Here is a 119,639-nt window from a genome sequence, read left to right on the forward strand (position 1 = left end):
AAATAAAATAAAATAAAATAAAAAAGCAGGAAGTGAACAAATGTAACAAATTTATATCACTGAACCAATAATCGTCATAAATAATTGTATGACGAAAAATTGTATGGTCATATCACCTCGTACTTCGGTACGTGACTAAAATAACATGAAATATAAATAAATAAATAAATAAATAATAAAAACGTAAAAAACAATTTACATAAATTATATTAGGAAAGCAGGATGTGAACAAATGTAACAGTAACTGAAATTAAATTAAATTAAATTAAATTAAATTAAATTAAATTAAATTAAATTAAATTAAATTAAATTAAATTAAATTAAATTAAATTAAATTAGAAAGGCAGGAAGTGAACAAATGTAACAGTTACTGATTGTAAAAGTACCAGATGGAAAGGTAGGATTTAATAAGCTTTGCTTCTTCCTACTCCTTTTGGACATGTGGAACTGTGAACTGATTATGGGATGCATTCAATTGTAATCTGATGCATGTTCAAATTAAATTAAACCATGACCATTTTGGCAAGCATTCTAATATATAATATAATAATTCTACAAATTATATTGTTTGTCTGGGGCTGCCCGAGTGCTGCCCCGGCAATGGGGAGCTGTGGTTAATGGCAAGGAACCCTCCCTTGGGATGCTGGTTTTCCACCATGACGACAGGCCCAAGATGACCACTGATTTATTTCTTATTTATGTCAATGACGTGGAAATGTGTGATGATGCATTTTTGTGGGATGCATTTTGGGCCTGGGGGAGGAACTATATTAAAATAAACATCAGGGAGAGACCAATTTAGGTCAAAGACTTCCCATGTCACTGCTGGGGGGGGGGTGACTGTCAAGGTGACGTAGATCAGGCAGTTTCATGGCGAAGCATCTCTCCATCTGGGCAAGCACCCTCTCCATCCCGCTCTTAATCCCCCATTGAGATGTGGAGGGGGTGACCGGGGATGACGATGATGGGGTGGGGGGGTTGGGGGGGGCAGGCTAAAGGCTCCGCTGACGTCCATGGGAATGTGCGGATCCATTCAGCGGTAATTATCAGCATCAATGCCGAGAGGCAGTGTCAAGGCGTGGGGATTGGGGCAAGGGGGTGTGGGAGAGTTTTGAGAGGTGGGGAGGGTGGGGTAAAGGAAGGGGAGGGGGCGGTGTCGCAGACAAATATCACCACAGAACAGGAAAGGTGGAGACGAGCAAGAAGTCTACTGTCATTAAAGATGATATGAGCTTGACCTCGGGACAAGGTCATAGACTGCCGCTTCTGTGACAGGCCTGGATTCAACCAGCGTGGGTCACATCATGAAAAATTAAAGGATTCCATTTGTAGATATGCTGAAAATATGTTTAAAAATAACTGCATTTGCTTTGTCACGTAGGTGAAAAATTATTCAATAATATTTTTCTAATTTTTTAATGTTAATTTTTTCCCCATGATAATATAAATTTTCCCAAACTAATTTTCCACATAATACAACTTTTTTTACAACAAAAATTATATTATTTTTATTTTTATTTTATTTTATTTTATTTTATTTTATTTTATTTTATTTTATTTTATTTTATTTTATTTTATTTTATTTTATTTTATTTTATTTTATTTTATTTTATTTTTATTTTGAATGTATTTTCTATAAGCAAAAAAAAACAATTAGCCATGGGTGACAAAAGGACTTAACGATGCTGGAGCCTATCCCAGCTGTCTTGGGACGAGAGGCGGGGTACGCCCTGTACTGGTGGCCAGCCAATCACAGGACACATATAGACAAACAACCATTCACACTCACATTCATACCTATGGACAATTTGGAGTCGCTAATTAACCTAGCATGTTTTTTGGAATGTGGGAGGAAACCGGAGTACCCACAGAAAACCCAGAGATGGCCGAGGGGGGAATTGAACTCGGGTCTCCTAGCTGTGAGGCCTGCACACTAACCACTCGCCCACCGCGCAGCCCGAAGAAACATACTATACAGGAAATTGAACATTCAACTGACTAAAGAAGCGGAAAGAACTATTAGTCAAGTATAAAAATTAGCTTCTTTCTACTCCTTTTGAATTATATTTTTATAATTATATCATTATAGGCCACAGGCCAATAATAAATATAAATATTTTGACTGTTTTCTCATAATTTTATAGCTTTTTTTTTGCAACTTAAGCTTTTATTATTAAAGTCTGCAGGTGACAAATGGCCCCCGGACCGCACTTTGGGCACCACAGGGCTAGTCACTTCCCATCTCTCTATTCCAAGTGGCTTCTCCCATCCCAACAAGTTGCTGTTGCGTCATTTGCCTCGTTAAAAACACGCACTTCGGTCTCCGTATGTGTGAGAAAACCTGCGCACTCGCATGCGTACATCATAAAAGTCCACAGTGGGTGGTTCAAACCCCCCCCCCCTCCGCCCTTCCAACCAACCCCCCCACTCTGTCCCTCATCATACATCATCACCCTGACAGCCCATTTCACTCCTGGATTCAGAATTCCAGCTGAGACACCACCTCAAACACTCCCCACGTCAGCAGCGGGCCCCGACGAACACCAGGTTTGAATTCCCGCCGACGCGCCGCGAATCCGTCCAAACTGGGGGGGAAATTATGACAAATATTTTCTTCTTCTTTTTTTTTTTTTTTTTTTAAATCTTCATCCTTTTCTACACTTGAAAAATACCAAAATATTCCAACGGAGAGCTTTTAATAGCGTGACCTTTCCTGATTGGCAAGGAAAGGAATATTAGATTGAAATAGCAGGCTGTAAAACATTGAAAGGTCCCGTTTTTTTTTTTTGCATACCTTAGTTGCTCATTTTTTGTCTGGAGGGTTGAAAGGAGGGTCAAGTCAAAGGTCGGCTTGTTTGGATGTGTGAGGAGTTTACCTCGGGAAAAGGAGACGTCTCATTATGCTGCTGATGGATTTAGACACAAGCTGTCGGAATGTCGCAAAACGCTGTTTGCATGTTAAAATAACACAAAAATCGTTTTTTCGATTTTTTTTTTCAAACTGTTCGACACTTCCTCGCTTAGGGAAAACACCGACCCCGTGACCCGGTCTCATAAAAGTTCTTTTTTACACACTGGGCTTGAATTTCGTCTTCCGATGCCTAGAGTTGACAGCAGAGTGCGGAACAACGAGAAGCAAAGGCGGCCATCGATCACGATGAAAGGACAAACAAGATAGCGTTGGCCGTTCGCTCGCTCCACGATGGATCACGCAGATCTGTCCGTCTCGGTTTTGACATAATCAACGCCGCAGACTGAAGCATGACCTGCTATCCACCAACACAAATGACGTTCCAAGTCATCCTGATTTGGGAATTATTCACATTCACAATTCACTCTGGTTTGGATTTTCAACTGAAGCCTTGTCTTCTTATTTCCGTCAACTCCATTTTTAGCCAAAAAATGTGTGATCTTATCAGAGAGGCCAGGATTGATGCCCGAGTCTATCCCATGCTCCAAAATTTCCAAATATTGTCCTGAAGGGTCGAGTACGCCTACTTTGATCACATTTTGTTTATAAAATATTACAACTAATGTCATCTAGGTTAACTTAATATATATATTTTTAGCAATATTTCATTTTTGGGTTACAGGTGACAAAGTAAACAAAGTTGAACCTCGGTTAGCATACGCCTCGGTGAACATTACGTCAAAAATGTACTCAAAATTTCATGTAATTTATTATATTATTAGCACAATATGTGAGTCCAATTGTTTTCGTAGTGTATCTTTATTACAAAATGTTAGCATGTTAGCATTGTCAGCATAAAACAGCACTTTCAGTCTTTGATCTTCCTCTTTTGGTACACAAACCATACTTGGTGATGCCTCGGTTAGCATCGTTTTTAGCTTAAGTCAAAAATGTGCACAAAATTTGCATACAGTTCTCATTTCGTATACTGGATTACATTATTAGAACAATAGCATGTTAGCATTGTCAGCGTAAAACAGCACTTTCAATGCTGGGTCTTCAACCTTCGTCTTTGTCTTAGACCTTCTTCTTTTGGAATACAAACCATTTTGTGAGTCCAACTGTTTTCGTAGCGTATCTTTATAACAAAATGTTAGCATGTTAGCATTGTCAGCATAAAACAGTACTTTCAATGCTGGGTCTTCAACCTTTGTCTTTGTCTTAGACCTTCCTCTTTTGGAATACAAACCGTACTTGGTGATACCTTGGTTAGCATCGTTTTTAGCTTACGTCAAAAATGTACACAAAATATGCATACAGTTCCCATTTTGTGTACTGTATTACATTATTAGAACAATAGCATGTTAGCATTGTCAGGATAAAGCAGCACTTCAATGCTGGGTCTTCAACCTTTGTCTTTGTTTTAGACCTTCCTCTTTTGGAATACAAACCATACTTGGTGATGCCTCGGTTAGCATCGTTTTTGGCTTAAGTCAAAAATATAAACAAAATTTGCATAGAGTTCCCATTTTGTGTACTGTATTACTTTATTAGAACAATATGTGAGTCCAACTGTGTCCGTAGCTTTATTTCAAAATGTTAGCATGTTAGCATTGTCAGCATAAAACAGCACTTTCAATGCTGGGTCTTGAACCTTTGTCTTTGTCTTAGACCTTCCTCTTTTGGAATACAAACCATACTTGGTGATGCCTCGGTTAGCATCGTTTTTGGCTTATGTCAAAATATAAACAAAATTTGCATACAGTTCCCATTTTGTGTACTGTATTACATTATTAGAACAATAGCATGTTAGCATTGTCAGCATAAAACAGCACTTTCAATTATGGGTCTTCAACCTTTGTCTTTGTCTTTGATCTTCTTGTTTTGGAATACAAACCATACTTGGTGATGCCTTGGTTAGCATCGTTTTTGGCTTATGTCAAAAATGTACGCAAAATTTGCATACAGTTCCTATTTCATGTACTGTATTATATTATTAGAACAATATGTGAGTCCAACTGTTTTCGTAGCGTATCTTTATAACAAAATGTTAGCATGTTAGCATTGTCAGCATAAAACAGCACTTTCAATGCTGGGTCTTGAACCTTTGTCTTTGTCTTAGACCTTCCTCTTTTGGAATACAAACCATACTTTGTGATGCCTCAGTTAACATCGTTTTTGGTTTACGTCAAAAATGTACGCAAAATTCCCATTTCGTGTACTGTATTACATTATTAGAACAATAGCATGTTAGCATTGTCAGTATAAAACAGCACTTTCAATGCTGGGTCTCCAACCTTTGTCTTTGTCTTAGACCTTCCTCTTTTGGAACACAAACCAAACTTACAGTATATCTCAAATTGTGAACATCCAGCAGCAACTCAAAATTTTGGCATGACTACTATTTTGATTTAAAAAATACACAGAACCAATTGGACAAATTTTGTCAAGAAACATTTGTTTACTCTGCGAGAGGCGGCCTGAACTAGAAATGTAATTTTCACGAATTTACCATTCACTTTCAAAAATCGAACAATGTAGCGCATGATTACAAAGTTGCTGAATCATGTCTCAGACCTTTTAATCCTCATTTGAAATGTTCTAAACCAGGCTGTGTTTAATTCTGTTAGAATTAGTCACAGGGTGTTGTTGTGATGAGCTGCGGGCAACACTAGCCATCGAGCAAAAAGAGCGTCAACACGAGTTTCCCGACGTACTGTACCGCCATCCGTTACACGTACTATATGTGTCGGTCATGCCCACCATCTGAATAGCAGACTAAGGTTCGTCAGGGCCTCCACATCTGATGGCTTGCAGGTGCACAAGCTAACACGGTGACTGAAGCCTTGCAACAGTGTCTGGGTGGTAGGGGTGGAAGTGCAGTGGAGATAATCCCCTCGGCTTTTCCCCCTTAAGTCCTCTGCACGTTGGGCAGATCAGGGGGAGTGAAAGGTGGGTGGGTTGGTGCAACCCCGTGGCAGTCACCCGACCCCGTCGTTGTCCACCTGACCAGCGTGCACAGTCGCACTGGAAGCTGCATTGGCCAAACCAATGAAGTACAAAGTGCTTTAATAGTGTAAAAGAGGGTCCTAAGTGGAACAGAGGCGGCGTGGGCTCAGAGGACCCTTGCAACCTGATTTTTGCAACTTAATAATACAATATTGACAATTTCATCTTTGTGCAACTCAAATGACATTTTGTGGGGTTTTATTTTTGTAAAATGTTTTTTTCTTATTAATATTTATATATATAATATAATATAATATTTTGACTTTATACTTGGGAAATCACTCATCTTTTTTTTTAGTTTTTTTTCTAAAATTATATTTTCAGAATACGCCTCCACCCATAAATGTCCCCTTGGCCGTGTTTTGGACACCCCTGATTAGCCACCTGCTAACGCTAACACAACCATAAGAGAGTGTCCTAAGTGGAACAGAGGCGGCATGGGGTCAGGGGGACCCCTGCAACCTGATTTTTGCAACTTTGTTTTTTTGTTTACTTATCATAATAATACAATTATCTCGTATTATTTTTATCTTTTTTTATCTTTTTTATTTTTTATTTTCACAATCCAGGTTTTATTTTTGTTAAAATTATGTTTTTCTTAATAATATAATATAATATAATATAATATAATATAATATAATATAATATAATATAATATAATATAATATAATATAATATAATATAATATAATATAATATTTTGACTTTATACTTGTGAAATCAATTCAGATTGTTCAATTTTTTTTTTTTTTTTCTAAAATTTTATTTTCAGAATACGCCTCCACCTGTAAATGTCCCCTTGGCCGTGTATTGGACACCCTTGATTAGCCACCGGCTAATGCTAACATAATAATAATTGTCATAATAATACAATATTGACAATTTCATCTTTGTGCAACTCAAATTACCTTTTATCTTCACAATATCACAGGGTTTTATTTTTGTAAAATGATTTTTTTTCTTATTAATATATATATATAATATAATATAATATTTTGACTTTATACTTGTGAAATCAATTCAGATTGTTCAATTTTTTTTATTTTTTTTCTAAAATTTTATTTTCAGAATACGCCTCCACCCGTAAATGTCCCCTTGGCCGTGTTTTGGACACCCCTGATTAGCCACCGGCTAACGCTAACATAATAATAATTTTCATAATAATACAATATTGACAATTTCATCTTTGTGCAACTCAAATTACCTTTTTATCTTCACAATATCATGGGGTTTTATTTTGGTAAAATGAATTTTTTTCTTATTAATATGTATATATAATATAATATAATAATATAGAAATATAATATAATATTTTGACTTTATACTTGTGAAATCAATTCAGATTGTTACATTTTTGTTAAAATTTTTGTCTAAAATTATACTTTCAGAATACGCCTCCACCTGTAAATGTCCCCTTGGCCGTGTTTTGGACACCCTTGATTAGCCACCAGCTAACGCTAACACAACTATAAGACAGTGTCCTAAGTGGAACAGAGGCGGCGTAGGGGTCATCGGGTTAATGTGTTCAATATGGCTGCGACAACGGGGAGAGATAAAGATGATAGGTTAACCCCGGGAGGTCAGAAGGTCCCGGAACCTTAGAGCCCTTATTGCAGTCCGAAAGAGACCCCGAGGAGAGACCCTTGCAACCCACACACTGGCCTGCAATGCGGGTGGGAGCACCAGCTGACAGGATGTGCTCATTCCCGGGATACTTTTCACTCGTCTTCCACCCAACATATGTCCACGCCATGCCTTTTTCATCCAAGAGAGAGAGACCAGAAAGACGTGACGGCAGCATTACAGTTAATGACACCCCGTTTTACCGCAAAGCGCCAATAAAGCGAGGTCGCTCACAACCTCGCTGTAACCTCGCCATCTTCCGTCATTAGAACGCTTATCATGTGACACGGGAGGCTTGGCTGCAGCATTCAAGCCGCAAGTTTTTGCACGGCAAAACTGAAGGTTCGGTTCTGTGACAGTCTTCCAATGCGGACCACCATGATGGCGTCCGTTTTTTTTGCACCGACTGGGAGCCAAATGTGGGAATAGAGCATCAAAAATAGGAGGAGACAGCTCTACTAACGGGAAAATCTTTCCCAAAGAGCAATTTGACTTGAATTGTTTGGGAAAATTCTGCTTTCTCACGGTGACAAACACCACCAAAATGAGTGTTTCTTCAATGTGGGCTTCTATTGTGCTCTCATGAGTCGGGTGTTATGTTACCTGTGAAAAGGAGTCAGTGGGATTCTTCACCGCTGATACCTCTCAGGTGGAGCATGCAAAGGTTTAGGAGGGGGGGTAATTATACAACAGAAGTAAGTGATAGGCGGTGGAGTCATCAGTGGAAGGTGGCCATGCATAGAATGACTCGAAATAGGGTGTCCAAACCTGGGGTCAGCTGGGATAGGCTCCAGCTCACTTGTACTGCCAATTCTTTTCTATAAGGTTCCATTAACTGGCGCAATAATACCAGTTTTTCGTGTTCAGGTTCCTCGTTCATTCATCAATGGTGATTATTCATTCATTTTCTACCGCTTATCTGCTGGAGCCTATCCCAGCTGTCTTCAGGCAAATGGACTGTGGCTCTCACTGTAAGTTGGCTGGAGTCCCAAAGCTTCAGATTATTCTCAAATCTCAGTTTATTTATGTTTTATTAGGACTCAGAAAGTTTCTTTCAAGATTCATTCATTCGAGGGTCGCAGGGGGTTCTGGAGCCTATCCCAGCTGTCTTTGGGTACACCCTGGACTGGTCGCCAGCCAATCACAGGGCACATATAGACAAACAACCATTCACACTCACATTCATACCTATGGACAATTTGAGTCGCCAATTAAATTAATGTATTAATGTTTTTGGAATGTGGGAGGAAACCGGAGTACCTGGAAAACCTCACGCATGCATGGGGAGAACATGGTTGAGGGTGGGATTGAACTCGGGTCTCCTATCTGTGAGGTCTGTGCGCTAACCACTCATCCGCCGTACAGCCCTCTCTGTTGATTATTCATTCATTCATTCATTTTCTCCCACTTATCCTCAAGAGGGTCACGGGGGTGCTGGAGCCTATCCCAGCTGTCTTCGGACGAGAGGCGGGGTACACCCTGGACTGATGGCAAACAACCATTCACACTCTCATTCATACCTATGGACAATTTGGAGTCGCCAATTAACCTAGCATGCATGTTGTTGGAATAATTTTACTTTATTTTAGTTTTATTGTGTGCGAGATTCATTGTTGTATGCCCCCCCCCCTCCAAATGCACATTCATTCATTTTTTTACCGCTTATCCTCACATGGATCATGGATATGCTGGAGCCTATCCCAGCTGTCTTCAGGGCGAGAGGCGGGGTACACATCCTGGACTGGTGTCCAGCCAATCACAGGGCACATATAGACAAACAACCATTCACACTCACATTCATACCTATGGACAATTTGGAGTCGCCAATGAACCTAGCATGTTTTTGGAATGTGGGAGGAAACCGCAGTCCCCGGAGAAAACCCACCCATGCAAACTCCACACTCCACAAAGATGGCCGAGGGTGGGATTGAACTCAGGTCTCCTAGCTGTGATTAGTGAGAGTGAAATGTTCACATTGATCCTTACGCTCCGTACTTTAAAGTGATGAGGATGCTTTGCTACAAGAAAGGTGACTCACGTTTCATCCCCCTGTTTGTCGACGTGCGTCTCGAGAAAGCTTACGCCCGAGCCGGCGGGCCGCCTGTAGGCTGTGATGTCACGGCTGAGCTCTGACAAGAATCTTATCAGCGTGCGGGCTGGAGAAGCAAAACGGTAGCTGAATGAGATGACTGCTGATAGGGACACAACAAGTCCCAAAAAAAAAAAAAAAAAATCAGCCTCTGCAATCAGATGACATCAGGTCGCCTGCGGTTGACCTCATGAAAGCCGTGAGATAAAAAAAAAAACCTGAGGGTTGGCTTTCCAGAGAAAGCATTGAATGACAGACGTGAGTGAGTTTATTGTGGAATTAGAAGTGAAGTCATTGAGGTGTGCATTGTTTGGATGGAGTGACAATATAATACTCTAACAGTCAAATGTCCTCATATCGCTGCCTCGTGCAGGCTTTGGTTGGTCATGTGTGCATTTACTTCGGTGGAACGTTCAAGAGCCGACGGACTGGAGGCTGGGTAGGAGATCAGCGGCCCCAGGGAGATAACGACATACTGGATATGTTTTTTTAGGGTGGTAGCTGTGGAAACAATGATGTCACCACTGGTACTCTATAAGGTGGCAAGCTCAGCAAGCTAAGAATAAGACAGAAGCGGGGGGGGCGCTGGTCCAGCTAAACCGTGGCTGTCCAAACGTTTATGATGTCCATGAGTCTTAACTCTTAATATTTTTTTTTTATTTCTGATGGTTTTTTTATTCCAACTATTTTACCTTTTTTTTAAATATATATTATATTATTATTATTATATATATTATAATATTATATTATTATAATATTATTATTATTATTATATTTTTTTTTATTACGTCTTTATTCCAATATTCTTGTTACATTGCAACTTTTTCTGCAACTTGATCTTTGCTACTTTGTTGTTATATATATATATATTTTATTTCTCATGTTTTTTTTATTCCAACTATTTTACCTTTTTTTAAAATATATATTATTATTATTATTATATATTATTATAATATTATTATTATTATATTTACAAAATTTTATTACGTCTTTATTCCGATATTCTTGTAACATAACTTTTTCTGCAACCTGATTTTTGCTTTGTTGTTATATATATTATTTTAATTTCTCATGTTTTTTTATTCCAACTATTTTACCTTTTTAAAAAATATGTATTATTTTTATTATATATTATAATATATTATTATAATATTATTATTATTATTATTATATTACATTTTTTTATTACGTCTTTATTCCTATATTCTTGTAACATTGCAACTTTTTCTGCAACCTGATTTTTGCTACTTTGTTGTTATATATATTATTTTAATTTCTCATGTTTTTTTTATTCCAACTATTTTACCTTTTTTAAAAATATATATTATTATTATAATATATTATAATATATTATTATAATATTATTATTAATATATTACATTTTTTTATTACGTCTTTATTCTGATATTCTTGTAACATTGCAACTTTTTCTGCAACCTGATTTTTGCTACTATGTTTTTTTATTTACTTGTTATAATAATACAACATTGACAATTTAATCTTTTTCTAAATTAAATGACCATTTTATCCTCACAATATAATGGGGTTTTATTTTTGTAAAAATATTTTTATTATTATTTATATATTTAATATAATAATAATAAATAAATATAACAATAACAATTAAATAATATAATATAATATAATATAATATTTTGACTTTATACTTGTGAAATCAATTCAGATTGTTAAATTTTTGTTTTTAGATTTTTTTCTAAAATTATATTTTCAGAATACGCCTCCACCCATAAATGTCCCTTTGGTCGTGTTTTGGACACCCCTGATTAGCCACCGGCTAATGCTAACACAACCATAAGACAACTAGTGGTATATTCCAGGTTGGAAAATGTATACATACAACCCAAAAAGTTGGTGCCGAGTGAGTCCGAGCTTTTCCTCCTGTCACTCACACATACACACCAGTGACCGGGAGAGAGTTAGCATCGTTCGAATTTCTCGAGTGAGCGTGTTCACGTGTTGGTCAATGGTGGAAGTGTTTCAACATGCGGGAACAGGCTTTACAAGAAATATCAAGGTTTGTTTCCTTTCAGGTTGTGTGTCCCCTTCGTCGTGTTAATCTTGTGTTTTCCACCTCGCTGACCGACTGTGAGCGTTGGGCAACGGCTTTTGTTCCGTGCTCAAACAAGAGGACTTAGCATAAGCAAACAATCTGGCGACGTATGACCTGGAGTCATCGAGCTTGATGGAGATAGTCGATTAAGAATATACATGTGACAACGCACTTTCAACAATGCTTTCGATTTTTTTTTTTTTGGGGGGGGGGGGGGTGCTTGGATCTTTGAGTGTGGGCGGGGTCGACTGAGCTAGCTAAGCCCTCAAAGAACTTGTTACCGTTTAGCACTCCGAGAAAATGTCCATGCAAGAGCTGGAAAAGTTACCTCGGAGTCTAATAATCAGTCCTATGGAGTATGACAGGATGTACATATAAAGTGCATGGAATTATGGGAAAAAAATGACATTCTCGTAGCATAACGTTGTAATATTATGAGAAACTTCTTAGCCTATCTACATATTTTGCTTTGTAAAAAACAAGTGGCATAATAATGCCAAGACATGAATGCTGCAATCCATTCATCAACATTCTCAAAGAGTCCCGTGTGCCTTTCTCTACGATACATCAATACATCACTTCCTGTCGGAATGTTGTATCATACATCTACTTGCGTGCGAAAGTCACAAATGATGAACAGCAAAACAGTCAAAAAGACAGATGAGCATGTGAATGCTGGCAGGCCGACGTTCACACAAATGTGTTTCTGCGACAAAAACGTTACCTTAAAAGGCACGATTATATCGATACGATTTTTCTGTTACTCACGGCTAGGTGATTGTTACTGTACGTTCTACCATACCGAAAAACATGTTTGGGTTCAGAGTTATACGTTTACACTCGAACCTACCATTAGGGTAGGCCGCAGTTAGCATGTTGACTATTTTTGTCTGCTGCCCTTGCGACCTGAGGAGAAAGATGGATGGATGGATGTCTGCATTAATCATAGATTAATTGATTAATTGTAACAGCTTTAAAATTAACTCAGTTTTGAATGTTTCACAAATTTCTTACTTTATTTTACTTTACTTACTTTTTTTGACAGGATATATTTATTATCCAATCAGTAGTGTAGCTGAAGCCCCACTAAAATAGGCCCCCCTAAATAATTTGATATTTATTTATTTTTTTATTTTTTATTGATTTTTTTTTACAAAAAAATCTCTGACAAAAATAGCCCCCCTAAATAATTTGACATTTTTTATTGATTATTTTTTACAAAAAAATTGTTGACAAAAATAGCCCCCCCTAAATGATTTGATATTTTTTATTTTTTTATTTTTTATTGACTATTTTTTACAAAAAAATCTCTGACAAAAATACCCCCACTAAATAATTTGATATTCTTTATTTTTTATTGATTTTTTTTACAAAAAATCTCTGACAAAAATACCCCCACTAAATAATTTGATATTCTTTATTTTTTATTGATTTTTTTTTACAAAAAATCTCAGACAAAAATAGCCCCCCTAAATAATTTTATTTTTTTTATTGATTTTTTTTACAAAACAAATCTCTGACAAAAAATATCCCCCTTAAATAATTTGATATTTTTTATTTTTTTATTTTGTTTTTATTTTTTTACCAAAAAAATCTCTGCCAAAAATAGCCCCCCCGGTCCTATATTTTTTATAGCTTTTTTTTCTCTGACAAATTTTATATAATAGGGCAAAAGCAGGCTAACAATTAAGCCAATAAGCACTACTAGTAGTAGTAGTAGTAATAATAATAATAATAATAATAATAATGAATAATGATGATAGTACTAATAATAGGCTAATTAATAATATAATAATGATTATTATATAATTGATCACTGTCCATTGGACAGAATGGTTGCAGAGCTTGAACAGCGGTTTTGCAGTGTAGATTGTGTGTACTTGTGTACATTTAATGGTGGCCTAAAACAATTGAGTATCTCTATTAAATCTGTCAAAATGTTTTTGTTTGTTATTTGTTTTCTGGATTTTTTTTTTAATGTCTACTACATTCATTTATATGAATATGCATCTCCAGGGGGCTAAGCCCCCCCGTCCTCAGAACCTAACGACGCCCGTGCCGAGTATAAATACAGGACTGTTCCCAGATCATAAAATAATACTTTATAATACTCACATTAGAGCAAAGCAACTCCAGTAATTAACCTTAATGGACTGCTTACTGTAATGGCTGTTCCAGGTCCAGCTTCTGGACCGCTCACATGATGCTAGCTGTGAAAAAAAAATCGGGATTCCCGTGCCGTGACACAGTCATTACCGAGGCTGCCGTCAGCCCGCCTAGCTGGATGGATGTGGGCGATGTTCTCGCTCTGACCAGGGTTGACCCGACTAGACGACCACAAGCACTTGGCCTGGCTACGTTTTTTTTTTTTTTCCGGGGACTGCCAGTCCGCCTCCATGTTCTGTGCTCCATTTGGGCTTTCTTGAGCCGTCCCAAACAAAACCACAAAAGTGGAGGGGCTGATGCAATGAGGTTGCCGAGCAGCTCTTACCCAGCCGCAGAGCAGTGAGGTCATCCGCTGCGTGCCCCGGGCCTACCACTTGGCATCGAGCATGGGAACTGCCTTTCAGTGGCTCTTTAGCAGCCCTACCGTGCTTTTTCTTCTTCTTCTACCTCCTCCGTTTTTTTTTTGTCTCCAGTGTCCAACAAGTCCTAGCACCTCATCATCATCTGTGAAGCTCTGGGCTGCTCGGAGAGAGGCGGGGGGAGGGGGGGAACATGTGGTATCGATATCACCGCCGTATATGACTCATCTTCCAATCTATCAAGATCCTCATCGCTGCATACTGAAGCAGCTTTCCCACACCACGTAAATCCTGTTGGCATAATATCAGCTCTTCCATCGTCCGTCTATATTGGGAGGGGGCGGGGGGGGGGGGGGGGGGCTGCATGTCACAGGATCTCAGACACCACATCGCTCATGTACTATGGGGCTTACTGTATGCTGTTGAGTGGCTCTCATGGAGACCCTGATACAGTAGAACCTGATACAGTACAAATCCCTGCCAATTTTACTTTAAAAAAAATACTTGAGCAGCTAAAGAGTTAACTCACTTACTGAGCGTGTTTTGCTTTTTTTGTGTTTTATTTAATGGCAACCTCACAAAGGAGCACCAGTGATGGCAACAAAAAAAAACCTGGATGATGACCTACAAACGACCGTTTCAGTTACACAAATATATCAAAGTTTTACTCAATGTCTTTTTCTTATTAATGATTCCAGCAGTACCTATAAAATGCCACCAGGGGATCGAACCGCTGCAAAGACCCTCCCTTTCCTCATCATGACATCTTCAAAGGGTGAGTTGTTTTCATTCATTTTCTACCGCTTATCCTCTCAAGGGTCACAGGGGGTGCTGGAGCCTATCCCAGCTGTCTTCAAGGCGAGAGGCGGGGTACACCCTTTACTGGTGGCCAGCCAATCACAGGGCACATATAGACAAACAACCATTCACACTCACATTCATACCTATGGACAATTTGGAGTCGCTAATTAACCTAGCATGTTTTTGGAATGTGGGAGGAAACCGGAGAACATGTAAACTCCACACAGAGATGGCCGAGGGTGGAATTGAACCCTGGTCTCCTAGCTGCGCGCTAACCACTCGGGTGAGTTGTTTTACTTTATTTCAATTTTATTTAATCCAATGGTTCACTTAGCAATCACTGTCCCATAAAAAATAGTCTAAAAAGATTTTAAAAAAATGTATTACTTGACAATATATGTATAAAATATTTTAACTATGATATATAAATTACAACAAATTTTTTTACAACTTTTTTTTTCCAGAAAAAAGGTTATTTTTTTTATCCGTAGATGTTGGTAATAACTTACAAATACAATAACACAATAATAACTTACCAAATACATAACAATACAAGCACATTCTACAGCAGTGTTTCCCAACTGATGGGTGGGGATCCAAAAGTGGGTCACGAAGGTCAGCGGGGCTCAGCTCTATCCCCGGGGGCGGGGGGCAAAAATAAATAAATAAATAATGTAAAGTCCCGTATCCGTGAATGCACCTCGACTTCTTGTTTGTGCTATTTGCTTGCTACACCAACAACATGTCGTGTTTTTGGGCGACTCGGGACATCGAGTTGGGACTTAAGGACACACAGCTGCTGATATCTGCTGGAGAAGAGCCCCACCGCTGATTCAGTATCTGCAAAGTTGGGTCACTATCTTTAACATATCTTTGACGACCGATGCTGTGTGAGGCATATTTTGGGCTTAAACTTAAATTGTGTCGCCGGTGAACAATGGCAATTAAAGAGAGAAGAAGAGCGTTGTGCAGATGAATGTAATCTAATAATGATAACAGTCAATATGAAGGTAATATTTCTCCCTTCTATGCTAAACTATGCTGCAGGATACATGAGGAGACTTGCTCAACCGGGGGGGGGACGGTAATATTCCTTCTCTGTGGTACTTCAGACACAAAGGTGCCAGCATTGTTTCTATGATGCTAAACCTTCCCAGGCTTGGATGGTGTATTTCCAGTGGGAGGTAAAAAAAAAAAAAAAAAGAACTTCCTGTATCAAATGGGTTCATGTTTCTGTCTTAAACAAACAGGGCCTTGTCTCGCTCTGTGCGTTCAATGTACCTGTCCCAAAGCCATGAGGGCCTTCTGTTCCCCTTGACAGGCTCCGTTCACAGGGTCCATGTTGTCACGGTGATGTGCCATCAAATTATGGGATGCCGTCTGCAAATGTACAGTGCAGATTATTCACTTTTACAGCACCTACAACCTACAACTGTCAATACTATCATAGAAGACAAAGGAATAAGGAATTATGGGCCTGTTTGATAGCTTCTAAGGTTTTTACGACCCATTAGTTTGGGGGACTGCTCAAAGTACAAAAATGTTGCTTTTTAAAAAAATATATTTTCTAGTGGATTCACAATTTGTCACTGTGCTGGATGAAAAATCTGTACCCACGTTCGCTTAAAAGAAAGCAAGAAATTATGGGCCTGCTTGACAGCTTCCAAATGTTTTTTTTACGACCCATGTAGGGTCCGTAGTCTTAGTTTGGAGAACTGATCTAAAGGATCAACTCCAGAAGTAATACTTTTCTCTTTCTTTCTGTTGGAAGATGACATGCTATGTCATCACTGTGCTGCAGCTGTCAATATCATGGGGGGGGGGAGGGGGTGGATGAGAAATTATGGGCCTGCCTAACAGCTTCCAAGTTTTGTTTTAACCCGTGTTGGGTCTGTAGTCTTAGTTTGGAGAACTGAACTAATATGTTAAGAAAAAAATATATAACATTAAAATAATTGCAAATAATATAATTTTAATAATAAAAATAAATTAATACTTTTTATTTTTAAGTATTTAATTGATAGAAGATATATAAACGTGACTAGTAGAAAGTAAATAAAAAAATACTGTATATGTAGGAAATAATGGTAAATAATAACGCACAAAAATGACATTAAAATAAAAGTAGAAAATAATATTAAAAAATTAAAAAAATAAATGATGAAAAATAGAAATATAATGAATCAAATAGATAATATTAAGTAAAAAAGTATAACATTAAAATAATTGCAAATAATATTATTTTAATAATAATAATAATAATAAATTATTGAGTTTTGAATTTTATTTTTAAATATTTAATTGATAGAAAAGATATATAAACGTGACTGGTAGAAAGTAAATTAGAAATACTGTATATGTCGGAAATAATGGTAAATAACAACACACATGAATAACATTATAATAAAAGTAGAAAATAATATTTTAAAAAATAATAATGTAAGTATAAAAATGTAAAAATGTTAAAAAAGAAAGGAAAAGGGAAGTAGTTAGCGCTGGAGAAAATGAGACGTCACATTTCTTTATTAGCGTGTTTGACTCCAAATTGGTGTTGTGAAAGTTTTAAATATCATAGGGGGAGGGAGGGACGAGAAATTATGGGCAGGCCTAACAGCTTCCAAGGTTTGTTTTAACCCGTGTTGGGTCTGTAGTCTTAGTTTGGAGAACTGAATTAATTTAAATTATTTTTTTCTTTAGCTATTTTTTAGTTATTCCCCCCCAGAAAAGTAGACCAGTGCTTTTCAAACAGGAGAAGAAGAAACTATACAACGTATTGCATCACCTTAGCATTGTGGAAATGTTATTTTTAGCTCCCAACATGCACTCCGCCACTGTGGTGACACGTGTCACATATATGACATGTCTCTGCTGCACGACGTCATACATGCTGGATTTACAGCCATAAATGGTGTCACTTATGTTGCGTACCGACCTTTTGGCCCCGTGAGCACGCAGGTTCTGCACACTTCTGCAATGCAACTGGACCCGATCCAACCTCGTAAAGCCATTTCACAATTGGCTGAGCAACTTGAGCGCATGATTCCTCAAGCAGGAAACATCCAGACTGGTTTGACCAGTCTGAGAGTCAGGAGCTCCTGGAAATGTCGCAAGCATGTCAACAATCAAGCAAAAAAAAAAAATGTGGTTGCAGAGGCCGTTGGTTCGACCTGCAGCACCTCAAGAATGACATGTTTGGACCCACAGAAGCATTAAGGAAGGGTGCGTTTGTGGTCTGCCACCACCGTGTCCCTCCCTGCAGCGTTTGAGCCCTAATCCATCATTTCATGTGGAAAAAAAAAAAAGCCATTTGTCACATCCTCCACCCCAAACAGCATACGAAACATACATATTAAAAGTTTGGATATGAAAGGTGACCGTCAATTTTACTAGACCGCTCCTTTCATTGGGCCTCACCGCTCACTACTCCTTGGGCAAATTTACTTCTCGTTGAGTTGTTTTTTATGAGACCGGAGGACACCAATCAGAACATTTGAGTCATGCAGAACGCAGAAGTTGACAGCTCGTCTCCAGGAAAATTACGTCTGGCCACGTTGGGGCATAGAAAGCAGGAATGTTCATCTCGTGAGCTTCATACGTTCTGTTTAAGACAATATTAACCCTTTTGTTCATTCAGTACCATTTCATTCAAAAAATGTAAATTTATTCATTCATTCGTTCATTTTCTACCGCTTATCCTCACGAGGGTCGCGGTGTGCTGGAGCCTATCCCGGCGAGAGGCGGGGTACACCCTGGACTGGTGGCCAGCCAATCACAGGGCACATATAGACAAACAACCATTCACACTCACATTCATACCTATGGACAATTTGGAGTCAACAATTAACCTAGCATGTTTTTGGAATGTGGGAGGAAACCGGAGTACCCGGAGAAAACCCACGCATGCACCGGGGGGGAAACATGCAAACTCCACACAGAGATGGCGAGGGTGGAATTGAACTCGGGTCTCCAAGTTGTGAGGCCTGCACGCTAACCACTCGTTCACCGTGCAGCCTGGTTAAAGTTACATTTATTCATTCAGTTTCTATCGCTTATCCTCACAAGGGTTGCGTGGGTGCTGGAGCCTATCCCAGCTGTCTTCGGGCGAGAGGTGGGGTACACCCTGGACTGGTGGCCAGCCAATCACAGGGCACATATAGACAAACAACCATTCACACTCACATTCATACCTATGGACAATTTGGAGTCGCCAATTAACCTAGAATGCATGTTGTTGGAATAATTTTACTTTATTTTAGTTTTATTGTGTGAGAGACACATTGTTGTACTTTGTATAGAAAATGTAATATAATTATTCCTGTTTGCCCCCCCCCCCGCTCCCCCCCACAAGTGCACATTCATTCATTTTCTACCACTTATCCTCATGAGGGTCGCAGGGGTGCTGGAGCCTATCCCAGCTGTCTTTGGCCAAGACGCGGGGTACACACTGGACTGGTGGCCAGCCAATCACAGGGCACATATAGACAAACAACCATTCACACTCACATTCATACCTATGGACAATTTGGAGTCGCCAATTAACCTAGCATGCATGTTGTTGGAATAATTTTACTTTATTTTAGTTTTATTGTGTGAGAGACACATTGTTGTACTTTGTATGGAAAATGTAATAGAATTATTCCTGTATTGCCCCCCCCCCCACAATTGCACATTCATTCATTTTCTACCACTTATCCTCATGAGGGTCGCGGGGGTGCTGGAGCCTATCCCAGCCAATCACAGGGCACATATAGACAAACAACCATTCACACTCACATTCATACCTATGGACAATTTGGAGTACAAGCAATATTAATGATAAATATAGAGTACATAAACAGTCAAAGGATGCTCCGTTTCATAGGTTGTGGTGTTTCATGACCACGGAGTTCAAGTCCTTGGTTGTGTCTTTTTTGAGTCTTTCCACGGTATGAACTTCTTTAACTCAAGGAGGCGGTTATCACTAATAAGTAGCAAGAGGAGAATTCATTCCAGGTCCACGTCCAGGCCTCAGAAACCGATGTTTGTGTTTACCGTTTGATTGCTTTGTTTTGAGCTTCATGAGTTATGGTCCTCGTCAGTGCAAGCGTCAGCGGTTTGACAAAAATAAAAGAGAGAGAAGGTCTGAGGCGATGCAGCGACGGTCCTTCACACAGGGGTGGTGGAAAGACTACTCTGACACCGGCCTGTCAGCGCTGCCGGCTGCCTTTGCAGAGCGCTGCCATCGCCATGGTGATGGCTGAATGTTTTCTTTAATAAGAGGTAACCGGGAGGCGGCTCACAGATAGACTTACTCATACTTTGACGACACCTGTCAGAGAGGCCCTCTCTTCTTCCCCTTCAGAAAAAAACTGACGAGCTGAACAGCTACTGCACACACACACACACACACAGAACACATGACTTCCTCACACATGAGTGGAAGTTCAGTCGACAGATGGGAAGTCTTCCTAAACAACTGACTGAAAAGAATTTTGACAAGAAGCCTGTCTTGATGTCACCATGAAGGCCGAACAAAAGATGACGTTCCCTCCGTGGAACGCTGCGGAAGGAGAGAGAACGAGAGAAACAAATTAGTGATATTGTTTGCGGAGGGATGTTTGGATGCCTGCATCTGATGCTATCTGTGCTGCCTTCAGGGGAGATCCTGCAGGGAGATGAGCACCAGGGAGGGAGGCTTGGTCACGTCTCATTGCTGTAGTCTCAGCAATATGTGACATGCTGCAAGCCTAAACAACTCCACCTCCTGTTTTTTTTAGCTTTATTTTTTGCTTGAAAATTACACTAAAAATATTACATATATATCGTAAAAAATAGAATTTAATATATTTGGGATTTTTATGGAACTTCTAAATTACACTCAAAAAGAAATAATGAAATATAGAAATATAATGAATCTAATTTACAATAATGTTAAGTAAAAAAATTATAATATTAAAATAATTACAAATAATATTATTTTAATAATAATAATAATAATAATAATAATAATAACAATAACAATAAATTAATACTATTTTATTTTTAATTATTATTATTTCTTTAGCTTTTTTCATTTTTTTCCCCCCCAGGAAAGTGGATTTTTTTGGAACTCCTAAATTATACTCAAAAATAATTAATGAAAAATAGAAATATAATCAATCAAATAGATGATGTTAAGTAAAAAATATATAACATTAAAATAGTTGCAAATAATATTATTTTAATAATAATAATAGCGTGACTGGTAGAAAGTAGATTATTAATAATGATAAATAATAACACACATAAATAACATTAAAATAAAAGTAGAAAATAATATTAAAAAAATAAAAATGTAAGAATAAAAATGTAAAGAATTGAAAGAGCAGATTATGTAAATAGTAATGAATGAAAAGGACAGACATTTTAAAAAAGAAAGGAAGAAGGAAGTAGTTAACGGTGGAGAAAATGAGATGTCACATTTCTTTATTAGCGTGTTTGACTCCAAATTGGTGTTATGTAAGTTTCAAAAAGGTGAAATGTCGCCTGTCGTGACAATTGGATCTATCACACTTGTCAGTCAGTCTCTTTCTCAGAAGCTTATATCACTTGCTAGGAAATGCTGGGAAATGTGTGCATGATGCTCATCTCAACACATCATGATTTGTTTGTTTATTTGTCCCTGCATTATTTTTCTGCCAAAAAAAAGTCCAAATAATACAGAGGAAGAAGTGGGCTGTCATCACAATTAATTCCACTTAATGAGCCACTTATGTGATTTATATGTGTAATATTCCATGTTGTTTATTCATGGGAGTCTGGGGAGTGTTACATTTATTGGAACTTGGCTGTTTGATTATCCTGCCATTCAAATCCCCTTAGTGCGCAATCTCATCAAAACAATAAATCACAAGAATGAAAAACAGACTTCAGCACCACAGCAATGATCACTGCACGTGTTTTACATTTTTTCTTTGGCTTTTTTTTCATGATGCCACCACAAAAGGGTACCGGTGATGGGGAAATACAAGTTTATTATGATAACCATAGAATCAGTATTAGATTAGTACAATGTAAGAAAATGACACAAATGTTCCTGTTAATAAAAAACATGTTTTTACACTTGTATGATTTATTTATAATTGATGATTTGTTTATAATGCTAAAATGTTACTTAAAACATTGCCTGAACACGGAATAAATGCCAAATGTTTGTGGTCTGGATCGGGTCAGTCTATTTCTATGACTTCGCCCCCCCTAGGGGGGCATGGTTAACTGTCAGGCGGGGCGTGAGAGGCAATATTAGTGCAGGCCTGACTGCATGAATTTGTCATTTGCAATCTGACTCTTGATTTCGCTTTCAAAATGTTCCATTTTGAGCTCAACCTGTACAATACAGATAAATACATGGATAGTATCAGTTTCTCAATAAAGAAAATAATTGCCCTAAAGGTATTTCTTGAATTAAATGAGTTCTACGTTGCTAAAAAAACGATTAGAAGTTGTTTAGAGCAATTATTGGTTGTTTATTTTAGTTTGTATTTTAAAAATAGAATTATTAAATGTACTTCCGGTTTCAGACGACATACTTCCGGCGTGCTTCCGGTTTTTAAACCAGTGAAAAAATCGCTGCCTCCTGGCGTCCTTAGCAGCCGTCCATGTTGAATTATTCAAGTAGGAATGCAGTAAGTTTCATTATATTAATGTTTGTTCATATAAGTTTGGTTATAAATGTTTTGCTAAAATGTCATTGAGTCAGCTATCTGTGTTGAAATGGAGTTCATTTTCTGTCATTTAGACGCTGCATTGAAAGTCCAACTCGTTCCAGCATCTTCACTGAAAACGCTACACTACCATGTGTATGATTAGGTATGGTTAACAGTGCTCGGGAATCACTTTTACACTCAACGTTGCTAAAAAACGATTACAAGTTGTTTATAGGAATTATTGGTGGTTTATTTAAGTTTGTAGTTTAAAAATAGAATTATTAAAATGTACTTCCGGTTTCAGACGCCATACCTCCGGTGTGCTTCCGGTTTTTAAACCAGTGAAAAAATCGCAGTCTCCTGGCGTCATTAGCAGCCGTCCACGTTGAATTATTCAAGTTGGAATGCAGTAAGTTTCATTATATTATTGTTTGTTCATATAAGTTTGGTTATGAATGTTTTGCTAAAATTTGATTGAGTCAGCTATCTGTGTTGAGATGGAGTTTATTTTCTGTCATTTAGACGCTGCAAATGTCACCAGCATCTTCACTGAAAACGCTACAAGTATCATGTGCATAATTAGGTATGGTTAACAGTGCTCAGGAATCACTTTTACACTCGTAAAATACTTTTACACTGTTACAGTATTATTTCCAGCCCTGCCTGTTGTTTCCTCATGCAGGAATATGATATAATCTCATATATTCTAATCCAGCCGCCCGAGGGTTACCACGTTATTGAGGCAGAGCTCCGTTTTCATCCTGTGAAGCCATAAAACCAAGACCAGGCAGTGCATGTAAAACTGATTCCAAGCATTGTGTCACTTTGTAGGCCGATGGCGGAAAGTGGAAGCCGATACCTGGCATGAGACCTTACGTCTACTGCATTAAAGAAAATGATGCCGGAAAGTTCCTTGGCCCTGCGATTGCGACAGCTTGAAGTTGTTCGAAGACGCAGATGATAGGTAAGTGGACTTTCGCAGCACAAGAGCGGTATTGTGAAATGGAGACCTCCATCCCAATTCATTGAGTTTGATGGTAAACTGCATCATGGTGACATAACGACACGTAGTAAACAGATTAGATTTAAGTCTAGGTCACCATCAGACGTACGACTTTGGCCATGTGATTTGTGGCGTTTCCCAAATTGCTGCGTTGTAATGGAAATGGTTTTATTTCATTTGAACATGCATCAGATTACAATTGAATGCATCCCATAATCAGTTCACAGTTCCACATGTCCAAAAGGAGTAGGAAGAAGCAAAGCTTATTAAATCCTACCCCTCAATCTGGTACTTTTACAATCAGTAACTGTTACATTTGTTTACTTCCTGCTGTCTTAATATAATTTTAATTTATTTTAATTTTATTTAATTAAAAAAATGTAACTTAATTTTATTAATTTTATTAAGTACGATGATACGGTGATATGACCATACAGTGACATAATGTGTACCATAGTAACTGTCAATATAGTGATATATATAGCACATCATGACTGGTTCAAGACTCTTCATCCTTGTATTTAGCAAACATCAACTGCTTGTATTGTTTCTTGAATTGGCTCATCGTTGTGCATTGTTTGAGTTCCTTACTCAATCCATTCCATAGTTTGATTCCACATGCTGAAATGCTATGGCTTTTTAACGTAGTCCTAGCATATAAATGTAGTTCTTCCCTGAGGTCATATTTCTCCTCTCTCTTGTAGATAAGTGTTGGATGACATTTTTAGGTAATTGGTTATTTTTAGTCTTGTGCATTATTTTAGCTGTTATTTTAGTGTTCTTGCATTTTATGCACAAAGACCGGCCATAGGAACCCGTACGACCGGCTGCGACCTAGGCTGTATGGCATTACAATTTAATAATTAGAATTTATATCAAATCAGAAGCTGCTGGCATTTGACAGAAAGGATATTTCATGTCTGCGATACATTGAATCTCAATCATATGACTGATATCGCCATCAGATGTTTTCATCCCTATTTTTCACCAGCCAGTCTGGGCGTTCTGGTGTACCGCCGTTGGACTCTATATGTTCTGTTTTTATAAGGAACCCACTGGTGACCCGAAAGGTGCTTTTTCGGAGTCATGGTTGTGCAATTACTCGACCGGTGATGAGGATTCCACCTGTGTTCTCAGGAAAAAAAAGCAGTAGTTAAAATTCACAATCTGGGCAGGCACACACTGAATCCCAATAATCGGATTAATCTGATTTTAATTTTACAAAATACCGTAAAATACCATAAAAGCTTCAATTTACACCTTTGTTTACCTTTTAGTCACTGAATGTGTAGTCTTTAAAAACAATATCCACTTAAAATACATAAACATAAAAGCATGCATGATAATAAAAGTAAAGAAAAACACAAGGTACTTTAACCTTTCACTCTTCCGCAAGACCCAAAATTTATGGTGAGAACACAGCGGCGAGCAAACAAGCAAGAGGGAAGAGGAGCCCGCTTCATGAATACTAATTCTCGGGAGCTATTAGCCAAAAGGCTACCACATGGGACAGCTGGATTGTTCTTTGTGCAACGGCTCCTTGTGCTCAACAACAACAACAACAATCTGTTGTTTAGCTTTTACCGCTAATATTAGCCCGTCATACCGGAAACAACGCAGAGAGTCGCACTGGCGAGCGTGTGCGTGGAAAATGGGAAGGATGGCAGGAAGCGCTCGCAACATCTCAGGCAGCATCCATGTGTCTTCTCTCAGGGCCAAGCGCTGACTTCATTGCGGTACAAGAGAGCTGCACATTGGGGGCGGGGGAGCGGGGGGCATGGACTTATACTTGTACATATTTGTTTATTCTTTCTAAATAATCAATCGCATTGGGATGAATCCTTATCTCTAATGGCTGTTTTCCATGTTGCTCAAAAGAAGTGGGTCAACCGACAATACAAGATGAAGGTAAATTGGCGATGGAGGGGGGTGCTATACTTATAGAATCTTGCCCCCGGTTCTGCTTTGGTTCGGTCTCTGACTGGTTTTGATTGAATACAAGTCTGTTTTTTTGTGCAAAAAATGGTATTATCATTGCTGAGTGGAAAAAGGTTATCCTCTCATTCTGTGTGGAAGTGGTACATTTCGGGCTTTTTTTTTTTTTGGTCCTTCTCCCCCACTAAGGCGACGAGTAATCAACAAGGGTTTACTGTAGTTGTATACTGGAATTTTTGCTTGGTACCTTGACTTCTGATTCAATGTATGTAAGTCAATCAATATTGTACTTATGTAATCAAATGTTTAATAACATCTTTCAGAGTTATGAGCGGCTCCGTTTTTTTTAATAGCACCATTACATGCCATTATTGTCAACTTTCTACAAAAAATATTATGTCATTAATAATCAATAACTGGTCCAGTGGTTTGAACATGAAAATGGTCTGTTTTTTTTAAATAATCTATAATCATTTTAATCAGTCAGTGCATTAACTATAAACCCATTTAAGAACATGAGCAGGGAATATATCTGGTAAATCTAATCATGAATACATATGCAAATGAGGCTGGAGGGGTTGCATAAAAAGTATGTGTGTGTGGGGGCGGGGGGATTGGTATAATTCGGACATGGTCCAAACATGAACCATATGTGTTTTTCCATTTTTGTCTATAAATGCACTCAGATGTCTCCCACCACCCCACACCTCCCCTTAGTTCCCCCCCGTCCCTGTCCCAGTTCATCCCAGTTCTGTCCCTGGAACATCTTCCTCTGACAGCCACATCAAGATTTTTTTGGGGGGGGGGCACTGGAGCGGAGGTGCTAGTGGGCACAAGAAAGCACATGCTACTAATAAAAATGAATAAGAAATACTCGGTAATCCACTGTGGCAACGCTGACACGCCCAACCAGGAAGTCTCACTGACAGCAGGAAGTGAGGCTCGTTTCTGGGCAGCGCATGTCCACCTCCGGGAATGTGACAATACCCAAAAGAGCATTGCATATAAGTCTTAATAACACCAATAATAATCGCTTTGCACTCCTGTCTAGACAGGGAACGGTTAAATTGGGTGCGCCGGGGTGTTTGGGCGCGGAGGCGAGTAAAGTGAGCATTCTATTGAGGTCTTAGTTTGGCTAATCTCTCCCATGTGACAGCACAGCCAGATTTGCTGCCATGGAATGCCACAGGCTGTTGTGCTGGGGACAAAAAGAGACAGAGGCTTAAGCTGCAGGGGGGCAGCCATCCTGGAGAGCAGTGCAACTACGCCAAAATAGAGAGCGGAGAAGAGGAAGGGGGGGTGGCGGTAAAAAAAAAAAAGTTCTCATGGTTGCCACACTCTTCCCCACCCCCTCCCGCTCTTCTCTCCTCATAAATCATTGCACCTATGCCGATGTATCACCTGCATCAAGAATGGTACATTCCATTATAAGCAGTTATGTAAATGTTTGTATACAGGGGATTCTCGGTTAGAATGTTTTCCGGGTGAAGATTTACACCGAATTTCGCTTTGTTTTGCGTATTTTATGGCACGCATCTTGTCATTTTGTTAAAACCTTTTGCCAGAGACCCCCGTGGCATCACTCCGGCTGCTCGCAAGCATCATCAGCACAGACAACACCTTCCTGTTTTGCAGTGACTTATTTCCTGAATTCCGTTTCTCACCTTTTTCATCATAACGATAGCACTTTATTGCAGATGTGATCAATACAAAAAGCATAGACTTGAGGTAAGAAACACAATTGAGTGCAAGAAATAAAATAAAAAGGTGGCAGGCCTCACAGCTAGGCGACCAGGGTTCAATTCCACCCTCGGCCATCTCTGTGTGGAGTTTGCATGTTCTCTCCGTGCATGCGTGCGTTTTCTCCGGGTACTCCGGTTTCCTCCCACATTCCAAAAACATGCTAGGTTAATTAGCGACCCCAAATTGTCCATAGGTATGAATGTGAGTGTGAATGGTTGTTTGTCTATATGTGCCCTGTGATTGGCTGGCCACCAGTCCAGGGTGTACCCCGCCTCTCGCCCAAAGACAGCTGGGATAGGCTCCACCACCCCCTGCGACCCTTGTGAGGATAAGCGATAGAAAATTAATGAATATAACTTAAACCAGGCTGCACGGTGAACGAGTGGTTAGCGCGCAGGCCTCACAGCTAGGAGACCTGAGTTCAATTCCACCCTTGACCATCTCTGGGTTTTCTTCGGGGTACTCCGGTTTCCTCCCACATTCCAAAAACATGCTAGGTTAATTAGCGACTCCAAATTGTCCATAGGTATGAATGTGAGTGTGAATGGTTGTTTGTCTATATGTGCCCTGTGATTGGCTGGCCACCAGTCCAGGGTGTACCCCACCTCTCGCCCTGAAGACAGCTGGGATAGGCTCCAGCACCCTCCGCGACCCCCGTGAGAAAAAAGCGGTAGAAAATGAATGAATGAATGAATGAAATAAAATACAAAGGTGGCGTCTGTGTTGATCTTGCTGCCACACTGTGTCTTTGTCAACAATCATGTCTTCAATGAAGTGAAAAGTAACCTTAAATGTTGATTTATCTTCCAGTTATTATTTCATGCATTTAAAAATGTGACTTTCTTCGACACATTTATTAGATTAATGTTATTTCTGATGTGAAACATTGATCGAATTGGACCATCTGGAACGGATTAATGACTCTAACCAAGGTTTCACTGTACTGTTTATGTTTTAGTTTTCCTGATTTTTACAGACTGCAGTGTGAGTAGCGAGTAAATGTGCAAGGCTGACTTGACTACAACATACAAATGTCATGTAAGAAAGTCTTGCCCCAGGACCTTATTGTTCCGTATATGTCCTCGAGGAAGGTTCTAACTTGCTACTGTGTGCACTCAGTGGAGTTCTGCACCGTCCTCCTCAGGAGCACACAGTCAGCTTGGGACCACATCTGGTCTCCAGCCACACAGGGATCGCACACAGCGGTCCCATGAATCCCACAAGCATGGCAAGGACAAACAAAACAGATCCTGAGGGTCCCAGCGTTCAGTGTTTTTCCTGCCTGCCTTTTTTTGTTTGTGGTGCGCTTCATCTGGAGGGAACAGGACAGGAACAATCGGAAGCTACGCTAATTTTGCACCCTGCAGTTACAGACGACCTTTACAGATGTTGTGTGCGCTACTTTTCCAGGTATTAGCGTTGATGCCTTACAAGGAGCGTTTAGTTAATGTATTGATCATAAACGGATAGTCAATTCCGATTCCGACAGATGGAAGAAAGTGTTCCAGTGGAATATAAACTACCTGTGTCACACATTCTAAGGATCAGCCTCAATCCCTCCGACGCAAACCAGCCAAATCCCCCAGAGCCCCAGTTCTCCAGTCTGGGACAGACGTGAGAATCCTCGTCTCAGATCTGCCGGTGTCAGCTCCGCCCCCCCCCCTCCAATGTTTTAATTAAAGAAAATAATCAGGATTTACATCACAATGCCACGCGGGGGCCCTTACCATTGGTGGCTCGTTTGTCATCCCAAATCCAATGAAAATGTAACATCACCTCAACCCTCCTCACAGGTTCTCAGATTCGCCATCAGCCACTGGAGGAGCGACCTTGAGTTGGTTTAACTCTTTTGTGTTTTAAGCATCAACCCCCCCCTCCATCCATCCCCTCCCAATCTGGCCGGGACACATCCTCTTAAGGGGAGAGGGCGGGGGGCTAAGTGGCCGAGAAGAGATGTGAGGGTTTTTGAAACTTCTTTAAAAAAATAATAATAAAGTAGAGCACCAATCATACCAGTACTACAGTCAAACTACAGTACTCACTGAATCAGAGTTTCTGTATTAAAAACGAAAAATAACTAAACTAAAACTAACTCAACATTTTTTTTCTCCATTCTGTCTTGGGGCGAGAGGCGGGGTACACCTTGTACTGGTGGCCAGCCAATCACAGGGCACATATAGACAAACAACCATTCACACTCACATTCATACCTATGGACAATTTGGAGTCGCTAATTAACCTAGCATGTTTTTGGAATGTGGGAGGAAACCGGAGTACCCGGAGAAAACCCACGCATGCACGGAGGAGAACATGCAAACTCCACACAGAGATGGCCGAGGGTGGAATTGAACCCTGGTCTCCTTGCTGTGAGGTCTGCGCGCTCATACAAACATAAGATATGTAAAGCAACACAAACATATAGAAATTGTCAACTGCAGTAAGTGTCTGGGATCCCGTAGATAATTACTAGTAATTGGCATTTGTTTTTCAGGTCACACATGTTTTTGTCCATTTACATATAAATCAGAATCTCTCAGCGTGCTAAGGCTACAATGAGTTACAATTATTGTACCGTATAACAGAAAGTACCATAACCTTGGTTTTGTCGCGTCTTGCATCTGTTTGTCCATTTGCATACAAATTACATAGATATGGATGTTGTACTATGATTATCATGAGTCAATCAGATCTATTCTCAATCATTCTATTCATGGTTGTCTGTTGGTCCATTCACATATCAATGTTATACACATGAAAATTCCAGAGCTAACGACCTCTTAGTTGTGATTATAATAAGTCAATCAGATGAAGTTATTGTAATGACATTTTGTCTTTTTGTGCATCCGTTTGTCCATTCGCACACAGCGGATCCAGTCAAGTTCAGAGCCCTCCCCCTGCCGCCAGCCTCCGCCCCCTTAGCCGCAAACCCGCCTGCCCCTCCCCTCAGCTGTCCCGAGTGCCACAATAGGCCCGAGCATCTTTTGTGGCATTAACGGTTTGGAGGAGAGCAAGAACAATGTATGAGAAGTGAGGAGCGCGGGGTTCCCACACGCGGGGTCGACGTGCACCCCCGCCGCCCCTCAAAGACGGCAACTTGCACACAGCTGATTGCTCCCCAAATCTCCCACCCGTGCCCCCCCATCCCCTCCTTCCATACACAAACACACTTTCCCCCCACACACATGTAGCTAGCATGAATATATTTACAGTGTTCGTGTGGCATGCTAATGTTAATGCAGGAAGTTTATCACATGTAGTTCACGGTGCTGATATCAACGCAGACAAGTGTGCACACATGCAGTCGTGCGCGCTCCATGTACATACTTTAATTGCCTGCTCAGACCGGGGGGGTAAAAACCTTTTGTCGCGTGAAGGGAGCGGGATTGTCTGGAATCTTCATTAATTTGTACTGTCATATGTGGGAAGGTCCTTCACTACAGGGTGGGAATGCACCCAACTTTCGTTTCCTCCCCTTTTAAATCGCGCATTGGAGCGGGTGGGAATGTCACTATAGGTGATCAACATTTGTTGTCCTGTGTGAATTTAATTGGGCCTGAATTAAAACCTATGAAATCGCTTGAAATGTCCATTTCAACAGTGTAGAATAAAGTTGGGATTTTACAAGAAAGAAGTCGCAATTTGCAAAAAATGCCAAATCATAATATCCTAGAAAATTTTCCAAGGTTTAAAATGTAATATTGCAAGAGTAAAGTCACAATATTACAAGAAAAAAGTAATCTATGAGACTAAACTTTCAATTCTTCGAGAAAAAAACGCCTCAATATTGCCATATTAAAGATGTAATATTATGCAATTATAAAATGTATAGGGTATGACCATTGTTTTCCTCCTATTGACCTCTCCAGTACTCTTCCACTCTTCCGTGACCCTCCATCATTTAATTGAGCTGTGGGTGGCACCCAGCGGACTCCCACACTCTGTTGCTCTGCTGCTGTCAGCTCCAATCAGAGGTTGGATCCATGCTGATTTCAGGCACCTGTGCCTTGCGGCGACTCCCCTCCCTCCCTGATCCCACTCCCACCAGCCTGCCATGGTCTCTCGGGGCAACAGGCGCACAGTTTGCAGGTCATTTGTCACCAATTGTCAGCGTTTAGCAGGGCAATGATGTGAGGCAAGGTACGGGAGGCCTCGTAGAGGGAAGGCATGGGGGTGGCGGGACCTCTGCATCCCACCCCTGAAGAAGAATTGTGTGTCTTTCGTCCTGCAATGTGACGGAAGTTCTGTCATGTAGACCCACATTCTCTTTAGACAAGATGTTTAAAAAGTACCGTACATCCAAATCATCACAACCTCATTCAATCTCCAAATAGAGACGATTGAGTTGCACCAATAATCCTCCAGATGGCTTTCGGACGGTATTTGTGAGCGCCGCGTCTCATGTCCTTGTTTGTTTTTCTTAATAACCAGAGACTTTTGAAGAATGTCAGGGGCTGGTTGTCATTACTGAGGTAGAGTAAGGGGGTAGATCCTGATCCCTCGTGAGACAAGCCCCAAGTTCAGCCACTGACTTCCATCACTGAGTCAACAGGGACGGGGCAAGTCTTCCATCACAGCGCCAGTCGCTAAGCCGAAATCCCAAATACAGCCAGTTGGGGAAGGAATACCAGTGTCCTATAAGGGATCTGTTTTCATTCCAGGGGAAGTGGTTATTTAAGTAGACTACAGGGGGAGCCCCCTTTTGTCCAAACATCCACTGAGGGGTTTATACTCTCAGGGTTATTTGATGCTTTCATTCAAGAGGGGCTATCAGCAAGACAGTCGGTTGTACTTGGACAGGTCGGTAATAGGCCACAGGTCAATCATTGCTTCTGCTTCACTACTGAAGAACCAACATTTGCATTATTTGGATGGATGGTATTAACCACCACTTATGGGTTCATTGTGTATGGGTCTCAAAATAGTCAACAGAAACCTGTGTTGTGCTATCAGTCATCGCGGTATGCCTGGTATGCTTGTGGAGGGCGGAGCTAGATGTAACACTGTCTGTTGATTGGTTCAGAAAGAAAAGCTGATTCTCTGTAACAAACAGACAGATGCAACAATACATATTTTGGTTTTTTTCACTTGTTGAGGATTCAATACTGTGCTGATGTACTCTATAGGACATTTTGTTGTTTTTGTTGTGCTCATCCTGAGTAGTATGCCATCCACAGTTGGGACCTACCCTACTGACTTGTTTTCTTCTGACTTCAGAATCTGCTTACTCTCTAGAGCTGCAACTAAAAATCAATGTAATGGTTTTATTTCATTTGAACATGCATCAGATTGCAATTGAATGCATCCCATAATCAGTTCACAGTTCCACATGTCCAAAAGGAGTAGGAAGAAGCAAAGCGTATTAAATCCTACCCCTCAATCTGGTACTTTTACAATCAGTAACTGTTACATTTGTTCACTTCCTGCTTTCATAATATAGTTTATTTTTTTAATTTTTTTAAATTAATTTTTTGTCACGTACCGAAGTACGAAGTGATATGACCATACAATGACATAATGTGTACCATAGTAAGTGTCAATATAGTGATATATATAGCACATCATGACTGGTTCAAGCCTATTCATCCTTGTATTTAGCAAACATCAACTGCTTTTATTGTTTCTTGAATTCGCTCATCGTTGTGCATTGTTTGAGGGTCTTACTCCATCCATTCCATGGTTTGATTCCACATACTGATGTATGTATTTGAAACTTAACTGAAGTTAGCTTAGCAGATTTGAACAAGATGGTTTTCACAATTTTTTTCAAGCAGCTGTGCCTCCCAGTGGTCATTTTTTGAGAAAATGTAAAATTTCTCATGATGACCAATGATTGTCAAGGCTTCTTAGTACAGGGTTGACAAGAAGTTGAACATGACGCCTCACTATGGCAGAAGCAAACATATATTAAATTATATTTGATATCCACAAATGCTACTTCTCAGAGTCTGCCAGGTAAAAGTGTTGACTTGGCCTTGGACTTCAGTCGCCTCCAATATTGGTATAATATGTGTAATCATGAAGGTTTTTCAGTGTTTGTACATGGATTGCACGAGGAGTGTTTTTGGCAGGTTGGAGCTCTGCTTGGTGCCACTATGCAGCTTGTGTTAATGGATCTTCAGCAGGGGGTTGCCTTGATTGCTCAAGCATCTTTCATCTGGCTTGGCTGCAGAGAACCACAGCCCGTCCCAGGACCACATTTGCGGAGCTCAGCTCATGTAAACACGCGCTGACCATTCCTGGCTCCATATGGAAGACATCAGTGCCTAGAGAGCAGCGTGATGCCTGTCATAGTGGGGTCACAGGATTACATATATCCCCCACCCACTCCCCGAAATATTTCCCCCGACTCCTTCCACCACCGCCCTCAACCCCTCCAAATAGCCCCTCCCTGAAAATACATTCTGATCTGTCAACATGGCTTGCGACCTGGCAAGCGCTTACCGGGGCCTCCCCCGGGTTGGCTTTGAAAACGGTTGCTCAGCTTCAATTTAAGACTAATAAACGTTCACACTGTCAGCCCCTCCTGCACACTTACAGTGGCGTAGTGTGGGCTGCCAGCACCTGGGGGCCAGGCAAGTACTTTGGCCCCCGACCCATATCCATATCCAGCAACAAATTTCTTTTCAATAACTTAACCATAAGTCCCATTTCTGTTAATATATGAATACCTATTATTAGCTAATTTGAATCAGGATCAATTTATATGCCTCTGACTCTGTGAAAATCTACTGTTTTATTGTCACTTGTTTACAAAAAACATTACATTTCATATGCAAGGATGGTGGCACTGAGTTGTTCATAGAACACCCCATGCCCAGTCAGGAGAAGGCCACGGGGCAGACCTAGGAGGGATCCTGTCTCACAGCTGGCCTGGGAACACCTTAAAGTCCTTCCAGTGGAATTGGAAGATGAGGACCAGGAGGTCTTGACGTCACTGAGACTGCTGCCCTCGCGACTAGGACCGAGATCCGCTTAAACTGAAATACTTGAATGAAAGGCTTCATGGATGTCAGGAATGGATTCTACCAACACCAGTTTTCAGTATGCACAATGACGTCAGTGGTTGTTCGGCGAAGAGACACCCCCATGGTGCAATAATGGCACTTGGCCTTGGATTAAATTACAAAAAAAGCCCCTGATTGGCTAATTTTCCACTTTTAAGTTCCACCGCTCTTACCAGCATGTAAATCATTGCCTTACCAGTACTACACCCCAGTACAGCTAAAAAGATAAACATTATCATCTGAATCAAGCGGTTCTTCTGTGTCCTGAGGCTCAGAGGTTAATGAGCAGCAACGTAATTACCGCATTGACAACTTGTTTCTTCTCATCATGGATGAGCAGCCTGGAATTAACTCATTAGCAGCTGCCCTGGCTGTACAATTAGTCCTTGCACCACCAATTAAATCCCCGTGTTACGCCTCAGCGCTCCCTCGACACGATGGCTCATGGGTGCCAGCGTACCTTCGGTCTCTGATTCTGCAGTGGTCGGACATACGTCTGTAATGCGTGTGTGACATTGCAAAACAGGAGGACACAGGTGGACCCGATTCCTCCAGATGTCTGCTCGGGTGGCCCAGCTACAATGCTGCCCATCTGGAGGCCTGCTCCACTTCAGTCTGGACTGTGATGAATGGGGGGAGATCTCTGTTGGATGTCCAGCTGAGTCGGCCCAACATGGGCCTAATCCATCAACCCCCCCTCCCCCCATACCCTAATGGGTCAAAGGTTCTGTCAAGGCATTGCCAACGCCTCGCAGTCATTTATTGACCACAAATGAACTAATTCAATTGGAATGAGTGTGGCTTTATTGAATGGAGGGTCCATTGGGGTTCTGTTTGTGCTGTCACTGTCACTTTAAGGGTGGCACGCAATAACCAAAACATGAAGTACACCTGCACAATCTAGGCTGTTGGGTCGTTTTGTTTTGTTGGCGTTACGGGTTTATGGTTGTGATCGCTGAATGGATAGGATTAAGGTTTAGTTGTGTTCAAGTTTAGTGTTGGGTTGCTGGTTAGCATCCGGTAAGAGATTAGGTTTTTTGGAGTTTAGTGTATTACAGTTAGTGCTCATGTGGGGTTGTTTGGGTTAGGGTTGGATTGATTAATTCATAAATCAAGGCTAGTTCCCGAATTAAAGCATGCACCTTATCAATACATTTGGTCTTTGCATTAATTCCATTCCGTCTTTGAAGGTCCACAAAGTCATGAGTGTGGTGTGGACCCCTTTGGGATCAACTTGAACAGAGATATGTGACCGATGACCTCACAAATGTTCTTCCGGATAACTGGACAAATAAACATAGAAGTGTCTCAACACTTTTGTCCACTTTACAGTGTATTTGGTGTCAAAGGGGGGCCCCTCGATTTCCTCCTTTTTCTCTTTATTTCTGTCCATGCTGCCCATCTTACTCTCCCCCTTTGCCTCCCCCCTGCTGTGAGCGGCCTCATTAGGGAAGTGATGATGTAAGCCTTGTGTTTCATCAGGCGCTGCCATTTGTCATTATGACTGACAAGTGCCAAGGTGACCCAACCAAGGAAGGGGAAGAGAGGCTTCCCACTGCTCTCGTATCCTTCGCTTTCTCTCGCTTTTGGTTTCAGACCGTGCAGAAAAACACACACATGAAAAAAAAAACGACCACATTATTATCGCTGCTAAATATTTCGATTTCTGCCTGCGTGAAGTCTCAGTACTGCAACTGAACTGATGGCCGATGCCAGAAACCTGAGACGACTCTTGACAAGCCGAGTCTCAGGAGCATGCGGAAAATGTGTCGAAGAGCCCATCAATCATTCCGAAGAAGACTGCTTCAAGCTGCTGCTCAAAGATCCTGACAAGATAATACATAGTGAGGCTGTCAAAAAGGCCTTGTATTTACCGTAAATGAAACTTTCAGGAGTTCAAGCATTGACTATTAAAAAGTCAATGAGTTCTTTGGTTGAAGCTTAGGGACTTCTGCAGGCTGAACATTTTAATGGCAACAAAAAGATCCTAGATAGTAATGTTTACAGTAGTGTAGTTTATTGGTGCTGAAAATATTTTAACCTGCTGAATTATGAAAACCAATATATTCAACACTTCTCATTAGGATGCACTAAAGCTAATATTCTAATACAATGACATTTTAGTCAATTCAAATTTATCGGCGCGGTTAGCATGTACATAGGCCACACAGTCAGGAGATCGGGAAGACCTGGGTTTGATTCTATTTGATTATATTCTCCCTGTGCATGCGTGGGTTTTCTCCGGGTACTCCGGTTTCCTCCCACATTCCAAAAACATGCTAGGTTAATTGACGACTCCAGTTTGTCCATAGGTATGAATGTGAGTGTGAATGGTTGTTTGTCTATATGTGCCCTGTGATTGACTACCCCGCCTCTCACCCGAAGACTGCTGGGATAGGCTCCAGCACCCCCCGCGACCCTCGTGAGGATAAGTGGTAGAAAATGAATGAAAATCAGCATTGTTGTCCACTGAAAACTGAAATTAAAATTATATAAATTATATAAAATTATAAAAATTATAAAAATTATATAAAATTCTAAAAACAAAGTAAGGACTTGATTGACAGCTCAAATATGAACTATATTTAAGGAATAACATCTAAAATATACCTTTTACAGAATGGCGTTGTCACATAAACAAATAATTTTAACATCGTTTTAACAGCTTTCGCCTTTGAACACAAGTGAACTGAACTACTGCAGAATTAATTTGCATTCATAGTGGACCGAAACCCATCTCTAAAGCACACGGGGTATGGATAATCACGTTCACATTAGACCAAATGCACCATTTGATCCAAACATGGCACCCTATCACTACCAGTGGAAAGCTGTGCTCTAGCAGACAACAAGAACTACTAGACTCCCTGTGACCCCCGCAAGTCTGTGTCTGAATGATTGAGATGATCCGGTCCTCTAGGAGCTCTCAGAGTCTGCGTTTTTTTTTTTTTTTATGTGCTGCGCCCACCGGGCAAGCGAGAATGTGTTTGACATGACGCTGAGGCGGCCTACAAACAGCAGGATACGATTAATGACCACAGGATAAGATTGTTGCAATATGGCCTCCCCAGCACCCCTCCAAGCTTCTTCACTGCGGGACTGTCATATTTCACCGACTTGTGTGTGTTTGATGCAAAATGGCTCCTTTCATCCTCTGCTGATGCGCCTCATTGATATGCATTCCTCAATCTCGCACTCTTTTGTCATGCTTATTGCAGGAATACTTTGGCAGATTACACACAACCTGCACACCGCTAAGATGCCTACTATATCTGTTTGTACCGCAACACAACTTTACAGAAATCTGGAGGCCAAATGGTGCCAGATTGTTGCAATGGGAGAGTGATGCTGGGATCTTAGGGGTCAGTGCCTAAAAGCGTGGACGTGCAAGGGTGGGAGAGGGCATGAGGGAAGGACAGGAAAACCTTAACAAGGTGTCAAACAGGGCCTTTGGCTCTTTGCACAAGAGCTCTGGTGGAGCTGAACCTGCGCTGTGATGTTTGTTGACACGTCTGGGAGAGAATTTGGGAGTTTTCACAGCCTTCGTCAGGAGAGGGCATGATTTTTCCCAGGGATCATCCCCCCGGCTGTTGGCTAATGCCAAAGGACTTTATTACCATGGTGACAGAATGGATGGGGAAATTCTTCCTGAGGTCTCTGCAGTGCACCTGCAGGGGCAGAAGCTGAGTGAAAATGGGAAGTTAAGAGGAATATTTTGGAAGTTGGAACTATACATCCTGTCGCTTGATTCCTGACGTCTCTCCGGAATTTAAAACACAGAAATTTGTCGACCAGTGGCATGGATCGGTATTTACTTAGCAATACATTTTTCCTAAATACTTTCTTAATAGGGCTGCACGGCGGTTGAGTGATTAGCACCCATACCTCACAGCTAGGAGACTCGAGTTCAATCCCACCCTCGGCCATCTTTGTGTTTAGTTTGCATGTTCTCCCCGTGCATGCGTGGGTTTCGCTCCGGGTACTCCGGTTTCCACATTCCAAAAACATGCTAGGTTAATTGGCGACTCAAAATTGTCCATAGATATGAATGTGAGTGTGAATGGTTGTTTGTCTATATGTGCCCTGTGATTGGCTGGCGACCAGTCCAGGGTGTACCCTGCCTCTCGCCCGAAGACAGCTGGGATAGGCTCCAGCATACCCATGACCCTTGTGAGGATAAGCGGTAGAAAATGAATGAATGAATGGATGTGCACTTGGGGGGGTGTACAACAATGAATCTCGCATACAATAAAACTAAAACAAAGTAAAATTATTCCAACAACATGCATGCTAGATTAATTGGTGACTCCAAATTGTCCATAGGTATGAATGTGAGTGTGAATGGTTGTTTGTCTATATGTGCCCTGTGATTGGCTGGCCACCAGTCCAGGGTGTACCCCACCTCTCGCCCGAAGACAGCTGGGATAGGCTCCAACACCCCCGCGACCCTCGTGAGGATAAGCGGTAGAAAATGAATGAATTAATGATTATTTCTTAATAATGTATGATTTAACAAAATTCAGGTCTCAACCACCCCCCACCCAACTATATTGCTACAAAGTATTCTGTGATATGAAAATTGAACTGATACACACATAAAAATCCCAAATGAAAGACCTTCCTACAAACTTTTCTCCCTTCTGCACACGATTTGGAGAGGGGGAAAAAAAATGCTGATGCTTCAGAGGTTGTTGGAACCGAAGCGGACTGCCTGCAGAGAAAATAATGGGGGCACATAGCAGAACAAACCTGAACCGAGGCCAAGCCCTCACGAACCCCCTCCAAACACACACATGAACTGCAACTAATTAATGTCCTAGAGGCTGCACACACACACACACACATGCAGGAATATGACCACATGAAACTACTTTCTCTGATGAAACCTGAATGCTTCAGAAGCAAGCCTGCAAGTTTTGTGCTGCTTCCACACTTGTGCTTATACTACTGTATGGAGGTTGGTCAATGACCATGAGACACTTGGAACCCATATTTCACTAAGTCCAATCCCCAAGGAAACGACAGCAGAGTCAAGCACATGTTGCACATATTGGGAATGGGGCATGGTTAGCAACACCGTAGGCACAAAACACCAATAGCATAAACAAAAGTGTGCAGATCATTAAGTTTGAATCATTAAGCCAAGTGTTTGACGACTACTTCCTGATTCACAAAGGTCAACATTAGGGCTGGGTTGAACGATTATTTCTGTAATCGTTTAATCTACAAAATATTTTTTGATGCATTGATTAATCCCTGAATGTCCCTAAAAAACATAAACCACAAACACATGCACAAGTTAATAAAAATATATATTTCTAAATGAAATATGAATGGGTGCTTCCTCAATAGGTGCTGGTGCGTCACAGTCGTGCTTTTGTGATATGCTATCTCAATTTTGCTCAAGTCACAAACCACCACATTATTACCTTTTGGCGTGAAGTATTCCCAAACTTTGGATACTCTGTTGCGCGATCTTGTCTTCTTGCCGGACCCACTGAAACTTGTTGCCACGGCCGCCGCCATGTTTTGGTTCTGAGTAGTGGTGTGACGTTTGTGAACGAACGGGTCAAAAGAACTACTTTTTTTTCCCGAATGAACCGCCCATGAAATACCCGTTCAGTCCGCCGGGCCGTTTTGTTCATGACCGACACAGCACTAGTCGGTGAGCTGTTGAGTCGGAAAGAACTTGAACATGAGTGAACGGACTGACTCGACAGGACTGACCAGGTCTATGCACAGGGGGAGATCACAGTCTTAACGACCAATTGACTGAAATGAACGGATCTTTTTACTGAATGAAGCGGAATGATCCTGTTCACTGAAATGAACGGTTTTGGCCACCACTAATTCTGAGTGAAGGCACATCGACATGCAGTTCTTGTGTGGACGTATTTTTTGTGTCGATGTCATCGATGACGTCGACACGTCGTCCCAGCCCTAGTTGACATAAGACAATGGGACCGTACCATCTTTGATTCAACGGCGAAGAGCGAAGGTCGAAAAGATTGATTGTTGAGTGTTTGTTGTCCTTCTTCATCCGTGCATTTGTTGTGAGTAGTCTACTCCAGAATTATTAGGACTCGAATCCTGCATTTCCACCAAATCTCCAAGGGTCCCTCATCAGGACATGTGCCAACACCCCACAACGTTTTTTTGCGTAACGCTGCTAACAAACTATTCAACCCTTCAACAAACCGCAACCATTTGCCTTCAAACTTTTAGAAAAGAGTTGATTTAATCCTGCTAGCTCATAAAACTTGTGTTTTCAAAATCAACAACAACACTAAAACTTTTTACTTGTGCAAGACTCCATGTGAGTCACTGTGTGTGTAATTAATTGTTTTTACTGCCAGGTTGGACCGTGTCTGTCACTGTGGAATTTGTATTTGGCCATGAACTTGTACGTGTTAGTTGAGGTATTAACTTATTTGAGCAAAGGATTATGTCCTACTGGTTGTCCTGCACATGGAATGACCAAACAGAGGCCCCGGTATGTTTGACAAAGTGGGCCCTGTCACTTGTCTGCAGTTTGGCCTTCTCCGTGTCACTGTGAGAACTAATGCTAACTAATGTGCCTTGAAGAAGGCAAACACACAGACTCACACACACATGCACACTCGGTGCCACGCCTATCTGATGTGGGAATGTTAGCTTAGCTGACTGTTGGCGACCAGCCCGATATCTTCATTGTTTTACATGTTGTTATCCAGTATGGGCCAAACACGCTAGATAATGATGAGCTAAGATTGTGTGCAGACACAAACACACAAACCTCAGAGAAGCCATTCAACACTAGATTGTTTTTACTCCTGCTAAGGTTTTTTAGTCAGCAACATTCATGTTGTGGTTTTGCATTGGAGAAAATCAGTAACTTTCAAGGTACTTTAAACGCAATGTAATGGTAATGGTTTTATTTCATTTGAACATGCATCAGATTACAATTGAATGCATCACATAATCAGCTCACAGTTCCACATGTCCAAAAGGAGTAGGAAGAAGCAAAGCTTATTAAATCCTACCCCTCCATCTGGTACTTTTACAATCAGTAACTGTTACATTTGTTCACTTCCTCCTTTCCATAATACAGTTTTTTTTTTTGTCTCGGGCGGCACAGCGGTCGAGTGGCCTCACAGCTAGGAGACCAGGGTTCAATCCCACCCTCGGCCATCTCTGTGTGGAGTTTGCATGTTCTCCCCGTGCATGCGTGGGTTTTCTCCGTGTACTCCAGTTTCCTGTGATTGGATAAGCGGTAGAAAATGAATGAATGAATGGATGTGCACTTGGGGGGGGGGGCGTACAACAATGAATCTCGCATACAATAAAACTAAAATAAAGTAAAATTATTCCAACAACATGCATGCTAGATTAATTGGTGACTCCAAATTGTCCATAGGTATGAATGTGAGTGTGAATGGTTGTTTGTCTATATGTGCCCTGTGATTGGCTGGCGACCAGTCCAATCACACCCGAAGACAGCTGGGATAGGCTCCAGCACCCCCCTGCAACCCTCGTGAGGAAAGAAAATGAATGAATTAATTAATTTTTTGTCCCGTGCCGAAGTATGTTTTTGGAATGTGGGAGGAAACCGGAGTACCCGGAAAAAACCTACGCATGCACGGGGACAACATGCAAACTCCACACAGAGATGGCTGAGAGTGGAATTGAACCCTGGTCTCATAGCTTGTGAGGTCTGCGCACTAACCGCCGTTTCGCCCGTTTTCAGTGTTTTGAAAACAAATTTCTGTAATCAATTAATATGTTTGTGTTTGTTGGTTAGCGGTTAACTTGACATTTGGCAGACAGGAATCTAATATTTTGGGTAAGTGAACTGCAAAAAATGTAATGTATTATTTCCGGCAATGTGCAGCAACCCTCCATAAAGTTTCATAGAATTTTGTTTTGTTTTGTCGTAATGCTGTTATTAGGTAAGCGTTTAAAGGTAAGACATGTTTCTCTCGTGTTCTTTGGTCGCAGCGTTCCTCGACCTTCCTCGCAGTCTGCTCACGAGGCCTCTGACACAGTTAATGGGATTATGCTAATATCATTTTGGGACGCTGACCTCGGACCGGTGCCAGGTTTCTTACACATGGCCGCACAAAGACGACGAGGGTTGGGGTGGTTTCACCCGGGCTGGGTTCAGGTTGGCCCCCTTGGCACTGGGCAGCAAATCTGAAGTTTTAGCTTCTGTTTCGTGTTCGTCTTCTGATTCAGTCTGGAACGATGAAGGAAATGCATCCCGGCTTGAATGAATGTGCATTTTTAGGGGCGGGGGTAAGGGTGAGGTTTCCACGGAAACACATTGATGCCAGCAAGGCTTCCTCCTTCCTGCTGGATGCGTCCTATTGGGGGAACGTTACAGACTACAAAGTCCATTTAAAAACAAATACACACGGAATCAAACCACAACAAAGAGTCATCCTTTGACCTTACATAAAGACCTATATTATTGTTTTCCAGTGTGTGTGTTTTTTACCCTTTTCCTTTCTTTTCCTCTTCCTTTCGCCTTCAGAAAGACCACCCATCGGGCTCGAAGGGGGCAGACGTCCCTGTGGAATAATAATGGGGTCGTCCTGGGAAAATTGCCCATGGAAAGGCCTGTCTGGAGAAAAAAAGGAAAGAAAAATTTGCTCTCGTTTCCGATCTCTCTTGGAAACATTCATCAGGCTACTCCTGCTGTTTGGTCAGGCAAGCATGCAGTCCCCAACTTCTTGTTGTTCAAGACATTTTGGACTTTTTTTGTGTCCTTTTTGTCACATGGCCATAGGGTTACTCTGTGTGAAACAAATTCATTTCGTCCTCGGGTTTGGAAGGACCACAAAAAAGCCCCAAAAGAATGAGTCAAGCGTGGTCCACGTGAAGGAAAGTCTCATCAGTGTTGACATCATCTTCTCATTAAAGAAGCAACATGACGACATGGTCAAGATAATGCGCTTAGATCTTGTGTTCTTGTTGTGAGGCGACCTTTTGCTCATCACCGCTAGTTCACATTAAATAGACGATTCCAGGGAGCCGTATTTCCAATAATGATATCTATATATATATATTTGTTTTATTGTAGCTATCTTGCTATTGATAGCTTGTTAGTTAGCAACGTAGCTGCCTTGAGACAAATTGTACTTCATCTATCTAGCTATATAGTATCTATTGATAACATTTTAGCTAGTTAGTAATGTAGCTGCCTTGCTAAAGCTACCTGAGACAAAGCATTTCTCAGTCTGTCTATAGCTTCTTCGCTAGTTAGTGAAGTAGCTGCTTTGCTAAAGCAAATTGATACAAATCATTGATGTTTGTCTATAGCTTGTTAGCTACTTAGCGAAGTAGCTGCTTTGCTAAAGCTACCTGAGACAAAGCATTTCTCAGTCTGTCTATAGCTTCTTTGCTAGTTAGTGAAGTAGCTGCTTTGCTAAAGCTACTTGATACAAATCATTTATGTCTGTCTATAGCATGTTTGCTACTTAGCAAAGTAGCTGCTTTGCTAAAGCTACCTGATACAAATCTTTAATGTCTGTCTATAGCTTGTTGGCTACTTAGCAAAGTAGCTGCTTTGCTAAAGCTACTTGATACAAATCATTTATGTCTGTCTATAGCATGTTTGCTACTTAGCAAAGTAGCTGCTTTGCTAAAGCTACTTGATACAAATCTTTAATGTCTGTCTATAGCTTGTTGGCTACTTAGCAAAGTAGCTGCTTTGCTAAAGCTACTTGATACAAATCATTTATGTCTGTCTATAGCTTGTTTGCTAGTTAGCAAAGTAGCTGCTTTGCTAAAGCTACTTGATACAAATCCTTAATGTCTGTCTATAGCTTGTTTGCTAGTTAGCGAAGTAGCTGCTTTGCTAAAGCTACCTTTCTATTCTATTTTTTAAAAAGCAATTCTACTTTGCAGAAATGTGTTTATTACGGACAGGCCTCGAACAAGTTAACCACAATAAACGAGGGATTTCCTTATAAATAAAACTTTTATAAATGTTGCTATTATGTTGTGAAATCCACACTGAAATATGAAAATAAAAGGCACAAAGCGATACCAGTTTACAATGTTTTGTTTTTATTGCAAACAATATGATACAAAAGATAAGCTTTTAAGACAATGACGCCATGTTTACCTACAGGAGACTGCAGTATGAGCTGACAAAAAAAATCTCAACTAATGATAAAGAATATAAAAAAAGAGACATTTTTCACAAATCCCCCCCTCCCTCCCCCATAAAAGGCAAACCAGTGCTACACTACGCAGCTTCCGTTTGTAAGAGAGAAAAAAAAAGAAAAACTGGAATCATCTGTACACAACTAAATGATAACATTTACAAAACGATAAATAAATCTGTACTGCAGCAATCTATTCCACTGATAAGCGTCCTTGCTGAATTGATCTTTGCAAATAGTTAATTTCCAATAAAGTTAATGCTAAAGAATAAATTAAGAGAGGTTAGGGAGGACAGACGCGTGCCAGGGCTCAGACCTGCTGGCTGCTGAGGAGGTCAGGAGGTGACTTCCTGGAGCAGGAAGTGGGACTGCGAGTGGGCGGAGCCTCCTGCTTTGCGGCTCCGCAGGCACCAGTGGCATCGAGGCGGACGGAAGCTAGCGTCGCAAAACACAGTCAAGCACAGTGAGGTGGATTCTAGGGAATCTAGCCTGCGCGGCGCTCTCAGTCCTAACAATTTACAGTAGAAAAAAAACTCTCAGTCACTTCCTGTACAAAAATGGCGACACATAAGGCCACGGAGGGTGCTTTGTTTTTTTTGTTTTTTTTTGTTTTTTTTTTACTCGGCGTTCCCACTCCTTTACCAACAGATGACACAGCTGAAGAGCAGAACACATACACAGTACATACTAAAATATTTATAACCACTATGTCCTCACAGAGGATTTATGTTGTTTTTCCAAAGTATTATATCTAAAAAAATATAATCACAAAAAGGCACTGTCGGGAGCCAATCCAGAGAGATAACATCTAGGGAAGAGTCAATGTGGCATTGGAGAAGATTCCTCATGGCCGGGAGAGTTGGGTGTAAATCGGCTGCTGCTCCCAGTGCTGAGGACTTTGGGTCTGAGGCACGGATGGGACCCCTGCGGTGTCAGCGATGGGGGTGTACATGGGCCTCTGGCTGGAGCTCATGTAACTGAAGGTGGAGTAGAGGCCGGAACCCTGTCCGGAAGTGTAGTACGAAGCGCCGCCCTGCTGGTCGGGATAGTCATACTGCGCTCGGGAGATGGGGGGGTAGGAGGAGGCGCTGTAGTGCTGCAAGCTGAAGGAGCCGTAGGCAACGTGTTGGGGGGAGCCTTGCTGCTCGCTGTAGTGACTCGGACTCAGCTGCTCTGTTTTGATCTGAGCGGACCCTCGTTGTTGACTCTCTTGTTGCCCCAAGGTGCTCAGCGAGTGCTGCTGTTTGGACAACCAGGCCCCCATGTTGCCGCCCTGGCCGACGGAGCCGTAGCCGCCCTGGCCGGCCGCGGCGTAGCCCCCTTGGGTGGCGGCGGCGGCGTGACTGTGCGGCGGCAGGTATTGGTCGAATTCGTCCACGTCAAAGCTACCCATGTTGGAAATGACCTCACTGCTCAGCTCGCCGATGTCCACGGCGCCAAAGTCAATGTTGAGTTGGCGGCTGGGGCCCTCCTGAGCGGGGCGGCCCTCGCGCTTCAGGTCTGACTTAGCGGCGGGTAGGTCCGTCTTGGGGGTGGTCGGGGGTGTCGGCGGGCCCTGGGACTGACCTGAAGGGAGGACAAGGATAGTTTGGTCACATGATGCTGTGTTTTCAGTATGGAAAATGTTTACTTGTCAACAGTAATATACATCATTATTGATTTTTGCTGTCCCTGCCAGCTCTCCCTATCCTTTATCTTGTGTGTGGGGCAGGTGATTTTCAATTGACTTTTTTTTTTATCACAAACCCAAACTTTTCTCCACTTAAGAGACAATTAGTGCACCCTTGATCCATGCTAATAGGATGGAGAACTTATGAACACATAAGTTAATGATAAATGGACATAAATAATCCTGGTAGTGATGTGTTTGGGTGATTCCGCTTCCGTTTCTGACAATCCTGTCTATCCTTTGTCTTCCGAGTGGGGCAGCAAATTTTGACAAACAAAAACCAAGAATTTTAATGAAGTTTTAGTTTCCTAAAACTTCCTAAAACCCGCTACAACATTGACGTGCACCGTACATGAGATTCAATTCCAGCAGTAACACATGCTAGAGCTGTAATGATTAATTAATGATTAATTGATTATCCAATTAATCGACAAGTATTAACTATTTTGGTCATAAAGTACTAGTTTTTTGTATCTAAAAATGTAAATAACCTCTCAAAAAATTGTCCTTTAGGCCCGCAACTCATGATTTTCTTGTTGATTAATCTCAAGCTTGTTTCAATAGATTAATCGCTTGGGCCCTAGAGTGACTAAATCAGTACGTGCCAAACACAAACCGTTGTGACTATCTTGCTTTGCACAAAGATAATAGGTCTGCTTTGATAGTGGACTAAGGAAATGTAAAAAATATTCACATTTGAGAGAATATTTTTCATTAAAAAGTCGAGTTAGGACCCTGATTCCTCACCTGGGACTGTCATAATATTGACATATAATGTACATAAACTAGTGTATATGAACTTATTATTATCAACTTGATGGCCCATTTTGGGTCACTTTCCTTAGGAAATGTATCAAAATATAAATTTGATTATTAAAAACAATAATTCTGAAGGATTACAGTGATTTAGAGAGCTCACGTGCACACTTGAATACATAATTTAATAAAGTTAGTCCTGTACCTGAATGCTCTCCCGGCGAGTGCATCTCGCCCATGCTGGAGGCAGGAGAGTCGGCCTGCTGCAGCGCCTTGAAGATGGCATTAGGAGAGATGTGAGTCTGCTCCCCGTCTTCAGGCTCAATCTGCCCGTTCTTGACGGACTTTCTCCGCCTGGGCTGGTACTTGTAGTCCGGGTGATCTTTCTTGTGCTGCACCCTTAGGCGCTCGGCTTCCTCCACGAAGGGACGCTTCTCGGACTCGTTGAGCAGCCTGGGAACACAAGGAGACACGTTCACATGTTGCAATGACGTCAATTTTGGCAGGAAAAATGCAATTCAAGCATATGTATATTCGTTTGATTCCATGCGTAAAACGTGCGTAAAACCAAAAATAAGCGCGTTTGACGTACCTCCAAAGTTTCCCCAAAGTTTTGCTGAGCTCGGCGTTGTGCAGGTGCGGGTACTGATCCGCCAGCTTCCGACGTGCAGCCTGAGCCCACACCATGAATGCGTTCATGGGTCTCTTGACGTGCGGTTTGCTCTTGCTAGAACCGTTGACGCGCACCGGCATGGGCACCAGAGTCCAATCGTAGCCTTTGAGCACCTGGGACACGGCGTCGCGGATGCACACCGGGAACTTCTCCTCCTCGTCCCCTTCTTTCTTATAGTCTGCGCCGTGCAGGAGGTGGTTGTCGGAGGGTCTGGTGTTCTCCGTGTCCGAACCGGAGCCGGACGGGCACGGCGAGCCGGCCGAGTCTTCGGACATACTGGGACTGGGCGCGTCGGAGAGACACTTGTCCTGTTCTTCTGTCATCTTCAGGTACGGGTCGAGGAGATTCATGCGAAATAAGTTGCAGGACAGCTTGAAAGAAGAAAAAAAAAGCGGAAAGTCCGAATCCAAGCGTACTGAGCCCAAAGACTGCAGTGACAGCAAAACCTGCTGTGCGCACTTTGACGTGAAAAATCCTTTTTTTTTTTTAATGACAAAAAAGTCCAAAAAAAGCCGTAAAGTGTCGATCCTTTGAGGCAAAATGTGATTGCTGCTCCTCAACTTTGCGCAACTGTTTCCCAACTTGACTCACGGAGCGACTCTTGGAGGCTGTGAGACGCTTTTTGGAGACGCTGAATTTATTCTAAGGGCCAGGAAGTGTTTGGGGTGGAGGTGGGAGAGGGGGGGGGGGGTGCTGGTAGGCGGGGACGTAACACGACTCTGCTCCAAAGAACATGAGCAACTCTGGAAAAGTCTGTTTTTTCTGATTTTAAATGCAACATCAAATGGCAAAATAGAACCAAAACATAAAAAAGGCGCAAACAAAAATGACGAGCATAGCGACACCTTTGCACAAATGCATTTGTTTCTTAATTACATTTATTCCTGAATACTTTTCTTATCCATTATCCCAATATTCCCTTAGTTGCTTTAAAAAAAAAGTCCAGCTCATGCAACAGTTGAAAAGTAAAATGCAAAAGTTGAGAATGTTCGCCATAAAAAGTTAAGAGGAGCCAACGGCCTGCAGTCTCACGTCCACCAATAGGGGGCGACAACAGTCCAGAAACACGGACGCACCCTGCATTGAGAACCACTCAAGTAGGCGTCAACCAACACACAAAAATATCATGCATTTTTTAATATTTGCTTTAAAAGCATTTTTTACCACCATACTATTGAAGTGAGTTCAAATATATTTGTATAATACTGCAATAGGATGTACTATATATACATGTGTGTGTATACATAGATATACTACAGTACTATATATGTATACACAATCTCAAACCACACATTCAAATGGACTTATACTATATTATTGTATTAGCCATACTCAATCAGAAGTAAAGTAAATTTAAGTTAGCACTCTTTAAATATAACTTACAAATTGTATATTTTGTACAGTTATTATAGTACAGTATTTCAAAACATGGCAAAAACTATATGAATAATGCTAGGATGTCCGATAATTACATGTCACAAGATAAAAACATGACATGATTTCTTGTTGAGAAAAAAAATGTCTCATGGGGAGTAGGTCTTGGATAATTAAATTAATTAATTAATCACTCAATTAATTTTGCTAGCCTCATTATATTGCCGTGTGCATTCGTGTCTGTTTTGCTCGTCTCTCGCTGTGTTTGTCCCATAGAACAGTGGCATGAACAGAGTGAGTTCTTTTGTCAGTCGTACAGTCTCTTTGTCTCAGTGGGTAGAGGCGGGGCCGCTAGCGTACACACACAATGTAGAAAAGTGCAACGTAGTAGAAATGAAATGAGTAGATTGTATACCGACATAAAAAAAATAATAATCTCGTCTTGTAGACCCAATCTTGTGTTGTGTATCGTAGTGTATGTATGTAGTATTTTACACTGATCACTAGGTGTCAGTAATGAGACAATAGCCACCGCAGGAAGTACTGTACATAACAACTTTTAAAAAAAGAGTGACAAGGAACTTTATCAATGCTAACATGTTTGAAGCTATATTTTCTTTAAAAGTGACTGTAGGAGTATTATTTCATGTTGAGAGGGATTAATAATGTTGGTAATGGTAATGGTTTTATTTCATTTGAACATGCATCAGATTACAATTGAGTACATCCCATAATCAGTTCACAGTTCCACATTTCCAAAAGAAGTAGGAAGAAGCAAAGCTTATTAAATCCTACCCCTCCATCAGGTACTTTTACAATCAGTAACTCTTACATTTGTTCACTTCCTGCTTTCATAATACAGTTTAAGGTTTTTTTTTTTAATAATGTACTTCTTACCGAAGTACAAGGTGATATGAGCATCCAATGACATAATGTGTACCATAGTAAGTGTCAATATAGTGATATATATAGCACATCATGACTGGTTCAAGACTCTTCATCCTTGTATTTAGCAAACATCAACTGCTTGTATTGTTTCTTGAATTGGCTCATCGTTGTGCATTGTTTGAGTTCCTTACTCAATCCATTCCATAGTTTGATTCCACATACTGAAATGCTATGGCTTTTTAACGTAGTCCTAGCATATAAGTGTTTCAAATGTAGTTCTTCCCTGAGATCATATTTCTCCTCTCTTGTAGAGAAGTATTGGATGACATTTTTAGGTAATTGGTTATTTTTTAGCCTTATGCATTATGTTAATAATAATGTTTTTTTGAAGGTCACAAGAAGGTTTTCTGCTTTTAACTATGAAAATACCCGTCCTGCTAATGATGTAGTGGACAATATCAGATATCAAATTCTTTTTCTGTATAATTTTTAGTTTTTTTTTTGTTTCTATATAAGGTGAAAGATAATATTAATTGTCCAGAATAAGCCATAAGCTTTCATCTTTTGAGGAATGGGGAGAAGTGATGCTGCTGTTGTGTCAACACGCTGAGGAGGAAAAGCCACCAGCAGCTCACACGAGCACATCAGAAGGGACGCTGGGCCACGTTCTCGCCCCCGCGGCGCAGAAGAACTTTTTTGAGCCTTCCTCAAATATGTGAAGACTTACGTAGAGGGTTGGGGGTGGGGTGGATACTCGGAAAGTTCGTCGTTGGTCTCGCCGCTTACGTGGAAGACGCCCACCGGCCCCGCGGGCCGAACGGGTCTTGGGAAACTTCTCAGCTTGACTTGGAGCCGTGGTGTGAAAATTTTGAGGCAAACATTGAGGGTAAACTGCCAAATCATGTCTTCCACCTCTCCCAGCGCTCTGAGATTCCATTCAAGACTTTCAATAGCACCGCCCATTCTGTTTTGGAAAACTGGTGTGGAGATGTGCTAATGGGAATGTCACTTTTACTACGCGACCATTTTAGCATCAGTCAATGAATGTTGCAATAGCCAATAAAACAAATCAGGCACTCCGCAAGGCCCTAAAATTCAGCAAATGTATGTCAACTAGGGTGCACGATAATTATGGGGCGGATATCAGGGAATTATGACATCATACCGATAAATCCGATAGCTCAGATAACCGATCAGAGACAGCGCTGCTGTGTTCGAAAAATGCAAAAAAAAGACCTCCATGGCGTCATACCACCTGCTCGGAACGAGTGTCCGATTATAGTGCACTTTGCTGGGCTACAGCCGGTGGCTTCCTCTGCTCTATATTCCGGTTGGTAGTAGTTTGGGGCATAATATTCCATTAGGACAAATCAACAGGTACCATTAGTCAAATCCTAATTTGATCAATTTGAAAGAAAAGATGGCTCTGATTTTGGATAGTCCATCTCGGGATCTTCCAGCAGATGGACAAAGAAGCAGAACATCTGAGTGGGAGGCGGCGTTGGCAGGCATAGACCACCACGTTCACAACCGACATCACACCTGTCTGACATTTTCCGCCACTTACGCCAAAGCGGTCCAGACATGGCGGAGGACCAAACGAAGATCTGTACCAATCTTCTCCCCAACGCCACCATCGTCATTTATTCTGCGGAATGGAAAGACAAGTGAAGGGTGCTTGAACAGTCAGCATGGGTCGTCCGCAAGTGTTTGCCGAACCGGATCAGAGGAGCCTCAGCCACGGGTAGTTGTTGACACATGGCATTTTGCAAAGGGTAAAGTTTAAACGGGGACTTATCAAGGGCTTGACACTTCTGGGAGTTGAAGGCGGAGTGGGGGAGCCGGGGGGGTGTTTAAGAAAGTCTCTCACACTTCCCCGAGATTCCGCAAAACCGTTCTGAACCGCTTTGCAAGTAAGGACCGGGGAGAAAAAATACACACATGGAAGTGGCAGAGAACACTTCTCCACCAGGAACCTTTCCAGAACAAACCCCTATGAAGTAACCACCATACTGACCTGAATAGTTTCACTTTTACAGTCAATCCCTGTTTATCGCGGTAATCGGATCCAAACTGAACTAGGATTTCTTATTTATAAATGGAATATTTTCATAGTTAGCATAGAAAACCTGTTTACCACCAACATTATTAGAGCCCTCTAGACACGGAATAATCCATAATACAGACACTGGGAGATTTATTTGTTGTTGTTCCTTTTCTAACTTCCTGTTCTGTACAGTACTTCCTGCAGTGGCTACCGTCTCATCAATGTAACATTACTGACACCAAGTGACCAGCATAGAATTCTACATATCATTCATAATGTTTTTGAATGCGTCTCCTGAATGCCTGACAGTATATTTATGAGTTATTTAATTTAGGGTTAGTTTTACGGGACTAATCCTAACACAATCAACTCAAGCTTCACTCAACCAACGTTTTTCAAAATATATTAATTACTTTTCTGAAATCTTGAAAAAATGGGTATGGATTAGGATTAATCTCTGAAATCTAACTTAACCCTAACCAATTTTAATGTTTGAAAAGGCTACATTTGGGCCACAAAACAGTACACAAGGGTAGGGTTAGGTTTAGGGGACTAACCTTAAGTGCATATTTTAAGCTAGTTGTACATATTTTTGCCCTGAATGAAGCATGTTCAACCATAAAACTGGTTTAGGGTAGGGTTAGATTTCAAGGGCTAAACCTAGGGTACGGTTAGGTTTAGGGCAGTAGCCCGAAGTGCATATTTAAGCAAGTTGTACATATTGTTGCCTTGATTGAAGCATGGTCAACCATAAAACCGGGTTAGGATTAGGGGACTAACCCTAAGTGCATATTTAAGCAAGTTGTCCATCTTGTTGCCTTGAACGAAGCATGGTCACCCTAAAAATTGGTTAGGGTAGGGTTAGATTTCAAGGCTAAACCTAGGGTACGGTTAGGTTTAGTGTTAGGGGACTAACCCTAATCCCATTTGCTAGTTTGTGTAAAAACAAAAGTGCATATTTAAGCAAGTTGTCCATCTTGTTGCCTTGAATGAAGCATGGTCAACCATAAAACTGAGTTAGGGTAGGGGTAAACCTACAGTAGGGTTAGGTTTAGGGCACTAACCTTAAATGCATATTTAAGCAAGTTGTACATATTGTTGTCCTGAATATGAAGCATGGTCAACCATAAACCTGGGTTAGGGTAGGGCTAAACCTAGGGTAGGGTTAGGTTTAAGGGGACTAACTTTAATCCTAATCTGTTTTTATGATGGAAAATTATTATTTTGGCCAACCATATGGACAATTTTCTTAAATATTCTTAGTATTCTTAGTATTTTGCCGCAAAAAAGTTAGGGGACTAACCTTAACTGCATATTTAAGCTAGTTGTACATATTGTTGCCCTGAATGAAGCATGATCAACCATAAAACTGGGTTAGGGTAGGGTTAGGTTTAAGGGGACTAACCTTAATCCTAATCTGTTTTTATGATTGAAAATGATTATTTTGGCCAACGATATGGACAATTTCTTTAAATATTCTTAGTATTTTGCCACAAAAACGTTAGGGGACTAACCCTAATCCTATTTGCTGGTTTGTGTAAAAACAAAAGTGCATATATAAGCAAGTTGTCCATCTTGTTGCCTTGAAAGAAGCATGGTCAACCATAAAACTGGGTTAGGGTAGGGCTAATCCTAGGGTAGGGTTCGGTTTTAGGGGACTAACCCTAATCCTAATCTGGTTTTATGATGGAAAATGATTATTTTGGCCAACGATATGGACAGTTTTCTTAAATATTCTTAGTACTTTGCCACAAAAAAGTTAGGGGACTAACCCTAATCCTATTCTAAGCAAGTTGTCCATCTTGTTGCCTTGAATGAAGCATGGTCAACCATAAAACTGGGTTAGGGTAGGACTAAACCTAGGGTAGGGTTAGGTTTAGGGGACTAACCTTAAGTGCATATTTAAGCTAGTTGTCCATCTTGTCGCCTTGAATGAAGCATGGTCAACCATAAAACTGGGTTAGGGTAGGGCTAAACCTAGGGTAGGGTTAGGTTTAAGAGGACTAACCTTAATCCTAATCTGTTTTTATGATTGAAAATGATTATTTTGCCCAACGATATGGACAATTTTCTTAAATATTCTTAGTATTCTTAGTATTTTGCCGCAAAAAAGTTAGGGGACTAACCTTAACTGCATATTTAAGAAAGTTGTACATATTGTTGTCCTGAATATGAAGCATGGTCAACTATAAACCTGGGTTAGGGTAGGGCTAAACCTAGGGTAGGGTTAGGTTTAAGGGGACTAACCTTAATCCTAATCTGTTTTTATGATGGAAAATGATTATTTTAGCCAACGATAAGGACAATTTTCTTAAATATTCTTAGTATTTTGCCGCAAAAAGGGACTAGGGGGACTAACCCTAATCCTTTTTGCTGGTTTGTGTAAAAACAAAAGTGCATATTTAAGCAAGTTGTCCATCTTGTCGCCTTGAATGAAGCATGGTCAACCATAAAACTGGGTTAGGGTAGGGCTAAACCTAGGGTAGAGTTAGGTTTAAGGGGACTAACCTTAATCCTAATCTGTTTTTATGATGGAAAATTATTATTTTGGGACAATTTTCGTAAATATTCTTAGTATTTTGCCGCAAAAGCAATGCGTTATTAATGAACACATCAAATGGTGATAGAGTGAAGCCGAGGTTGGCCGGACAGATGTGTTTGATACGCTACTTTTTATCTACTGTGTCTATGTGTTAATAATATGATTGAATTATCATTGTTTTGTCAAACTCTTTTCTGTGCAGTGGGATACATTTTGGTCCTCTGTGTCTCGTTGTAATTTAAGCTGCACATGCAGAAGCAACAATATTGTTATTTAGAGCATTTTTATCAACAGGTCAAATGTGATTAGACCAGGAAAGAAATGGAGTCCAGCTGCAGCCAGACAGATGCATTGTGGCCTTCACCATGTGTAGTAATAATTGCTTTCCGTTGCGTACTTTTTTTTCTTTTCTTCTTCTTTTCTCCGGTCTCCTCTGGAGATAACACACTGTAATCTCAAGCTTATCTGTGCCAGGTTTCTAGTAAACTGAAACTCCTTGGCCACTCATTGATAGTGTATCTGCGGGGGCAGGAAATGCACGCCCGGCAGTGTGATGATATTCAGCAAAACATGCAGCTTCAGGGAGGACATGGAAACAGAAGCTGCTTACACGGCTTCCAAATTGAACATTGCTGAGTGACTCCTGACTCTTGGCTTCCTTGCCTTCAGGTGCGGTGACCCCCCCCCCGAGCTGCTTTACATGACAATGGAAGGCAATAAAAGCCCAGTGCGGGGATCTCTGCAGGTCACTCGCCTGCGCTCCCCATCGTGGAGCCTGACCTGTAATTATGTTTGAATGACAATGAGTTCATTTGAACAGCACTGACAACATGCTCCCGTGTTACCTGGCTCGAGAAGGTGAATGCGGCCTCCACACAGGTGGCGCTTTTAAAAAAGAATGCAGGTGCTTCACCGGAACAGAACACTGCAAGACTACAAGGATGTTTGCCTTGCAAAGCCAGTATTCCTATATATCTGCAGCTTTAGATAAACACCTGATAGGACAAAGTCTACAAATAACCTTGTATGGCATGAAGGAGTACCGGCTTAGTTTAGGGAAGTCACTTTTCCACTTCAACTTAGCACCACCAGCTGGAAATCGAACTCAACTTCAAAATAACTAAACATTTTGTTTGTACTCTAAGGCAGTGATTTTCAACCACTGTGCCGCGGCACACTAGTGTACCGTGAGGAATTATCCAATATCACTTTTTATAATTAACATTTATTAATCATCATTTGGGGCGGCACAGTGTCTAGTGGTTAGCGCGCAGACCTCACAGCTAGGAGACCAGGGTTCAATTCCACCCTCGGCCATCTCTGTGTGGAGTTTGCATGTTCTCCCCGTGCATGCGTGGGTTTTCTCCGGGTACTCCGGTTTCCTCCCACATTCCAAAAACATGCTAGGTTAATTAGCGACTCCAAATTGTCCATAGGTATGAATGTGAGTGTGAATAGTTGTTTGTGTATATGTGCCCTGTGATTGGCTGGCCACCAGTCCAGGGTGTACCCCGCCTCTGGCCCGAAGACAGCTGGGATAGGCTCCAGCACCCCCTGTGACCCTTGTGAGGATAAGTGATAGAAAAACAGTGTAACATAAACCAGGCTACACGGCGGACGAGTGGTTAGCGTGCAGGCCTCACAGCTAGGAGACCCGAGTTCAATTCCATGGGTTTTTCTCCTGGGACTCCAGTTTCCTCCCACATTCCAAAAACATGCTAGGTTAATTAGCGACTCCAAATTGTCCATAGGTATGAATGTGAGTGTGAATGGTTGTTTGTCTATATGTGCCCTGTGATTGGCTGGCCACCAGTCCAGGGTGTACCCCGCCTCTGGCCCGAAGACAGCTGGGATAGGCTCCAGCACCCCCCGCGACCCTCGTGAGGAAAAGCAGTAGAAAATGAATGAATGAATGAATGAATAATCATCATTTGCAAATATTATGTCAATAGTATACATGGACCCAAATATTCCAATTGCATTTGGTTTAACGGAAAGACTTGAACAGGGGTGGAATATTCCTTTCCCCAATCCGATTGAGGTATCTTGTAGCCGCTCAAACAGAAAGTTGTCAGACTGCGTTCTTTTTCGTGGTGTTCTTCTTCTGTTGTTTATTGGCGGTTGGCAAGCAGCTTTCGTGTGCATTAGCGCCATCTGTGGAACAGAATCTAAACCCTTCTATACGCCATTCACAAGTCCAGTTTTATTAAAAAAGAAAATATATATCTATATAAAACATGTCCTGAGTTTAATTAAAAAATATTAGCAAGATTGAATGCAATTTTTTTTCCTGTTTAAATTTATCCCGGGTGCGTTCTTTCAGCGCATGCTCAGATATGACGTTCTTCAGTTTTAACTAAGTTTGGACTAAGCAAAGTTTGTTTTTGATTCAAACTAAATTTCATTACTGGACAGACGAAAAACTGGCAATACGGAGTTATTCCAACAAGTGAAAGAAAAACTCAGGGAAGCCGGTATCACGTGATGTTGATGTTTACGTTTTACTGGGCATGCCCTATTGACTATTCTGTTTTGATTTTCACGGCACATGTAGACAAGAGATTGGAATATTCCTTTCTATGGATACCATTGTTTCCCGAAAGGTCATTCGGAAAGAGAAAAACTGGTCATGTAAAAACCTGGCTACTTGTTCCTCCGATAGACTTATTGATGCACGTGTGAGGTCGTGGTGACATTTTGTTACATTTTTGGTAAGATTTTTCCAATGTAAAAAAAATGTGCAGTGGCTCAAAAAAGGTTGAAAAACACTACTCTAAGGAACCATTATTCTACAACTCTAATTCTAAGAGCTAGACTCTAAATTAGTAACCACAAGGTTAGTGTCCAAAGTGTCCAAATCCCTATTCCCCTCTGTGATTTAGGACGTTTTCGGCAAATATGCAGCCTTCCTCCGTCAACGAGTCTTGAAACATTTGAGTGTGAAACGCAGCGCTGACTCAAGCAACCCGCAGAGCGCTCACAACAACAACACATCAAACAGTACCGTCCGTACGTCCGCCCGCCCGCCCGCCCGGACGGGATGATGTCAGTGTCGCACCTCGGCGCACACAGAAAGACAGCTTTCACACTCGGTTGTATGGAATGGAAAATTCAGCCCCGCCTTCCCTCCCACCTGTCTCAGGTGGAAGGTAGACGGTCGCGGTGTGAAAAGTTAAAAATAAACTGCCACGGGTTTTCCCTCGCTGGTTTCTGCCAGCTGCTTTTGTTTGATCCCCTATTATCAATCGTCAACTCGTTTTGGGGCATTTTGCTAAATCAGAACCCGCTAAATCAAAGATGATGCAATCTCCACACTTTGAAAATGTGACATTAAAAAGAGGGAAATTTGAGTCGATATGAATATGAATTGGGTGGGTGACGGTAGGTTTTAAATATGGAAAATACTAATTAAAGTAGTATTTTTATTATTTATATTATGTAATATATAATAATTTAACATCACTTAATTATTATTATATTATTTTTACTTATTACCTGTATTATTAAAAATAATACTAAAATTTACTATTTACTAAATTTACTAATACTAAAAATTATTAAATTCAATTACATTTATAAATTCTAATTTATAAAATATTAAATTATATTTAATTCACTTTAATGTGTGTATATATATTATATGATTTACTATAATAAAGCATAATATATCTTAATTTTATTATACAATTATAATTAATTAAAATAATCTAATATTGCGTTGCTTTACAAAAAATATTACACAGTATTTTCCATTATATACTGAAAATTGTATAACATCATAATATAACATAATGAAGAATTTTAAATATATTATTCCTGTTTCATTATGCTTTACTGTTACTGTTATGCTTTACTAATATATATTTATATTTTTATGCTTTATTTTACTAATATATATTTATATTTTTGGGTCATCAAAAGTAAAACAATTTCAGTGGGAATTGATAAATTTGAGAATTATTATTATTATTATTGCCCTGTGATTGGCTGGCGACCAGTCCAGGGTGTACCCCGCCTCTCGCTCGAAGACAGCTGGGATAGGCTCCAGCACCCCCGCCACCCTCGTGAGGATAAGCGGTAGAAAATGAATGAATGAATTAAATTTATAAATTCAAATTTATAAAATTTTAATTTATAAATTATTAAATTATATTAAATTCACTTTATTATGTATATATATTATATGATTTACTATAAATTAAGCATAATATCTCTTAATTTTATTATAAATTATAATTTTGACCTAATGTTGCGTTGCTTTACAAAAAATATTACAAAGTATTTTCTTGTAAAGTAAAGTAATTTCTATTACATACTGTAAATTGTATAACATCATAATATAAAATAATGAAGAATTTTAAATATTCATGCGTTGTCTTTGTATTATTCCGGTTTCATTATGCTTTACTGTTACTGTTATGTTTTACTAATATATATTTATATTTTTATGCTTTATTTTACTAATATACATTTATATTTTTGGGTCATCAAAAGTAAAATAATTTCAGTGTGAATTGATAAATTTGAGAATTATTATTATTATTATTATTATTATTATTATTGCCCTGTGATTGGCTGGTGACCAGTCCAGGGTGTACCCCGCCTCTCGCCCGAAGATAGCTGGGATAGGCTCCAGCACCCGCTGCGACCCTTGTGAGGACAAGCAGTAGAAAATGAATGAATGAATTATTATTATTATTATTATTATTACAATTTCACACCACTGGTAGAATAACCATACAGCTTTTTTTTAAATCAGTCGATATGATGCCTGTTGAAAACGGCATGCCAAGAGAAACAGAAGCTCCTTGGTGAAGGTAATTAGAAACAAGTGCGTTGTGATAAATGTCTTCTTTTGTTTCACTCTGCTGCCACCTTAGCCTTGCTCCTTTCAGCGAGGCTCGTTTGTTTTCAACGACCAATGAAAAGAAGCATTCTTTCCACATGGCCGCCACGATGCTACCGCCGCTGACTAAATGAGAGAGTGATGATAAGGCGTAATCACCTCCCAGAGGATTGGCCCCGCGTCACACTTTTTGCCAAATACCCTGAAAATATACTTCCTGTTGCAGCGTTGATAGCTCCTGTTCCAGGGGTAAGAAGCTCATAGCTTGTGTGGCCGAGCAGATCCAGTTCTCTAACGTGTTTCCACAGGGGGGATTTCAACATGAGACTGTGGCGGTGAGATTAATATGCTCAGAAAGAGCCGGCTTGAGCGGAACAATGGCATAGTTGAAGGGCTTTAAAGCAGTGTCTTGTTACTGCCTCCATTTTGGTGCATTGCAATACACAAAAGCAAACACTGAGCTTTTATATCAAACTAAACACTCAATTTGACTAACAGGAATGGCCGCTGGTCAATTGTTGCTAGGTAGATTTCATAGGGCTCCATTAAAACTGCCCCATAGGCCAACATGTTACCTATTTATTTTTTACATTTTATTTGGGCAAATATATGAAACATTACAGTGCATTTCTTACATCAATCAAAATATAACTTTCCATTATTTACATTTGTATTCAACTATCTGATCACAAGCCGAAAAGGAGTAGGCTGAAGCAAAAGCTTATAAATGTCTACCCCTTTTTGCAAGATATAATCATGTTCATGCCACAGTCTTGTTTTCCCCTGTTATTATTATCATTGTAATATTATTATTGTTATCATTATCATTATTGTTATAATGTTTATCATTATTACCATTATTATTGTTATTATTATCACCATTATTATTCATTCATTCATTTTCTACCGCTTATTCTCATGAGAGTAAGACTCACGAGGGATGCTGGAGCCTATCCCAGCTGTCTATGGGCGAGACAGGGTCTATGTGCACTTGGGGGGGGGGCATACAACAATGAATCTCACACACAATAAAACTAAAATAAAGTAAAACTATATGTGCTCTGTGATTGGCTGGCAACCAGTCCATGGTCATTTTCTACCGCTTATCCTCACAAGAATCATGGGTACCGCTTTTTCCTCACGAGGGTCGCGGGGGATGCTGGAGCCTATCCCAGCTATCTTCGGGCGAGAAGCGGGGTACACCCTGGACTGGTGGCCAGCCAATCACAGGGCACATATAGACAAACAACCATTCACACTCACATTCATACCTATGGACAATTTGGAGTCACCAATTAACCTAGCATGTTTTTGGAATGTGGGAGGAAACCGGAGTACCCGGAGAAAACCCACGCATGCATGGGGAGAACATGCAAACTCCACACAGAGAGGGTGGGCCGAGGGTGGAATTGAACCCAGGTCTCCTAGCTGTGAGGTCTCACCATTATTATAATCATCATTAATATTACAATTTTCATCATTATAGTTGTAACAATTTTTGGATTTATTTATTTATTTATTTTTTTTTTAATTATTTAATTTTACAGATTTCGTTGCTTCTTGTAGAGTGCTGTATCATTCCATCTGTTGTTTTCTGAAATCTGCAGTATTTGTGCTTTTATTGTCAATTTATTAGCCCACTTTTTCCCCCCCTAAGTGTAACATTTACATATCATTTTCTAGATTGCATGTGTCTAATCTTGTGCATTAAAAAAAACAAGAACTTTTCAAAATATGAAAAGCGTGTGAGCTAGCAGTCATGGCTGGCCGCTACTCAACCCTCTATATAAATATATTTTGTCATTTTGCGGTCTGTCCGCCATTCCGCTGCATGATCAGAGGCACCAGACGGCGGAGAGACGTCGGGCCAAGTGGATGCCAAGCATAATAGAGCTCTCGGGGTCGTGTGCGTATCCCCTCGCTGCTTCCTCCACTTCCTCCGCTTGCTCCCGTGCTCAGACTGGCCCGAACCCGGCGGGGAAGCTCCGTCTAAATTGGAGCGACCCAGTAGTGGCGGCCCCCCCGAAAACCTCCGGGAGCCCGGCTTTTGCATTCTAACGTTACGCTTGAAGGAAATTGTCCTCCATCATTTCCTGAGATCCAATATTTGAGCTGTTTGCTTTCCATTCTTTGTGTGACTTGGAAGGCTTTTATTAGATTCTGTCTGCTGTGGTTTGTTGCGTCCTGGCAAGATGGCCGGCAAAGGCTACATTAGCGAGATGGTGTGCCACTGGATCATTGGCTTCCAGATCAAGATGAAGATAAGAACCTAATACTCTCAGATAATACACTTCTAATATTAGCATACTGGAGAGTTGCAGTACAGCCAGAGAAACCATTTAATTTGACTCTATTGGGTAACAGGAGTGCAAAGGTGACTTTAGGGGTGCTATTTCATGTCTGGCAGGCTCTAATCATGTTAAAAAATGTATTTACAAGGTTTTCCATTATATTTTCTATTATATTTATATTATTATATATTATATGTATTATTTATATTATTTATTTTTATTTATTTACTTTGTATTTATTTATTTATTATTTATTATTTTCTATAACAAAACAATATTCCATTATAAATAAGGACTCATACTTTTTTCCTGACTTACACACTTGTATTTATTTAGTTTACAACTGTTTCAACTTTATTTCTTGTACATTTTCCTCTTGTAATTTTCCTTTTTCCATAATATTTTGACTTTAATCTCATAACATTTTAACCACAACCAAATTTTCTAACAAATTGGCCACTTAATTTGTTCCTCATAATATTATGACTTTTAAAAAGTATTTTTATTCATCTAGTATATGTGACTAAAATTACTTATTTTTTGTCATAATATTACATACAACGTTATTCTCCTAAAATTACGACCTTTTCTTGTTAGATTACAGATTTTTCTCATATTTTGACTTTATTTTTTCCGTTTTTGCTGCTGTTTTTTTTTTTTAAAGTTTATATGTTTAGAATTTTTAAAAACAGAGGGCCAGGAATGGCCACCCAGGCCGCACTTTGAACACCCCAGATTTAGACAATAGCATAAAGAACATACCTGGGAGGCAGAATAGGCATAATTAATATAGCCATCCAGCGACTTCACCAAGCTCCCGATCTCTTTCCACATCACTGAGTGCGCCCTCTTTCGGCTACCAATGTTCTCTCCTTTTTTCATGGCAGTCAGTATCAATTAAAATTTTTTTAAATTATAATTATTATAAATTAATAATTAAAAAATAATTAAATTTTATTAAAAATAATTTAATTATAAATTAATTTATGAAATTATGAATTAATAATTTTGTATTTATTGATATTTTCATCGCAGGAGCAGACAAACTATGTAAAAAGTATGACTTGTAGTGTGGAATGTAAATATTTTACACTTCTTATGTCACAGTGAGTGTATCGTACATACTGTTGCGTCATTTTTTTCTCAGAAAATGTTATTTGAATTCCGAATTACGACTTGTGACACAGGAAGAGCTTGGTAACAATCAGCCATTGACTGCGCCAGCAGGTTATCAAGGAGCAGTGACCCTCTTATTGCAGCGCTGTGCGCACACTGTAATTACAAATCTAGAGTTACCCTCGCCACCTACACCTCACCCGTGACCTGCAACTGTGACTTCCATGCACCTTGCTATGGTTGAAGTCGACCGCTGATGCCTGTCGTTAATGACGGGGTTCCACGTATAAGGATGTACAGATGGTGGACTCCGAGAATGACCAAAAAAAAAGGAGAGCAGGATTCTACCTGTGCTGCTTTTCACTTTCATTGTTAATGAGTTCCACCATTTCTCCTTAGTGTTAAATATTGCAAAAAGTACACAATTTCATCTCAGCGGTGGAGCAGTTGTGAACGTTTCACTCATGTCTCCAAGCCAAAATTTAAGTGAGCATGAAGGTGGAAATCTGTGTTTTAGGTGCGAGTGGTTGTCCTTGGCAGTGACAGGACAAACACAAGGACCTCCTCAGCGGGGCGCCGGCTGATTTTTATCACTTCTGGAAAACTGACTCCCTGTTTTCTGAAAAAGCCACCCTGCATAAATATCCGATTCCCATCAACTATGGCAGCTGATAGAAGAACATGTCTACTCACAGAAGAAACCAACTTTTAAATACATTTTAATCCATTTTTAAGTCACTATATATCCATATAAGGATATATATAAGGCTAAAAACAACCAATTACCTAAAAATGTCATCCAATACTAATAAATAAATATGATCTCAGGGAAGAACTACATTTGAAACACTTCTATGCTAGGACTACGTTAAAAAGCCATAGCATTTCAGTATGTGGAATCAAACTATGGAATGGATTGAGTAAGGAACTCAAACAATGCACAACGATGAGCCAATTCAAGAAACAATACAAGCAGTTGATGTTTGCTAAATACAAGGATGAAGAGTCTTGAACCAGTCATGATGTGCTATATATATCACTATATTGACACTTACTATGGTACCCATTATGTCATTGGATGGTCATATCACCTTGTACTTCGGTACGTAACAAAAAATAAAAAAAACAAATACATAAAATTAATAAAAAAATAATAAAATTAAGTTAACATTTTTTTTAATTAAATAAAATTAAAATAAATTAAAATTATATTAGGAAAGCAAATAAAACTAAAAAATAAAAAAATAAAAATATATTGCAGGAAAGCAGGAAGTGAACAAATGTAACAGTTACTGATTGTAAAAGTACCAGATGGAGGGGTAGGATTTAATAAGCTTTGCTTCTTCCTACTCCTTTTGGACATGTGGAACTGTGAACTGATTATGGGATGCATTCAATTGTAATCTGATGCATGTTCAAATGAAATAAAACCATTACCATATAATTCCATACAAACGCTTCCAGTACGTGGAATAATATTTTGATCCAAATATTATACGTGAAACGGCTGTATCAGGAATGAATCGGATCATTGTTTTGCTTATGGTAACCCTCTACTTTTAACAAATGAATATATATTCCCGACTATGCTTGCTGAGTGACTTGGATGCATGCAGACTGACCTCCAGTTCACCCGAAACAAGCCCCTCCCCCATCCTAAAAGTTGACAGTGGAAGTAAAAAAGCCTTCCTCTGGAACCTAACCTCCATTCAGTCGTCTGTGTAACTACAGGATTGAGAGCAATATATGAGCTTTCTTCACCGTTTTACTGCTTTTCCTTTTGCTTTTCCGCGGAATATCATAACAGCAAATGTATGCAGCATTTCCAACATGCACTTTTTGGGACGATTATCCACAATGCAATTTTCACCAAAAGAAATAAGTCTGTACAAGGTGTACACTGACTACTCTAAAGAATATTCATGTTTTATTACTATTACAACTTGTTGTTTTTTTTACATCACACCCGCTCAGCAGGCATCCTCTTGCGCCGAACCCCAAGCCGTAACGCGTGCTTTCTGGCTTCGCATCCAGATGTAGTTCGACTCCAGCGTGCCAAACTCGTGAAATACACACAAAAAAAGCTGCAATTACTCTGCACTGTGGAGCGGTTGCTGCACATACATGAACGTTCATGGACGTACGCTGCCAGTGACGGCGACATTTGCCAAGAAGTAATTGTTTCCATGTATAGCTGTACGCGACACGACTGCTTTTTATTAGGGTAAATGTTTGCACATCTATTCAAATACACCATAAATCCAAATGACGTTGAATATGTCAAGGAAATAGTCGTTGAGCTGGTATTCAACTTGCATTTGGAACGTCTGTGTCAAGTCGGGAGTCCTTGTTTTAGGCTCAGGTGGTAGAGTACTCGTTTACCAATCTGACAATTGCTGGTGTGGAAGTATTCGTGAGACATGTTGTACTTTGCAATAAGTTACAATTTTGGCTTTGTAGTCTTTAAGATACAAAAACAGCAAAAATGGTGGCAATACAGGAAACAGATGAAGGGAGTAAGACCTACTGGTGATGTTTTGGCTTCTGGACGGGTGTCCAAAGTGTGGCCCACTTGCGGCCCTTGCTGTTTTTTTTTCCATTCTAAACATACAATGGGTTTTCTGGCTTCCTGCCACATTCTAAAACCATGCATGTTAGCATGTTAGCGGCTGTAAATAATCCATAGGTATGACTATAAGTGTGAATGGTTGTTGAAAATGGTCGAAAATGAATGAAAATGAATGAATGAATGTGCACTGGGGAGGGGGGGGGGGGGCGTACAACAATGAATCTCACACACAATAAAACTAAAATAAAGTAAAATTATTCCAACAACATGCATGTTAGGTTAATTGTGACTCCAAATTGTCCGTAGGTATGAATGTGAGTGTGAATGGTTGTTTGTCTATATGTGCCCTGTGATTGGATGGCCACCAGTAAGGGGTGTACCCTGCCTCTTGCCCAAAGTCAACTTGGATAGGCTCCAGCATACCCCAGTGACACTAGTGAGGATAAGCGGCACAGGACATATACAGGGTCAGGGAAAATGATCTGACATATTTATAGGTTCAATAAAAGGCAAATAAAGTAAAGAAACAAAAACGTGTTTTTATTTTTGAAAAGTACAAATAATGCCATTCTGTTTCATTATGTTTTAAAAATTAAATTACATTGAATTATATGAAAAAAATGGCATTGTATGTACTTTTCAAAAATAAAAACACTTTTTTGTTTTTTTACTTTATTTTTCTTTTATTTAAGCGACAAATGTGTCACATCATTTTCCCTGACACTGTAGAAAGAAATGGAAAAAACAGTTACAAATAAACACATAAAATATTATGAGAGAAGTTGTAGTCTAACAAGAAAACTAATATATTAATATGAGAAAAAAAACATTATTTTGGTAGCATAGAGTTGAAATATATAAAAAAAAATCACAAAATTTTAAAATAAGAAACAAAGTTGTAATTTTTAGAAAATTAGGTTGGCTAGATAGTTGTAATATTTTGGAAATCAATCAAATCGTGCATATGGGATGGAGTGATTGATCCTGAACAGACTCTTTGGCTACCTGTGCTATTTTGCAGCTGCTGTTAGAGGGGGGGGTTGGGTCGGGGTCGGAGGAGAGTTGGAACCTGATCCACCCAGATAGAAGGCTGACTCACGCTCGTGATGCTTACCTCCTGCTCTACGGGACCCAACCAGACTGGGGCGGTGGATGTTGCCTCTTTGTGAAATCCTAAATAAACCTGAGTGGGGAAATACAAACAGCTGTCACCCGGGTGTCAAACACTCGCAAGGAATTAGACACTCATGAAAGTGAAGCCATGGAAATGTACGCGTGTATAATACATTTGAGTGGTGATCGGCTGATTTGGGACAAACAAACATTTGACATGTCCAAGAGGTTCTTTTGAAAAGACGTGACACTCTCACTTAAGTGCTGGACGTGTTAAAGGTGTTTGTTTGCTCTGAGTACACACACAAAGCAGTCAGGGAGCGTGGCCAAATACCTCTGTTTGTTATGCTGCATCATATTATGGAGGATTCTACGGAGTTGTCATTATGAGTATTGTAAGTAGTGGACGTTTTCTTGTCTTTGTTGCAGCTGTGAACTACTTGTGTCTTGTGAAGGGTCGAAGGTTAATATGATGCTGGAGCCCACACAAAGCACTGTCCTAAATTAGGCCTTAATATCAAGTCATGACTTACCTCAGGGTCTCTAGGGAAGACTGTTAAGAGGTGATTTGTCTCCGTTTGCAACATTTAAAAGTTCTTACTTTTTGTATTGTATATTCTTAATGAATTATTTTTTTTTCTTCTTTTTTTTTTTTTTACATTTTTTTTATATTTAATTTAGTTAATGCAATAATGCATCACAGCGTGTCTGAAAATTACTTGAAATATATTGAAATACTACTAATTACTATCATTCAAGGGTCGCGGAGGGTGCTGGAGCCTATCCCAGCTGTCTTCAGGCGAGAGGCGGGGTACACCCTGGACTGGTTGCCAGCCAATCACAGGACACATATAGACAAACAACCATTCACACTCACATTCATACCTATGGACAATTTGGAGTCGCCAATTAACCTAGCATGTTTTTGGAATGTGGGAGGAAACCGGAGTCCCCGGAGAAAACCCACGCATGCCGAGGGTGGAATTGAACCCATTTGCAACATTTAAAAGTTATTAAATTTTTTATTGGATATTCATAATATTTATATTTCTGTATAACTTTTTTGTACAAAATAATTTTTTATATTTAATTTAGTTACAATATTAATGTCCTGGAATTTTAATGCATTACAGCAAATTACTTGAAATATATTGAGATACTACTAATTACTGAGTTACTTACTCATTTTTTTTTACTCATACTTAGTCATTTTTATATTTTTTTATATTTTTAGAATTATATTTAGATTTTCAAAATCTTGTATATTTATAATTATGTTGATATGTTTTTTTATTTAGTTGAAATACAATGGCTCTCAGGCTGCATGGCGGACGAGTGGTTAGCACGCAGGCCTTACAGCTAGGATACCCAAGTTCAATTCCACCCTCTGCAATCTCTTTGCGGGTTTTCTCTGGGTACTCCAGGTTTCCTCCCACGTTCCAAAAACATGCTAGGTTAATTGGCGACTCCAAATTGTCCATAGGTATGAATGTGAGTGTGAATGGTTGTTTGTCTATATGTGCCCTGTGATTGGCTGGCCACCAGTCCAGGGTGTACCCCGCCTCTTGCCCCAAGACAGCTGGGATAGGCTCCAGCACCCCTGTGAGGATAAGCGGTAGAGAATGAGAGTAGGATAAGAGTTTTCCTTTCAAAGTATGACATACAGTACATTAATTCAGTATATGTAGTATGTAGGCATGTAGTATATGTTTCTGCTTATACTATATAGAAGAAAATACAGCAATCCAAGACAATCTCATTTATAAAGTGCCTAAGAAAGATTAAGCCATCATCATGATCTTGCAACTCACACCACCACGTCTCTGTTGGTGGGAGACAAACGGCAGGCATCATCTGCAGCCTCGTCCCGTGAGTTCAGCGGGCACGAAAGAGCAGGCCGCCGAACCCCCTGTGAAAATGTCGTTTTGAACAGGCTTTCCTGTTTCCCACTGAGCGAGGACGCACGGTTGAGTGCAAAGCAAGCAGCGAGATGCGACGTGTTGGGATTACCTCGGGTTCCCAGAGTCAGCCAACTGTGTTGGCTGAGACAGATTGGGTTTTTAGTCGATGCTGACATGTCAGACCTGCCTGGTCGTACCAGACGGGGCAAAAGTAGCCACCACCTGGACTTTTTTTTTTTGGTGCTCCTGATTTTGTCACTTTGCAACCAGGCAGTGGAGAGCAGGCTTGAATGTGTGATGGGAATGAAAGGAACAGATGATGGAGATACTCGACTTTTTGATGGTCAGTCAAAGATTCTGATATAAGATAACTCAAATTCACCTCAACAATGTTGGCTACGATGTTCAGGAAGCATCCGGATCAGATGCCCAAGACATCTCAACTGGCTCCTTTACTCTGGACCGATCTGCAGCCACCTTATTTCGGCTTCCTGTATCTGCGATCTTGTTCTTTCAGTCATGACCCGAACAGATAAGGGAGATACTCGACTTTTTGATGGTCAGTCGAAGATTCTGATATAAGATAACTTAAATTCACCTCAACAATGTTGGCTACGGCATCCAGGAAGCATCTGGATTAGATGCCCAAGACACCTCAACTGGCTCCTTTACTCTGGACTCCTCCCCGATGGCCGAGTTCTTAACCTCATCTCCTAGGGTGATTTCAGCCACCTTATTTTGGCTTCCTGTATCTGCGATATTGTTCTTTCAGTCATGACCCCAACACATGAGGGAGATACTAGACTTTTTGATGGTCAGTCAAAGATTCTGATACAAGATAACTCAAATTCACCTCAACAATGTTGGCTACGGCATCCAGGAAGCATCCGGATTAGATGCCCAAGACACCTGAACTGGCTCCTTTACTCTGGACTCCTCCCCGATGGCCAAGTTCTTAACCTCATCTCCTTGGGTGAGTTCAGCCACCTTATTTTGCCTTCCTGTATCTGCGATCTTGTTCTTTCAGTCATGACCCGAACAAACGAGGGAGATACTCGACTTTTTGATGGTCAGTCAAAGATTCTGATACAAGATAACTCAAATTCACCTCAACAACGTTGGCTACGGCATCCAGGAAGCATCCGGATTAGATGCCCAAGACACCTGAACTGGCTCCTTTACTCTGGACCGATCTGCAGCCACCTTATTTCGGCTTCTTGTATCTGCGATCTTGTTATTTCAGTCATGACCCGAACCTCATGACTATAGTTGAGGGCGGAAATATGTTCTACAAAACGTTTTATCCTCCAGCCCAAATATTCTCATCGGCAAAGCAATGACTGAGGTGTATATAAGCTGACCAAATAATATCTTCACGGCATGCCCCCTCCCTCCTGGCTGGACCGTCCCACTGCAATGATGTCATCGCGTCTCCGTCGCACCTAACTGCGAAGCTTCAGCAGCATCTCATGCCAACCGCCGTCTGACCAGCTTCCTGTCTGGACATTCTATGCAAGTAACGCTAACACAGCCGGGTGCCAGAGATCAGCAGAGAGGAAAGGGAAGTGAATCTTTGAAGGGGGGGACAGTTCATTTCTCGAGAAAGTGTGATCTCAAGTTTTGGCTTCGATCCAAAGTTTGTATTCCGTCTCCAGTTGTCAAAGTTCTTAATTGGGGAAGTCCGACCACCTACGTCCATTTATTTTATGCGTGTGCATGCAGCCGGTCGGCCGGTGTGTTTATGTAGCTGTAATTGGCGGACAGGTGGGATGGAGGCCTGCTGTTTTGCTTAACCTCTCTCTGTGGTAATTCAGAACTTGGGCTAACTAGACCTTCCTTAACCCCCTGACTTTAGCCCCAATCAACACATGGATATTAGGCACCGTGTAACCTCTGCCTCGGAGTATCAGTGAACCGGTTTGTGGTAAAAACCTGTCAAAATATCCCACTCTCGTTTGTGTTAGGCGACAGCAACAAGACCTCTACAGTAATTTCCAAAAATCTGTCCAAATTGCTTTAGTCTTAAATTAGCTGTAATTGCCCTCTGAGTTGGGTTACTGGGGGTAGCCTCCAATCATGCTGCGGGGAAAGCAGAAAGGCTCCATAGTCATTTCCAGCTGGTTAATGACGACCCAACGGGTGCTTACCAACATCACGGCCTTTGGCAAAGGTTATGGATGGACGAATATTAGCTCGGGGTGAGGTTTATTTAACTAAATGGCTGCGCCACTTATGTGTGGCAGGTCCACGCTCACTGACGATGAATAATGGGACACGGAGCACAATGCTGTCCTGTCTCTTGTGCAAGGGGGAAAAAAAGCTTATCTTGAAAGTGATTCCCCCCACTTAGAGATCCTCAATAATTCTACCAATGGTGTCGCCATTGTCTTTTTCATACATGACTCACCTGTAACTTGAACTCTCATAGTAGTAATGACAACAGGCTTTCTCAGCATGGGGTCACACTGCGTTAGGGGTCAGAAAGGGCGGGGGACAGACTCGCTCTTTGTGCTGTGCCAGTGAAGTTAAGGGCTAATCAAGGAAACGGGGGTGGGGGGTTTGGCGAAAGTGTACACCAGCCCAAATCAGCTCCAGTCGCGCCAGCAGAATTGATCTCAAACTTATTAACTTTGCTCAGGGCTCAAATTGAAACCAGCTCGGTGTGCTCCGGAGGTGCTGAGAGTGAGAAGTGACAGTGTGATTTACGGGGCAAGGTGGGCATGTTCATGCAGATGATGCAGCAGGAGGGATGTATACGAGGGAGGGAGGAGCGCTGTTAGGCACTTTGATCAGACGGGAAGACCGATTACCGACGTTCGTGATGATGTCACTTTGCTAGTCGTCTTCTGGAGAGATCGAATGCACCTGTGTGGAACAACTTCATGCTGGACGAACGGCAATGCTAGAATCCTTATGGAGTATAGATTTGTAAGCTTCTGATCATTTTGTAATGGTAATGATTTCATTTGAACATGCATCAGATTACAATTGAATGCATCCCATAATCAGTTCACAGTTCCACATGTCCAAAAGGAGTAGGAAGAAGCAAAGCTTATTAAATCCTACCCCTCCATCTGGTACTTTTACAATCAGTAACTGTTACATTTGTTCACTTCCTCCTTTCCATAATAGAGTTTACTTTTACAATCAGTAACTGTTACATTTGTTCACTTCCTGCTTTCCTAATATAATTTTAATTTATTTTAGTTTTAATTTTTTTAACTTCTTAATTATTTTATTATTTTTTTTGTCACGTACCGAAGTACGAGGTGATATGACCATACAATGACATTATGTGGTAATGGTACACTTCCTGCTTTCCTAATTTATTTTTATTTTTATTTTTATTTTTGTTTTTGTTTTTGTTTTTGTTTTTGTTTTTGTTTTTGTTTTTATTTTTATATCAATGAAATTAATAATTATATCTTAACTCATGGTCCTACTTATTTTTCTGTCCTTGCTTGTTTACTTTGAAATTGGTACACAATAAAAGACTTTGCTATTGGACAGAAAATGCCAATAAATTCTGTCTTTGTTATGATTATGATCTGTGTTTCGTTGGGAAAATCCTGCGTGTGTACTCATCCCGCCCTCTTCCTAGGCTTTGTTAGTCCAGGTTAGTCCAGTCCACATTGACTACCAGTCCTTGTCTCTATGATTTATTTCAGCAACTGTGGTTTAGCAAACACACAATCTGATCTGCCCCCCCCCCCCCCAAATTTCACTATTCTGCTGCTTTTGTTTTGCTGCGGTCTCGGTTGCATGGCTGCTTTAAATCAGCTCCCCCTTGACGTTTGCTTCATGTCTGATTAGCCATGGGTGGGCATGGCCTTTGATTATAGGAAGTGCCTGAGGGGGTGGGGCCGCGAAGACGGCTGAATTTTGACAAAACAGCCATGCTGATCAATCATTTGCTTGACACATTGTTTTGTTCCTAATTTTAGAGTGATCGCTTTCGGGATATGTCCCTCTGGTCGCCTTATTTTGGGGTTGGAATGATGGGATTTCCTCTGACCAGTCTATGTGCCACTTTTCTAGAGCCATGATGCGTGTCTCTAGATCTACTTACATTGTCTTCAGGGTGTGTTGCCATCGGCTCATCAATCTGAAGTGCGATGACTCAATGCCGATTGCTCATCATGGTTAGCGTTATTTCTTCACAAGACGCTTTTGAGAAATTCATCTCAATGAGTACTTGATACTTGATGTGTGCTGTCACATTGCCGTGCTGTGCTTCTTATCATGTCAAATGCAGTTTTATCGCTCGAGCAACGCTGGCCTTCAAGGGTCCCCCCTTCGCTATCCCAAACACTGGCCAGATGGCCGGAAAGTTTACTCTATTTAAATCGGCTAATTCCGGCTCTTTTCCTCCCATTCCAACCCCCATCAACAAGTTCCCATCTTCTTTTTTTCTGCTTAGAATCTGGGCACAGCTTGGAATATCCATGCGGGAATAAAACCGGGATGGCTAACATTAGTATGTTAGCATTTCAACCGTTTTTGCAGGTTAAACTTGCATAGACAGTTTTGGTGTTAGTATGTTAACAGTTAGCATGATAACATTAGCATTTTATCCTTTTTCAATGGTTTGAACTCACAGATATTGTACTTTTTAGTGTTTGGCGTTAGCATGATAACATGTTTGCCACTTTTGTAGGTGTAAACTTAGACACTTAGCGCTCTTATGCTGTGCGTTAGCATGCTAACAGTTAGCATGATAACATTAGCATTTTATCCCTTTTCAATGGTTTGAACTACAGATATTGTACTTTTTTGTGTTCGGTGTTAGCATGTTAACATGTTAGCCATTTTCGTAGGTGTAAACTTAGACACTTAGCGCTCTCATGCTGTGCGTTAGCATGCTAACAGTTAGCATGATAACATTAGCATTTTATCCTTTTTCAATGGTTTGAACTCACAGATATACTTTTTTGTGTTAGGTGTTAACATGTTAGCCATTTTTGTAGGTGTAAACTTAGACACTTAGACCCTCTCATGCTATGTGTTAGCATGCTAACATCATGTTAACATTTTAACAATTTCATAGGTTTAAAGTTACATAGACACTTGGCGATAATCATGTTAGCTGTTAGCATGCTAATGTCAACATGTTAGTATTTTTGAACTCACAGATATACTTTTTGTGTTAGGTGTTAGCATGTTAACATGTTTGCCATTTTTGTAGGCGTAAACTTAGACACTTAGCGCTCTCATGCTATGTGTTAGCATGCTAACATGTTAACATTTTAACATTTTCTTAGGTTTAAAGTTACATAGACACTTGGCGATAATCATGTTAGGTGTTAGCATGCCAATGTCAACATGTTAGTATTTTTGAACTCACAGATATTATACTTTTTGTGTTCGGTGTTAGCATGCTAACATGTTAGCCATTTTCGTAGGTGTAAACTTAGTGCTCTCATGCTAACATCATGTTAACATTTTCATAAGTTTACAGTTACATAGACACTTGCCGATAATCATGTTAAGTGTTAGCATGCTAATGTCAACATGTTAGTATTTTTGCCATTTTTGTAGCTATAAACTTCCATTAATAAGTGTTGTGATCATGCTAGGTGTTAGCTTTTTTTTTTCAGGGAAAGGTGAATGAGCTGAAAGCATTTTGGCTACCGTGTCTCTCCCATCTTCCACCTGCTTGTCATCGACTTTAAACTGTGCCACCTGCAGCTCTGACTTGAGTGGACATCTTTCATCTCACCATCCACCTTTTAGAAGAAGGATCCTATACTGACAGAGTAATGTCTCTTATTATAGTGCTCACCTAAATGAGGGTCATGGGTCATCCAACAGGCATGCAGGACATCAGGCTGTCATTAAGGTTAATTGCTGGCTTGTGATCGTCCTTCTCCTCTTCGTCCAGTGCTTCATATTATTTGGATTACAATACACTTGCAGCACAGTGTCGTTGTTGTCATTTTTGTCAAGGGTGGAGGTTTGAAGTTGCATTTTACAAAAATTTAGAATAGAAAAATAATGCAGTGAAATACAGATTATGATGATTACACCATATGCCTTAGAGGCGAGTATCTTCTCATTACTGACTTTATGGCTCATAATAATCCCTATATACTTTGCACTTAGAATTCTGCAACTTCACTCTTGCGTTTACAAATGTTCCCATTCTTATTATCCTCCCTATCCGTGTGGAAGTGGTAAGTTTTTGGCTATTTAAGTTTAAAGGAAATAACTTGAAGGCTACCCTTTAGGTCGCTAGCTCTCTCGTTTGCGAGTTAGCATGTGTCTCAAGACCCTGCAGTTGCACAATATGTTGTAAATAAAAAAAAGTATAAATGTGACTATAGTTGTGTTTTGTCATGTCTACAGGGCTCTAATAATGCTTTGTTCATTTTAATCTGAAAAAATTATAAAAAATATAAAATAATATATATAAAAATATTTAAAAAAATTGTCTACCCACCAACTATATGTGGTTTCTTAAGTTTTTATTATTTGCCGTTTTATTATTATTATTATATTTATTACTGATTGATTTTCTTTATTCTTGATGTGTTTATTTATTTTTCATCTTATTTTGTGCAGAAAAATTAAAATTAAGATATTTGAGAACAGTGGAATGTTTTATCAGAGCTTTCATTGTAGAAAATCGGAACCAAAGCACTGAAAAAGTATTTTTCTGTTTTTAATAAATGCATTTTTTTTTTTTTTTTGGAAAACCTGATGCGGGCCAGCCTTGCCCAGACCCTAGCTCCAGTGGCCCCCAGGTAAATTGAGTTTGAGACCCCTGCATTAATATATATGGGTCAAAATTCACCCAAACATTGATTAATACTAAAATGAGAAAATAAATAAAACTAATTGATTTAAGAGATATGTTCTATATCTATCTATATCCCTCAGTAATAGCCAGGTAACAAAACAAACTTCAATTTATTAATATGATTCTTTTGAGGTTCATTTTACCATTTTTGGAAATTGAAATCGAGGGGTATAGTGACAAAAAAAAGGCCTACATGCCCACACCAAAAGTATTAAAACCAACATTTTAATGAATGAGGAAGCCTAAGAAGGTAACCAAGACATGAGAAGCAAATTTGATGGTAACTTATTGTTTTTAGTGTATTTTATAGCTGATTTAATACATGGGTCAAAACCGACCCGTTAACAGAAGAGATGATACCAGAAAGCTAACACAAGAGGAAGGTTAAAATTGTGTTTTTTTTTTAGCGCTACGGGGTCTAAGCTGCCATTGACGATACCGGATATTATCACATACTACAGTATTAATTGGCCCTGTACCCTAGAAACCGCCCGTGAATGATACGGGAAAAGGCCGAAATGATACTGTGTCAAAGCCCAGGGCAGTGATACTGATAAAATATAGAGTTTAACCATGTCCACTATCAGCCCCCGTAGTTGTCTACTCGGAGCGCGCTGCTCAATCAGAGAACAGCGCACGAGTGCTTAGTGCCTAGTACTTCTCCAGTCACCAAAAAACCCAAACTTGATTAATGGAACTTTAATTGTCAGACATTGATAAGATAAGACTGTTGATAAAATATTATTGTTGAAATATTTTTGCGATTATTGTGTTTACACTGTTTAGATATAATACATGTAATAAAGTGAACATTTTCTGGAAACAAAATGGTCTTTTGATTAAATAGTACGTGATAATAAGCTCATGATTAAATAGTATGTTTTAATAAGATCACCGCATGGTTTGTCTGGTATCAGGCCCAGTATCATGCCCCCATGATACCTGGTCTGATACCAGACAAACCATGTGATAACCTATAAGGAAAAGACGCTACGTAGCCGTTTTGTCAGTTGGTGATTTATTGGTTCGTTGCTGGTGTGATTTTCTGTCACAACATTATCAGTAAACTGCATGAAGTCTGTTGGACTGTGGACAAGAATGCAATTAACTGCAGTGATTGATGCTGGCATGTAATGAGTAAACACACCTTGATAAGAAAGGAATGTCGAATGCTGTTAAAGCGACGTTATGTAAGAGTCACATATATTTATTTCCCATGTATGAGCATATGGATTTTGATATGATAGAAACTACGGGGACCCCCTGCTGCTTTTCAAGGTGACCTCATGTTTTAGTCGTACAATGGCTTGACTGGTCAAAATGGGAAAATGGCATTAAGTGTTGGTTCTCACAGCTACCCTCCCCCCCCATGCATAGACATGAAGATAGTGTTGCAAATGTGCACCAAAAAGGAGAGGGTGGGACATTAGACGAATACACCCCCCCCACTCCCACCCCTCGTGGGTGCCTTGTTCTCCCATTAATTGATCGCTACTTGATCTGGGATGGTGAATCAGGGCTGCTCTCGAGGGCCAGTCACCGGTCTTGGTGATATGTGTGGGAACCGTGCGGAGGCCACCAAGGTGCACCTGCCAAATGGCCGTTTCGGACTATTCCCTCAGCACCCCTGTCTATTGTTTGGGATTTATACTCGGTTTCCTTCTCAGATAGCCACACAGGGCAGGAGTGCTCTTTTTTTCCAAATTCGGACCTGCTAAGACTGAAGGTGTGACAGGAAGAAATTCTCCGATGTGTGCAGCAATGATGTCAGAAAGTACATTTTACACCCCAAAGCCCACTAAGACATTGTACCATTTGGAGTTCAAACTAACTTTTGGGGATGAAATTTGCCATTAAGAATTAACATCACATAACATCACAGAAGGAAGGGTACCATAGATGACCACTGTTGCGTAATCCTCATTTATCATGGTTAATTGGTTCCTGACCCAAACATGATAAATGAATTTTTTCATGTATTTTTTTCTTTTCATTCATTCATTTTCTACCACTTTTCCTCACGAGGGTCGCGAGGGTGCTGGAGCCTATCCCAGCTATCTTCGGACAAGAGGCGGGGTACACCCCGGACTGGTGGCCAGCCAATCACAGGGCACATATAGACAAACAACCATTCACACTCACATTCATACCTATGGACAATTTGGAGTCGCCAATTAACCTAGCATGTTTTTGGAATGTGGGAGGAAAACCGGAGTACCCGGAGAAAACCCACGCATGCACGGGGAGAACATGCAAACTCCACACAGAGATGGCCGAGGGTGGAATTGAACCCTGGTCTGTTCATGACCTTCTAAATACATTTTATAAACATTAGAGCCCTCTACGCATGACATAGCAACCCTATAGTTAACTTTACACTTCTATTACCCTCTTTACTTCCTGTTTCTGTACAGTACTTCCTGTGTCTCCTTAATGTAACATTACTGACACCTACTGGCCAATGTAGAACACTACACATCATTGTAACTTTCACAAAGTAGAATTTCTGAATTTCTGTTAACATTAAAAATAGCTCAAATAACTGATCATGGGCTACATGGCGGATGAGTGGTTAGCCCGCAGGCCTCACCGCTAGGAGACCCGAGTTCAATTCCACCCTCGGCCCCAAGGGCCAATCCCGCCCCAAGACAGCTGGGATAGGCTCCAGCATACCCATGACCCTTGTGAGGATAAGTGGTAGAAAATGAATGAATGTGCACTTGGGGAGGGGGGACGTACAACAATGAATCTCGCACACAATAAAATTAAAATAAAGTAAAATTATTCCAACAACATGCATGCTAGGTTAATTGGTGACTCCAAATTGTCCATAGGTATGAATGTGAGTGTGAATGGTTGTTTGTCTATATGTGCCCTGTCATTGGCTGGCCACCAGTCCAGGGTGTACCCCGCCTCTCGCCCAAAGACAGCTAGGATAGGCTCCAGCACCCCCCGCGACCCTCATTAGGATAAGTGGTAGAGAATGAATGAATGAATGAATAACAGATCATTAAAAAAAAGCCAAATTGGGATTAAAGTTGGTTGCAGTGAGGTTTAGAAACGATTAGTAATTATTAAATTATTATTATTATTATTAAATGTAAATGAATCTTCTTGAGAAGGTCGTACAGAGACACACCTCCAAGCGACTTGGCTGAGTGCAACACTCATAAAGTATTAATCCATAAACGGATCCGCCTTTGAGGAGAAAACTTGATTTCCCAGTTCATTTGAATTTATAAGAGCCCGGCAAATGGAATATATACAGTATATACCGGCTTTTTTGGAAAAGGGCACTTTTATGGCAACAAAAACAGAATTAGTGGTCTCCACTGCAGGTTTGATGCAAACGCTTGTGGAACCTTTTATGCAACCTGGCGTCCAGGAGACCTATAAAAATATTTTGCTTTCCACCCTTTTTGAGCCTTTTAGCCCGCGCTAAAGGAAAAGTGTTAAAAAAGAAAAAACACACACACACACAAAAAGAGAAGGAGAACTCCACAGGGTCAAATGTCCTGAGTGGGCCATTTGCCAGGTTCGTTCCACAAGCAGGATGCTCACACACAGAGTGGCTCCAGCCTCCCGATGCTGCAGAAACATATGAAAACAGAAAGAAATCCCAGCACGAGTGCGAGCACCGGCGCTCCGTGAGAATATAAGAGGCCGCTTCTCCAGATCGCCCAAGAAGATTAGCCGTGTGCTGCTGAGGGCCTCGACTAAATCTCCTTCTAATTGGCGAGGGAATTTGATTTGACTCATGCACTGTGAGAGGCCAGCGCTCATTATTGCTCTTCTGTTAATGCATAAACACAAGCCTCAGCAGGTCTCCTCTAAGTGGTGCCTGTGATCAGATAGCAGCCTTTCGCTCCCACAGTGGCGGCGGCGGCGGCGGCGGCGGTAGTGGCTTCCTAGCGCTCTTTTACCGTACATCTACCACTTTACTCCAATCAACGCACTTCACACATGAATAAGAACCTTTTTGTTGTTGTTTGTGTTGAACTCACAAAACAGTTGCGCGACATAGAGTTCATTTTGTTCAACACAATGAAATTCACTTGAATTTGCTAAGAAAATAATAATTATAAATAATTAGGTAACATAATAATATTTTTTATGGCCAACTGTTTTAATTTGTATTGTTATATAATTATTATAATTCATTCATTCATTCATTTTCTACCGCTTTTCCTCACAAGGGTCGCGGGGGTGCTGGAGCCTATCCCAGCTATTAATATAATTATGATCCAATAATAATTATTATAATTATAAGATAATCATATTTATTTTTTATTTGAAAAATATTGCTGTATATATATATACGTATATATATATATATATATATATATATATATACGTATATATATATATATATATATATATATATATATATATATATATATATATATATATATATATATATATATATATATATAGAGAGAGAGAGAGAGAGAGAGAGAGAGAGAGAGAGATTTTTTAACCTTGTACTTTTCAACCAGTCCAGGGTGAATGAATGAATGAATAATATTTTTATGGCCAACTGTTTTAATTTGTATTGTTATATAATTATTATAATTATAATCCAATAGTAATTATTATAATTATAAGATAATCATATTTATTTTTTATTTGAAAAATATTGCTGTATATATACATATTTTTATATATATATATAGATTTTTTAACCTTGGATAAGCGGTAGAAAATTAATGAATGAATAATCCAATAATTATTATTCTAAGATAATCATGTTTATTTTTTATCAGAAAAAAATCTGATTTTCAATTCTAAAAATGCAATTGCATAGGGCTTATTATTATTATTATTATTATTATTATTATTATTATTATTATTATTATTATTATTATATAGTTAGTAGTAGTAACATTATTATTATTATATAATAACAGTAGTAACAGTAATATAACAGTAGTATAACATTAGTATAATAGTAATATAACAGTAGTATAACATTAGTATAACAGTAATATAACATTATTATTATTATATTATTATATATGATTATATTATTATATATTATAATTATTATTAATTTTTATAATTATATAATAATAATAATAATGTTATACTACTACTGTCAATATTTTTATTTTGTCAACTTTATTTTTGTTTTTAATAAAAAGTAATTATTAGTTATTATTATTATTAGTTATATTATTAATAATAATAGCATGGCACCATTGCAGCTACGTATTTGTTTGTCTATAAATATTTTTTTATGCGTATTTTATTTGAAGTCAAATGCATGCATTAAATGCATAGAAGCATAATGTATGGAAGTAGTATGGTGTACAGTATATTGAGGGAATTAGTGAGGAAAACAATGGCGTAGTGTAACACTGTGTTGATTATGTGCGACGTAAAACACAGCGGTCATATTTGAGAAGGTGCTGACTTCCTCTCACCCATGCAGGAGACGCATGAATGTTTCATCTCCTAAAATCTCCCAACTGGATCCTCCGCGCTCTCAGTGTGATTAGAGTCCATTTCAAAGAACAAGAGTTCAGATTTGTTGCTAATTTGACCAAATTGATGCCAATAAGTAGCACGGCCCAGCAGGCGTGTCGCCCCCATGCTGTTGTGTCGCCCACAGGCATAAATACTAAGTAAGAGGTCACAAGAGAAGAAGAAGACGTATGCAGGGCTAGACTACACAGAGACAAGCCACCCAGCCTTGGGCGCCGTAATCCAGGATCCATTAAAGTGTGACTGATGCCATTCTTTTTGGGTCTTATGACTGGATATGTGGCCTACGGGGATGGCGCTCTTTTAATGCGGGGACGGGGACACAGCCGCGGCCACAGCAGGCTCCCAAACCAGCCTCATCCTGTCTCTCGTACTGGAATGTGCCAATGACATGTCACAAGTATTATTTTACACCAATAATATTTCCAATATGTTGTCAGGGTAGCATCATGGAAAACATGTACACTGTTTTTCAATGTTTACTTTTTGTTTCTGTGTGGTCGTTTATTTGTATTTTTTTTGCTACATTCCTGTTTATTGTTTGGAAGGTGAAAACTATTTATCTTAAAAAGCGTAAACAAAGAGAATTTTCCAGCGCCTGATGCCTGTGGCACGAGCAGCGTATGATTAAATCTAACAGTGGGTGGTATATGCAAGCTTTCATCACTAGCCAATATATCATGGCTGCCCCCCCCCACACAAACGGCCAAATGGATAAGGCTTCCCGACCACAACGTTGAGGTTATGCAAAGCTTGGCTAGTTAGAATAGACACTTGTGTATACACTTTATTAGGTACACTGGCACAGTCCAATGCCGTGCACTTTCTTGCACAATACTGCTAACTAAAAGGCTGTTTGGACTTTTGGATGTCAGTATTTAGACTGAGTAGGCGTCCCCTAATGTTGAAATACGGCCTCGACACGTCACTCTTCAAGCCGCTTTAGTCTGACATGGTTTTTCAAAAATATACATTTTCTTTGCCGTTTATCCTCACCAAGGCCGCGGTATGCTGGTGATAAAAATAGAATTTAAAAAGGAAATAAAAACAGAAAATATGGAAAAATCAGTGTTCAGAATAAAATCAAAATAAAAAAAAATCATGGGGGGAAATTCATTCATTCATTCATTTTCTACCGCTTATCCTCACGAGGGTCGTGGGGGGTATGCTGGAGCCACAACATGTTCTAAAAATATCATTTAAAAAGGAAATAAAAACAGGAAAATATGGAAAAATCAGTGTTCAGAATCAAATCAAAATATTAAAAAAAATCAAATTCATACATTCATTTTCTACCGCTTATCCTCACAAGGGTCGCGGGGGATGCTCGAGCCACAACATTCTAAAAATATCATTTAAAAAGGAAATAAAATCAGAAAATATGGAAAAATCAGTGTTAAAAAATAAAATCAAAATATAAAAAACATGGGGGGAAATTCATTAATTCATTCATTTAATACCGCTTATACTCACAGTCACAGGGTATGCTGGAGCCACAACATGTTCAAAAAATATAATTTAAAAAGGAAATAAAAAAACAAAAGATATGGAAAAATCAGTGTTAAGAATAAAATCAAAATATTAAAAAAAATCATGTGGAGAAATTCATTCATTCATTCATTTTCTACCACTTATCCTCACGAGAGTCGCAGGGTATGCTGGAACCACAACATGTTCTAAAAATATCATTTAAAAAGGAAATAAAAACAAAAAAATATGGAAAAATCAGTGTTAAGAATAAAATCAAAATATTAAAAAAAAAATTATGGGGAGAAATTAATTAATTCATTAATTCATTCATTTTCTACCGCTTATCCTCACAAAGGTCGTGGGGGGTGCTGGAGCCACAACATGTTCTAAAAATAGAATTTAAAAAGGAAATAAAAACAGAAAATATGGAAAAATCAGTGTTAAGAATAAAATCAAAATATTTAAAAAAAAAATCATGGGGGGTAATTAATTAATTAATTCATTCATTCATTCATTTTCTACCGCTTATCCTCACGAGGGTCGTGGGGGGTATGCTGGAGCCACATGTTCTAAAAATATCATTTAAAAAGGAAATAAAAACAGAAAATATGGAAAAATCAGTGTTAAGAATAAAATCAAAATATTTTTAAAAAAATCATGGGGGGTAATTAATTAATTCATTCATTCATTCATTCATTTTCTACCGCTTATTCTCACGAGGGTCGTGGGGGGTATGCTGGAGCCACAACATGTTCTAAAAATATCATTTAAAAAGGAAATAAAAACAGAAAATATGGAAAAATCAGTGTTAAGATTAAAATCAAAATATTAAAAATAAATCATGGGGGGAAATTCATTCATTCATTTTCTACTGCTTATCCTCACGATGGTTGCAGGGGGTGCTAGAGCCACGACAAGTTCTAAAAATATAATTTAAAAAGGAAATAAAAACTATGGAAAAAAAATATGGCAAAATCAGTGTTAAGAATCAAATCAAAATATTTAAAAAAAAATTATGGGGGGAAATTCATTAATTAATTCATTTTCTACCGCTTATCCTCACGAGGGTCGCGGGGGTATGCTGGAGCCACAACATGTTCTAAAAATATAATTTAAAAAGGAAATAAAAAAATATATAAAAATAAAAATATATACATATTTTAATATTAAATATATAAAAATATTAAAATAAAAATAAAAAATATATAAATATAAATTTATAAATGTAAAAATAAAAATATGGAAAAATCAGTGTTAAGAATAAAATCAAAATATTAAATTATGGAGAGAAATGTCCTTTTTTTAATATTATGAGAAAAAAACTAAACAACAACAAACAATAAAATGGCAAAGTTCATTTTTCACTATGTAAAAAGCCGTGGGACACATATTACTGTCATTTTTCAGAATAAGTCCCCTAAGAATCGCTGTCATCCCACATGATGATGCTTGAACTGTGAGATGTACTGTAGTACTTTTGTAGTACTTTTGTTGCTGTTTGACTGCTATTATGAGTATTTTGCACTGTCAGTTCTGAGCAGGATCACAACTCAGGGATTTGCTTAAGCAGCTATACGGTTTCATCCTTGTAAGCCCTGATAAGGGGGCAGGGGCTGGAGGGGGGGGGGTGGGTCTCACTCTACAAATCCCGTCGACCCCCAGCTGTGTCAAATTCCCCTCACTGATCATTTCAAGCCCCGCAGAAGCCGAAAGACAGCTCTCCGTCCCCAGAAACTTCTCTTTAATGGTTAATGTGCCCACCTGTGGTGTCCCCCCACGTGGGACAATTGTTCAAAAAACGGGTCCGAGTGACTGCGGGCTATGCCCCCTGTTTGAGGTCTTGCACCCCCGGTGTTTTTCGGGGCTAGTTGTCTCGAACCCGCATAATGATTGATTGACCGTGCAAGTCATGAAACCGCTACGACCCAAAAAAAAATCTAACAGAGAAGCGGCGTCAGGATCCGTACGTAACTCCAGTAGTCTGATCACATCATTAGGCATTGACCCCTCTGACCCGGGACTCCGGGAGACTGAGCTGTTTCCAAGGGAACCAACCAGAGCACTGATGAGAACCTAAGGGGGAGCCCAGTCTGAGAGCCGGTCTAGATAATGCAAATGAAGAGTCACGCAGTGAAACAAAATGGCTTAATTGTACTTGCTGAGTCACAAAGGCGGGAGGGAGGTTACGCTTCCTCCCATAGATTATTGTAATCCTCCTGTAATCGCTTCTTCTCATGGGAGCCTTTTTTTTTTTGCTTGACAGTTGGACAAATTTAACAGGATGTACGGCCTGGCGACGAAGACGCGATATTACGCAGGCGGCAGGTATCCGTTTGTGTCTCTGTGATGCGTTTCCAGTGCTCGCCTGCGCTACAATGGCCGCCACGTCAAGTCTTTTCATTGCTTTCAAAGTGTTCCCCTTCTATTCTCCCTCTGGAGCAACCAGGGCCAGGCGGGTCTTTTCTAGCTTTTGACAGGAAGCTCATGATTTCAAACGTAACGCCTCATGCATAATGAATGAGCTGGTGCAGGATGTGAGGGCCGTGCATCCACAGAGCACCTGGGCTAAACAAAGATGCCCTTTTCTGCCACGGGGAATTGGTGCCCTCGGTACCCGCAGTCCCCAGTCGCCCGGCTCGCGCCCAGCTGCGATGCATTCAAGGCTCAGCACGCGCATTCATCTCGTCAAAGTTGACTCCCAAAAGTGACATAAAGAGCTCTTTATGGCTTTATTAATGACGGCGTTAAAAGCTGAAGAGACAAATGTTGTCGGGGCGAGTTGGTGTGTCCGTGGATGCACATAAGGCACCGCTTTTTAGTTGCAATGGTGCTTTCAATGCTAATCGTAACACTGACTTTCTTGCCAGGAAGTGGAAGCCATGTAGAAATGAGTAGGGAGGTCCGATAATTATGAGGCCGATATCAGCATAAAAATAAAATATTTGTTGACAAGTTGGATGCTGTAGGGCAGGGGTGGGCAAATATTTTGACTGGTGGGCCGCATTGAGTTAACAAAATTGTCCGGGGGGGCCATAAAATATATTTAACATACACACTATTTTATACTTATAATTTTTCTAGATTTTTTTGGTCTAATTTTATCTGTAAAACTTTTTCAGGAGCACTTTAAACATCAGTCATTTAATATATCATACATTTATTTATATATATATATTGTTAATATATATATTTTTTCTTGTTATTTATTTTCATTTAATTTGTAATTTTTTTGTTTTTTTTTTTACTAAATAAGACGTCCGACTTGCAAGTTATGTTGCGAGATTGTATGTTAAAATTTGAAATACTTAAAAAGCAACAGGCGGGCCGGATTCAATCGCTTAGTGGGCCGCATGTGGCCCCCGGGCCGTAGTTTGCCCACCCCTGCTGTAGGGACTTGAGACAGCCGCTAGGTAGAAAGCTACCAAGCTAACCAATTAGCCTCAGATGTATTTCTTAACTTAAGAAGCCATGTACCACTTCCACACAGAATGGGAGGAGAACTTTTTTTCCACTCTATTATGTACGGGACATGGTTGGCTTAAGGTAAAGTCATCTTTTTTACATCTTTTGTGTCATTACTGCCACCTAGTGACCAGAATACTACTTACCGCTTGTATTTCAATATTCCTTCATTTTCTACCGCTTTTCCTCATGAGGGTCGCTGGGGTGCTGGAGCCTATCCCAGCTGTCTTCGGGCGAGAGGCAGGGTACACCCTGGACTGGTGGCCAGCCAATCACAGGGCACATAATGTCATTTCCTGCGCCTCCCCCACACCTCCCAACTTCCCCTAGCATTGGAACACTAGCACAAGTCTTATTTATTCATTCATTCATTTTCTACCGCTTATCCTCACAAGGGTCGCGGGGGTGCTGGAGCCTATCCCAGCTATTTTTGGGCGAGAGGCGGGGTACACCCTGGACTGGTGGCCAGCCAATCACAGGACACATATAGACAAACAACCATTCACACTCACATTCATACCTATGGACAATTTGGAGTCGCTAATTAACCTAGCATGCATGTTGTAGAAATAATTTTACTTTATTTTAGTTTTATTGTGTGCGAGATTCATTGTCGTATGTCCCCTTCCCCAAGTGCACATTCATTCATTCATTTTCTACCACTTATCCTCACGAGGGTCATGGATATGCTGGAGCCTATCCCAGCTGTCTTGGGGCGAGAGGCGGGGTACACCCTGGACTGGTGGCCAGCCAATCACAGGGCACATATAGACAAACAACCATTCACACTCACATTCATACCTATGGACAATTTGGATTCGCTAATTAACCTAGCATGTTTTTGGAATGTGGGAGGAAACATGCAAACTCCACACGGCTGATGGTGGGATTGAACTTGTGTCTCCTAGCTGTGAGGCCTGCGTGCTAACCACTCATCCGCCGTGCAGCCCCAAGTCTTATTTATGTCTTATGTTTTATTTTCTGTTTTGTTAAGATGACTATAGGGGTGTTATTAAATGTCCAGAGGGCTCTAATAATGTTAAAAACTGTATGTAGAAGATTGTAAACAGGTTTTCTATGCATTAACTACCAGACTATTCAATTTCTAACTAAGGAATCCTACTGGGTGGAAATTGGTCTATCACGATGGGGTCTGAAACCAATTAACCCCGATGAAGGAGGGATAACGTATACCGATATTACTTTAAGGGAAAGACTGTGAAACGATAAAAATGATATAATTCTTGTTTCTCTTGATATGATTATATTTTCTCAAGTCTGTTAACGAGACTTTAGTCATTCGGTTGATGAAAATGAGTCCTGGAGTTGACCCTTGCACATGACAACCTTGTCTGGCTCTCTCTGACACACAATGCCAGCGTGACTGAAAGGATTTAATTAGCACCGTCTGAGTTTTTCATTAGCCTCAACTACGACACAAGATAAATGACAAATATATGCATCCCACGGGACAGCAAAAAAGCTCGTATTTGCTACAAACAGTCCAAGTTGTGAGCGCGTGAGCGTGTTTTGTGCATACCCGGCCCAGACTTGGCATAGAAAGACCCGCTGGCATTGTTGGCTGGGTTTTGCAGGTCTCAAGCATAGCGAGATTTATGCCGACGGGGGTGTGTTGGAATCCAGGCGCTCTCATCCAGCCCAGCTGCAAAGGGAACAAAACCAAAGGCCCAGCTGCAGATATTAGCATGGGCAGTCTCTCTCTCTCTCCCTCTCTCTCTCTCTCTCTCTCTCGCTCGTCCTCTCTCTCTCTCTGGACGTGCCCCCATCCCACGACTGTCACATGCCCACAGGGTCTTTGTGCCTCGCTCTGTTCTTATGCTAATATCTCAGCCCACATGAGGGAAGAAAAAGGAGATGTTAAAAGTTGATTGCAGACAAAATTGAAAGCGGGAACAGCAATAGGAAAGAAAGAGGGGGCGAGGTATAAAAGAATACTTAATTAATTATTGAGTTCCGCCTGGAAAGTCGAGTCAGTGTTGTCCAACAAAAGACCAAACACACACACACACACACACACAGATCTCCACTACATAATGCTAACTTGTTGCTTGACTCACACAAGGACTGCTTGTATTTTTATAGTTTATTTCAATCGTTAAAATTCCCACTTTAATCCAAAAAAATTACTCCTTATTCCTTACTCCTAAAATCACAAATACTTAAACAGCTAAAATAATGCATAAAGCTAAAAATAACCAATTAGCTAAAAATGTCATCCAATACTTCTCTACAAAAGAGTAGAAATATGATCTCAGGGAAGAACTACATTTGAAACACTTATATGCTAGGACTGCGTTAAAAAGCCATAGCATTTCAGTATGTGGAATCAAACTATGGAATGGATTGAGTAAGGAACTCAAACAATGCACAACGATGAGCCAATTCAAGAAACAATACAAGCAGTTGATGTTTGCTAAATACAAGGATGAAGAGTCTTGAACCAGTCATGATGTGCTATATATATCACTATATTGACACTTACTATGGTACACATTATGTCATTGGATGCTCATATCACCTTGTACTTCGGTACGAGGTACATTATTAAAAAATAAACGGAAAAAAACCTTAAACTGTATTATGGAAAGCAGGAAGTGAACAAATGTAACAGTTACTGATTGTAAAAGTACCAGATGGAGGGGTAGGATATAATAAGCTTTGCTTCTTCCTACTCCTTTTGAACATGTGGAACTGTGAACTGATTATGGGATGCATTCAATTGTAATCTGATGCATGTTCAAATGAAATAAAACTATTTCCATTACAAATTGACAATATTCTGAGATGGATTTGATGCTCTGAGAAAGCCCTTCCTGTATTTCTGCTTGTTGCTATTTGGTTTGTAGGGTAAATTGTTGTTCTTCCTGTTTGTTTCATTAGTCCGTTCCTGCATAAACAAACATATTGTATCACACTTTGGTTGAATGCTTGGCTCCAGCGTACAGTAGTGGAACTTTTGTGATACAATTGGATTAAGCAATTAGATGTGTCACTCATTGACTGTTTATTGACCTTAGATAGGCCACGTGGATAGGGAGAAATCTTCTGTTCTAAAAGCATACTTTGGCTAAATTCAATCCAGTTCCTAATTGGGGGCTTATTTATCTGTTGGCGTCAGCCTGGGACACTTAAGTCTAGCGGGGCAACTTTTGTCAAAATAAATTTGTCCACGCATGGCTAGTGGAGAGTGACAAGTGTGTATTTAATAAACCCGGATTTGTTTACCAGCTGAGCACTTAGGTCCGTGGACTTCCTGGGGAACAGCGGTCTGAACAACAGTCCAATGCATGTTGAGATGTTACTTTCCATGAGCGTGCATGCAGGAGGGAGACCGGGCTTAACCGTTGCTGGGTAGGTTCGTACTGCAGTGCTGCATGGCGTCTACTGCTGATGACTATTTATGTTCATGCAGTGTAGTCTTGAAGGGACTTTGTCTTTATTTTGATAATGTCTCTTGACTCCTTAGTTGATATCTCCCAAGGTCACAGAAGGTACTGATAAGAGAACATACCACACGGTCATTCTACCAAATCAACTTTATTTTGGAATCATTTTCATCACCACAAATTGTTTTGCTTCATCCTTTATGTTCCTAATAAAGGGTGGGACGGAACCAAATACAGTGGAACCTCGTTTTTTGTCACGACTGGTCAGTCATTCATTCATTCATTTTCTACCGCTTATCCTCAGGAGAGTCACAGGGTGTGCTGGAGCCTATCCCAGCTGTTTTTGGGCGAGAGTCGGGGTACACCCTGGAATGGTGGCCAGCCAATCACAGGGCACATATAGACAAACAACCATTCACACTCACATTCATACCTATGGACAATTTAGAGTAGCCAATTAACCTAGCATGCATGTTGTTGGAATAATTTTTACTTTATCTTAGTTTTATTGTATGCGAGATTCATTGTTGTACGTCCTCCCCCAAGTGCACATTCATTCATTTTCTACCGCTTATCCTCACAAGGGTCGTGGGGGGTGCTGGAGCCTATCCCAACTGTCTTTGGGTGAGAGTCGGTGTACACCCTGGACTGGTGGCCAGCCAATCACAGGGCACATATAGACAAACAACCATTCACACTCACATTCATACCTATGGACAATTTGGAGTCGCCAATTAACCTAGCATGTTTTTGGAATGTGGGAGGAAACCGGAGTAACCCGGAGAAAACCTACGCATGCACGGGGAGAACATGCAAACTCCACACAGAGATGGCCAAGGGTGGAATTGAACCCTGGTCTCCTCGCTGTGAGGTCTGCGCGCTAACCACTTGTCCGGAATACTACTAATAATGTAGTATTCTGGTCACTACCAAAACATTGAGACAGACATGACTTTACATGACATTGCCAAAACACTGCATGAAGTCAGCTTTGGCATGTCCCATATAAGAGAGTGAAAAAGTTATCCTCCCATTCTGTGTGGAAGTGGTAAGTTTTTGGCTTCTTAAGTTCAGAAAAAGACTAGCCAGCAGCTATCTCGAGTTCCTGCCGCATAAGAGTTGCGCTTAATGTGATGTAAACAAAGTAAATGTGACTATAGGGGTGTTACTCATCTCTACAGGGCTCTATTAGTGTAAAAACTTATTTTGAAAGTCATAAACAAGTTATTCCATTTATTAACATTGAATGCTATAAATTAATTGATTATAGTCGGGTCTGGAACCAATGAACCTTTGTAATAATTTTAGTATAATGATGATTGAACATCTATCAAGCAACTGAAAGATACCATATCCGTTTTTTATTACATTCTACCAATAATGATTTCACTCATACCAAAAACTGAGGTAAGACCAGTCTGCACGCATGTGGAGATTCCGAAGACGTCGTTTTACTTCAGGGGACTAACATGAGGAGATTTACTGCGCTAATCAAAGTCCTATCGGCTGTTGCAAATGGACCGCATCCTCAGCCCGTCGACAGGTTCAAGTATGCGAGATGAAAATAACATTGTTCCGCCGACCTCCACAGAATACAGAGCGTTCAAGAAGAAGATGCGTGTGCTTGAATGTGCTTCATTTAGGCAAACATTCCTCTTCTGTATGCATATTTTTGGACTGATAATAGGTGCTATTCAACCACAAAACAGCATAATTTATAATATATTTATATATATACGTAGATATATATATGGTTAACCCTAAACCCTAACCCTTTTTGGACTAATAATCAGCGGTATTCAACCACAAAACAGCATAATTTATAATATATTTATATATATAGATATAGGGTTAACCCTAACCCTAAACCTTAAACCCTAACCCGAACCCTTTTTGGACTAATAATTGGTGGTATTCAACCACAAAACAGCATGATTTATATTATATTTTTATCTATGTCGGGTTAACCCTAATCCTAAACCCTAAACTAAACCCTAAACCTGAACCCTTTTTGAACTAATAATGGGCGCTATTAAACCACAAAACTGCATGATTTATAATATATTTTTATCTATATAGGGTTAACCCTAAACCTAACCCTAAACCCTAAACCCTAACCCTTTTTGGACTAATAATGGGCGCTATTCAACCACAAAACAGCATGACTTATGATATATTTTTATATATATCGGGTTAACCCAAACCCTAAACCCTAAAACCTAACCCTAACCCTCTTTGGACTAATAATTAGTGGTATTAAACCACAAAACAGCAGGATTTATAATATATATTTATATATATATAGGGGTAACCCTAAACCTAACCCTAAATCCTGAACCCTAAACCCTAACCCTTTTTGGACTAATAATGGGCGCTATTCAACCACAAAACAGTATGATTTATAATATATTTTTATATCTATAGGGTTAACCCTAAGCCCTTAACCTTAACCCTAAACCCTTACCCTAAACCCTAAAACCTAACCCTAACCCTTTTTAATTTGTGGTATTAAACCACAAAACAGCAGGATTTATAATATATTTTTATATATGTATAGGGGTAACTCTAACCCTAAACCTAACCCTAAACCCTAAACCCTAACCCTTTTTGGAGTAATAATGGGTGCTATTCAACCACAAAACGGCATGATTTATAATATATTTTTATATATATAGGCTTAACCCTAAGCCTAAGCCTGAAACCCTAACCCTAATTTTAAATAGTCAATAGTCAGAACTTGAATTGGGATTGTCTTTTTAAAAATTGTCTTTAAAAAATCTGTTTCCAAAAACTGGGTATTGAAAAAGAGGAGTGGTCTCTTATTCCATTCCTTATATTGCATCCATGGACAGCATTTGATTGGCCGTTGGTAAAGTCATGATGCGTTGCAAGTCACGTTTAGGATGAGTTTACACGGGAGTCTGTACAGCATCAAACACCAGCCCCCCGGCCTGGGACACTTTTATCCACCGTGAGCATAGCCGGGTGCTCCATGTTGTCAAATCCCGAGGTGGAAGAAAGCTAATTTGGTTACTTGCTGTACGCCATGATGGATGGATTGCGGTTAGTGTGCAGAAAGAGCCATGCTTTCACTTTTAATAAACAACTACGGCCCCCGGAGGATGTGCTAGAGTGTTTCCACACAGGCGCCCCTTTGCCTGATGCTTTTTGGAGTGGAAAGTCATCCTAAAGCTGCTACTGTATATGTTCATGTCTGCCGAGCACAATGAGTCTTTAACTTTGAGGAAATACTTAAGTTAAAATCCAAATAGCCACAAATGACCTCAGCTGGTAACAAAAGGAATGCATGTTAGTCCATGTTTTTTACGGGACTGTTGTGTTATGTTGGCAGCAAAGCAAACAGCAGCCAAGGCGTTCCTGGCAGGAACATTTTAGTGGTGTTCAGCGATAGTTAAAAAGCGCTGACTCATACTTTGTCTCTGAGAGAGATGCTAAATGAAGAAGAATGTGCCAAACAGCCAAGGGTGGGGGTGAACTCACCTTACAGGATATAAAATTTGGGTCATATTTTTTTTTTTATTTTAAGGTTCAATTGAAGACAGTGGACGAGTGGTTAGAGCACAGACCTCACAGCTAGGAGACTAGGGTTCAATTCCACCCTCGGCCATCTCTGTGTGGAGTTTGCATGTTCTCCCCGTGCATGCGTGGGTTTTCTCCGGGTACTCCGGTTTCCTCCCACATTCCAAAAACATGCTAGGTTAATTAGCGACTCCAAATTGTCCATAGGTATGAATGTGAGTGTGAATGGTTGTTTGTCTATATGTGCCCTGTGATTGGCTGGCCACCAGTCCAGGGTGTACCCCGCCTCTCGCCCAAAGAATGAATGAATGAATGTAACTTAAACCAGGCTGCACGGTGATTGAGTGGTTAGCGTGCAAGCCTCACAGCTAGGAGACCCAAGTTCAATTCCACCATTGGCCATCTCTGGGTTTTCTCCGGGTACTCCGGTTTCCTCCCACATTCCAAAAACATGCTAGGTTAATTGGCGTCTCCAAATTGTCCATAGGTATGAATGTGAGTGTGAATGGTTGTTTGTCTATATGTGCCCTGTGATTGGCTGGCCACCAGTCCAGGGTGAACCTTGCCTCTCACCTGAAAACAGCTGTGATAGGCTCCAGCATAGCCATGACCCTTGTGAGGATAAGCGGTAGAAAATGAATGAATGTGCACTTGGGGGGGGCGTACAACAATGAATCTCGCACACAATAAAACTAAAATAAAGTAAAATTATTCCAACAACATGCATGCTAGGTTAATTGGCGACTCCAAATTGTCCATAGGTATGAATGTGAGTGTGAATGGTTGTTTGTCTATATGTGCCCTGTGATTGGCTGGCCACCAGTCCAGGGTGTACCCTGCCTCTCACCTGAAGACAGCTGGGATAGGCTCCAGCAACCCCTGCGACCCTTGTGAGGAAATGTGGTAGAAAATGAATGAATGTAGATTCGATTGATTTTAAGGTTCTTTTAATAGTTTTTAAATGTCTTAGGGGTTGTGGGCCTTCTTATCTTTCTGAATTGCTTTTAAGTTATCCACTTTCCACTTTATTTATACAGCACATTTTATGCACAGACTAGTAAAATAAAAAGTAAAAATAAAATACAATCAATAAAGGTACAAATTGAATTTAATCCAAAACTAAAAGATCAAATAAGAAATAAAAATAGTAAAATAGATATTAAAATATATGAAACAAAAAGCAAAGCTATAAAAGTATAAAAAATAAAACCGATTAAAATAAAAAGAAAGAACTAAAAGACACAGAGGACAATACGACTCGCTTAAAAGCCAAAAAATAAAAGTGGGTTTTAAGACGAGACTTAAAGCTTTCGATGTTGGGGGGCCGTTTTTTTTTTTTTTACCTGGTTCTAAGTCTCATCTTAGGCACTACAAGTTGTAGCTGGCCCTCGGACCTCAGTGACCGCGCTGGAGAGTAAATTTGAATGAGGTCCGAGATGTATTTGGGGGGCCAGCCCATTCAACGCCTTTAAAAACAAACAATAAAATCTTAAAATCAATCCTACCAATGCAGGGAGGCCAAGAATTGGGGTGATGTGCTCCCCCTTTTTGGTTCCTGTTAAAAGCCGTGCCACAGAGAGAGTGAAACATCCAGTCATATTTTGTTTGAGTACGTCACCTGACATGTCAGAGTGTTTTTTTTTTTTTTTTGGCAGGCAGGCAGTTGACCTGTGAGTGGAGCTGAGTTTAATGTAGCGTTACATCTGCATGTCGTCAGCATGGAAGAGGAGGATTAAAGCACGGTGATGGATATGCTATCCAAAAGGAGACCATACTATCCATCAGCTTAGGTAATATCACCAGAACGGCTTATTTGAGGCTTCAGTTATATAGACTTGACAATTTCTAGCACCGAGACCCGGGCCAACTCTTCCAACTACCTAAAGCGGTCTGATTGGCCCCTCAACAACGATTGTGGCCTTAATGGCCTCACAAAGCCCAGAGCCAGTTTGTTTAAATCAAAGCACCCAAGCATGGAGGCAGAACACTGAAATTGTGGGCCTCCTGAAAGGTGATCTAGTGGCAGAACCGCAGTCCCGAGGGCTCAAGTTTACATAGCATAAATACAAATAATGGAAAAAAAAAAATAACAGTGCTCACTGCCAAGAAATTTCACATTTAGGAGCGCTGCTTTTTGTTATGTTAGAAATGTCAGTTTCTGATTATTTGATCAATTAGCTTACGAATCGAAACTCTTAAATATGGAGGTGACTTTCCTCTTTGTCCGTTAGACAATTCAAGCTGACAAGCTTGTCCTGCACGTCTGCAGCGGCGGCCACGTGCTAATCAGCAATGTCTGAGCAAACCGCCGTATGGATTTCATCGCCCGACTGCTGAGAACTTCCATGGCTCGCATGTGGTGTAGAACACCACGGCCGGGCCTGTCAGTTCCCGTTCCAGGCCACGGCGGCCTAAATGGATCCTGATTGGCTATTTGGACAGGGAAGTGTGCAAAAGGTTGACACGGGGGATCGATGCTGCCTCCATGTTTCACACTGACCGAAGAAATACGGGCTGGAAAAATTCATGTTAGAGCATCATTATTATCAAACACCATTTATTAGAAAGGACATATTGCAGGGGTGTCCAATATGTGGGCCAGTTGCAGCACATGGCTGTTTTTCTATTGGCTAGTGGCACATTCTAAAAATATAATTTAATAAGAAAACCCCTCCGAAAAAGAAAGAAACAGAAAAATAATCAATTTTACAAGAATAAACTGTAATATTATGAGGAACAATATTTTAGTAACATAGCGTATAATATTATGAGAAACAAACAAAACAAAAGATATCATAATATTGATAATGGTAATGGTTTAATTTCATTTGAACATGCATCAGATTACAATTGAATGCATCCCATAATAAGTTCACAGTTCCACATGTCCAAAAGGAGTAGGAAGAAGCAAAGCTTATTAAATCCTACCCCTCCATCTGGTACTTTTACAATCAGTAACTGTTACATTTGTTCACTTCCTGTTTTCCTAATAAAGTTTTTTTTTGTTTTTTTATATATTTATATTTATTTTATTTACATTTTTTTCTATTTTTAGAATTTTTTTCCAATTTTTATAATCATATATTTTTGTCAGTAACTGTCAATATAGTAATATATATAGCGCATAATAATCATAATATTATGGGGAGAGTGAAGTAGATACTCATGATACATTAATACACATTTTTCCAATAATAATATTAATAATACTAATTTACTAATAATACTAATTTTTCACCTAGTATTACTTAGAATATCTACCGTTGACATATTGAGTATGACGGTTTGTCTTATTGGTTGTCTTATTTTAATAATCATGTGTTGCAATGTCCCAAAGATGTTTTGCTAGATGGCGGCCATGTTTTTCAACCAATTTTGCTCATATTTTTGTGCTTATCAGTCCCCTAAAGGCTTGTTAATTAATAGTAATGGTGTGTAATAGTAATAGAAATAGTAATAGTAATAATGTGTGCTGCTATTATATGTATTATAAGTAGTTCTTGTAGTACAGTATAGGCATCTCCTTGGCTAGCAAAGCATATAATTATGAAGCAGACAAAGCCATGTTATATATGTTTGATGGGAAAATGACACCGTCACAGCCAGTCAGTTAGCAAGAGCGCAGGTGCAGCATCTTACGTCTGCTCGTGTTTACAGGAACAACAATGGTGGCGTTTATTCTGACATACCTGAAAGACGATACCATAGTGCAAATGGAGAGGGGTATGTCGGGCATTTTTGTGGTGAGTGGGTGTGATCTGCGGATGCTGACTGGATGACACGTTCATCGGCTTCCAAGTCGGTTTTGGCAAAGTGTCCGGGATTTCAAGTTGGCGGTGCATGAAGGTGGTTGGGGGGGGGGGGGCTTTTGGTTTGAAAAAAAAGATGGGTGTTGGCTGTGAGCTGAAATGGACCACTGACAACGCTACTGGAGAAGGTGCGCTATGGAGGGGAAGTGAACAAATAATATTTATTGATGTCAAGTTACATCTGAAGAATTATGTCAATTATTATCTTTTTTGCATTTTTTTTACAAAATATATTTATAAATCATGCTGTGTCATGGTTGATTACAACCTATTTAAATGTGTACATATCAGCACATTTTGATGAAACATCTTCAAACATAAAATATGGAGAGAATACTGAAGGTCGTTGGAGTAATTGGACTAACCGGAAAATGTACGAAACTGAGGCTACATTTTTCATTAACTAAATGTTAACCAAAAAATCTGCTAACCAGGACGTACGCTAACCAAGGTTACACTGTACAAACAATAGTGTTGTGGGCTGGAGTCACTTGAGTTACAATTCTGATTTACTTTAGACTCGACTTGGATTTTGACATCAATGACTTGTGATATGTGATCGACTTGACTAGACAAGGGAAAACGTCTTTATTACAGGTTCAAAAATAGACATGTTCGATAATATCAGCTGATATTGGCCTAAAAAAATGAGATTTTGGTTCAAATGGCTAAATTAATTACAATACAAATATGGAGAGAATACTGAAAGTCGTTGGAATAATTGGACTAACAAGGAAATGTATAAAAACTGAGGCTACATTTTTTGACTTTAACCAAAAAATCTGCTAACCGGGATGTACACTAACCAAGGTTACACTGTACAAACAACAGTGCCGTGGACTGGAGTCACGCAACTTGCACTCGAGTTACAATTCTGATGACTTTAGACCCGACTTGACAAAATCTTGCGACTCGACTTGGATTTTGACATCAATGACTTGTGATTTTCGGCGAGTGTGTTGAATAAATTGTGCGTGCCACCCTGCTGGAGCTTGTGTAGAAATGAAAACCGGTGATGAGTGCTTACGACTTGTAAGGACTGGAAAACTTGAATGTGCCAGTGACTTTGGCTTTGATTCGACTTGACTAGAGACTTGACTTGGAAAACGTCTTTATTACAGGTTCAAAAATTGAGATGTAGAGATGGAGAGACTACTGAAAGTTGTTGGAGTAATTGGACTAACCGGGAAATGTATGAAAACTGAGGCTACATTTTTCGACGTTAACCAAAAAATCTGCTAACCGGGATGTACGCTAACCAAGGTTACACTGTACAAACAACAGTGTCGTGGGCTGGAGTCACACGACTTGCACTCAAGTTATAATTCTGATGACTTCAGACTCGACTTGACAAAATCTTGCAATGTTGAATAAATTGTGCGTGCCACCCTGCTGGAGCTTGTGCAGTGATGAAAACCGGTGATGAGTGCTTACGACTTGTAAGGACTGGAAAACTTGGATGTGCCAGTGACTTTGGCTTTGACTCAACTTGACATAAGACTTGACTTGGAAAACGTCTTTATTACTGGTTCAAAAATCGAGATGGAGAGACTACTGAAAGTTGTTGGAATAATTGGACGAACTGGAAAATGTATGAAAACTGAGGCAACATTTTTTGACGTTAACCAAAAAATCTGCTAACCGGGACGTACGCTAACCAAGGTTACACTGTACAAACAACAATGTCGTGGGCTGGAGTCACGCAACTTGCACTCGAGTTACAATTCTGATGACTTTAGACCCGACTTGACAAAATCTTGCGACTCGACTTGGATTTTGACATCAATGACTTGTGATTTTTGGCGAGTGTGTTGAATAAATTGTGCGTGCCACCCTGCTGGAGCTTGTGTAGAAATGAAAACCGGTGATGAGTGCTTATGACTTGTAAGGACGGGAAAACTTGAATGTGCCAGTGACTTTGGCTTTGACTCGACTTGACTAGAGACTTGACTTGGAAAACGTCTTTATTACAGGTTCAAAAATCGAGATGGAGAGACTACTGAAAGTTGTTGGAATAATTGGACGAACTGGAAAATGTATGAAAACTGAGGCAACATTTTTTGACGTTAACCAAAAAATCTGCTAACCGGGACGTACGCTAACCAAGGTTACACTGTACAAACAACAATGTCGTGGGCTGGAGTCACGCAACTTGCACTCGAGTTACAATTCTGATGACTTTAGACCCGACTTGACAAAATCTTGCGATTCGACTTGGATTTTGACATCAATGACTTGTGATTTTCGGCGAGTGTGTTGAATAAATTGTGCGTGCCACCCTGCTGGAGCTTGTGTAGAAATGAAAACCGGTGATGAGTGCTTCCGACTTGTAAGGACTGGAAAACTTGGATGTGCCAGTGACTTTGGCTTTGACTCAATTTGACAAAAGACTTGACTTGGAAAACGTCTTTATTACAGGTTCAAAAATCGAGATGTAGAGATGGAGAGACTACTGAAAGTTGTTGGAGTAATTGGACTAACTGGAAAATGTATGAAAACTGAGGCTACATTTTTCGACGTTAACCAAAAAAATCTGCTAACCGGGACATACGCTAACCAAGGTTACACTGTACAAACAACAGTGTCGTGGGCTGGAGTCGCGCGACTTGCACTCAAGTTATAATTCTGATGACTTCAGACTCGACTTGACAAAATCTTGCAATGTTGAATAAATTGTGCGTGCCACCCTGCTGGAGCTTGTGCAGTGATGAAAACCGGTGATGAGTGCTTATGACTTGTAAGGACTGGAAAACTTGGATGTGCCAGTGACTTTGGCTTTGATTCAACTTGACTAGAGACTTGACTTGGAAAACGTCTTTATTACAGGTTCAAAAATCGAGATGGAGAGACTACTGAAAGTTGTTGGAATAATTGGACGAACTGGAAAATGTATGAAAACTGAGGCAACATTTTTTGACGTTAACCAAAAAATCTGCTAACCGGGACGTACGCTAACCAAGGTTACACTGTACAAACAACAATGTCGTGGGCTGGAGTCACGCAACTTGCACTCGAGTTACAATTCTGATGACTTTAGACCCGACTTGACAAAATCTTGCGACTCGACTTGGATTTTGACATCAATGACTTGTGATTTTTGGCGAGTGTGTTGAATAAATTGTGCGTGCCACCCTGCTGGAGCTTGTGTAGAAATGAAAACCGGTGATGAGTGCTTATGACTTGTAAGGACTGGAAAACTTGAATGTGCCAGTGACTTTGGCTTTGATTCGACTTGACTAGAGACTTGACTTGGAAAACGTCTTTATTACAGGTTCAAAAATTGAGATGGAGAGACTACTGAAAGTTGTTGGAATAATTGGACGAACTGGAAAATGTATGAAAACTGAGGCAACATTTTTTGACGTTAACCAAAAAATCTGCTAACCGGGACGTACGCTAACCAAGGTTACACTGTACAAACAACAATGTCGTGGGCTGGAGTCACGCAACTTGCACTCGAGTTACAATTCTGATGACTTTAGACCCGACTTGACAAAATCTTGCGACTCGACTTGGATTTTGACATCAATGACTTGTGATTTTCGGCGAGTGTGTTGAATAAATTGTGCGTGCCACCCTGCTGGAGCTTGTGTAGAAATGAAAACCGGTGATGAGTGCTTATGACTTGTAAGGACTGGAAAACTTGAATGTGCCAGTGACTTTGGCTTTGATTCGACTTGACTAGAGACTTGACTTGGAAAACGTCTTTATTACAGGTTCAAAAATCGAGATGGAGAGACTACTGAAAGTTGTTGGAATAATTGGACGAACTGGAAAATGTATGAAAACTGAGGCAACATTTTTTGACGTTAACCAAAAAATCTGCTAACCGGGACGTACGCTAACCAAGGTTACACTGTACAAACAACAGTGTCGTGGGCTGGAGTCACGCAACTTGCACTCGAGTTACAATTCTGATGACTTTAGACCCGACTTGACAAAATCTGGATTTTGACATCAATGACTTGTGATTTTTGGCGAGTGTGTTGAATAAATTGTGCGTGCCACCCTGCTGGAGCTTGTGCAGTGATGAGAACCGGTGCTTACGACTTTTCAGGACTGGAAAACTTTGATGTGTCTGTGACTTTGGCTTTGACTCGACTTGACTAAAGACTTGACTTGGAAAACGTCTTTATTACAGGTTCTAAAATAGACATGTTCGAAAATATCTGCTGATGTTGGCCTTAAAAAATGACATATCGGTTCATATGGGTATCGGATATGGGTAAGACAGCCAATATCGAGCATTTTTATTCAAAAGTAAAACCAGCTTCACTATTGTAGCCATACAGTAGCTATGGCATGTAAAGACGATAAGATCTTGATCGTGTCGCGCTAATGTTCTTTATGTTGATAAAGTGACGTGCATTCATTCTCATAGCAACCAGGAAGCATATTCATTAATGTGTATATTTACAGTAGGCCAAGCAAAGTGTCCCATGCGGCTCGTTGGAAAGCAGCCACCTACACAAACATTGCCTTTTAATGATGCATGCATCCCACTGTGTTCTTTAGAATAATATTTATTTCATTTCTACATTGTAATGGAACTCAGATGGCTTGTTGGGAGTATGACATCATTTGCTTGGGGGGGGGAAATGAAAGAATAAGCTTTTTTTTTTCCAGTGGAGTCATTAGGGCTGTTATAAAAATGAAGTTTGCAATGTCTTTTTAATGTTGACGTTAATGTCAATGCCGTGAAAAAATGGGTGTTCTACAAGCACAGGGGTGTCCAAAGTGGGGAGGCTTTTTGCAGCCTGTGGCTAATTTTTGTATTATTTACCATTTATTTATTTATTTTTATAACATATTTTTTTTTATAATTTCATGACAAGCCTGTGGCTAATTTTGTATTATTTACTATTTATTTATTTATTTTTATGACATTTTTTTTTTATAATTTCAAGAAACTTGTAATTTTAAGAGTATAAATAAAGTATTTTTGTAACATAAAATTAAAATATCAAAGAAAAAAATTATGTTTTTTTAATCATAATATAATGAAAAACAAACAAAACAATTAAAAGATTGGAAAAGCTGTAATATTATCTGAATAAAATATTCTAAAATTAATAAAAAGTTATTTTAGTATTTTGTAAAATAAAATTAAAATATCAAAGAAAAAAATAATGTTTTTTTTAATCATAATATAATGAAAAACAAACAAAACAATTTAAAAAAAAATTGGAACAGCTGTAATATTATCTGAATAAAACATTCTAAAATTACAAAAATATTATTTTAGTACTTTTGTAAAATAAAATTAAAATATCAAAGAAAAATAATGTTTTTTTATCATAATATAATGAAAAACAAACAAAACAATAAAAAAAAGATTGGAAAAGCTATAATATTATCTGAATAAAATATTCTAAAATGATCAAACATTATTTTAGAAGAAAATTTTAATATTTTGACAATTTTAGAAAACAAACGCTAATATCTTTTCATTTTTCACTATGTGGCCCCCACGGGAAAAAGACCCCCCTGTTCTAGTACGTCTTACTCCTTGTCATTAGAAGTGCTTGGGTTCCAGTGAAAGATTGTTATCATCCGGTGATCCATCAGAGTGAAGACAACATCTTCTATAGACAGGAAATGCATGCATTCCTCATGAATGGTCCGAAACATCTCCGCCAGGGGAGGATAAGTGTCTCATTCTCGCCATGGAGGCAGGCGAGGGAAAGTGAAAGCATTGTTTGCGCTGCAATCTGCCTTTTCTTCAACAAAGACAATACCCCTTTGATTGTCGTCTCCCTTCTCCTCCCCCCGAGATCCAAGTTCAATCCCGACGAATCAATAGGCGGTACCCTCTCCTTGTCAGAGGTCAAACGAGGGGGCGGCTGCTTTGTGGCGGGAGGGGCGAAATGGGAAGTAAATGTGTTTTAGTGTCAAACAGAACAACCTTTGACCCCAACAATGAAATACGCCTGTGTCTCTAATCCATGCTAATACAGTATCTCAGGAAAGGAAGAACAATCATGCTTCGTTTATGGTGGTTAATTAGTTAATTCTGAATTAACTGTGATCAAGGAATTTCCGCAAAGTAGGATTTCTTAGTTATAAATGAAATATTTTTTGTAGTTAGAGCATAGAAAACCTGTTTATAACCTTATAAATATGCTTTTTGACATTATTAGAGCCCTCTAGACAGGAAATAACACCCCTATAGTCACCTTTACACTCCTTTTACCCAATAAAGTAGACATAATAACAGAAAATATGACATAATCTAGACACACCTGTCAGTATGTCAAAATTAAATGTGATCAGGGAATTTCTGCAAAGTAGGATTTCTTAGTTATGAATGAAATATTTTTATAGTTAGAGCATAGAAAACTTGTTTACAACCTTATAAATATGCTTTTAGACATTATTAGAGCCCTCTAGACATGAAATAACACCCCTATAGTCATCTTTACACTCCTTTTACCCAATAAAGTAGACATAATAACAGAAAATGTGACATAATCTAGACACACCTGTCAGTTTATCAAAATTAACTGTGATCAGGGAACTTCCGCAAAGTAGGATTCCTTCATTATAAATGAAATATTTTTATAGTTAGCGCATAGAAAACCTGTTTACAGCCTTATAAATATGCTTTTTGACATTATTAGAGCCCTCTAGACATGAAATAACACCCCTATAGTCACCGTTACAATCCTTTTTCCCAATAAAGTAGACATAATATCATAAAATATGACATAATCTAGACACACCTGTCAGTATGTCAAATAAATGCGTGTCAAATCCATCGGTCTGTGCGAGCGCTGTCTGCGTCTGTCACTGTCGGCCTTCCGCCCATTCTTCTCTACTTACAGTATGTCTGAAAGGCAAAGGAAGCCACGATATTCGATATGCACGTGTCTGTTCTTTGGTTGTTGTTGAATCATCCTCAACGTCGCAAATTCATTCATTCAAGGATCATTTTTATACATCTAAGCTATTGAAAAGGACTTATTATTTATTGCAAAGGTTAAACCCTTTTTTTATTCTTTCACCAAAATCGATTAGAAAAACTATATATAAATTAAATAATAATGTTAATGATTTTATGAAGTGTAATCTGACATTTTTATAATTTATTTTTATAATAATAATAATAATTTTATAATCCGAAACAATTTTTTATGATCCAGTTTTATATTTCATGGGCTCAATTTATTTACAGATGCTGCAGCATGATGAAAATGTTATAGTTATAAGCTATTAAGGGACAAATTCAATAGTATAAAATAAAAGTAAATATGATGTGTATATGCAATATGTCAAATATATCATGATAAAATAAAATATGAAAATTAAATAAATTATAATATTCAATGTAATGTGTGTTTACATATATAATAAATATAATAATATAATAGTAATACATAATGATGATAAAATCAATTTAAAAAGATCAAATAATGCAGCATATTGATAATGTTATAAATAGTTATAAGCTATTAAGGGACAAATTCAATAGCATGAAATAAAATAAAATATGATGTGTATATGCAATATGTCAAATATAACATGATAAAATAAAATATGAAAATAAAATATTTTTTTAATATATGTTTACATATATAATATAAATACTAATATAATAGTAATACATAATGATGATAAAATCAATTTTAAAAAGATCAAATAATGCAGCATATTTATAATGTTATGAATAGTTATAAGCTATTAAGGGAAAAATTAAATAGCATGAAATGAAATAAAATAAATGATGTGTATATGCAATATGTCAAATATATCATGATAAAATATGAAAATAATTAATAATATTCAATGTAATGTGTGTTTACATGTATAATATAAATAATAATACATAATGATGATAAATAAATAAAAATATGAAATAAAGACTGATTTTAATTCATTAATTTTTTTTCTATTTATAATAAAAAAAAAATTAAAACACCACGTTTATAATAGCTAGTGGTATAAATGAAACAAATTTGTATGTACATATAAATAAGTACAGTCATTCCACAACATGTGTAATTATGTACTTGACGTTGTTATGAATATGGATAAGTTGGAGGTAATTTCCCTGATGGTCAAAGCTGACATGTGATGCAAAGCTTTCCGAGAAGGCCTTCTGCATTCTTGACTTAATTACAGTGTCTGCGTAAAGCTTGCACGAAGCGGAAACGTGACGACTGATCTTTGGTTGAGTTCCCCATTTTCAAACCTGATGCGCCACTCGAGCCGTTGACGGGCTCAAATGTTCTTCTTACAAAAGACAAGGTTGACATTTTTTACTGAGGATGCTCGTTTTTTAAGATCTTTTCCACTGATCGATGCAGCATGAATGCGGACATGTGCAGTACTTGCAAATTTTTTTATTTTTTAAATTTTTTTTAGCAAATAAAAATTCCTGATGATGAACAGATGGAGCTACTTACTTGATGCGCTGCAAATCGGGCTCGTCGTGTTTGAAGTCTAATCCGTCAAACCACACTTGGGTAAACGTTGGGGATTGTGGAGGAATGGCCCATTGCACTGTCCCTCGGAAAAGGGAAATGTAAAACGCATGAAAGTGCCTGCAGCCTGTAATTATTGTATAAGCGCTGCGGTGCGGCTGAGAGGAGATGCGCAGTAAAACGCTGAAGGCGACTGCAGTTACCGTATGAGATCCTTGTCGTATTAATTACTCTGCTGAATTCTTTCTAGGTACGAACATATTCACACTTTTTTCAGGTACCTTGTGGATTTTTTAAAGGGGACATAAGCTCATTTTTCTCCCTTTGTATTGAGTTGTAGAATCCTATAGAGCAGCTACATACAATAACCAGCATACAAAGCTTTATAGTTTGTGTTTAAAGGGGACATCAGCTCATTTTTCTCCCTTTGTATTGAGTTGTAGACTCCTATAGAGCAGCTACACACAATAACCAGCATACAAAGCTTTATAGTACGTATTTAAAGGGGACATCAGCTCATTTTTCTCCCTTTGTATTGAGTTGTAGAATCCTATAGAGCAGCTACATACAATAACCAGCATACAAAGCTTTATAGTATGTATTTAAAGGGGACATCAGCTCATTTTTCTGCCCTTTGTATTGAGTTGTAGACTCCTATAGAGCAGCTACACACAATAACCAGCATACAAAGCTTTATAGTACGTATTTAAAGGGGACATCAGCTCATTTTTCTCCCTTTGTATTGAGTTGTAGAATCCTATAGAGCAGCTACATACAATAACCAGCATACAAAGCTTTATAGTATGTATTTAAAGGGGACATCAGCTCATTTTTCTGCCCTTTGTATTGAGTTGTAGAATCCTATAGAGCAGCTACATACAATAACCAGCATACAAAGCTTTATAGTACGTATTTAAAGGGGACATCAGCTCATTTTTCTGCCCTTTGTATTGAGTTGTAGACTCCTATAGAGCAGCTACACACAATAACCAACATACAAAGCTTTATAGTTCTTCCAGAATCTGCACCTATTCAGCTGTACTTTTTTGGATTTCGTGGTTTCTGCGAACACGGTCTGTTTTAATTTATTCCACCCACGGCCCGCCTCCAGGCACGCCCACTCCGCTGTGGTTTGATACACTTCCGGTTGGTGCCGCTAACTTTATCGCAGTTGATAAACAATATAGGAGTTGATAGTAAATGGCAAATCCGATCCGGAAGTAGAGACTGGAGAGTCCGAAGGTTCTCAAAAAACGTCTTTAGCATTGAGAGGCGTTATATACGCTATTTATATACGGTTTATTTCAATGCATGACAGCTGTGTCATATAGGTGTATATAGGTATGCTATTACTACCAACTTTGCTTTTTTTCAGTTTAGTTTATTATTTTCCAAATTTTTCAACTTTGTTTGTACATAATTTTTGGAAATGTTTTTAATATTTTTTTAAATATTTTTGTAATTATGATTTTTTGATTTCTTTCTCGAATAAAATTGTATTAATATTTCAACTTTATGCTACTAAAATGACTTTTCCTCATAATGTTATTACATTAATTTTGTAAAATCATGATTTTTTGCAAAGATATTTAATATAATTTAATATATAAATATAATTTAATATTTTTAATATAATTCATTAGATATAATTTGTTTCTCTTAATATTTAGATTTTATTCTTGTGAAATTACTGCTGATTGTCTTGTTAAATTATATATTTACAATGTGTTTCGGGCCAATAAAAACACAGCCAGGGGCTGCACATGGCCCCTGGGCCGCACTTTGGACACCCTTATAGTCCCACAACCCCCACACTTGGCTTGTTGCTTGTTTGCCTGCCTTTTTTTTGCCACTTTTTGTTCCATCCCTGAGTAGAATCCTTCCTATAATAAAGATAATGACACTAAAATCTCGTGAAATCAAGAATATTGCAGGCAAAAAAAAATGAAGAAATTATCATTTTTGAGAAGAGAGCCAAAAGTCGATGCTGAACGAGTTAAAGATTAGCGGTCTCAGTCCTGCGTCTTCCAGCCAGTGTCTGACTTTCCCCAGATTGAGTCACTGAGCAGAAGCAGTGAACCTTGATCCGACTTGCCCCAGTTAGGAATGCAGGCAGGGGCGGCGGAGACTAAAAGTTGTGTGAAGTTTATGTGAAAGCGTTGGCTTTATCACGAGCGGCGTGGCTTTCACCTGCTCTTAAAAACAAAACAAAAAAACCATAACAAATGCAAAATATGCACGGTGAGGTCAAGACGAGGACGCATCCTGCTTGCTAATCTTTAGCATTTTATGGGCCTGCCTGGGAAAGTCCAATGACAATAATTCAGCGCTATTGATTAGTAGCTTGTTTCATTGACTTCTATAAATCATCCAACAGGTGGAGCCACTACAATCTGACCAATCGACGAAAGGAACGCACCGCACCACGTGTTACGTCATTGCCGTGAGCTCGGCCCCTCAGCCGACCTGATTTTTTTTAAGGTCAGTGCTCGTTTTGCAAATCTTCCTGATCTTTCTGCAGGACACTTTTTTGCACATCTTTACAAATCTTTACAAATAATACCACATTTTACTTTAGTCCCTTTAGTAGCTCCCATGCATGTTACCACATGCTGCAATTTGCATACACTCCCTAAGGTGCTCGTTGTGCTCTTGTTAAGAGGTAGTTTAGCAATATTGTTCGATATATTAATGAAATGATGTTTTACACCCCCATTACCATACTAAGTGTTTTTTTTGGGGGGGGGGGGCTTCCTGTATTGCATTCATTTTCTACTGCTTATCCTCACGAGGGTCGTCAGCCAATCACAGGGCACATATAGACAAACAACCATTCACACTCACATTCATACCTATGGACAATTTGGAGTCGCCAATTAACCTAGCATGTTTTTGCATGCACGGGTGGAATTGAAGGGTGGAATTGAACCCTGGTCTCCTAGCTGTGAGGTCTGCGCGCTAACCACTCGCCGTGCAGCCGTGATATTATTAATTAGCCTATTATTATTACTATCAGAATTATTCTTATTATTACTACTACTAGTAGTAATATTAGGCTTATTGCTTATATTGCCAATTAACCTAGCATGCATGTTGTTTGAATAATTTTACTTTATTTTAGTTTTATTGTGTGCGAGATTCATTGTTGTACGCCCCCCCCCCCAAGTGCACATTCATTCATTCATTCATTCATTTTCTCCTAGCTCCTGCGTGTTAACCACTTGTCCGCCGTGCAGCCCATGATCAGTTATCTGAGCTATTTTTAATTTTAATTCATTTAAAAATAATACAAAATAATAATTTTTAACAAATTTAAAAGAAATTCTACTTGGTGAAAATGTTACGATGATGTGTAGTGTTCTACATTGGCCATTGGGGGTCAGTAATGTTACATTAAGGAGACGCAGGAAGTATTGTACAGAAACCGGATGTAAAGAAGTGTAAAGTTGACTATAGGGTTGCTATGTCATGCATAGAGGGCTCTAATTATGTTAAAAAAAAGTGTACAGAGAGAAACAGGAAGTAAAGAAGTGTAAAGTTGACTATAGGGTTGCTATGTCATGCATAGAGGGCTCTAATTATGTTTAAAAAAAGTGTACAGAGAGAAACAGGAAGTAAAGAAGTGTAAAGTTGACTATAGGGTTGCTATGTCATGCATAGAGGGCTCTAATTATGTTTAAAAAAAGTGTATGTAGAAGGTCATGAACAGAAAAAAAGAAAAACTAAGAAAAAAAAGTCACGTTTGCATGTTTTTGGAATGTGGGAAGAAACCGGAGTACCCAGAGAAAACCCAGAGATCGAACTCGGGTCTCCTTGCTGTGAGGCCTCCGCGATAACCACTCAATCTACTGTGCAGTCAAATTAGTCAATTAATGGGAACAAAAAGCTAATGCTTTTCTTATTGCTGACAACAGCAAAAAAAAAAAAATCAGGTGTGACTTTTGTTAGCTTCTAATTTTCCAGGATATGCCGAGAGAGACCAGCATATCCATATTGCGTAAGAGGTTGAATGTATTCCCGGTGAACGGACAGCAGCATCCGATGTATTTCAGTTAACGTTTTCTGCAGCTTGTCATCCATGGTTCCCATCGTGTGTGATAATAAGAGTCGTTTAGAGAAAGACAGAGCACCATCTGGTTGGAGTTGTGTCATGTATACGTGCAAATAAGAAAACATAACCTTCTCATGCTCCGTTTTTAAAGGTGCGGTGCAAATTTGTGTTCCGATCGCTCGTCTATTGTGATTTAGATCTTTTGGGAACGTTTGCCCGCAAAGTCAACAAAAAATGCAGGGAGCCGTTTTAATATGGTGCTGTGCCTTCTGCTAATGTTGATTTAAGTCACAATGACATGCAAATGTGATAAATTCACCTTTTTTTTTTTTTTTTTTTTTTTGATCGGTGCTTTAATGTTTTGTCCTTGAAACAGTTGGGCTGTAATATTCCGTACAAGAGACCTCATAAAACAGGCCTTATATTCATTGATTTTCCATCATCAGCATACTTTTTCCTGTTCATTAAATCAGGAGTTGGGTTTGTTTATTCAAAAGGACCACGCAGCTCGGCTAATCGCTGCGAGCCATGAGGCTGAGGCGTGGTCGGTCTAGACCCAAACCCGTGTGAAAGGTCTTTTCAGTGGAGCCACGTTGAATTTGGTCCCCGTCCCTCTTTCAATGTTTTTATTGATATTTGGATGGATTGGCAAAGAGTGCTCTTTGACAGCAGCGTTTGTGGACTGGTTTTACTGGTCCGACTCATGCAGCAGAAGCGCGTCTTATGCTGGTGCAAAGCATCGGGGGTTCAGAGTGAAGAAGCCATTTAAGACATAATAAGACATAAGACATAAGCCACAATACAGTAAGCCCTCGTTTATCACCATTAATTGGTTCCAGGCCCGAATGTGATATGTGAATTTCAGCCAATTAGGAGTCCTTATTCATAAATGGAATATTTAGGATGATCTGTTTACGACCGTGGTCGAGTGGCTAGCACGCAGACCTCACAGCTAGGAGACCAGGGTTCAATCCCCCCCCACCCCCCCCCCCACGACCCTCATGATGAAAAAGCGGTAGAAAATGAATGAATGAATGAATGTTTACGACCTTCTAAATACATTATTTTTTCCATTGGTAGAGCCCTCTAGACATGAAATAGCACCCCTATAGTCACATTTGCACTCCTATAATCCAATAGTGATTTAATTTCACAATTTTTTGCTTGGAAATGCTTCATTTAGAGGAAGAACTGGTTAAAAAAATTGTTGAAATATGCATTTAAAAAAACTAATAATAGTGCATGTTTAACCACAAATCAGCAATGGTTTATGAATTCAAATATTAATTATAAAATTGACTTTCATAGTTGATAGTGCGGAGACCATATTTCTCCAGCAATGGATGTTTTTCTAGCCTGATAGTCCAAGTGTGAATATGTTTTGCATCATTTTGACACATGGAAGTGAAAACCTCAGTGCCACTGGTCATCCTATGGATACCACTTGAAGCATCTCGGCCAAAAATGAATGTGCACAGAAATAAACATGGCGTTGCAAAACCTCATGTAAATGCCATGTCCATGTGTACTTACGCCTGAGTAATATACACATTACTTGAACGTTTTCATTGAACTGCAGCAGCACTGAAATATGTCAAGTTGTGTGGTCCATTCCTTTGGTGTTTGCAGACTCTGGCGAGCGTGCTGGATGGATGTCAGCGGTGTACACAATGGTGGCGTTGGGTGTGGGTGTGAAAGATGCCAAGGTTGGGACTGTGAGACGTGCATCGGTGCCAGCCACACATGCACAGGAATCCGTGATGCGCCATGGCAAGTACAACCGTTTGCTTGAAAGAAGCACAGAAGGCTGCACGGTGGTCGAGTGGTTAGCACACAGACATCACAGCTAGGAGACCAGGGTTCAATTCCACCGTCTGTCATCTCTGTGTGGAGTTTGCATGCGTGGGTTTTCTCCGGGTACTCCGGTTTCCTCTCCACATTTCCATCCCAAATTGTCCATAGGTATGAATGTGAGTGTGAATGGTTGTTTGTCTATATGTGCCCTGTGATTGGCTGGCCACCAGCCCAGGGTGTACCCCGCCTCTCGCCCAAAGACAGCTGGGATAGGCTCTAGCACCCCCGCGACCCTTGTGAGGAAAAGCGGTAGAAAATGAATGAATAAATAAAAATTAATTAAATTAAGTAAATTTTTTTTATTAAATAAAATTAAAACTATATTAGGAAAGCAGGAAGTGAACAAATGTAACAGTTACTGATTGTAAAAGTACCAGATGGAGGGGTAGGATTTAATAATTGGCAGGGCCACCAGTCAGTCAAGGGTGTACCCCGCCTCTCGCCCGAAGACAGCTGGGATAGGCTCCAGCACCCCCCGCGACCCATGCTTTTCAACCAATGTTATGTGTTAATCAGTCTCCTAAAGGTGGCCCAGCGAGGTGTACTGTATTCGGGCACATGTTCCGAGCAGCTAGTGAGACATCTCTGGCAAACCTTTAGCACTATTCAAATGCCGTGGCACAACATAACCCAGATATGGTAGATATGTGGCTAATCTTGCAGCATTTGGTACAACCTCATGCAAAATGTCTCAAAATGAAGCAGTGAATGTTTGTTTACAAATGAGCTAAGGGGAAGTTTTTTTTTAAATAATCGGTTATCTGAGCTATTTTTAATGTTGGTTTTATCACTATAACGTCATATTTGCCCAATAATTATCCTGCACCTTTAATGTATTGTATATATTCTAAGTAATGGTAATGGTAATGGTTTTATTTCATTTGAACATGTTTCAGATTACAATTGAATGCATCCCATAATAAGTTCACAGTTCCACATGTTCAAAAGGAGTAGGAAGAAGCAAAGCTTATTAAATCCTACCCCTCCATCTGGTACCTTTACAATCAGTAACTGTTACATTTGTTCACTTCCTGCTTTCCTAATATAGTTTTAATTTATTTTAATTTTTTTAACTTAATTTTATTAATTTTTATTTATTCATTCATTCATTCATTTTCTCCTTACAAGGGTCGCGGGGGTGCTGGAGCCTATCCCAGCTGTCTTTTGGGCAAGAGGCGGGGTACACCCTGGACTGGTGGCCAGCCAATCACAGGGCACATATAGACAAACAACCATTCACACTCACATTCATACCTATGGACAATTTGGAGTCGCCAATTAACCTAGCATGTTTTTGGAATGTGGGAGGAAACCGGAGTACCCGGAGAAAACCCACGCATGCACGGGGAGAACACGCAAACTCCACACAGAGATGGCCGAGGGTGGAATTGAACCCTGGTCTCCTAGCTGTGAGGTCTGAGCGCTAGCCACTCGCCCACCGTGCAGCCTTTTTATTTATTAAAAAAAATTATTTTAAGTACGAGGTGATATGACCATACAATGACATAATGTGTACCATATTAAGTGTCAATATAGTGATATATATAACACATCATGACTGGTTCAAGGCTCATTCCATAGTTTGATTCCACATACTGAAATGCTATGGCTTTTTAACGTAGTCCTAGCATATAAGTGTTTCAAATGTAGTTCTTCCAAGTAGATTATCGATACATACAATATGATTCAAATTCAATAAAATCGACAATTTAATCCAAACATCCCAGAGATTGTCGCGAGTCTTTAGCGAAAAGTTGTTGTTGCTTACAGAGGTCATGAAAATAATGTTCCACGCTGTATGGAGGACTGCGTAATATCAGCTTTAATTGCAGTGGATGCTTTCTGTCGTGGCATAGTTCCACCAGTCTGTCCTGGAGCCTCGCCCCTTGGAGGAGACGAGCGTCTCGGTCGTGTGTGATTTCACTGTATGGCCTTCAGTTTGGGGCATGAAAAGGTGACGTGGCGGTGATTAATGTTAATCGTGGCGGATTTACTGTGTGTTTATTTTCTGCCGCAATCGGGGAAAGGGAGAGAGCCGGGGCCCCCGTGGTCTATGAGGGCTCACGCCCGGAGCAGGACGTGAGGTCGGGGAGGATTTGGATGGTGTTTGCCGTGCAGCGGCGGCTTGTCCGAGGAGGTTGCTGTGAACAAGGGTTGTGTTGTCGCTTGTGCGTGACTGGGGGGGAGTTCATGCTTGCCAGAGGTTCACCAATTTCGACACTGAAGCTGTTTTAAAAGATGAGATTTGAGATTCAGCACAACCTCAGAAACCTGGATATGTTTAGAGTAGTCAGTGTACAGCTTGTGTGGAAGTATAGCATTCCTGTTCACTGAAGATGCAGCCACTCCATCTTCCACACCATCTGTAGGATCCAACATGGTCTCCCAGTGCTTCTCAGACAGCGCAGCACTGCCACCATGTTGACTATTTGTACTACAGTGGCACAACACATAATCATAGAATAATAATAATAAATTATGGTTATTCCATAGTTAATTATGGCGCATTATGAGTGAAAAAGTATTAAGAAACTAAATGTGTAGTATTCTGGCCACTAGGTGTCAGTAATGCTCAGTTATTAAGACATGACATTGTATTATCGTCAGGCTGCACGGTGGACGAGTGGTTAGCACGCAGGCCACACAGCTAGGAGACCTGAGTTCGATTCCACCCTCGGCCATCTCTGTGTGGAGTTTCCGTGTTCTCTCCGTGCATGCATGGGTTTTCTCCAGGTACTCCGGTTTCTGTGATTGGCTGGCCACCAGTCCAGGGTGTACCCCGCCTCTCGCCTGAAGACATCTGGGATAGGCTCCAGCACCCTTGCAACCCTAGTGAGGATAAGCGGTAGAAAAAGAATGAATGAATGAATGAATGGAGTCAGCCTTGGCATGTCAGATACAAAATAAACTGAAAAGTTCTCCTCACAATCTGTGTGGAAGTGGTACGTTTTGGGCTTCTTTGTCCTTTGAAACACTTTCTTAAAGGAAAAGTACATTTTGTTTTGGAATTTTGACCATCATTCACAATCTTGATATGCCTTATAAAGATATACAAACAGCTAAAAAGAGGCAGCTAAGAATGCACATAATGGGATGCAACTATTCCGCCTCTAAAGCCTTCTGGGAAAAAAAAAAACTCCCAAAACAGCCAAGAATGCTCCATTTACAATAAGCTATAGCGACATTGTTATTGTTATTAACATTAATACGCCAAAGAACTACTTTACTGGCATAGTGACACCTTGCCACACAGGCTAGCTACTAGCCTTCTATTCTTTGTTGCAATGTGAAATCACCTAGGAAGGAAGTGCTTAAAATAACCAAAATACGATAAAATACTATGAGTATTACATGATACCATGAATTTTACTACATACTCACAGCATGGATACATCACCATTTTTTTTAATAGAGAGCTATGGAGGAAGAATAGTTGCATAAACCCAGCTTGTTTCCAGACTTTAGGACAGTGTTTTTTTGGTTTGGTTTTGAGCATCTTAAAAAAAAAAAAGTTTTTTTAACCTTATATTATGTTTTTTGGTTACCATGGTTTCAGTGTATGTATTTACAAGAAGCTATGGCGACATTGTTATTAACATTAATACACCAAAGAACTACTTTACTGGCATAGTGACACCTTGCCACACAGGCTAGCTCAGGGGTGGGCAAACTTTTTGACTCGCGGGCCGCATTGATATGACAAAATTTACGGGGGGGGGGCAGACTATATATTTTACACGTAACAGTCCACCTGGTATTATTGTATCTGTAAAATTGTCATGCAATCTGCTATTATTATTTATTATTTTATATTTATATTTATATTTATTTTTAAAATAATAAAATATTATAATAATTACAATAAAATAAAAATAATAATTATTATATTATTATTATGTAAAATATGCAAATATAACAATAATATTATATATAATTAATATAATAATTAGCATTGATATAATAATTATAATAAACATAATAGTTCTAATAATAATTATAATAATCTAATAATAATAATTATTATTATTATTATTATTATGTGCTTGTGTCCCTTTTTTCAGGAGCACTTTGTAAACAACAGACCATGTCAAAAAACGAAATTGGTAAAACCATCAAAAGGTTGGCTCAGGCCATGATGCCAGGTTGTATGTTGAGTTTAAATGAAATACTTTGGAAAGATTGGGCGGGCCGTATTCAAACACTTGGCGGGCCGGATGTGGCCCCCGGGCCGTAGTTTGCCCACCCCTGGGCTAGCTACTAGCCTTCTATTCTTTGTTGCAATGTGAAATCACCCAGGAAGGAAGTGCTTAAAATAACCAAAATACGATAAAATACTGTGAGTATTACATGATACCATGAATTTTACTACATACTCACAGCATGGATATATCACCATTTTTTTACATTTTTTTTAATAGAGAGCTATGGAGGAAGAATAGTTACATAAACCTAGCTAGCCATTTTTAGTTTCCAGACTTTAGGACAGTTTTGAGCATCTTAAAAAAAAATAATAATAATTTTTAACCTCATATTATGTTTTTTGGTTACCATGGTTTCAGTGTATGTTATGCATTTTATGTATGAAAAGCAAAGCATCCTACCAGACATCCATCGTCCAGCTGCTATCTCCATCATCCTTAGAAGAACTGTTGTGTAACGAAGCAGCGATTGGCTCCATCGTAGCTACAATCCCGATATTTATCGCGGCCCTGCCCTTAAAAACACAGAATAACAGAAAAGTCTGTGATAAAATCCCAGTGTGCATTGTATCGACGCTGTTTACACTGAGGGATTCCCTTACCACTTGTGTTAAATGCAAGCCGCCATGTTATTCCACCAAGCAAGAAAGAAAACAATTACTGAAAATGAGTCGGAGTTAAGAAGAGGCCTGTGTGTAAAATAACAAAGACGTGCGACTGTTTGGATCTGATAAGCCATGTCGAGTGTTTCCTCTAATGCTTCTGAAAATAAACAGCTGGGTTGATGAGGTGAATGGAGGCTTGGTTCGGGTCCTAACCGCAGCCCCGGGAGCTTGTTTGAGGGGTTGGACCAGTCGGGAGCAGAAAAAGGGGCTCTCATCAGAGACTCAGGCGCCGAGTGACTTAAACGGGGTCAGTGTGTTAGGAGTCTGTAGCGGCGAGAACGCACGCTCTGTCACCTACGACGACTCAACCCACGCTACCCACGCTCATCTTCAAGCGACCCGCATCTGATTTGTTTATGTTTATGTTTACCGACCCCTGAAACGCTGCATGTTCACACGACTACACGGGTGTCAAACACGGAAGTAAACAATAATAAACTGAGTGACTTTGCTTGAAATGCAGGTTATCTAAACATATTTACAACCTGTGTACTGGTGGCCAGCCAATCACAGGGCACATATAGACAAACAACCATTCACACTCACATTCATACCTATGGACAATTTGGAGTCGCTAATTAACCTAGCATGTTTTTGGAATGTGGGAGGAAATCGGAGTAAAACACAGAGATGGCCAAGGGTGGAATTGAACTCGGGTTTCCTAGCTGTGAGGCCTGCACGCTAACCACTCGTCCACCGTGCAGCCTGGTTTAAGTTACATTCATTCATTCATTTTCTACCGCTTATCCTCACAATGATGCTGGAGCCTATCCCAGCTGTCTTTGGGCGAGAGGCGGGGTACACCCTGGACTGGTGGCCAGCCAATCACAGGGCACATATAGACAAACAACCATTCACACTCACATTCATACCTATGGACAATTTGGAGTCGCTAATTAACCTAGCATATTTTTGGAATGTGGGAGGAAACCGGAGTACCCGGAGAAAACCCAGGGATGGCCAAGGGTGGAATTGAACTCGGGCCTCCTCACTGTGAGGTTTGCACGCTAACCACTCACTCACCGTGCAGCCTGGTTTAAGTTACATCCATTCATTCATTAATTTTCTATCGCTTATCCTCACAAGGGTCAGAGGGGGTGCTGGAGCCTATCCCAGCTGTCTTCGTGCGAGAGGCGGGGTACACCCTGGACTGGTGGCCAGCCAATCACAGGGCACATATAGACAAACAACCATTCACACTCACATTCATACCTATGGACAATTTGGAGTCGCCAATTAACCTAGCATGTTTTTGCAGAAATGGAATTGAAGGGTGGAATTGAACCCTGGTCTCCTAGCTGTGAGGTCTGCGTGCTAACCACTCGGTGCGCCGTGCAGCCGTGATATTATTAATTAGCCTATTATTATTACTATCAGAATTATTCTTATTATTACTACTAGTAGTAATATTAGGGTTATTGACTTGCTTATTAGCCTGCTTTTGCCCTATTATATACATTTTTTTGGTAATAAAATCACTAAAAAATTATTTAGGGGGGCTTAAGAACATTTTAGGGGGGCTGAAGCCCCCTAAAATAGGCCTAATGACGCCACTGGTACTCCAATTCCGACCTTTGATTCTGCAGAACCAACAAGTTCAAATGGTGTAAATACCCGCATTTGGGTCTTACAGACTGAACACTGGGATCTGTCTTTGGTACGATACAGTTGTCAAATGAACTGACTCATTTTCTTCTGCTTACCCAGATCTGGAAACCTTGACTTCAGGCTCCAAACCACCTTTTTGAGCTCCACCAGAAGGACACAGACGCATGTCCTCGGTCCTCCTGACTAGTCTGGTATCCAGGATGCATACGGTCCGGACCGAATACCCTGCTGGGATCTCCTCCCGAATCACCAAGCTCCTCATCCTGCGTGGGACATGGAACATCAAATGACCCCAAAAGTCAAAATGGTTACATCCCGAATCCGTCTTCAATTGAGGTTCCTTAAAATGGCAAACCGAACCATCAACAGTTTCGTACGAGGTTGTTAGCTTATTTGTAACCTGTGTCGAATTTTCAATTGTTGTCAATTGTCGAACCGCTTTCCGATGTTAAGTATTCGTAAATTCAACATACGGTAAATAAGAAGCGAATGCAGTCCTGGGTTGGCGACTATCCGACCAAAAGGCGTGTTTTGTGAGTTGGGGAAAAGGTGACGTCAGAGAACGTTGCACGGGACGGATTCCATTTGCGATCAGTTAATCTGAAACCATTAATCATCCATTAATCGAGTAATCGCTCATGCCCTTGATCTGCAACTACAGTATCAGAAAAGAGGCAAAAATAATCAAAAAGAGGCAAAAAAAATATATCAAAAACATTCAAGAGGCGGAAATCAGAAAACATTTACAACAAAAAACTGCTAACCGAATACCAAAATAGTTGTTGCAGTACTACACACAAATAATGCGGCATCAGATTTTTTGTAGGGCATCAAACCCTGGCAGTGTGAAAGCAACCTCAGAAGCCAAAAGGACGCACGAGTTTCCTGGTGTTTGTCTTTTACCACAACGTCTGAAGTGACCAGTCAGACCAGGACTCACACAGTCGTGGCAATGAATCAGCCCTGTGTGTGTGTGTGTGTGTGTGTGTCTGTGTGTGTGTGTGTGTGTGTGTGTGTTTGAGCCAATGAATGCTGACCTCATGCCTTTAAATGCCCCCCTAAAAATAGAGTATTTTACCACGTCTGGACGCCCACGCGCCACACCCAGCTGGTGTCATGAGTGTCACTGGTAGGAGGATCAAATTACCCGATTTTCAATCTTGGAACGTTTGTATCTTCACAAAATTCATCAGACAGGAAGGAGGAAGTAACTCCTCGACGTCATCGAATCACCAGGGCGAGCCATACGAGCCGTACGAGCCGTACGAGCCGTACGAGAGACAATGAAACAGGGCCACACCAGCAGAATCCATCCATTCATGCGTAAGAAAAACACAAGCGTTCTTAGGGAGAGGGATGTCCAAAATGCGGTCTGGGGGACATTCGCTGCACACGGCTGTTTTTAGTTTATTAAGAGCAAAAATGTGTAATGTAATGATAAAAAAGTAATTTTATGGGAATAAAGTTATTCTATTATGATGGAAAATAATGTCATTTTAGTAGCATAAAATTCAAAAAAATATTTTTTAAAAGTACAATAAAGTCGAAAATGTAAATAAAGAGAAAAGAGAATAAAACAAGAATAAAGTTATATTATGAGGGAAAACGATGTCATTTTAGAAGCATAAATTTGAAAATATGTTATTTCTTAAAAGTACAATGACAAAATCAGTAAATATTACAAAAAAGTGTAATTTTATGATAATAAAGATATTATATTATGAGGGAAAATAATGTCATTTTAGTAGCATAAAATTGAAAATATGTTTTTTCTTAAAGGAACAATAACAAAGTTGAAAATTAAAAAAAAAAAAAAAATTATGATAATAAAGATATTATATTATGAGGGAAAATAATGTCATTTTAGTAGCATAAAATTGAAAATATGTTTTTTCTTAAAAGTACAATGACAAAGTCAGTAAATATCACAAAAAAGTGTAATTTTATGAGAATAAAGTTATTATATTATGAGGGAAAATAATGTCATTTTAGAAGCATAAAATTGAAAATGTTATTTCTTAAAAGTACATTAACAAAGTCGAAAATGTAAAAAAACAAGTGTAATTTTATGATAATAAAGTTATTATTGTGAGGGAAAATAATGTCATTTTAGTAGCATAAAAATATGTTATTTAAAAGTACAATAAAAAGTCGAAAATGTAAAAAAAAAAGTGTAATTTTATGAGAATAAAGTTATTATATTATGAGGGAAAATAATGTAATTTTAGTGGCATAAAATTGAAAAAAATTATTTCTTAAAAGTACAATAACAAAGTCGGAAAATGTAAAAACAAGTGTAATTTAATGAGGATAAAGTTATTATATTATGAGGGAAAAATGCCATTTTAGTAGCATACAATTCTAAATGTTATTTCTTAAAAGTACAATAACAAAGTCGGAAAATGTAAAAGAAAAAGTGTAATTTTGATAATAAAGTTATTATATTATGAGGGAAAATAATGTCATTTTAGTAGCATAAAATAGAAAATATGTTATTTCTTAAAAGTACAATAACGAAGTTGAAAATGAAAAAACATTTAATTTTATGAGAAGTTATA

At 39.7% G+C, this 119,639-nt stretch overlaps 1 protein-coding gene and 2 long non-coding RNA genes across 4 annotated transcripts; 2 read left to right on the forward strand and 1 right to left on the reverse strand.

Annotated features, from left to right (window-relative positions):
* Positions 1-22,565: 22,565 nt before the first annotated feature.
* Positions 22,566-23,102, forward strand: LOC144901894 (uncharacterized). The gene is made up of 3 exons (XR_013630044.1): positions 22,566-22,671; positions 22,785-22,855; positions 22,997-23,102. It is a non-coding gene; the product is annotated as an uncharacterized LOC144901894 (long non-coding RNA).
* Positions 23,103-23,205: 103 nt separating this feature from the next.
* On the forward strand, positions 23,206-119,397 carry LOC131103021 (uncharacterized). 2 transcript variants are annotated; one of them, XR_013629947.1, is made up of 5 exons: positions 23,206-23,275; positions 23,524-23,656; positions 107,082-107,185; positions 110,385-110,525; positions 117,181-119,397. It is a non-coding gene; the product is annotated as an uncharacterized LOC131103021 (long non-coding RNA). The 2 variants fall into 2 exon arrangements; XR_013629946.1 differs by lacking the exons at positions 107,082-107,185; positions 110,385-110,525; positions 117,181-119,397 and adding an exon at positions 42,890-43,384.
* Positions 45,116-48,242, reverse strand: LOC131103020 (transcription factor Sox-9-A-like). Its single transcript, XM_058048845.2, has 3 exons — positions 47,543-48,242; positions 47,156-47,403; positions 45,116-46,091 (listed from the first exon to the last, which is right to left on the reverse strand). Exons 1-3 carry the CDS (start codon positions 47,971-47,973, stop codon positions 45,370-45,372), a joined length of 1,401 nt encoding a protein of 466 aa, XP_057904828.2. The 5' UTR covers positions 47,974-48,242; the 3' UTR covers positions 45,116-45,369.
* Positions 119,398-119,639: the final 242 nt, after the last annotated feature.

This window comes from Doryrhamphus excisus, linkage group LG16, assembly GCF_037039965.1.
Source record: "Doryrhamphus excisus strain RoL-2023G ecotype Guam linkage group LG16, RoL_Dexc_Guam_v1.1, whole genome shotgun sequence".
NCBI lineage: Eukaryota > Metazoa > Chordata > Actinopteri > Syngnathiformes > Syngnathidae > Doryrhamphus > Doryrhamphus excisus.

Coding starts and splice junctions, on each gene's coding strand:
- LOC131103020 (XM_058048845.2), bottom strand. CDS start 47,973: ATGAATCTCCTCGACCCGTACCTGAAGATGACAGAAGAACAGGACAAG. Junction 47,404..47,542: donor ACTTTGGGGAAACTTTGGAG/GTACGTCAAACG, acceptor TTGTGTTCCCAG/GCTGCTCAACGAGTCCGAGA. Junction 46,092..47,155: donor CTCGCCGGGAGAGCATTCAG/GTACAGGACTAA, acceptor TCCTCCCTTCAG/GTCAGTCCCAGGGCCCGCCG.